Source organism: Podarcis gaigeae (genome assembly GCF_964106915.1).
Source record: "Podarcis gaigeae genome assembly, chromosome: 18".
In the NCBI taxonomy this organism is placed as follows: domain Eukaryota; kingdom Metazoa; phylum Chordata; class Lepidosauria; order Squamata; family Lacertidae; genus Podarcis; species Podarcis gaigeae.
Genome location: NC_139696.1, coordinates 12,116,059 through 12,256,788, shown reverse-complemented (window position 1 = coordinate 12,256,788; position 140,730 = coordinate 12,116,059). Strand labels below are relative to the sequence as shown.

The window sequence follows — 140,730 nt, the reverse complement described above, 5'->3', positions numbered from 1 at the left end:
AGCTAAAGTTTTTTTGTCTTAGAGGAAAATGCAGTTTTAAAAATGCTTGAATGAGGCCTGGCTGGGGGAGGGGGAATTCACAAACCGTTTTAGGGCTTTCTGGAGTAACTCTAACTGTGCCCCTTCAAAACTATTATTAAAGTGCATGTTTCTTTGTTTGAAGGGCAGAAAACCTCCTTCCTCCAACCAATATCTGACCAGGCAGTGCAAGGCAGAGGGCAAAGTATTTGGAGCCTCATTCCAGGTTTGCAGAAAGCAAGACCTTGATATGCTAAGCGAGCAGAATTTCACTTTCAGATGCAGCAGCAAACCACTGAGTGAGCGCAGGATTTTAAAAGCTCATAACCAGGACAGTAAAAATGGCACTGGCCCCAAGCAGAGCAGCCAAACTTACACACCAGGGAGAAGTCAATGGTTTGTCAGCAACTCAGTTTTATTCAGAGGAGACCCACGACCAAAGTCTTTTACTTTCAGTGGGTCTACTCTAAGCAACACTAACCCTGGATAAACCCTAGCGTCCATGCTCCATTGTCTTGCAACTTTAGCTCCAAGCAGAGAATGTTTTATTCAACGTGGATTCCTGGAAAAAAAAACCCGGAGATCTGCACCCACTGGGTCCCAAATCTATTCCCCATGTCAGCATGAAGGCTGGCTAACAAACTCACCAAGAGCTTGTGAGAACTTTGGTCCTAACTTCATGTCACACGCAAAAGGTGTGCAGCAAACAGTTCCAGAGAGCCACACCTTCTGCAGGGAAGCAGCTCCTGGAATGGGGGTGTAATTTGGAGCAAAAAAGTGTATATGTGGGGTGGTGGGCTCTTAGCATCCTTTTCTCCAGCCTGCTCCCCCCCCCCTCGATTCTTTCCGCAATATTTAAGGAAAGGGAATGCTTTCCTGCTGGAAAGCAGCAGACAGGGAAAGCAGATAGCCTCAAGACCAGCCTTGGGAAGCCTGCAGCCTGGGGTCCAAATTCAGCCCTCCAGCTCTCTCTCTGTGTCCCTCGAGAACCTCTCCCTGGGTGGAAAGCATCCTCACACTGTGAGAATGTCTTCCCTTCCGGCCCAGGCACACTCACTCCTAAGGAATGCGGCCGAGTTGCCTGAAGGATGGCTAACTTTGCTACTTACAAAGAATGGCACTGGTCAGGTGCTGGAGTGGGGGGGGGGCAGCAAGTGGAGAATGTTGGCTATTTGCAGAGAGCTTGCTGGGGAGACCATGCATGACAAGGAACTAAAAAATAACTTTAACAAGGTTTTAAGAACAAAACCAAAAACTCCTGTTACACTAAATACATCAACAACAAACCAGACCCAACCACCAACCCATCCCCCAGGGTAACGGGAGAGGAGCTAGGTGCTGCTCCTTATATACTAGACCCAATTGCTGACACAGCTTGATGAACACAACTCAGCAGCACCTGCCATGTTTCACAGCTGCAAGACTGGGTCCAGTTATTTGCCCTGGCCCTTAAAGACATACACAACTTGTGAAACAATATTGAACCTTTACATTTTACAGTGACGCTGATTCCTGAAGCGTCTGCGGGCCAGATTGAGAAGGCGATTGGGCCGGATCTGGCCCCCTGGCCTTAGGTTGCCACCCCCTGGCCAGGAATGATGGCAGCTGTTTGTAGCTGAACAACAAAGGTTGTTGGAGGCCCAAATGTTACCCCCTCCTGCCCTACCCAGGGGTAGGCCTGGCCATAATGGAGATAGGTCTGTAAGCATCTCTGTACATCAGGGATGGGGACTCCAACTTGCCTCTGCTCCAACAAGCATGGCCAACCGGTAGGGATGATGGGAGTTGTAGTCCAGTGTGTAGTGTGGTGCGGAGAGACTACCAAGCCTTGGTCTGTTGGGGACCAGGAGGGTGGAGACTGTCAGTCTTTGTGGGCCAGAGGCAGGTTCAGGGTCCGAAACAGGGAAGGACCACAGCAGGTCAGGGCTGTAAGCTCAGCGGTGGAGCAAAAGGTCCCTGGTTCAATCCTGGCATCCCCAGGTATTAGCGCAGATAACAGGTGAAAGTGTCTTATATTTGGGGCAACTACTTTAATAATAATAATAATAATAATAATTTATTATTTATACCCTGCCCATCTGGCTGGGCCTCCCCAGCCACTCTGGGCGGCTTCCATAAAAACCAAAAATACAGTAAAATCACACGTTAAAAACTTCCCTGAACAGGGCTGCCTTAAGATGTCTTCTGAATGTCAGGTAGTTGTTCATTGCTTTGACATCTGCTGGAAGGGCGTTCCACAGGGTGGGCGCCACTACCGAGAAGGCCCTCTGCCTGGTTCCCTGTAGCTTTGCTTCTCGCAATGAGGGAACCGCCAGAAGGCCCTCGGCGCTGGACCTCAGCGTCCGGGCAGAATGGTGGGGGTGGAGACGCTCCTTCAGGTATACTGGACCGAGGCCGTTTAGGGCTTTAAAGGTCAGCACCAACACTTTGAATTGTGCTTGGAAACATACTGGGAGCCAATGTAGGTCTTTCAAGACCGGTGTTATATGGTCTCGGCGGCCGCTCCCAGTCACCAGTCTAGCTGCCGCATTCTGGATTAGTTGTAGTTTCCGAGTCACCTTCAAAGGTAGCCCCACGTAGAGTGCATTGCAGTAGTCCAAGCGGGAGATAACCAGAGCATGCACCACTCTGGCGAGACCGTCCGCAGGCAGATAGGGTCTCAGCCTACATACCAGATGGAGCTGGTAAACAGCTGCCCTGGACACAGATTTGACCTGTGCCTCCATGGACAGCTGTGAGTCCAAAATGACTCACAGGCTGCGCACCTGGCCCTTCAGGGGCACAGTTACGCCATTCAGGACCAGGGAATCCTCCACACCTGCCCGCCTCCTGTCCCCCAGAAACAGTACTTCTGTCTTGTCAGGATTCAACCTCAATCTGTTAGCCGCCATCCATCCTCCATCCTCCAGTCTCCTGCTGCTGTTTTCTGCAGATGCAATAGAGGCGGTGAAGAAATTCTTCTTCGCCGTCGCTATCGCCACTTGGTAGGCTCGACGTTGAGCTCTAACCTGTGTCCGATCAGATTCGGAATGAGTTATCCGCCACCGGCGCTCTAGCCGTCTCAACGATTGTTTCATTGCCCTCAGATCCGTGGAAAACCACGGGGCTCTCCGGGCTCCATGCAATCGGAGAGGGCGCTTCGGAGCCAAACAGTCAATAGCCCTGGTTAACTCCGCATTCCAGCGGGCCACCAGGGAATCAGCTGAAAGGCCATCAACATGGGATAAAGCATCCCCTACCACTCTCTGGAAACCATTTGGATCCATTAAGTGGCGGGGGCGGACCATCCGAATTGGTCCCACCTCCCTGCAGAGGGGATGGGTCACAGAGAAGTCCAGTTGCACCAGGAAGTGATCTGACCATGGCACTTCTTTTGTTTCACTTTTACTTAGTGTCAGATCACCAACATCCATAGAGGTAAACACCAGGTCCAAGGCATGTCCGCGGCTATGGGTTGGGCCAGACTTATTCAGGGACAGCCCCATGGAGGCCATGCTTTCCACGAAGTCCCGAGCGGCCCCTTGTAAGGTCGTGTCGGCATGGATGTTAAAATCCCCTAGGACGACCAAGCTAGGTGTCTCCAGGAGAACATCCGCCACGACCTGAAGCAGCTCGGGCAGGGAATCCTTGGTGCAGCGGGGAGATCGGTACACCAAAAGGAATCCTGTACTGCCCCTATTGCCCAACTTCCAGAACATGCACTCAGAAAACTGGGTCTTCCCAATAGGACGCCTGGTGCAAACTTTGCAATATATATGTATGTGTGTGTGTCTATATATATATATAGTATATTAGGGGGAAGTGCCTACACAAATGTGTGTTTTCTGAGAAATAGGCACTAAGATTCTGATGAACTTGCACGAGGACTTTTATTTTAAAAATTGCCAGCTGATGTGGAAGTGAGGAGAGCCGATCTTAAAAGATTGGGGGGAGGACACATGGGCTGCCCCCCAATAAAAAAAATACATGGCTAGCTGAGGTTCTGCCCCCCCCCCAACAAAAGGCCTGTCCCCACTAGCAAAGGCCTGATCCCTAACAAAAATCCTGGCTACATCTATGGGGAGGGGGAATGAAAAACTGAGAAATAGAGATTGTCAGATCTGCTCAACCCTATGCAATATTTTTCCCACCTGAGGGCAAAGCCTCATAAGGCTACAGTCATAAGGCCATAAGGTAATAATAATAATAATAAATATTAATATTATTATTATTATTATTATTATTATTATTATTATTATTATTATTAATTTTTTATTTATACCCCGCCCTCCCCAGCCAAGGCCGGGCTCATCCCTAGATTTTTATCTAGGGATGTTCTAATATAGCTTGTGGAACAAATTGTAGTTAAATATGCTGGCAAAAGAATAGGTGTTATATGCTTTTGCAAAAATTGCAGTTAAGAAGAACAGCAAAAAGAACAAATATATGCCTCAGTGAAATAGAGAACATGGCTTTATTGCTAAAAAACCGCATGTAAAGGGGTGAAAACATAATGCCATATACGGGTTTGTGGTGTCGCCTCAGAATCCCTTGAGAAAGCAAGAAAACCAGATTGCGCACAGCAAATTCTGGAGCTCAATGGCTCCCCCTTCTTCCAATTCTGTCCTGCCTGAAAGACTCGCTCCTCCTTCGGCAGCGAACCTACAATGTTCGCAGAACCGCGCCTTCCCCGTCGCCCCGGAACCAAAATGCGCGGGGTCTCGTTGCCTGGACGGACGGCCTGGAAGCGAAGGACAACGCATCGCATGCACGCACGCACGTACGCTGTACGCTCTAGGAGGAAGAGATTCGGTGATCGGAGGCTTCGGGCCTTCTGACGGACAGACACCGGGAGCCAATCGGAAAGCGCCGGGAACGCCGGCCGGAGAGGGCGCGCTTGCAGCCAATCGCAGGCGGGAAGAGGCGGGGCGGAGCGCAGGGATCCCGGCGAGGCTGAAGCGGCGAGATGTCGGAGAGGAAAGTGTTAAATGTGAGTGGAAGGGGGGAGGGGCTGTGACGTCAGCGGTCAGCTCTGGGGTCTCCCTCGCAGGGGGGTTGTGAAGATGAAAAGATGAGGGGACCCCCAAGTGAGGCTTGGCTGGGGGGGCAGACCTGGGGGGGGGATCCCGGGGCCCCGAGAGGGAGGGGGCTGGGAAGGAGGGGAAGAGAGGCCCCCCCAGGAGAGAGATAGGGAGCCAGGACAGAATCGGGCCCCTGGGGGTCCCTTCCAACTCTGGGATTCCAGTGGCCCCTTGGTTCTCAAACTTGATCCCTTCCGGAAGGAGGAGTACAAGGCACAATCCACGTGTCTTAGGCACTTGTGAATGTGTGTAGGGATTACTCCTGAGCCTTTTCTTCTCCTGAAGGTGCCCCACAAGGCAGCAGAAGTTTAGAACCAGGGTTTTTCTTCTCCCAGATGGGCTCCCTTCCAGCAACTCCTGCAGCCCAGCTGGTGCCCAGGGTCTTGCTCTGCTTTGCTTTGGGCCACATCAGCCGGGCTGAGAGGGGGTCTTGTCATCTGGGCAGCCCAGGACCTCCAGACACACAGCCCAGGCTTGTGCCCCAGGGAGATCACCTGGGTGCTGCTAAGGCAGCAAAAACAATGCAGGAGGTAGCAGTTGCAAGTCAGCAGACTCTTCAGCCATGGCAGGCGCTGTGATTCTCCAGCAGTTTGACTTCACCCCTGGAGGCACAATCTATGATCTCTCCAGACAGACGGGTGTCAACACATGTGACATCAGGTGCGAGGCAGGTAGAGAGATGGTTTTCAATATACAACCAGGAACCTTGAAGTGCACTCCCAGTTGGCAAGGGAAATCTGGCTTCCTCAGCTCCCTTGCTCCTCCAACACCAGTGTTGGTGCTTTTGAAGACACAGCGTGGTCAACTGGTGAGCAGATTTCTCAAGCAGACCCAAAAAGGTTCACCACTCCTTGCTGCAAGAGAGAACAAAGAGCCCAAGTTCACTGTGTCAGTTTCATGTCAGAGGAGCAAATTTCAGCCAGTCTCTCCAGGGCTGGGAAATTGGGATAGACAAATAAATAAGGAGCTTGAAAAGCAAATTGACCAGGGAAGCTTGCGGAATAGAGAATTGGCTGGCCCTGTCTCATTTGGGATGGAGGTTGTGCTAAGTTGCTTGGTAGGTTTTTTTGGGCTACTGGAAAACAGATGTGGTTTTGTGACCACCAACTCCTGGGCACTGCCAAAGTTTGAAGTGGGCGCTGCCAAAGCCTGCATGAGAACGATCTGCTCTTTCACCTGACCCATCTTTTTCCCTTGTGTCCTAGAAATACTACCCTCCAGACTTTGATCCATCTAAGATCCCCAAGCTTAAACTTCCAAAGGACAGGCAGTATGTGGTCCGACTGATGGCACCTTTCAACATGCGGTAAGGAAGAATGTTGTGTGAGACCCTTTCCCCCGCCCCTGAGAATTTTTGGGCCTTATTGACTCAGTTACATCGCCAGAGCTTTCTGTGTGAAATGATTTAGTTGTGTGGAACCTAAAAAGATTTCATTTGAGATATAATAACGAAGAATAAAGAACCAGATGTGAACATGAGAATTGAGATTACAGTTTCTGGTCTAATAATAATAATAATTAACAATAATAATTGATTACTTATACCCCACTCATCTGGCCAGGCCTCCCCAGTCACTCTGGGCGGCTTCCAACAGGATATTAAAAACACAATAAAACATCAGACATTAAAAACTTTCCTAATACAGTGTTATAATACAGCAATCTGTGCAGATTTACGTTTTCTTGTACCTTATTACATCAATATACATACAGTACTGCATTTTTCAGTGAAAACATTGCCAGGCTCTCTTCTTTCCCTTGCTCTTACCATACTATACTTGTATGTTTAACCATATTAACAATATCCTAGACTTAGTTATCTATTCCTCCAAAGCTGGCATTCTTAATTTTTTTGCCCCCAATATTAAGTAATAGTCATCCTAGCATCTTGTTCTCATACTGGCCACCCAGAGGCCCCAATGGGAGTCATTGATATAAGAAGAAACAACTGTTTAAACTGTCTAGGTGCAAGACCTGTGGTGAGTACATCTACAAAGGAAAGAAGTTCAACGCCCGGAAGGAAACGGTCCAGAATGAGTCTTACCTGGGGCTTCCCATCTTCCGGTTTTATATCAAATGCACCCGCTGCCTGGCAGAAATCACCTTCAAGGTACGAGCTGTCTTCATCCTTCTTTTTCCCCAGTGCAGCTGAAAAACAAATAATGGAAAGACACCATTTGATGCATCAATGCAATAGCAAATTGGAAACACCGGTCAGTGGGAAAGCATTCTGCACCAACTGCAGGTTCTGGGTCAAGCCCAAGGGAACCCCCAAATTGAGTGGCATTGCAGTGATCCAGCCTTGAGGCAACCAGCGCATGATGGAGAAGAAAGCCCTTGTCCTTGAGGTGTGTTGATCATGCATTTCTTAGCACAGGGTAATTACAGGTATCTCCCCACATATGCAGAGGTTACATTCTGGGCTCCTGCAGATAAGCAAACACCCTCTCTGCTGCTCTCTTTCCAATCTGGACCAAAAATACTGTATCCAGAAATTGTGGATAATTAGAATTGAAGCTCTGGGGCCTGCAGGAGGCAGGGAGGCTGAGCGGTTTAAACAAAGCCCCACTGTGTCTCCAGACTTTTTGTGGCTTCCTCCACCCTCACTGACATTCTCTTCAGGCTCTGGGGAGGGTCTCCTTGCAAGCCACATGGACTCTCCAGCGCTCTCCTGCCATTTCCAGCTTTGAATCAAACTATTTATTTCCCTGTACCGCTTGTAGGCGCAGTTGTGTGTGAGTTAATCGCGTGTAAGTGGAAGGACACCTGTAGAGCCAAGAGAATTGGCTTTGTGATTCTGCCTCCCTGCTATGCATCCTAAATAAATTGGCAGGGTTTGATTATTTGTGTTCCTTTAGCTAAGCATGGCTCAAGACAGCTTGGGCAAATAAAGTTTTTTGTTTAGTAAGAACGTAACAAGAGTCCTGCTGGGTCAGACCCCAAAGGTCCCTCATCTAGTCCAGCATCTTTCTTTCCTCAGTGGACAAACAGATGAGGGCTTGAAGGCCATGCCTCTCCTGCTGCGAAGAACGAAGCAGCAGCTGCGGGACCAGGCTTAGCCCAGCATGCTGTCCTCACAGTGGCCAGCCGTGCGCTCATGGTGAGCTCCCTGACTAGCAGTTGTGCGCAGGCCAGGAGCAACTCGGCCTATGGGTCTCCCACTAAAATAGCTCCCTCTTGCTTCCTGTGTCCCCGTCAGACAGACCCCGAGAACACAGACTACGCCATGGAGCACGGGGCCACACGGAACTTCCAGGCCGAGAAGCTACTGGAGGAAGAGGAGAAGCGCCTGCAGAAAGAGAGAGAGGATGAAGAGCTGAACAACCCAATGAAGGTATTTTCCACCTGTCCCACGAGGGAAACCTTCCCTTTCATTTAAGCTCCTCTTCATTAATTTCTGTAGGTTGCTTTGAGTTAATTTGGTTAAACTAGTTAGTTTAATTGAGTGAGTGTAAGAATAACAAAGTAATAAAAACCTATGTTCCCGCTTTACCCCTAAGGTTTTGGAGAACAGGACCAAGGACTCCAAGCTGGAGATGGAAGTTCTGGAGAACCTCCAGGAGCTGAAGGAGCTGAACCAGCGCCAGGCCCACGTGGACTTTGAGTCCATGCTGCAGCAGTACAAAGACTATGAGGAGCAGCAGAAAGAGCGGGAGCTGGAGGAGGACGAGCAGGAGACAAAGTGAGAGCCAGGGCTGCCTCACATACACCAAAGCGTGTGTGTGAATGTTTTAGTGCTAACTAGGGGCTGCTCCCCCCGCTTGCTTTCCTTGCCTAACCCTCTCCTTCCCCTTAGAGCTTGCCAGAAGCAGGATGATGTTTATTTATACCCTGCCCATTGGCTGGGTTTCCCCAGTCACTCTGGACGGCTTACAGCATATATAAAAACTTAATAAAACTGCCCCCTCCCCCGCTTATCATTTCCCCTGCCAGGCCTGCCCCCACGTTGGAGGTGCAGGTGAGAAGGGCAGGGAGAACTGCAAAAAGCTTAAACCTTCTCAGGCCTTCCCCAGCCATCTTGCCATCTCTTCTGGCAGTCTTGTTCCTTCCTGTGCTCCTCCTCCTGATGGAACAGCTCTTCTTCCTAATTTGCTGGGTGGCAGCAGCAGCAGCAGCAGGAGGAGCAGGTCCCTGAGCTGGCCTGGGAGGAGGGAGGTGGCTAACAGTAGCACCAGCCAGTTGTGTTGCTGGTCAGCTAGACAAACGGGATCCTGGAGGCAGGGGCCCTGGCGCTGGGAGACTGAGAAGCCAATGGAGTTTGTGGACAGCTGCAGCCCATCTGCAGTTTGCCTGGGCTTCCTATCCGCTGCTTCCTGCCACACGGTCAGTCAGGGTTTCCCAGACTTGGATCTCCAGCTGCTTCTGGACTGCGATTCCCATAATCCCAGACCACTGGTCCTGCTGACTAGGGATGATGGGAGTTGAGACCCAAGTTTGGGAAGCCCTGCTGTAGCTCATTGTGCCACCTGCCTGTGGCCAGCTAGCTAGCAGCATGCCTACATTTTTACATGTTTATTACATAGTAAAATTTAGAATTGCTTTCCACCCCTACTCCCTGAACCCTGGTTTCCTTTGACAAAATCTTTCCCTTAGAGCAGCTAGCAGCAATCTGAGATTTTGGGGCACAATGAGCTAACCTGCTACATTCCTGTGTTCTGCCTGCTTGTATGTCGCCCTGGCAGAACTATGCTGGAACAAGCTCAGAGCAGGAGGCTGCTGCAAGACTCTGATTCAGAGGACGAGGACTCTGCTTCACGTCCTGCTAAGCCGTTTGCAAAAGCGAAGCCTACAGACATCCTGCAAGAGGTATTGTGCGGAGAAGACTGTCCCAGCACAGACAGGTGCATCCCTGAGATGCCAGCTGCCTTGAGAGACGTACCCCCACCCCACCCCCTGAGCCCCAGGTCATTGGTCTTGTCTCAATTGCATTGCTAGTGATGAGTTCAAACTTGGCACCCTCTGCCTGCCCCCACCATGCAAAAGGGAATTCCCCTCCCAATCTCGGGCATCACCTTGATTTTAGGGTGTGTTTACAGCAGCAGGAGGAAAACAGCTAGATCATGACTGTTGAGGCAGATGCAGCCAGAATAGTGTGGATTGCTGAACAATAGCTACATCTTTATGCGTGGTCTGGAGGCTCCATCTGGTGGAAAACACTGCAGCTGGAGGGTTGATGGGGACAGACTCAGGTGCTCAAAAGCTTGCACTGGCTGCCCCTTCGCTACCAGGCCAGGTGGAAGGTTCCTGTATTAATTTACATAGCCTTTAACAATTTGAGTCTAATAATAATAATAATAATAAATTTATTATTTATACCCTGCCCATCTGGCTGGGTTTCCCCAGCCACTCTGGGCGGCTTCCAACCGAATATTAAAAACTATACAGAATCAAACATTAAAAACTTCCCTAAACAGGGCTGACTTCAGTTGTCTTTTAAAAGTAAAATAGTTGTTTATCGCTTTGACATCTGATGGGAGGGCGTTCCACAGGGCAGGCACCACTACCGAGAAGGCCATCTGCCTGGTTCCCTGTAACTTCCACTTCTCGCAGCGAGGGAACCGCCAGAAGGCCCTCGGAGCTGGACCTCAGTGTCTGGGCTGGATGATGGGGGTTGAGACGCTCCTTCAGGTATACAGGACCAAGGCCGTTTAGGGCTTTCAAGGTCAGCACCAACACTTGGAATGGTGCTCGGAAATGTCCTGGGGTTTCCCAGTGCCTCCAGGTGCGCCTCATCAGACTGTGTTAGTGGTCTCCCTTGACACAGATGCTTGGCTTGGATCCGCCAGGAGCCCAGGCACCCATAAGCACATAAAAAGACACAAGGAGGATCCGAGCTCAAGAGCACTCTCCTCTCTTGCCGTTTCCAGCAGTGGGATCTGTATTGGGGGCCCAATCTTACGGGAACTTACAGTTGAGGTTTTGAACTTCCAGCACTTACTGAAGGCTTTTCATTCCATCAGGAACTTCAGTCACATTCAGATTTTATAGTTTTCATTTTTGATCTTACTGCATTGGGCATCTGGTCCAGTGCTTAGAGCCAGCTGTGACAAAACAGTATTGAATTGTCGAAATAAATAAATGACCTCCCATCATTGGCTGTGCTTGCTGGGGGTGTTGGGAGTTGTAGTTCAGTGATACCTGGCAGAGTAGAGGGTCCCCTGCACCTGGTGCATTCAGTGATTCTCTGGGTGGAAGTAAACAAAGATGACTTACTATTCATGCATAATTTTAAAGTTTATGTTTGTGCAAACCACAATTGCAGAGTTGAGCAGATAGGTTGCGGGAGTGGTTAGCCTTTTAACCCCCAGCGTGCAACTCAACATCTTATTGTTCTCCCCTGTCCCATCCCGCCCCCCGGCCTCATCTCAGGACTCGGAGCCTCAAGCAAAGAAGCTGAAGGTGGAAAGCTGGGAGAGGAGCATTGGGAAACTCTCAAGCAAGGTCAAACTGTCTGGGCTGGTGACTGCCAAGAGGAAGCCAGTTAGGAGTGCGGCCAATGGAGCAGACAGTGGAGATGCACCGCCAGGCGCAGGTAACGGAGGGGGTGGAGAGCTTAAAAGTATTTCTCTCTCTCTCTCTCTCTCTCTCTCTCTCTCTCACACACACACACACACACACACACACACACTTTTTTTTAAAGAATATTTATTAAGATTTTACAAAGTCATAAATACAAAAATACATAGTAAAACAAAAAAAGAAAAAACTCTCAGACAAAAATACAAAATACAGAAAACAAGAAAAATAGAAAAAAAGAAGTTAAAACAAATCCATTTTTTATAATTTTAAACTCATTAGCTTGTTTCTTTGACCTCCTCACACCTCCCCTTTTTGTATTCCCATTAATATAATCAAATCAGCAAATCCTTACCCTCTTTCATTTATCTTAACTCTATATCTTAACATATTATAGCTCTATGTTTTCACCCATTATTTTTGCATACTCTTTTTAACTTTGTTGCTAATGCCACTTATTTTCAATCCAACATCAATTTAACATTCATTAATTTTACAGTGTTTCTGCAGGTAGTCTTTAAATTTCTTCCAATCTTCTTCCACCAACTCTTCTCCCAGGTCACAGATTCTGCCAGTCATTTCTGCTAATTCCATATAGTCCATCACCTTCATCTGCCACTCTTCCAGGGTGGGTAGATCTTGTGTCTTCCAATACTTTGCAATAAGTATTCTTGCTGCCGTTGTTGCATACATAAAGAAAGTTCTATCCTTCTTTGGCACCAATTGGCCGACCATGCCCAGGAGAAAGGCCTCTGGTTTCTTCAGGAAGGTATATTTAAATACCTTTTTCATTTCATTATAAATCATCTCCCAGAAAGCCTTAATCTTTGGGCACGTCCACCAAAGGTGAAAGAATGTACCTTCAGTCTCTTTACATTTCCAACATTTGTTCTTGGGCAAATGATATATTTTTGCAAGCTTGACTGGTGTCATGTACCACCTGTAGATCATTTTCATAATATTCTCTCTTAAGGCATTGCATGCCGTGAATTTCATACCGGTGGTCCACAACTGTTCCCAGTCAGCAAACATAATATTATGACCAATATATTGTGCCCATTTAATCATAGCTGATTTAACCGTTTCAAAATCTCTCTCTCTCTCTCTCTCTCTCTCTCTCTCTCTCTCACACACACACACACACACACACACACACACACAAATAGCCATGTCAACTAGTTCCTTTATTAGGCTGACCAAAGTGTTATAAAATAGTGGGCAAGGTTTTCGGGTTCTCTTCCATCAGATTTGATGGTAAACTTAGGTTCTAGGGAGTAGGGTAGGAATAATTGACTGGTGTCAAAACCCTAAGACCCTGCATTTCATCACAGTCGTGGGTGGAAGCCGCAGAAGCTAAGATAAGCTTCTGTTAGCTGCTTCGCAGATTTTACATTGCCCCAAGGACTAATGGGATGATGATAATAATAATAATCGTAACTTTATTATTTGTACCCCAGCCACTCAAGGCAGCTTCCAACAAATATAAAACAATAACAAAACATCAAACATTAAAAACTTCCCAATACAGGGTTGCCTTCAGTTGTCTTCTAAAACTCATTTAGTTGTTTGTCTCCTTGACATCTGGTGGGAGGGTGTTCCACAGGGCGGGCGCCACTACCAAGATAGCCCTCTGCCTGGTTCCCTGTAACTTCTTTTATCACAGGGAAGGGAACCCCCAAAAGACCCTCGGAGGCTGAACAATGAGGGTGGAGATGCTCCTTCAGGTATACAGGGCCAAAGCCATTTAGGGCTTTAAAGGTCAGCACCAACACTTTGAATTGTGCTTGGAAATGTACTGGGATCAATGTAGATCCTTTAGGACTGGTGTTATATGATCCCATCAGCCGCTCCCAGTCACCAGTCTAGCAGCTGCTTTCTGGATTAGTTGTAGTTTCTGAGTTGCCTTCCAAGGTAGCCCCACCTAGAGCACGTGGCAGTAGTCTTACATGGCTTTCCAGGTAAGAATGCCAGAGCCTGCTAGATCAGGCCAGTGGCCCCTTAGTCCAGCCTCATGTTCTCCCAGTGGCCCCCCAGATCCCCAAAGGGAAACCCGCAAGGAGGATTTGAGCTCAAGTGTCGTGTCCCCAGCTCTGGTTTCCAGCAACTGGCATTCAGAAGCATTGCTGCCTCTGACTCTGGAAGTGGAGGAGAGTCTGTGTGGCTGGTTGCCGTTGAGAGTCATAAATTAGTCTAAGCCTCTTTTAGAGCCACCCAACTTGGTAGCCCTCCCTGCCATCTTGTGCCATCTAGCTCTGCGCTGCGCCAAGAAGCTCTTCCTTCGGCTGTCCTGAATCTTCCAATCTTCAGCTTCATTGGATGTCCATTGAATGTTCCAATATTACGAGAGAGAGGGGAAATGTGTCTCTGCCTTTTTTGTGAACCGACAACGTCCCAAATGCTGCAACCTTTCCTTCCAGGAGAGTTACTCCATCTCCTTTATATATTTGGAAGCTTTTCAAATTCTACAACCTCCTTTCTGAGGATACCGGAACTGTACACAGCATTCCCAAGGTGGCTGCACCATAGATTTGATAATGGCCTCATGATGCTGGCAGTTCTTGTTTCCTGTTGCTGAACTGCAGCTCCCACCATCCCTGACTGTTGAGCATGCTGGCTGTTGGAGCTGCTGGAAGTTGGAGTCCAGCAGCATCTGGAGGATCCCCATCCCTGATCTAGAATATACTTTGAGGTCTCTGCCTCCCCAGCTTGTGCAAAACGTCCAACCTTTGCTTCTGTTTTGGCTGTTTCCAGGTGCTGGGAGTACAAGCAGCCCGTCTGGGGGGGCCTCTCTGGCTTCTGTCCCCAAAGCAGGCGCTTCCTCCCTCAGCCTTCTGGGAGCCTATTCTGACAGCGAGGACAGCAAGAGTGACTGAGCGCCACAGGAGAGTGACAACCCCCAAGCTTCACACAATACTTCCCTGGTAGTTGGTCTCCCTACACGGTGGTATCTCGTCCACCCGCACACCAAACCACCTGCAGATGTTTTTTCCTCTGTGGAATCTTTTCCCCACCAGCTGCAACATTTGCCTTGGGCTTCTCCTCCCGATGTGACTTGGGCATCCGCTAACAGGTCTCCTTTCTGCCACCTCCAGACCGTGAGTCAGACAGGCCAGCCTCCTCCTGGATTCCTGTGGTGGTTTGGTACAGAGAAAGCAAAGCTTGAAGGGCCCTCTGCAGAGCAGCCCCGGGAGAGTGCTGAAGCCCCAGGCCAGGCCAGGGAAGTTCCCTCTCTGGTCTTCTCTGCAGTCCTCCTTTACCAGACCACAGCTGGTTCCTTCCAGAGGAGCAGGACCCCGAATGCAAGGGGGCCGGCTAGTGAACAGCCAACATGGGGGGAAATAGGACTTTCGCGACCCCAACCAGCACAAGAAGTGGGGGGCCATTGCTTTGTTAGTTGAAGATCCTCCAAGTTGACAGAGCCACGTTCCGTCCCCTGCTCTCTAATGGACATTTTCAAAAACCAGAAGCCTAGCAGTGTGTGGGTGTCATCCATCCACCATTTTGAATTTGGCAATGAAAGAAGAACAGCCTGTTCTCATCCCCACAAACACAAATAGATGTCTGCCGTTTTGATAATGACTTGGAAGGAAATGGGGGGGAGGGGCTTACCAGATTTGTTCATTCTAATCTGTTTGCATGTGGTCAGACGGGACATGAGATCAAGCACACCTTGCGTGCTCAGGTTTTATTCATCTTAAGTAGCAGCTACTCAAGGGTTCTAGGCATTCTAGACTGGGCTGCAGGAGGCAAAGGTTAAGCCCTTTCTCCCCCCCCCCCCTTACGTGCTTAACCTTAGGTGGATTGTTTTGTCCTCATCTCCCAAAGTCCTGGGGCTTGTTTAGTAGAATATCCGCCCTTGTCTGCCTGCATCAGTCAAGCTGCCATCAGTGTAACTTAATAAAAGATACAGGTGAAAGCGTGTTCTCTTCCCCCCTTATTAGAGGTTACCGCCCACACACTTCTGCTGCGCCTTTCTGCTTGTGTGGTGGTGAGGCATTCTCAAAGTAAAGGAAGGATTGAACTCTGATTAATAAGAATACACACAGAAGCTTGAACCAGCAAGACTCTGGGAAGGGGGCGTCTAATAATCTCAGTCTCTATCCCCTGGCCCAGGTCATTTTATTCACAAAATAACTTTTTACAGAGAGTTCTAAGAACCAGTCAGATTTCTTCTGACCATTTCAACAAACCTCACGTGGGAACAAAGTTAAAGTACTAAAACTAATTGAGCATGGGGTAAATAAAACAGAACTACAAAGGAGTCCATTTGGCAACCTGGGGAGGTGATGAACAAGCAATGTACATGATAAGGAGGGTGGCCAGGAAGACAGCGATCATTATCACCTTCAGGTGAGATCTGTTTCCTGGCCCTAAGATTAACATATCAGAAGAGCTACATCAAGGAAACTGCCCACTGTCTTTGATGACCCAGGATGTCTTTGATGACCAAGGCAAGGCAGACACATATTACACAACGAGTGCGAAAGATCCTGAGTGCCAGGCGGGTGGCGGGGAGGGGACTTCAGGGTCCAAGGTCATTTGGCAGAAGGTAAAAGGATGTGGGTGGTGCTGTGGGTTAAACCACAGAGCCTAGGGCTTGCCGATCAGAAGGTTGGCGGTTCGAATCCCCATGACGGGGTGAGCTCCCGTTTCTCAGTCCCTGCTCCTGCCAACCCAGCAGTTTGAAAGCACATCAAAGTGCAAGTAGATAAATAGGTACCGCTCCAGCGTGAAGGTAAACGGCGTTTCCGTGCGCTGCTCTGGTTTTGCCAGAAGTGGATTAGTCCTGCTGGCCACACGACCCGGAAGCTGTACACCAGCTCCCTCGGCCAGTAAAGCGATGAGCGCCGCAACCCCAGAGTCAGCCACAACTGGACCTAATGGTCAGGGGTCCCTTTACCTTAAAAGGAAAGCAGGTGGGGGGGTTCTGCCCGCTTGAATTGGATCAACCCAATCATGGTTGGAAACCTGTAAGAAACACCTGAGCACAAGAGCACCTCTGGTCCCCTGTGGTTTCCTGCAGTGGGTATTCAGAAGCATTGCTGCCTCCAACCGGGGTGCAGGGCAGAGCCATCCTGGCTAGTAGCCACTCTCTTCCATGAATTTGTCCAACCCTCTTGTAAGCCCATCCAAGTTGGTGGCCTCCTGTGGGAGGGAGCTCCACAGTTTATGTGCAGTGGGAAGAAGGACTTTCCTATATCTGTCCTGAATCTTCCAGCATTGATCTTCATTGAATGCCTGTGGGCTCCAGTGTCAGGAAAGAGAGACGGACGCTTTTCCTGACCTGCTTCCTCCCTGCCAGGCCTTCCCTCCCCTTCTGTCTCCTCTTACTTTCCCAAGCGCTGCAGCGTTTCCTTAAAGGGGATCCCATTGCATGGCAGAGGGGAGAGGAAGGCAGTGATCTTGGCCACGATGCCCGTCACGCATCACACCTTCCGCCTTGTACAATAAGATGATAATTTTTTAAAAAAGTAGTGTTTGCAAGTAAAGTAATGGCTGTCGCTTCTGTTTTGGTTGTTCCACCTTATACATGAGAAGAAGATCTCTGTCCAAGTTTGCTGCAGTGGAAAGTCTCTGGCAGAAGTCCCAGTTCTGGCTTAGCCAGAAAGAGCTCCCTTTCCAGGGCTGGAAGGAGCAGCCTGTCCGATTCTGCCAACCTTCGATGAACGAGGTCTAGTGTTACCAGAGGGACCAATTCACTTTCTCCGTGCCATGCATAATTTTATACACTCTTATTCTTGTCGCCTCTTCCTCACACCAATGAAATCACAGGGGCCTTTTCTGCTGACCTCATAATGTACCTCTGCCGCAAACAGACATCACTCTGAGTTCCTCTTGCAGCCTGCAGGGGGCATCTTGCAGTGAGAGTTATTTTTAAATGGCAGCTGGAACAAGGCAAAGGGTCTGCAGTTCTGAACCGCATCTTCCCCTGATGAGCGGATCCTAGTAGGACAGCTGGCAGACTTCTTGGTCCCTCCGTAGTCTGTAGCTGTTCCGCCTCCTCAGAGATGCTCTGGTGTGAATGGCGCATGGATAAAGAGGACGGGAGTGGGAAGTCTGCTCTTACACGGAGCGCAGAAGGAAAAGGTTCTGGTGAGAGCTGTTGTGGCCCAGAAACACCTGCAGGGTCGCTGGGTTGGCGAAGGCTCCCTTCTCTGCTCCAGGGTTGAGATGGCTTTCTTTATTTTGGAGCATTCTTGCCTCGCTCTTCAGCCAAAAAGGCTCCCAGTGCGTCTTGCATAAGTAAAGGTAAAGGTATCCCTGCCCGTACGGGCTAGTCTTGCCAGACTCTAGGGTTGTGCGCTCATCTCACTCTATAGGCCGGGAGCCAGCGCTGTCCGCAGACACTTCCGGGTCACGTGGCCAGCGTGACAAGCTGCATCTGGCGAGCCAGCGCAGCACACGGAAACGCTGTTTACCTTCCCGCTGCGTCTTGCATACAATTGCTTTAAAAGAAGCCCTCAGACCTTGAGATTTCAGGACCCAAAGTTGAGACTGAGGGTCGCCTCCTGGTGATGGAATGGGGGGCTGGTGATACCACAGGGCAGGCTCAGGTGATGCTGCGCACTCTCCCACTACTGAGCCCCAGAGACGGAGGTTAATTGGGAGAGGGGTGGAGGGAGCAGAGGAGGGCAGACCCCCCTCCCCAGATAATGATGCAATATTTTTTTACCCATCTCCTGGACTGAAGAGTGCAAGCTGCATGCACAGTCTTTTGAATGTTGTTGACGGCACTCTCGCCCACTGCGAGATTCAAGACCTGCCCCTGCCCCCTGGAGGGCATCAGGCAAAAGAGGTACTTCAGACCAGCCCTGAAGGTCTTGCAAACCTAATAATGACCAATTGGCATTGAAAGACTTCAAGGATTGGAGGCACCTGATGGAGTCAGAAAAAAGAGAAGCAGTTACAGGCGGAGGCAACAGTGCTTCTGAATGCCACTTGCTAGGAAGCGGAGATGGCTCTTAACAGCTGGGCATCTTGTTGGCCATTGTGAGAACATGATGCTGAACCAGGCAGGCCTCCATTTCCCTCATCCAGCAACCTCTTCTGATCTCCTTAAGACCTCTGGCTAAATCTCTTTCGGGTCAAGTACCTTACTCCCATCTGAATAGTCATTCACAAAGGGAGCAAACTCACTTAAAAAAAAAAAAGGTCTACATGCGTATCTCATCATCCAAACACCAAGCATTCTCAGGAAATCATTCGTTGAACTTGGACTACTGCCATGCGCTCTCAGTGGGGCTACGTTGGAAGGTGACTCAGAAATTACAACTAGTCCAGAATGCAACTGCGAGACGGGTGACTGGGAGAGGCTGCCAGGACCATATAACCCTGGTCCTAAAGGATCTACGTTGGCTCCTAGTACATTTCCGGGCTCAATTCAAAGTGTTGGTGCTGACCTTTTAAGCCCTAAACAGCCTTGGCCCTGCAGACATGAAGGAGTGTCTCCACCCCCATCATTCTGCCCAGACACTGAGGTCCAGCTCCAAGAGCCTTCTGGTGGTTCCCTTCCTGCGAGAAGCCAAGTTACAGGGAACCAGGCAGAGGGCCTTCTCGGTAGTGGCACCCGCCCTGTGGAACGCCCTCCCATCAGATGTCAAGGAGATAAAGAACTTTTAGAAGACATCTGAAAGCAGCCCTGTATTTGGAAGTTTTTAATGTTTGATGTTTTATTATGTTTTTATAGTGGCGGAAGCAACCCAGTTTGATGGGCAGGGTATTATAATTATAAATTTACTTTGATTCCTGTGGGAAATTTTCTAATGCATTTCTGGACAGGGAATTTTGACCCCAAAATGATGAAAAAAATCTGGGAAAACCCTCTGTAAAAGGCAAGCAAGCAAGGAAGAAATGCTCTCTTATTTCTCCAGTCTCTGGGGAAACAGCTGCCAGAGACCAGCAAAACACAAAAAGTAAGGCTTATTTAAGGCTGCTTATTTGCTTGCAGTAGGTATGGCTGTTTGTGTTCGGATAGAATAATAGAATCGTAGAGCTGGCAGATATTCCAAGTGTCATCTTGTCCAGCCCCTGCAATGCAGGAATCTGCCAGGTGCCCATCCAACCTCTGCTTAAAAGCCTCAAGGAGGGAGAGGCCACCGTCTTCCCAGGGAGACCGTTCCACTGTCAAGCAGCTTTTGCCGTCAGAAAGTTCCTTCTGATATTTAGTAGGAAACGTCTTTCTTGTAATTTGAAGCCATGGGTTCGAGTCCTACCCTCTGGAGCAGGAGAAAGCAAGTTTGTTCCCTCTTCCCCGTGACAGACCTTGAGATATTTGAAGATGGCTCTCCTGTCTGCTCTCAGTCTCCTCTTTTGCAGGCTAAACAGATGCAGCTCCTTCAACCGTTCCTCATAAGGCTCTCCAGACCCCAGATCATCTTGTTCACCTACCTCTGCACACCTTCCAGATTGTCAACATCTTTCTTAAATTGTGGCGCTCAGAACAGGACACAATATTCCAGGTGTGGTCTGACCAACACAGAATAGAGCAGAACTTTTACTTCCCTTGACCAGGACACTGTATTTCTGTGGATGCAGCCTAGAATAGCATTCGCTTTTTTGCTGCTGCATCACACTGTGGACTCATGTTCAACTTGTGACCCACCAAGACCCCTCGATCCTTTTCACATGTACTGTCCGTAAGCAGGTGTCACCCATCTTATATTTGTGCGTCTGGTTATTCCTGCCTTAAGTGCAGAACCTGGCATTTGTTCCTATTGAAATTAATTTTGTTAGCCTGGGCCCAGGTAAGGTAATTTTGTTCCAATCTGTTAAGGTAATTTTGAATCCTGATTCTGTCTTCTGTGGCATGAGCAGGACCTGCATGTAAATGTGCAGTCCCTGTGTGTTGCAGCTGTGAGCTGAGCCGTGTCCTGTTCCAGGGAGAGGAGGAAAAGGAAAAGGATCCCAGGCCTTAAACCCCAGCTGAAACCAAGCCCTGTTCCTGGTTATGGCCTCCTTTGTATCCTGTCCGCTGCTCCCCTCCCTCTGCTTGCTGGTGGAGCCCCTCTGCTAATGAACCACAGGCACAGGGTCTTTTTCTCCCTGCCTCAGCAATGAGTTATGGCGAGAGGCAGCAAACCGTTGCGCTGGGAGATGAATCTCCATTAGAGGAGACAGACTTTTTCCTGGGCTTTCCTCCAGCCCTCTGCCTGCGGGAGCTGGCAAGGGCGCCAGCAGTGCCAACCAGCTTTGTCTCTTGGCAGAGTTGGAGGTCGCTGGGTGATGCAGAGATTTATCATGCACCGTTTCTTGAAAGCCTCCCCATCAGTCTTTCTCCCCCCCCTCGCCCCCCCCCGCTCCAAAACATTACGATTTGAATCCAGTCAAAAGCACTAAGTGCCTTCAGGAGGGCAGCTTAAAGCATGGCAAGAAATAAGAGTAGGGCGCTGCAGCGAAATGTTGCAGCAGCTTTCCAGCCCCTGACGTGCTTCCTCTCTCTGGGACTTCAGCCAGTCTGGAACAAGAGCCTTATTATGTTGCTGCTCAGAATTTGTTTTTGAAAATAATTTATCTCTTCTGATCCAACTGAGCTGTTAGGTTGGCTTAAATCACATCCATAGTGCACATTTAAAGCACCTTTATCCCACCTTAGCCATCAGAGAATTTTCTTATTCATAAGACACTTGGAAATATTTATACTTAAGGGGGAGGAAATTCACATTTTTATTTTATTTTATTTTTTTTTTATAAAAATTTTTATTAAGAGTTTTGTTAATACAGTAGAGAAAAAACAATAAACAGATAATAGACAGAAAAATAAAAAACAAACATAAAATTTAACATCTTATAATACTCATCTTTTCTTCATCTTTTGGACTTCCTCACATCTTGCGTTCCAATTTACAAAACTTTAGCCAGCAAGTTATCACCTTGTTTCAAATCTTGTTATACACATGTGATGGGATAGTGAGCTGCTTGTGCGTAAAAGCTTGATCCCTCTGGGGTTTGGCTGGTCATCCAAACCGAGGCACTAATGGAGCCCCCAAAGCATGACTCCGTCAGTCGCTGGTAGAATCTGACAGTGGGCGTCTACGGAATTTACGCCAACATAAAAGCTGTTTGATGGACATGCGCCTTCGTGACTCTCTGCGTGACAGTTTCCGGCGAAGGGTGGGAGTTCCTAATGGGGGTCTTGTTACCTCTTCGCTATTCTCACTAGAAGTATCCCAGAGCCTCCCCTCCGCTGTGACTCCTGCACTCCCCCTGCTGGTTCCTTCCTCTGCTGCAGATTCTCTCCTATTCTCCTGGAGCCTGTCCACCACCTGTCCCTCCGATGGCAGTTCCCTGACATCCACCTCCCCCCCCAGGGCCCCCTTCACCCCCTCCTATTTCTGTCTGCTTGCTTCTTATATTCTTCCTTGGCTTTCTCTAAATTAAGTTGAAGCTGACGGTGGATCGCTTCCATCTCTTCAAAAAAATATTCCGCCGCCGGCACGCTCCACCTCTCCCCTCCCTCTCCTGGGAATGCCCGGGGGTGACACCCATAATTTGCCAGAAAGGGACTCATCCCTGTGGACACATTCTCCGCGTTGTTGTAGGCAAATTCTGCTAGAGGTAACTTATCCACCCAATCATTTTCTCTGTCTTTTACATAACACCTCAGGTATTGTTGTAAAATCCCGTTTGCCCTTTCCGCTTGCCCATTTGTTTCTGGGTGCCGGGCAGTTGAGAAATTGAGTTCTACGTGCAGTAAGCTCATAAGTTTCCTCCAGAACCTGGAAGTAAATTGTTTCCCTCTGTCGCTCAAAACCCTCAAGGGGGCGCCATGCAACCTAAAAATATGTTCTACAAACAACTTGGCGGTTTCCTCCGCTGTGACCGCATGTGAACAAGCTATAAAATGACACATCTTGGTTAATAGATCTACCACCACCATGACAGCTGTTTTGCCTTTGGATTTTGGCAGGTCCGTCATAAAATCTATGGATACTGCCTCCCATGGCCTTTCTGGCGTGGGTAAGGGTTGTAATAGCCCCGCTGGCGCCACCCTCTCTCCTTTCGCTTGCTGGCACCTGTCGCAACCCCTGACATATTCCCGTACGTCCTCCCTCACCTTGGGCCACCAAAACTCCCTGGTAACCAACCACATGGTTTTGTGCTGTCCAAAATGTCCCGCTGTGGGGCTGTCATGCAACTGCTTGAGTACTCTGCCCCTCAGTTCCCCATCGGGTATGTACAGTGCCCCTTTGTAATACAACGCCCCGTTCTTTTCTTCAAACCCCCCTGTGTTCTCCTCTGTCCTCCTGAGCTCACTGAGTTTCTCTTGGGCGTATTCATCGTTCTCAGTACCCTCTATCAGTTCCCTCTGCCCCACCAATGCCGCCCCACACACCCAGCGGTCTTCAGGGATTACATGCCTTGCCTCAGGCGCTCCCTCCCCCTCTAAGTACTCAGGTTTCCTGGAAAGAGCGTCCGCCCTCACGTTCTCGGAGCCGGGCACGTAACGAATCTCAAAGTGGAATTTGGAGAACTCCTGGGCCCATCGCACTTGTCTCTGGTTCAGCACTCGGGCTGTTCTCCAGTATTCCAGATTTTTGTGGTCAGTTCGGACTTGAACCTTGTGCTGCGCCCCAATCAGCAAGTGCCGCCATTTCCGGAATGCTTCATGAATGGCGAGCAGTTCTCGGTCGTATACTGTGTAGTTCCTCTCGGATTTGTTCAACTTCCGCGAGAAGAATGCACACGGTCTCCATTCAGACGTATCTTTTCCCGGCTGGAGAAGAACGGCCCCCACCGCTCGGTCTGACGCGTCAGTCTCCACTCTCATTGGTTGTTGTAGATCCACGTGCAAAAGTTGCTCTTCCGACGCAAACGCCTGCTTTAAACGTTCGAACGCCCGCTGCGCTTCTTCCGTCCAAACAAATTTCTTTTTGCTACTAAGACAATCCGTGATGGGCGCTGTTAAATGGGCAAAGTTTTTGATGAACTTCCTATAGAAGTTTCCGAAGCCCAGGAACCTTTGCACGTCCTTCTTGGTCTTTGGTGTTTTCCATTCCAGTACCGCTTGAACCTTGCTGGGATCCATGGCCAATCCCTTGTCAGACAACCGGTACCCCAGGAATTCCACCTCCCTGGTATGAAACTGACACTTCTCCAGTTTCACCCACAGCCGGTTTTCTCGCAGCTTGCTCAGTACCTCTCTTACATCTCGCACATGCTGCTCCTCATTCTCTGAGTACACCAGGACGTCATCTAAGAACGCTACGCAGTTCTTGTAGAGCAGTGGCCCCAGGACGTGATTCATGAATGATTGAAAGCAGGCGGAGCCCGCTTGTAATCCGAAAGGCATAACCCGGTACTCAAAAGCCCCCAAGGGGGTGAACATAGTGGTCTTCCACTCATCCCCCTTTCTCACACGTATCAAGTTATATGCCCCCCTAAGGTCCAGCTTGGTAAAAATTTTCCCTTTTCTCACCCGTGTTAGAATGTCATCAATTCTAGGCATAGGGAACGTCACTGGTTCTGACACTGCATTTAGGGCCCTGAAATCACATACAAGCCTGGGCTTGCCCGAGTTTTTTTTGTCCACAAAGAACACTGGGCTGCCCCCCACCGCTCGTGACTCTCTGATGAAACCTCGCTTGAGGTTCTTGTCAATGAACTCCCTTAACTCCTGCATCTCACTGTCTGACATTGCATACAGCTTGCCCACTGGCAATTGTGCTCCTGGGAGTAAGTTAATTTGACAGTCAAAGGGTCTGTGCGGGGGCAGTTTATCTGCTTCCTTTTCGCTAAAGACGTCAATCAAGTCAGCGTATTGTGGTGGCACCTTCCCCTTGTCCATCACTTCCATCCCTGCTAGAGTGGCCCTGGCCCCTGCCTGAGCCTCTCCCTCCTTGCAGTGTTCTAGGCAATGTGCTGATCCAAAGGAAACCACTCTCTGATGCCAGCCTACTAGCGGATCGTGTAGCGCCAGCCAGCTCATACCCAAGATAATAGGAGCTCCCCCGAAGGTGGCTACGTTAAACGCTATCAGTTCTGTGTGTCTTGCCACCCTCATTATCATTGGTACAGTCTGTTGGCTCACTTCTCCTCCCAACAGCTCCCTCCCATCAATCGTGGTAACCTGCAAAGGCTTACTTAATGGGATAGTCTGTATCTGGTGTTCAGCTGCAAACTCCTTACTCATGAAATTACATGAGCTACCTGAATCCAATAGCGCTTTTATCTTCAGTGGGTGTCCGTTTGCCAGTTCCAGCAACACCTCTATCACAAGCGCTGGTCTTGGAGGTTCCGGCGTGGGCACATTCACTACTCCCTGGCCTGGCTGCTGTGCCCTGATGTTGGCAACCAGGCATTGGCTTTTACTTGCTCCGTGATTTCTTCTTCCTCCTTCCCCCCAACAGTTCCCGCCATCCCTTGCCATTCCTTCCTTTGCGGACAGACTCTGGCAAAGTGACCTGGCTGTTGGCAGAGATAGCATCTCTTGCCGCTCTTTCCCTCTTTCTTCCGCCCTTCACTGGTGTTTGAAACTGCGCGCACGCGCGCTGTTCCAAGTTCCATCGGCTCTGCTGGCGGGAAAGGCTGCTCCGGAATCTCTGGAATGCGGAAGTCCTTCCAACGTTCCCCCTTTCCTTCCCGCTTTTCCATAGCTCTAGCCTCCTGGCGTGCTCCTATGGACAGCACTGATTTAGTCAGCTGATCCATAGACTCCGCCCTAGGCGCCCGGGAAAGTTCATCTTTCACTGCCGGAGAGAGACCTTCTTCAAACAGCATTTGAATAGGTTCACTAGCAAGGTCCCACCCTAGTCTATGAATCAGCATGGTGAACTCAGTCCAGGACTCACGTACAGATCAGCTCCCCTGTTTACACGCCATTAACTGTCTGCGCACCACCCCCTGCTCGATCTCGCTGGAAAACATCAAGTCCATGGCGCGAAAAAACTTCATTGTGTCCTTTAAGATTTCATTATTGGCTGCCATCAGGGGCCGAACCCAGTCCTTTGCCCCTCCCTCTAGATGGCCAATCACGTACGCCACTCTAGAGTTCTCATCGGGGAAGTCATCAAACAGTAGATTGAGAGCATATTGCATCTCTGTCCTAAAGGCTTGATAGTTCCTGGGATCCCCCCCAAATTTCTGCACCAATCCAGGCACCTTTCTGGCAAGTGGGGTGGTTTTTCCCTTATCCGCATCTTGAGCCCTCCTCTCCTCGAGCCTCGCCGTTTGCAGCGCCAGCTGGACCTCCAACGCCCTGTACCTTTCTTCCAGGCTTGGACCTGCTCCAGCTCCAGCTCCTGCTCCTCCGGTTCCGGCTGGTTCGCTCATGATGCCCTCTGCTTGCACAAGCTGCTTTCAAAGACTGTCAGATTGCTGTGATGGGATAGTGAGCTGCTTGTGCGTAAAAGCTTGATCCCTCTGGGGTTTGGCTGGTCATCCAAACCGAGGCACTAACGGAGCCCCCAAAGCATGACTCCGTCAGTCGCTGGTAGAATCTGACAGTGGGCGTCTATGGAATTTACGCCAACATAAAAGCTGTTTGACGGACATGCGCCTTCGTGACTCTCTGCGTGACAGTTTCCGGCGAAGGGTGGGAGTTCCTAACGGGGGTCTTGTTACCTCTTCGCTATTCTCACTAGAAGTATCCCAGAGCCTCCCCTCCGCTGTGACTCCTGCACTCCCCCTGCTGGTTCCTTCCTCTGCTGCAGATTCTCTCCTATTCTCCTGGAGCCTGTCCACCACCTGTCCCTCCGATGGCAGTTCCCTGACAACACATTTCCAATATTTTGTCCCTAACTTTGAATACTTTTATCTAGGTCTTAGGTTCCTAATTTTAACACAATGTTTATTCAAAATTTCTCTTTTTCTCATATATTTCACTCATTCTCATAATTTTTATCAACTAACTCAATGGGCCCTGTTATTTTCAATTCTCTTATCCTTCTTAGCACTCATATAGTTTGCAATGTTTTTGTAGATAGTCTTTAAATTTCTTCCAATCCTCTTCCACGGCTTCCTCTCCCAGATCTCGGATTCTTCCGGTCATTTCTGCAAGCTCCATGTAGTCCATCAGTTGCATCTGCCATTCCTCCAGCGTGGGCAAATCTTGAGTTTTCCAGTATTTGGCAACGAGTATCCTTGCTGCTGTTGTTGCATACATAAATAATGTTCGATCATTCTTTAACACCCTCTGGCCAACACTGCCCAAAAGGAAGGCCTCTGGTTTCTTGGGAAAGGTATACTTAAATACCTTTTTCAGCTCATTATATATCATTTCCCAGAAGGCCTTGACCTTAGGGCAGGTCCACCAGAGGTGAAAGAACGTTCCTTCAGTTTCCTTACATTTCCAACACTTGTTATCTGACAGGTGATATATTTTTGCTAGCTTGACTGGAGTCATGTACCACCTATATATCATTTTCATAATATTTTCTTTCAAGGCATTACATGCCGTAAACTTCATACCGGTGGTCCATAACTTTTCCCAGTCAGCAAACATGATATTATACCCAATATCCTGTGCCCACTTTATCATAGCTGATTTAACCGTTTCATCCTGTGTATTCCACCTGAGCAGCAAGCTATACATTCTTGAAAGTAATTTAGCCTTAGGTTCTAACAGTTCTGTTTCCAATTTCGATTTTTCCACCTGGAATCCTAACTTTTTATCCAATTTAAAAGCCTCTTTAATCTGAGCATAGTGTAGCCAATCTCGCACTTTATCTTTTAGTTTCTCCAAACTCTGTAATCTCCAATTGTCTCCATCTCTTTCTAATATTTCCCAATACTTTGGCCATTTGACCTCCATATTGGGTCTTTTCACTGCTTTAGCTTCCATAGGTGATAACCACCTCGGGGTCTTATTTTCTAATAAGTCTTTGTATTTTGTCCAGACATTAAACACTGCTTTCCTTACAATATGGTTCTTGAAATTCTTGTGAATCTTAACCTTGTCATACCACAGATATGCATGCCATCCAAAAGCATTGTTAAATCCTTCCAAATCTAAAACATCAGTGTTTTCAAGAAGCAGCCAATCTTTCAGCCAGCAAAAAGCTGCTGATTCATAATACAACCTTAAGTCTGGCAGGGCAAACCCCCTCTTTCTTTAGCATCAGTTAGTATTTTAAACTTAATTCTGGGCTTTTTGCCCTGCCAGACAAATTTAGAAATATCTCTTTGCCACCTCCGGAAACACTCCATTTTGTCCACAATCTGTAGAGTCTGAAAAAAAAACAGCATCCTTGGCAATACATTCATTTTTATAGCAGCAATTCGGCCCAACAAGGAAAGTTTCAATCTTGACCAACTTTCTAAGTCCCTCTTGATTTCTGACCAACACTTTTCATAATTGTCCTTAAATAAACTCAGATTCTTTGCTGTTATGTTCACCCCTAGATATTTTACTTTTTTAACCACATTTAACTCTGTCTCTTTCTGAAACCTTTCTGACTCTGAAGTTGTCAATTTTTTTTCCAGTACCTTAGTTTTTTGTTTATTTAGTTTAAATCCCGCCACCCGACCAAAATCTTGAATCAATTGTAATGCCCTTTTTGTACTAGATTTTGGCTCCTGTAAGGTCAAAACTAGGTCATCTGCAAAAGCCTTAAGTTTATATTGTTTCGCTCTGACCTGAAATTCACATTTTTAAAGCATTTTTCTTTCTTTCTTTCTTTCTTTCTTTCTTTCTTTCTTTCTTTCTTTCTTTCTTTCTTTCTTTCTTTTGTTTCTAATCTGCACTTTTATCTTTTTTTAAAAAGTCAAGCATTTAAAGGTGAAATGCAATGGACAAGAATAAAATCCAGCAGAATTATCCATCTAAAACATTGATAAAATACTGATTGATATTTGACTGGTATCAATTTCCCCTGATTAAAAAGGGGAAAGGGAAAGGAAATTCATGTTGCAAAGGCCTGTCTGAACAGGATAGTTTTTGAAACTGGCAGTTTTATTCTTAATTCCTTTCCTAACAATCCCTAGCATGGCATTTGCCTTTTTCGCAGCGGCTGCACACTAGGTTGATGTCTTTGTTGACCCATCTGTTCTGACCCCAAGGTCTCCGGGGTTCTTTGGCTGTGATCCCTGCCTTGCAGGGGTTGGACTAGATGGCCCTTGAGGTTCCTTCCAACTGTACAATTCTATGATTTTATGAAAGACATCTGAAAGAAGGCAGGGGCAGTTCCTGGTGAACCTCAAGTGGCAGGGAGTTCCACAGAGTAGCTGGGGCCTGCTGCTCCAGAGCCTCGGTCCCTAGTGAGGGCAGCCATCTATCCTGAGGAACAGGAAAGTGTGTCTTCAGGGCTGAATCAAACCACTGAAGAATCACAGCAGCTGCTGTGGCTGCAGAGATTGGGATTTAGGGTAGGAGAGCTGAGAATAATGCCAAGATATTTCACAGCTGGCAACCAGCGCGTCCCTTTGGTTTCAGATAGCACATGGGAAGGCGAGTCTAAAAAGGCCAGGACACAATTTTCCATGGCCCTTTAGCAGCTATGGCGGCTCATTTACCAGAAGTAGCATTAACTAGAGATCAGAAGACTTAGTTTGGCCGGAATCGAGTCACTACTTCCAAAGTTAAGGCTAAATACCTTACTTTCTGGTAAATGGGCCACGATAGCAGCCAGACGACAGAAAATTTGTGGCCCAGGCTTTTTAGAACCATCTACCTGAAACCAAAGAGGCGTCTTGGTTGCCAGACGGGATTTCTTTCCCGCTCCCCTCCCCCACTATACCTCCTGCGTTGTTTTTGCTGCGTCAGCAGCACCCAAGTGACCTCCCGGGGGAGCAAGCCTGGGCACTGTGTCTGGGGGTCCTGGGCTGCCCAGGCGACAAGACCCCCCTCTCAGCCTCACTGAGGGGGTCCAAAGGAAAGCAGAGCAAGATGACTGGCACCAGCTTGACTGCAGGAGTTGCCAGAAGGAGGCGGACAAGGCGCCATCCCAACTCCTCTCCAGATTTCTGTAGAGTTCACTCCTGAGCCTTTTCTCCCGCAAGGCAGCAGAGGTCAAGGAACTGAGTTTTCCTTCTCCTGATGATGAGCCCCATTTGCCCCCCACTTCCCTCTACAGCACAGGCAGAAACTGTCTTCTTGCCAGTTGGACCCAATCCGCCGGAATCTGCATGCAGGGCCAGCCCCCGACTCCTTGAGGGTTTGAGACCCCTTGGCTTCCCTCACCTGGTGGGGCTGCTGTTGCCTGCTGGCAGCTTCTAGAAGCCACCCATATTGCTTACACGATACTTACCAGTACATAATATTTAATAATACTTTAATTACTTTCCTTGGTGTAATGGGGCTCACGCTTTGCAGTCTTGCCTTGTTTAGCCACTATGTCTCTGTTATAAATAGTTCAAGCTGCTACCTTCTGCACATTCACATGCCTTGGGTTTAATTTATTTTGCTTTTATTTTATGTCTGGGTTGGTTTGACGGTGATCTGCAATTGTATATGCACTGTGCATTTTGTCACCAGATCATGTTTGATAATGTTGTAGTTTGCAGAATCTCTTAAGTCTTTTTTATTAGTAGTACATTATTTGAATAAGAGCATGGAGCACTCCAAATCATTTGCACAGAAAACCGTAGATCTAGCTGAAAGGTGACACAGGGACATCTGCCCTGATCGTTGCAATGCATCCTTTATTATTACCAATTGCATAAGATTATTGCGTAAGCTCGGAAGCTGGTGTGTAGCTGTGACTCTCATGGAGGGACATCCCCACTTCTGAGTTTCCCACCACACTGCTCCTGCCACCCCCCCCACGTTGATGTGTACAAGGTGCAATGGCTTGAAGGCCCCTAACCCTCTCCCTGGATCCCCAGAGCACAGAGGACCACTCTCTGCAAGCAGCCACCCATCCATCTGTTGGCGCTTGGCGTTCTCTCTCTCTCCCGCCTCCCTGCCCGCCGGTGATCAATGTAATTGCTCAGCCTCTGTTAAATGCGATTCCTTTCATGCTGCTCCCTAATGATGATGGGGGACTCCTCCCTCTCACGCATATTAAGCAGCGATGGTTGGGCCGTCGCAAGGATGGTTCCAGAAGCCTGATTTGCAAAAGAGAGACAATAAGACTCTTTTCCAGAGACGAGAGCTGGTCTTCTGCACATTTCCCCATGCGGCACTTAGATAATTTAAGACTCTGGGCTTGGTGGCCCTGTGTCCCCCGCCAGACCCCCAGGGCTGATCTGGAGCCTACAGATTTGCTCAGCCTCCTCCTCTCCAAGAGCCAGAGGGGCTTTGAAGGCCTTGGAGGCAGAGGGGTAGCTTTGCACCTGCTCCTGGGGAGACAGTGGCGGCCACCACATTGGACTGCTGCAAGAGAGGATTCAACTAATTCATTGAGGAGTAGGAGGCCATTGATCAATGGCTACTCCTAGCCACAATGGCTACGTTCTCCCTCTGCTGTCGAAGACCCACCACTTCTGAATCCCGGTGGCTGTGAACCACAAGTGGTGGGGAGAGCAATGCTGCTGCGCTCGGGTCCTGCTTCCAGGCTTCCCATTGGGACATCGGTGGGCTGTGGGCCTCATCCAGCAGGGCTCTGCTTCAGTTCTTAGCTTTTGTCCCAGGTTCATTCCAGTTAAAAGATCAGGAGACGGGTGGTGTGAAGGCTGCCTGCCTGAGTCCACAAGGAGCGCCTGCCTGTCAGATCAGCAGTCGGCAAAGCTTCCTGGCTTCAATTTCTGATACAAACATGCCATCACTCTGGGCTGAAATTAAGACTCTGTTTTTCCCTTATCCTCTCTTGATGTGACGGCCGTGTCTTCCTCTCCCGCCACAGAGGTTTCCTGACTCCCTTGTATTGCCCCCTCGCTCAGCCCTTATCCTGCCCCTCTCCCCCGCATCCCTCTCTCTGCCTGGCTGGCTCCCCGACAGCTCCATCCGTCACCCGCTGTCGCTCATGATTCTTATCCTCTTCTTCCGCTGAGCTTTGTCAAACTTTATCTGGGATTCCTTCTGCCATAACAATTGCACTCCCCTTCGTTATGTCTGGTGGAGGAGGGTTCTCAGGTTTGAATTCTGAGGCACATTTCTTAAATCTGAATGTTGGGGGGGGGGGGTTAGTTTGGTGGTGGGCAGGGGAAACGGCAAAGGGAGAGGTGTATGATGGAGGTTCACAGGCGTGAAGAAAATGGGTCGGCCACATTCACCATGTATTTAAACCGCTACGATGCCTCTTTAAACAGGCATGGCTTCCCGCAAAGGATTGATTCTGGGAACTGTAGTTTGTTAAAGGTACTGAGAGTTGTTAGGAGAGGACCTACTGTATTTCTTCTCCCAGAGCTAAAATTCCCAGAGTGGTTTAACAGCCAGTCCCTCCTTTCAGGGAAGATTACTGGCCCCGGTGGGAACACGGAGGGCATGTTGCTTGTTGAATCAGCACTACACAAGGTGGCCTTCAGATGTCTTGTAAAGGTTATATAGTTACTTATTTCCTTGGCATCTGAAAGGAGGCTGTTCCACAGGGAGGGCGCCACCACTGAGAAGGCCCTCTGCTGCCTCCTTGTAGCTTCACCTCTCACAGTGCCAGAAGGCGATGGGGGTGGAGACGCTCCTTCAGGTATACTGGGCTGAGGCCATTTAGGGCTTTCAAGGTCAGCGCCAACACTTTGGATTGTGCTCAGAAACATAATGTGAGCCAATGAAGGTCTTTCAGGACCGGTGTTATATGGTCTCAGCAGCTGCCACCGGTCACCAGTCTGGCAGCTGCATTCTGGGTTAGTTGTAGTTTCCGAATCACCTTTAAAAGTAGCCCCACGGAGAGCTTGCATCTGCCATGCCTGCAATCCTTGCCTTGCGTAGGTAACATACTGATTTACAGTTGGGTTTAACAGCTCCTAGCCACAATGGCTTTGCTTCCACTGTCAGAGGCAGTCGTGCAACCAAGTCCCTGTTCCAGAAGACACAGGAGGGGAAAGTGTTGCTTTTGTGTTCAGTTCCTGCTTGCTGTCGTCCCCCCCCCCCCCGGCATCTGGGTAGCCCCTGTGAGAACAGGGGGCTGGACTAGGTGGGCTGTTGGCTGATCCTGCAGCCAGACTCTTCTGATGTTCTTAGATCAATGTTCACGCAGCGCATAGTTCTGCTGCATCGGATTTGCTCCCACAAGAGGCAGTGATGGCCACCAACTTGGATTAGTCAGATTCATGGAAGAGAAGGCTATCGATGGCTGCTCACCACCAGGGCCACACTCTGCCTCCAGCCAGAGGGGAGAAACCACAAAAGGTGAGAGCAATGCTTGCGAGTTTCCCACGGGGGCCCATGACTTGGCTTATGTTCATATGGAAGCTCCAGGTCCAGAGGCAGTCTATCTGTCCAAGGTTCTTAGGGGCCACCGTGGGAACAGGGTGCTGGACTGAATGGGTCACTGGCCTGATCCAGTAGGCTTGCCCTTAGGCTTCCAGCAGAAGAACGTAACCCCCGTCTAAGGCCTTCATCCAGTGAGAGCCTTGAGGTGACTGAGGACTCAAAGCATCGCCCCAAAGGCGCCACCTTCTCCCTCAGAAGGAGAACCATTTCTCGCCATGTGGAAGTTGCTTCCATGGTCCTGCTGGGAGAGAGCATCTGGGGAGCTGTCGTGCGCAAAAGATTTATGTGATGAGGAATAAGAGGCGACACAGGCTTATTAAGTTACTTGGTTCCAGCTGCGTTTGGAGAGGGAGTCTCCCCTGCAGAGTTTCGTCTGGCTGGCAGGTCCTGCGTGTGAGATGCCGGGACAAGCAAGCAGGCCTCCTTTGGGACAGGGTGCTGGGCTGGATGTGCCCCCTTTGGTCTGATCCAGCCACCAGGCTCTACTGGTGCCTTTTGACAAAGCTCTCTCACATAAACTGGCAAGAGGGAGGTTTGGCTGGCATGGGCACCAAGGAGCTCCCAGGCCCATCACCTTTCTGCCCCCCTCCAAGTCCCAGAATTACAAAAGCCACCCCAGCTTCTGATTTTCAAGCCCCTCTCTTGGCAGCTTGTAGTGGCTGCTGGAGAGCAGGCGAGGAGAAGGGGCTTCCACCCCTGAGGCACCCCTGAGCCCTGGGTGACATGCTGACTCTGGGGGGCAGGCAGAGGGCAGGGCCGGTCTGGGTGGGTGGGAAGAAGGGGGGAGCGGAGCGCAAGGAGTCTTGATTCTTTTCAAAATGCTTTGTGCATCTGCATCAAATCTTGCCCCTTTCTAAAAGTTATTTATTGGTAGGTGGGTGTTTATTTTTGTAAATCTACCAAAGAATAAAGTCAAATCAGGAATGAGGACTTTTTCTCAGGGCGGTGGGAGGCGTGTGTGCTGTGTCCCGTTGGCGCAGTGACGGTGGCTCTTGCCGTCCTTCTGATAGGAAATGCTCTGCACTGGGGGAGGAGGGGGTCATAGAGGGTCAGTTGGGGGAAGTGAGAAATGTCCCCGTTTTCAGCTCAGGAATGTTGGAGGGTATGGAGCAGCCACCAGTAACCTTTCCCCACAAAAACAAAGCCATGACTAGCTGCTTAGCCAGCCAGATGCATTTTGGACCATATACCTAGAGGCAGCGGCATAGGGATTCGCTCCATTTTAATAGAAATTAAGCTGTCTGCCTCCCAGGGATTCTTCAAAGCAGTGGCTGGGCCTTCCGTCCCCCTCCATCCCCGAGTCTTGCCGGAGGCTGATGGCTGTTCCTCAGCACATGCCCCTCTGTCACCGTGGCGCTCTGGCTGCCGCTGTGCTAAACGTTCCATCCCTCTTTGCGCCAGGGCTTCCGGCAACTTAGTGCGCAGTGTAATAAACCTGCATGTTCTGGAGATTTCCCTCTCCCTTTCTTTTCTCTTGCTTCTCTTCCCCCAGTCGTGGCGGCTGGTGGAATTGCATTAGTCCCTGTTAAAAACGGCTGGTGGCGGGGTAATAAATTGGATGTGTCAGGCCTTTTTGCTTCTTCATCTCCTTTCATTACCTTGAGCGGTAATTTATCTCTCCCCAGTCGCCATCGGTGGGAAGGAGAGCGGCGGGCAGGAGGGCCTGTGATGCTTTCAGGGATGGGGGGGGGGGCTTGAGATGGGGGCCAAGTTCAGCAAAGGAAATGGGCAGCCAAGGACCACTGACAGGTGTGCATTTGAAATCAGAACCCCAGGTGGATTTTGTTTGCAAGGATATTCAAATGCATATTATTCTCATTAGTTTCTCTTTCTATTCCCTGTTACAGACACTGTTTGATTTGGGTCTCCTTTTAAAACAGGGCCAGAAATCAAGAGGAGGGAATATTCCACTTGGCATTAACAAAAAAATCACCTGCAGGATTTTAAGCTTGCAAAAGGCATTTTGCTCAGCTTCCACTGGAGGTCAAGGAGACCTTGACTGAAGCCGTCACTCTGTCACTACTCAACCGGGGATCCAGCAGGACTTAAAGTCTAAATAGACAGGAGTTAGGGATGCGATAGAAAGCTTACTTCTCTATTACCAGGGATTCACTAACTCATTCATTTTATCTTCTTATTGCATTCATATCCCACCTTTTCTCCAGCAGCAACATCCCAAAATTTTAAGTGCCTTCTTCCACCATTTTGAAAATATATTTCTTTCTGTGTCTGCTGTTCAGTGTTAAGTCACAAGCGCTGGTGACCCTTGTCCTCAGGTTGCCCCATGGGGAATAGTTGTAATACGCTTTTATTAAATATTTTGTCTTCAATTGCAAAAGCAAAATTAAAACAGCAGGGGGCGTGGGCGCTGGCAAGATGCAGGATGCAATTAAGATAATACTCGCATTAGCCACGACAGATTTCCATTGTTCCTGCTTAAAGGTATTTTCTGCTTTCTAAACTAATGCGTTCTTCTTGGGCACGGCACAGATTTTCTACGCTGCTTTGCCCGTTCTTCCCAAAATCAACCTTCCTTTCTCAGTTTCATACAGTGGTCCTCGTTTTACCTCTGGAAATGGCCAGAGGCTTGTCTCATCCAGTGCCTTGCAATGGGGTACTTACTTCCTGGTGCCTTTTGAGAAGCCTGTGGGATAGCTCAGTTAGCAGAGTATGAGAATCTTACTCTCAGGCTTGTGGGTTTGAGCCCCACACTGGGCAAAAGATGCCTGCATTGCAGGGGTTGGACTAGATGACCCTCGTGGTCCCTTCCAACTCTACCATTATGGAATTCTATGAATCCCCTCTCCTCCTCCTCCTCTCTGAGGTAGAAGAAGGACATGTGAAGAGTCTCCTGAGTCAGGCCAAAGGCCCACCTGCAGCCTAGGACCCACATACCTACGGGACCGCCTCTTCTGGTATGCCCCACGGAGGACCTTAAGGTCCACAAATGACAACACTCTGGAGGTCCCAAGTCACAAGGTGGTCAGACTGGTCTCAACTAGGGCCTTTTCAGTACTGGCCCCGACTTGGTGGAATGCTCTGTCCCAAGAGACAAGGGCCCTGTGGGACTTGACATCTTTCCGCAGGGCCTGCAAGACAGAGCTGTTCCGCCTGGCCTTTGGACTCAGTCTGACCCTTATGTTTCCCTCCCCTTACGGTCTAGATCTATGGGCTACTTTTCAAATGAGGCTGCATTTTAAATTGCATATTAACCTGTATTTTAAATTGGTTCCCCCTCATTATGTTTTTACTGTGATTTTATTGGTGTTAGCTGCCTTGAGCCTGGCTCTGGCCAGGGAGGGTGGGGTATAAATAAAAACTGTTGCTGCTGCTGTTGTTGTTGTTGTTGTCATAGAATCAAAGAACTGTAGCATTGAAAGGGACCACAAGCAGAGACGGAACTAGGCTCATTTTCACCCGGGTCAAATGCCCAGTTTGGCACACCCACACCCACACACAGGCTTCACACAGGGCAGATTCCCAGCTCCGCCACAAGGGTCATCTAGTCCAACCCCCTGCAATGCAGGAATCTTTTGTCCAACATCCTGTTCTCACAGTGGCCAGCCAGGTGTCTGTGGAAGTCACTGGTGCCCTGAAAACGAAAGCAAACTCTCACTCACCTGGAGATCCAGGACCTCTCCCTGTGGCTGAAGAGGCTCAGGCACCCTGGGGACCCCACACCAGCCCTGGAGGTCTGCCGGCTCTCGGCTGGACGCCTTCCCAACTTCCTCTCGCTTCCTTTTCTGACCTGTTGAAAATGTGCATTGTAATTGAAGCACCTCAAGCAGTACAGGTTCTGCCGGTTACGCCAGCCCCACGTTGGCTGCCCTCAAGGGTGCGGAGGGGACGGTTCTGTGCATCCTCTGGCAGATGTGCATGAAATCCTAGAATCAAAGAATGGTAGAGCTGGAAGGGACCCAAGGCTTCTTCCAACAGGCTTTTGGGACCTGACCGTATTTTAAGGAAAGGCCTTTCAACAGCGCTGTGCCGTTATTACTCTCTGCATTCTAATAGGGTGGCTTTCATATCATTTTGAATGTATTGTAGTTTAATCACTTTTTAAGCTATTGTCCTAAATAGGTTTTCTGCTTTCTGTGTTTTATCTACGTTGGTTTATAATTTTTGTGAGCTGCCTTGAGTCCTGGTTCTGGGAGAAAGGTGGGAGGCAAACAAACAAACAAACAAACAAACAAACAAACAAACAAACAAATGATTGATGTTGCAGGTTCAATCCGTGGCCTCTCAAGCTGTCCCCTGCCCAAAACCCTGGAGAGCAGCTGCTGGTCAGAGTAGACCAGGGGTCAGCAACCTTTTTCAGCCATGGGCTGGTCCACCATCCCTCAGACCATGTGGGGGGGGGGGGGCGGACTATATTTTTTGGGGGGAGAAATGAATGAATTCCTATGCCCCACAAATAACCCGGAGATGCATTTTAAATAAAAGGACAAATTCTACTCATGTAAAAACACGCTGATTCCCGGACCGACCGTGGGCCGGACTGAGAAGGCGATTGGGCTGCATACAGCCTACGGGCCTGAGGTTGCCCACCCCTGGAGTAGACATTGCTAAGCTAGATGCACTAAGGGCCTGATGCGGTATGAATTGGGTCTTTGTTCAGATCCACGAGGAATCAAAACTTGCTTTGCTTTTAGGAGAAGGCTCACTGGTGGAGCCGCTGCTTTCCAGGCAGAAGGTCCCAGGTTCGAATCCCAGGCATCTCAGGTTGGGCTGGGATTCCCCCCCTGCCTGAAATCCCAAAGAGCTGCTGCTGGTCAGTGTAGACATTATAAAGCTAGATGGATCAATAGCCCTGATTCTGCAGAAGTCACCTTCCTGGGCTCCTTCCCTCCTTTTCTTCCCCTCAGGGGCACTTTGGCCGGCTGGTGGCACAAAATAGAGTTCAGGTGGGGTGAATGTTACACCTTTGAAATATGGCCACCCCATAAATATTTTGGGGGGGGGACTCTAGGCATGCTCAGAGGCATACTCTCCAACATCCTATTCTACATCAGGAAGCTTCTGCCACGTTTGATCTCACTGCAGACACGACGTCATAGACACGTAGACACATCAGTATGCGTCACCTTGAACCAATGACAACCTCTCTGCCTCGCCTACTTCACAAGATTGTTGTAAAGAAAAAATCTGTGAGGGGAGGGAATTGACACCTTCAACAGATAAATGGCAAAAATAAAATGTTAGCTGCAAGCTGCCCTGAATCCCTCTCAGGGGAAAAGGCGAGATATCATTATAATTGAACCCGTGAAAATGATCAGGAACATACCAGAGACAAAATTCTATTGAACTCAGTGGCACTTACTTCTGAGTAAAAATGCTTAGGGTTGATTGCAGTGTAAGGCTTTACCTGGAGTAACCTCCACTGAATATAGTGGGACTTACATCTGAGTAAATAGAAGTACAATTTACAATAAAGGAATAAATATTCCATGTGTTTACTAAAAAAAATGCTACTTGATGAAGCATTACAGTGAAATAATTTAAAGCTGATTGCTGACCTTTTCCTTCAAAATTATAGGAAGGAATTTGCTTGCCAGCTTCACCATTTTCTTCATTTGGTGCAGTTATTTTATTTTCAGTACAAACAAGACTCTGTTTTTGCACCTATATATATTTTTTTAAAAAAATTATTAACTGGCCAATCACATCAAATTAAATCACATCACATAAATTCCGAATTACAAAGCCAAATTTTGAATTTTGTTGGGGGGACCCATATTTCAAGATCCGAAGGGGAATTCTGATCATCTTCTTGCTGCTGCGTTAATGTCCAAATCAATCCAAATCAGTCCAGACAAATCAGTCCAGGTGTTTTTGCACCTATACACCCTACTTGTAATTGTTCTTCAAGATGTGGAAGGAAAAGGAGGACATTCTGGGATCAAATCCCTGGAAAATGGGGGCACTTGGAGGGTCTGCGGAGGTGCTCAGGCCCAGGTGGCAACCTCCTTGTCGAGAAAAGCAGCCAGATCCCCCTTGCCCGGCTGCCAGGAGCCTCTGGCCGTCTGTCCTTGAGATGGAAGGCACTTTGCTGGCGACCTCCGATATCATCTCCCACCTGCTCAATAGCTGGGCTGGATTTGCAGCTGCATCGACCCAGAGTCAATGCTATTGAGCTGTGGCGCATCGACACACCAGGAGGTATTTATGAGGAATCGGGTCCTGCTCTCCCAAGGCAAGGCACCAGACCTCTAATTAACAAGCTGAGTTTTCTCCTAAACACAGAAATAATAATAAAAAACTCCAAACTAATTAACCTTCACAGTGTTTTCTTTTTTTAAAAAAACCCTCTGTAAACAGGGGCTCTTGTCAACTTAAGAGGAACAGAGGCGGAAGGGATGCAATGCGGAGATGTTAACCTCTCACGTTTAAGGGAGATGAAAAGATGCTTCTTGATTTTCCCGTTAGCCGAGCGATTAACATTCTCGGCATACAAATTGTAATTAGAGCCCTCTTCAAAATTATTGCGTTGGAAGTTGGTGGGTATTTGCAGAGAGACCTGGCATTTCTATTCGATGAGTCCTGTCAAGAAGGGTGCGGATGGTCCTTTCCCTCCCCATCCTCCTCCTGTTCTCTCTCTGTCCCCAAACCCCACTTCATGTCTTTCCAGCAGCGCTCATAAATAGAACAATTAGCTGCTTTTATGGTTATTCCCTTCAGAAAGGGGGCTGGGGCTGGGGCGCTGGGTGAGAAGAGGCTGTGCAATTCTTTGTTCACAGCTTCTAAAAAAAGAAGGGGGAAAGGAATATATTACGTTCCTGGGGGCGGCTGTATGACAGGCAACAGGATTCTTTTATGAACGTGAAGTACAAAGGCGACCGACAGAGGGGTCGTGGCTGAGGCAAACAGCATCCGAGACAGCTCAGGGGGAATCTGGAGGGGGTTGGGGAATATTCTGGATTAAGAATAACAACAAAAGGTTTGTGATTTTTTTAAGAAGATGAAACCTCTGCTTTAGAAGAGGAGAAGGCCCCAGAAGGACGGGGAAATCAAGATTTATTCAGTTTGGAAACACTGAAAGAAGCCAGCATCTCTTGTTTCAATTTAATTGTTTATTTTTGGTGGGAAATGTGCCTGGTGAAAGGTTTTGTTTTGTGGATGCTAAACGAGCGAAGCTTTATTTGATTAGTATTAAACAAAATAAAAGTACATCTTTGACAAAGAAAGGGAGTAATGCAGTTCAAGACACGGTGCAGGGGGAAAAAGGAAACATCTTATTGCAGTTTATTAGGGATTCTTCCAGATAGGGATGGGAGGAAGAAGTTTGATTCCATTTGCATTTACAACATACAGGAAGCCCAAAGCTGGAATATCCCAAAATGCAATATCACTGTGTGTGTGTTTAAAAGCAATTCCTTGATCATCTGGGAAGGGGGGGGGCAGCATCCCATAATGTCAAAGATTTCACCCTTGTCAAAGAGCACATTACCCAAAACACACACAAGGGTTTTAGAAGCTGTTTCCTCCTCCCCTCTTTATCTATGAGGTTCTGGTTTTCAACCCGAATTGAAAGCTATTGCACCCTGATTGCTCCCTGCTTCCAGGAAAGGATTTTGGGGGGCCATGGACTGCCAAAAACCCCACTGAAATGAAACTTGCATGGGCGACGTTCCAGATGAAGTGAGAAGTTCCAGATTATGTGCCCCAGGTGATGGATAGTGACCCTGAGCCAGGAAATTCCATTCCCAGGTCTCAAGCCAGATGGGCGGGGTATAAATAATAAATATTATTATTATTATTATTAAAAACCCAACCCTATGCTTATCTTCCTACATGCATAAAATTGTAAGTCTGTCATTACACTGCAGTGGGTTTTAAAAAACTTACCTATGCTGATATTTATTTAAAAAGAATATATAAATACAAAACACTGTGGCAGTGAGTTCCATAGATTAATCCTGTGTACCACAATGAAGGCACTTCCTTTTGCCCATTTGCAGGATATCCTGGGAAGAAACTAGTGGATTCTTTCCTTGCTTTCTCTCTGCAGCATTTATTAAATTATTATTTTATAGATCTCTGCCAGCCATCCCGCCTGGTCGCTATTTATACAAATGGGAAAACTAAAGAGACTTTCAGGCTTTATTTGCAGAAGATGCTTTCGCCGCTCCACAGAATAGGAAACCTCCGCTTGGGAAACGAGGGGTGTTGTTGCCTTAACGATACCCCCCCCCCCCGTCTCGCTTTCCCCCCTTTGCTTGGCTGGGGACATCTTGCTTCAGGCATTGATGTCTCTTCATAAATCACCATTTGCCACTTTCTCCTGTTATGAGCATCATTGCGCTATATGTCACAAGAGATGACATGGAATCAAGACTGCTGTCTGGTGGTGGTGGTAGAGAGAGTATGTTTTCCTTCTCAGCAGAAGCTCTTGTTGCCACACTCAAAATTACAAACACACACACACACACACACATGCAAAAACTTCAGCTCAGAGCTGGATTTCATAGAATCAATATGCTGGAAAGGATTCTTGGCTTGCTTTAAAAAACACAAAAACGAAGTTTGTGTTCCTTTTTCTTCTCTTCATTTGGGCAAGACTTTGGTTTTTTGGAAGAAAGCCTTCTTGCCTTCCATAGCTTATTTGATGCTGCTTATCAACCACACTGGTGTCCTCTTGGTATCCACCCCATTGATTTCCTAATATTGTGCTTTTAAACAACTCTCAGGCATTTGGGAGTGATTTCACCCTCTTGACTCTGCCTTTCAACGCCCTTTCCTCCCTCTCTCGCTTCCTCTGTTTTCTTCTGGGCATCAGGAGCCAGAGGTGCCCTGGTTTGTGTTGATGGCTCCATTGGAGCCTGGGCCAAGTTGGGCACCTGAAGCACATGCCACGACCCACAATGCTGCTCCACACACACACAACTCACTCCATTTCGCCTCATTGTTGCCCATGCAAATGACCACCCCAACATTCTGTACATTTTTCTAATTCTGTATGAAATCTTCCCCATGCAATTTAACGAGGAGAGTTGTGGAATTGACTGAACCAGCTTCGCAAGTAATTTCTGGCACAATCAATTTCACTTGCCTGCCCAGAGAGGGCGGACGTGACTCGTCCACCTGGGAAGCCAGCCCATCTCAGAGAAGGAAAACTCTGGTCCTAAACCTCCGCTGCCTGGTAGAACATCTTCGGGAGAAGAAAAGGCTCAGGAGTCAACCCTACACCAGTCCCTAAGGCGGTTGGGTGGTGTTTTCCTTGGGACCCCGTCAGTGAGGCTGGGAGGGGGGTCTTGTCATCTGGGTGACCCATGACCTCCATGCACACTGTCCAGGCTTGCCTCCCGGGGAGAGCACTTGGGTGCTGCTAGCACAGCGGTTTGACTTCAACCGCAGAGGCGCACTGCATTGTCTCTCGAGAGACAGATGCCGACACAGGTGACTTTTCTGACCATCTTCCCACCTGCAGCTGCAGCCCAGAGAGAAATTTTAATCTTTTAAAAACAAACAAACCTGAACCAACCATATACATTAAGTTCTTAAATCAGGTACTGGGGATCTTTGGCCCTCCCTTTGTTACTGGACTCCAACTCCCATCAGCCTCAGCAAGCATGGCCAATGGCCAGGGACAGGGGTCAGCAAACTTTTTCAGCAGGGGGCCGGTCCACTGTCTCTCAGAGCTTGTGGGGGGCCAGACTATATTTGGGGAGGGATGAACAAATTCCTATGCCCCACAAATAACCCAGAGATACATTTTAAATAAAAGGACACATTCTACTCATGTAAAAACACGCTGATTCCCACATCGTCCACAGGCTGGATTGAGAAGGCGATTGGGCTGGATCCGGCCCCTGGGCCTTAGGTTGCCTACCCTTGGCCAGAGATGATGGCAGCTGTTTGTAGCTGAACAACAAAGGTTGTTGGAGGTCCCAAGGTTCCCCCCTCCTGCCCTACCCAGCCGTAGGCCTGGCCATAATGGAGATAGGTCTGTGAGCATCTCTATACATCAGGGATGGGGACTCCAATTTGCCTCTGCTCCAAGAAGCATGGCCAACGGGTAGGGATGATGGGAGTTGTAGTCCAGTGTGTAGTGTGGTGCCGAGAGACTACCAAGCCTTGGTCTGTTGGGGACCAGGAGGGTGGAGACTGTCAGTCTTTGTGGGCCAGAGGCAGGTTCGGGGTCCGAAACAGGGAAGGACCACAGCAGGTCAGGGCTGTAAGCTCAGCGGTGGAGCAAAAGGTCCCTGGTTCAATCCTGGCATCCCCAGGTATTAGCGCAGATAACAGGTGAAAGTGTCTTATATTTGGGGCAACTACTCTGCTATATATATATAGAGAGAGAGAGAGAGAGAGAGAGAGTATATTAGAGGGAAGTGCCTACACAAATGTGTGTTTTCTGAGAAATAGGCACTAAGATTCTGATGAACTTTCACGAGGACTTTTACTTTAAAAATTGCCAGCTGATGTGGAAGTGAGGAGAGCCGATCTTAAAAGATTGGGGGGAGGACACATGGGCTGCCCCCCAATAAAAAAATACATGGCTAGCTGAGGTTCTGCCCCCCCCCCAACAAAAGGCCTGTCCCCACTAGCAAAGGCCTGATCCCTAACAAAAATCCTGGCTACATCTATGGGGAGGGGGAATGAAAAACTGAGAAATAGAGATTGTCAGATCTGCTCAACCCTATGGGTAAGGGGTTAAAAAAACAAACCCAAACTCTGTAATGAGAGCCTTTTTCTTACTGCTGGTCTGCCTGTTTTGCGGAGAAGGGAGGGAGGACACCTAAGAATATAAGCAGAGCCTTCTGGGTCAGGCCAAAGGGGGGGGGGGGGCCTTATCCAGTCTAGCATCCGCCTCTCTCAGTGCTACTGAAATGCCCCACTGGGAAACCCTCTAAGAGGACCCCAGGGCAAGAGCCCCCTCCCCTCCAGCTGTGGAGGCAAGAGCACAGCCAAGAAGGAAGCAGGGGGGGGGGCTGTGTCTCCCTCCCAAGGCGAAAGGCCCTGGGCTACCTTGGAATTATTATCTTCTGATGATCACTCTCTCTCATACACAGCCAGTGAAGGTATCTGGATCCTTGGTGCAGACGTTTTAATTCCATTCATCCACCCCCCCCCCCAATTCTTGCCTGAAACAAACAATCCGACACACCTCTCTCTGTCTCCATTTGCCTGCAGGTGTCCTTCTTTTTTATTTCCCCATATCTCTGCTTTTTTTGGACAATGAACCATCTCTCTCTCTCTCTCTCTCTCTCCAATCCATTTCTCACTCTTATCTATCTATCTATCTATCTATCTATCTATCTATCTATCTATCTATCTATCTATCTTTCATCTATCTATTTTCTGTTCTGTCTGTCTTATCTATCTGTTCATCTCTCTCTCTCACCTGTCTATCCATCTACCTATCTCTAAATCCTAGCAAGGTTGTAAAAACTACAAGGCGGAGATCCCTGGAGCAACCTCTGTCTAACCAGAGGCAGAGGCAAGCTTTGGGGGGGGGGGCCCTCCGAAAGATGAGGCTGGAAGATCTCTCAGCTCTGACCTCCCCCTCTCCCCTCTGTCGGTGCGGACACACACACACACACACCCCTCTTTCCCATCTGATGGTCAATATCAGCCCCCCCCAGCTGCCCCAAGGGAGTGGGGGGAGTGAAATCGAAACTACAAAATGCCCATTAAGTACTGTGTGGTTAAAGGCAAAGTGGGGAGGGGAAGAGGAGAGCCGTTCTCTGGGGGTTTAGTGTTAAGGGGAGTGGGGGGTGAATGGGCCTCGCAGTCCGATCAATACCAGCTCCCCTCCCCCTCCTCTTTCCCAATCAATTTCGCCCACCATCCCTAAGAGGAACAGGCGGGTGACATTCAAGAGCCAGAAATGGTTGGGTCAGATTACTGGGAAATATGATGTTCCTCCTTCTTTGTTATTTAAAGGGATAGTGGGGGCGGGTTGTGAGAATGGATTGAGGCATCATAGCTATGTGTGTGTCACACCCACAATTGTGATGCCTTAATCTAGTCTCTCTCCCCATCTCTTCTAGGATGAAGTCTCTCTTTCTTTCTTTTGGAAATTTCATATACAAACCCAGATTCATTCCAAAACAGAGGTGGATCTTCTCTGTCAACAACAACTTATTCAAATATTTTAGAGTCCCTTTTTGGGGGGTGTTGTGTGCACAAAAACCTCCAGTAAATCAAAAGAATTTCTTATTTTACTTATTTTAAACAGAACCACATAAACCCAGTTACTTAATGAAGGAGTGTGTGGTCTTCCTTACCCTTCAAAAATCTGCTTAATCTCCATTGGTTTCCCCCTCCCATCATTTTCACCAGTTTCAAACCCAGCCCCCAGCCCCAATTTGGAAATGGCTTCTTGGTGGGAGAGAGGCAGGTCTCTTTCTCCCCTCCCCCCCCCGCAAAATTAATTGTAGGGCAGAGAAGTGGCTGAAAGGTTTTCCCCTTCACTCTCCTCACCTTGTAGAATAAAAAGGGGGAAAGTTTTATTCTGGTGAAATTGACTAGGGTAAGATGCCAGAATGCTAATTGCCCCTCTTCTGCCCCTTCTGAATGGGGTCCTGCAGGTATATGGGAAGCTCCCTCTGCCCCTCTGGCACCATCACAGACAGAAAGACCCAGTCTCTCAGCAAACTCTTCCACGCACACCTTTCTCTCTCACTCTTTCACACAGAGAGAAACACAAAGATTCTCTTTTTCCTCCCACCTTCTCTCTCTCTCTCTCTCTCTCTCTCTCTCTCTCTCTCTCTCTCTCTTACACACAGAGGCCTCGATCCCTCTCTCTGAAAAGGGAGGCCAGTGAAATAGGCAGGCACGTTTTACGCACAAGTTTTCATTGCCCCATTCACACGTTTTACCCTTTGTTCTCCTTGCGAGTTTGACTCCCCCCCCCCGACTTTTCTATTTTTTGCAAGCCATGTTGAGACTAGGAGCCGGAAGACAGAAATACAGCCCCCCCAAGCAAATGTTCATTACGTTTACGTATTTAAAAAAAACTAATTCCCACCCACCCACCCTCGAAATAAAAAATAACTGCAAAGGAACCGGGGGGGGGGCGACTGGATGATGGCTTCTCTCCCCCCCCCCCCAGCTAAACCCACCGAAGCTGAAGGACTCTGCAACCTTCACTCTCCTCCTCCCCCGCAACCCAGGCTTCAATGAAAACACGCAAGGGGGGGGGGGCTAAGGAAAAATAAAACTCCTTCGAGTTAAGCGCTGCTATGTCGCGTCGTGCAAAAGATGCTCCTCTCCTCCTCCGCTGCAGAGAGAGCAATCGCCCTCCCCAGATTCCCCCTTTCTTTCCCCTCTCCTCCCTCTGCCTTTCCAAATCGTTTTCAAAAAAAAAAACAACACCAAAAAAATACCAGCAACCTGTTACCCGCCCCCCCTTCGAAGCCTGCAATTTCCCAAGAAAGAGAGAAAAATGGGAGGAAAGAGAAAAGATCCCTCCTCTTCTTCTTTCCCCTTCATTCCTTTTTCTCTGCGGCTTTGAGATCTGAGCTGCTGCTGTTTCCATCTGGTAGCTTGGACTGGGCTCGTGTGTGTGTTCGATTAACAACAACAACAACAACAACAACAACAATATATTTACACACACAAACAAGCGGGAAATATCTCTGAATCATCCCCAGATCTTTCATTTTTTAGCGATATTTCCCAATATAAACCCAAAGCAGCAAGACCAAAAAAGTGAAAAAGAAGTTTGTGTGTGTGTTTTCATCATCATCATCATCATCATCATCATCATATTTAGATACACACACACACACACCCCACACACAGAGAGAGCAGGAAGGTTTACTAAGAAAAAGGTAAATACGGTGTGTGTGTCTTTGCTTGTTGTTATTTTGGGGCTGGTTGAGGGGGATGCAGAGCATCTCTGCATAATCCCCAGCCGAGGACCCCCCCCCCCCCAATCTGGATAATCCCCAGCGGAGTAAGGCTCCCCCTCCCTTTAAAAAAAGGCATCTCGAAATATTGAACCACAGCTCGCTCAGCCGAAAGTTTCTCCTTCTCCAGACCAGCTTTTGCAGATCTCCCTCGGAAAAGGGGTGGGGGGGGCGGGAGCCTGCGAAGGGGGTTGGTTGGCTGAGGAGCATTTTTTAATTTCTTTTTCTTTCCCCCTCCTTCCTCCCCATCTTTTCTTCTTCCCTTCCAAAGAAAGATCCCTGCTCTCTCGCTCTCTCTCGCTTTGTGTGTTTTGTTTTGGGCTCTCTTTGCAACAGATCAATGGAAGCGCCACCAGCCACAGAGTAGCAAAATTATGGGATGGCGTGTGCCTTGGCCTGCCTCTCCGCAGAGTGGTGGGACAAGGTTGCTTTTGATTTGCAGGAGGGTCTGCCCGGATTAGGAGCTAATTGGATCCGTCTTCATTTTCGCCCCCCAACGAATATTGCTAGCAGGGGACATAAATCAGGAAAGGAAGGTTTTTGTTTGCATTTTGGGGGGGGGGGTATAAAACTAGGAGAGCCGGTACGGACAAAGAAGGGGAAAGAAGACGGTCGTTTTGATCTCCTCTACAAATTTATTTTTTAAATAATAAGAATAACTCCTCAACTTTGTGTGAATGGACTTGAAGGAGGTGCCTGGACCCGCAGGAACAGGACGGGCTGATCCTGGAAGGGGTTTGGACGAGGTCTTAAATGGTGCGGCGTTTGTTTTGATTTTCGAATTATAAATATGTTTTCACCCCAGAAAATCACCTTTGGCTGAATTTCCCCTCGGATCAAAAGAAACTGGTAAATGTCTTATTTCTCTCTCTTTCCCCCCATTCATTCTGAACAAAGTAAATACTTAAAAATTAAGGCTACAATCCTACAGATCCTTACCTGGGAGTAAACCCCATTGAAATCAGTGGGACTTGATTCTGAGTAGGTCAGAACGACCTTAGTAAGACCTTAGTATCCTAATCCCCTTTTAGGGCTTTTTTTTTTTAAAGGAATTTTGATTAAGGCTACAGTTTACTTGAGAGTAAAAGCCCTGAGTTCAACTGGGCTCACCTCTGAGTAGACGCGTCTAGAATCCTGCCTCGTAAATAAGGTCCTGCTCAGAGTCTCCCCTTTAAAATTAAGGCACATGCCTAATTTTGGCCCATTACTTTCAGTGGGTCTACTCTGAGTAAAATTTTCTTGGCTACAATCCTAAAACTCTTTGGGGGAGGGAGCTACCTTTTGACCCAAACGAGGCTGTCTGTGGAGGTGCTCGTCTTGGGGGGGGGGGTTCCTCAATCTAACAGATCTACTCTGAAGTAAGCCGCCCTCAGTTCTAGGATGATTGCTACCAGCCTGCTTCTCTTGCATGCTTACTCAGGAGTAAGCCCCAGTGAGCTCACTGGAGTTTCTCTTCTGGTGTGTCCATTACAAACTGTGGTGTTTGGAAGGTTGGTTTGTGTGTGTGTTGTGGTTGGTTTGATATACAGTATTTTCAGTTAGAATTGAATGCATCTCAACGCCCCCCCTCAAAGCCCCTTCCCCAAATATAAAACTCATTCTTTGGACATTTTTGAGGAGAGGAAAAAAAACTTTGGCTGAGACAGGCAGCAGAGATGTAACTTTATATTTTGCAAAGCTTGAGAATGTGGGTCTCTGGGGAGGGGGGAGGGGGGCCTTGTGATTAATTTCCCTACTAAATAACCATTTAGTGTGTCTCCTCTGCCTCCATTTGGGCATTGATACCTAAAAGCCCAGAGGTGAGATCCATCAGAATCATTTTCCTGTGCAAGAAACCTCGACTTGAAATGGCTAGTGCATCGCAAAACTTCTAGTTCAAAGTCACTTGCATGCATCAGGTTCTGTGTATTTATTTTGGTGATCCTTACAACAACATTCAGCAAGTCTGATGGTCCTCATATTTCCAAGCAGGAGGTTGAGAGTTTGCTTAAGGCAGGCCAGACCTGGGCAGAAGAGATGAGGTCTGGCACCTGGACCACATTTTGGAGCACACCCCCCCCCCCGGTTGTCCAGAGTGATTTATGTCAGTCATATCCCCACAACAACCCAGTGAGGCAGGTCATATTTTGGAGTGGGGGAGGTGGTGAGATAATGACCTGCCCAAATCTGCAATGAACACACAGTCTCCTGATTTGTAGGTCAGCCTCTTAAGCCACTAACCTCAGTTATGCTCCAGATATCTTATTTCCCCCCAGGACAGGAGTAATTCCTCCCTGAGCTGATGGCATGTGGGTTGAGGTTGCTTTCAGTCCCCCCTCCCCGCCCTCACAACACCATCAGACACGCTCGGATTACAGAGAACACAGGATTACAGAAAGCCAAAATGTCTTTTTCAACTGGGTATATTTCAGATTGTAATAACCCCAGAACTGCTGCTCTTTTCCTCTCCCATCTCTTAAAGGCAGGTGCAGACAAGGCGGACGACTCCTGATTGGGATTATGAATCACGTTGACCCATGAAGGATTAGCTGGGGGCCGCTTGCGACTCCTTTCTCCTTCCAGGCTTGGCGTCTTCTGCCAAGAGGGATCAGCGGCTTTGTTGTTGGGTAAGGGGGACAAATGGCCAAGTGGTTTAAGGATTACTTGAGTTTTGGGAGCAGGAGGTCTCCCCCACAGCCCCCCAAACCAGATTACACCGAAAGTGAGATCTTGAAAGCCTACCGAGCTCAGAAGAGCTTGGATTTTGAGGATCCCTACGAAGATGGCAATGGGAAACCGGATCCGGACTCAGAAGGGTCCCCAAACAAAGGGGTTGCTGGCGCTGCTGCTGCTGCAGGAATCAGTTTGGAAGGGAAGTATGGCTCCCCCAAGCACAGGCTCATCAAAGTGGAAGCTTCTGACCTGAACAGGAGCAAAGCCCTCTTGGCGGCTGAGGAGGTGACAACCCAGCCAGATCAGGTATGTGAAAAGGCCCCTTTTGCAAGCAACCCCCAAGATCTGTGCCATTTTGCAGTACGGTTCTTAAATGCAATCTTGCACATCCTAATTTTTGCAAGTCTCTCTCCCTTCCCTCCCCCACCCCGCAAAATACTAAGTTTCTAGTCCTCATAACTACGGAAGTGATTTGGTGTAAGAAATGGTGTGTTTATGGGAATGCCAAAGGGTGGACTGAAATCTACAAAGTTAACTTTTCCAATTCAAAGGGTGGCTTTGAAGCATTCATTCAAACACAGACAAGTAATCTTACTTGGTTACCAGGCCTTTGATGATTGGCACTTAACTGTTTCATGTATGGAAGCATTTTTATACCGCCTTCCTTGCAGTTCCCCAAGGTGGTGGTCAATAAAAAAACCCCATAAAAACCTGGGAACTGTAGTTTACCCCAAGCTACAATTCCCTTAACCAGTGTAAAAAAACTCAGATATATAAGTTTCAGTAAGCAAAATTAAACGTCTAGTTACCATTTGGGGGCAAGACGACTCTAAAATCTTATTTTTCAAATGATGGACTGACTGTGATTGATTCTCAGTTAAACATCTGGCTGGTGCAGATGACAACCTTGAGGTAGGATAAGAGCTTTGCGAACTGAAAGAAGAAAACTCACTTTATCCAGTTCACATATCTATTGGCCTATTCCAACCTCTTTTTCTTAATGGTGACACGGACCATTCATAACGCAGGAATAGGCTTCTCAGCTCTGAGCAGGGCAGACAAGTGACAACAATTCACTATAACACTGTTCACTGCTCCTGCTCAGGCTGCACAGAAAAAGCATTTTGGTTCCTGAAATTCATTCCGATTGTGCAAATAAAATATAATGGATAGAATTCTACAGGATGGGGTTCTAGTGTGTGAAAACAGTCCCGATCCAGGGATCCCCAGATGGCATAGAGGTCAGGCGCCATCCTGGCACCTGGGCATCTTCACTTGGTCAGAAGTGGTTGAAAGCCAGCATTTTGCACCTGGCGCCTGGCTAATTTCAAACACTGCTAAACTATAGTTTCCAGGATCCTTGGGTTGTCTGTGTGCAAAGCATCAGTAAAAATCTACTGGACAAAAAAATATGCAGTGGTGACCCAGGGCAAATTAATGACGGATCCTTGTATACATGTACGAGTCAATTTATTTTTTAAACAGAAAAAAAGTATTTTAGGAGGTGTGAAAAAGTTATGTCTGTGAAATTTGATCCACGGCAGGTTATTTAGACGTGCAGGTCAACAACGCAGATGCTCCGGTCATCAAGAGCTGAGGCAGCCAATCTTAGGATGAGCTGTTATGCTGGTGACTTGTTTAGGATTCTAGTCCTCAAGAAAAGCTTGAACTGAAAAGGTGGTGTAGCATCGCAGCTGGAAATCAGGAGGAGCTGGGTTCAAATCTTGCTTCTGTCAGGTGCTGTGCTGAACTGCGGTTTATAGCAAAGACATGTGAACCTTGTGTAGACCACTTTCTGCCAGTCCGGAACCTCTTGCATGCAAAGTGTGCCACTGAGCGATGGCCCTTCCCCTGAAAGTAAGATCCTAGTCCTCATGGCTTTAAACCCGGGGTTGGTTTAAACAGGAGCAGAGGAAGCTGGTTTCTGCCATTGCTTCAAGCGTTCTCTGCAAGCTCTGGGCCTTCACAGGAAGCTACAATTCCTAGCATCCCTTTTGGCTTTGAAGCCATAAAAAGTTCTGTAGGTTTGCAGCTGATTCAAGGTTGAGGCATAAGTGCGTGATAAAAAATCCTGCCATTATCTAGAAGAAAAGTAGCCTCCGTTTGAAACAGGTGGGCCATTTTCCTTTTTGGTTTTTACTTTTTGGAATAGGAAAGATATCTTTGCTGTGCTAAAGATTCAGCAGGAGGCCGTTTCCTTGGGAGACCTTCCTAACTGTGGTTAAAGAGCAGCCAAAAACACTACTGCTGCCAGATGATGCCTCTTAGGATAATAGAAATGGGATGGGACCCCCAAGGGGCGTCTGAACTCTGCTTTAAAACCTCCAGCAAAGAAAAGTCCACTACCTTCTGATTGTGTCTGTCAACTGTCAAATGGCTCTTACCAGCAGGAAATTCTTCCTAATGTTGAGTTGGAATCTCTTTCTTCGTGAATCCCTGGGTTTGCATCCCCCCCCCCCGAAGAAAAATTGCTTCATCTTCTATGCCAGGGGTTGGCAAATTTTTTCAGCAGGGGGCCGGTTCACTGTCCCTCAGACCTTGTGGGGGGGCGGACTATATTTTTTTGGGGGGGTGAATGAGGGACAGTGAGGGGCTCGAGAGGGGTGCTCAGCCAGCCGTGGCTCCTGTGTCTTGCAAGCAGCAGGGACTGGCGGAGGTGGCAGAGGAGGGATGAGGCACCAACAAAACCCAGCCCCCTTCCTGCTCTAGGCAGGGCAGGGAGAAGCCAGGAGGAGGGAGGGAAGAGGCGCCGCCACGGGGTGGGGGTGTGGGGTGGGGTGGGAAATGGCACAGCCCGAACGATCAGAATCAGATCCATGCCAATCCACGCGGTGATTCCCGGACCGTCTGTGGGCCGGATCCAGAAGGCAATTGGGCCACATTTGGCCCCCGGGCCTTAGTTTGCTGACCCATGTTCTATGCCCTTCAGATATTGGAAGATGGCTCGCATGTCACCTCTCAGTTTTCTCTTCCCCACGGCTAAACTTCTATCAAGTCCCCTCTTACTTGCCTTTTCTCATAAATGAATGACTGAATGGAGACTGAATGGCCACAAATGGTCTCTTTCTGTTTCCCCCTTGTCACATGCGGCTGATGAGAGAGTTCCCTCAGCAAGGCTATATGCCAGATTTTATCATATCAGTCATTCAGATCCATATATATTATTTATTTTGTTGTTAATTTGTCACATTTGTGTCCCACTCTCCTCCCTCCAAGGAGCTCAAGATGTCAGGAGTGGCTCTCTCCTTCTTTCTATCCTCATGACAACCCTAGACTGGGGGAGGGTGACTGTGGCCCAAAGTTGGCCATATGACCAAGTTAGGGGATTTGAACCCAGGCCTCTCCCAGCCTGGCCAGCTCTCTAGCCACTCCTCCCAGCTGGCTCTGTGTGAGATCCTTCCAGAACTCTGCTGTTGGGAATTGCTCTGAGTGGGGCTGCAGGCATGCAATGAGCTTCCTTGCCGGAAATGCAACGAAGTGCCCTGTCTGAGGCGATGCTCTTGACCACGTCCAGTAATCCCAGGAGGGCTGTGTGCATAGCAATGTGCGAGGCAGGGAAAATAGACAATTAAAGCAAAGTTCTGGTTTCTCTCTCTCTTTTCTGCCAAGTGAACATTTTCAGCTAAGCTGCTGTGGGTTTTTTCTTCCTTTCTCTTTTTGAACAGCAGTGATTCACAGGAGGTGTTAATTGCCCTGGAGGGATTTCCCTCACCAATCTTTATATCTCTCAGATAGGCAGAGGCAGGTGTTTGACAAATAATTTTGCACCCTAGGAAGAAGATCACAGGCTCCTCTTTGTACCTTCCCCCTGTGGACTTTGTGTCCTCATTAGCCTCACGGTCTGCAGCTAATTAAATTTGACTCAGAGTAGACCCATCTAAAGGGCTGTCACAGGAAGATGGAGCAAGCTTATTTTCTGCTGCTCCAGAGGCTGGGACCCGAACTAAGAGATTCTGAGCGACCATTCAGAAGGACTTCCTGATGGTGGCAGCCGCCTGGCAGTGGAAGAGACAACCTTCAAAGGTGGTGGACTCTCCGTTGTTGGAGGTTTCCAGGCAGAGGTTGGGTGGCCATCGGTCATGGATGCTTTCGTTGACATTCCTGCGTTGTGGGGGTTGGAGTGGAGGACTCTCAGGGCACCTTCCAGTTCTGTATGTCTATGATTCCATGAGGAGGAAGCACACAAGCTAACCTAGAAATAGTACTTCGGGTTAAGAACTTTGCATCAGGATGAGAACTGAAATCGTGCTCCGGCGGTGCAGCAGCAGCAGGAGGCCCCATTAGCTAAAGTGGTGCTTCAAGTTAAGCACAGTTTCAGGTTAAGTACAGGCCTCCAGAACAAATTAAGTACTTAACCCGAGGTACCACTGTACAGTCATACCTCAGGTTACAGACGCTTCAGGTTGTGTGTTTTCGGGTTGCGCACTGCGCTGAACCTGGAAGTACCAGAACAGGTTACTTCCAGGTTTTGGTGCTTGCGCATGCGCAGAAGTACTAAATCACGCTATGCACAGAAGCGCTGAATCACGACCCTTGGGTGCGCAGACGTGGCGCTGCGGGTTGCAAACGTGCCTCCCACACGGATTACGTTCGCAACCGGAGTGTCCACTGTACCTGCAGATCTCAGGGTGGTCCACAACGTAAAATTACAATATGAAAAACGCAAAGTATATAAGGAAAATATGAACCAAAACAAACCAATAATTCCCCCTTCCACATCACATTCAAAAGGGCATCAGTTGTCAATCAGCCAAAGGCAAACCTCCTTGGGGAGATCATTCCACAAATGGGGAGCCATTGTGGAAAAGGCCCTGTTCTCTCCAGACAATTTGTGGAGGAGGCACATGGAAAAGGGCCTCGGAGGATGATGGCAAGAGCAGTTCATATGGGGAGAGGCGGTCCTTGAGGTTCAAACCAGCACTTCGAATTGGGGCCTGAAACTAATTGGCAGCCAGCGCAGTTGGGCCAGGATTGGCATCCGCTTTGATCACCTTCTCAAACACCGGCTTCTTAACTTGCAAGGAACATTACTGGCCCTGCCCTCCACTTTTAATTAAAATGTCAGTGGAGGCCTTGGGCCCTTCACTCATAACAGTTCCTTCGCTGGTGATAATGCATATAAATGGCATTGAACCCATTATTGTTAGCAAAGGCAGGCAAGCACATCGTGAGCTGGGGAGGGGAGAGGGGCGGCTAGACCTTCAGGACTGACCTGGAGGCTCCAGTTTTGGCTGGCCCCCTCCAGATAGTGGTGGTGGTGGTCTGAATCTCCACATGGGTGAGATTATCATTATCATCCTCAAGAAGGATGTATATGCAGTTTGCAATCTTCAGCCCAATAGGAACTGGCTGCAAATTATTGCATAGACCTGAGCTTTCCAAACTGTGTGTTGCAACAACTTAGTGTGTTGGCTGCAGTGTGTTAGGTGTGTTGCACAAACACTCCCTGCACTCCTCCAGGGGCTAGAAAAGGGTTGGTTTAACCTCCAGTTTGCTAGTAAAATGGAATTACTGTGTCATGAAATGATGCAAATCTCAAAAGTGTGTCACCAACATGAAAAGTTTGGAAAGCTCTCTCGTGGGGGAAACTCTCTCATGGGGTAGGAGGAGTCATAATGAGCCTCCCTCTCCGGAGCTTAGGAGTGGGAGTGAGCACAGGACAAGAACTGGGTTGCAAAGTGTGTGTGGACCTTCCTCCATGACGCCACCAGCAGTCTCGCCAGAGTCCCAGGTTTTGGCCCTGAAATCGCAGGGTCCTGGATGCTCCTGACCTGGTGATTCGAGTGGTCACTGAGGAAAGAAAATCTGCAACATGGTCCAAAAGAGAGAGGAGTGAGTTTGCAAGGCCTCTCTGTCCACGCAGCCTTTCACCTTTTCTAAAAAGACATGGAGTATTCTGCGAATTCTTACTCTAAAGCACGGATGGGGAAACTTGTGGCCTTCCAGATGTCTGACTTCTTCCTTCCAGGTGTGTTGGGGCTGGTGGGAATTGGGGCTCAGTCCGGCAACATCTGGAGAGTCTCCATACCTCGTCTGCATCCACACCACATGTGGATCCTGGGAACTGTAGTTTACCCCTCTGAGAGCTGCAGTTCCCAGCACCCTTGACAAACCACAGTTCCAGTATTCTTTGGGGGAAACAGGTTGTGGACATTTTGGGAAACAACACATAAACCTGCTGAACCTGTTTCTTCCCCCCCAGAGACAGGAAGTTGGGTAAGTGCCACAAGACCTTACTTTTCCAGTCCTCTAAGGAAGAAAATCAATCTAGCTCCTTTAGGCTGTGATCTACTCTTCTCCCTATGGCAATGGCAGCTCCTATTTTAGAAGCTGTGGTGTAGCAAGGAAATTAGGACTGCAGCATTTAGCTGATTAATTAAATTGGTTCAAAATCTATTGATCAGTTTTTAAAAGGCGCTCCAGTGAACCTGGCAGCAGTGTTTGTTTTCTAAAACTTCTTTTTATTGTCTTTTCTATTTGTAAATAATTTTAACACAAAGGCAATTCACATAATCTGGCAGCCCCAAAAGCAAACATTATATAAGATGAAATGTGGACTGTAAGAAAAAGAAAATAAAAGAGCCCAATACATTTTGGGGGAAAGGAGGGAGCAAAATCTACAGCAGAGACAGGAAGGTTAAGTCCTTACAAATCCAGGGATGTCGGGTGCCTCGCTCCTTAGGAAGGGGATCGAAAATAAAACTGCCAATATCGTAATTCCCTTAATACAAATCTGTGGCGCTGCTGCATTTGGAATACTGTGTCTTCAGTTCTGGCATTTGCTCCTCAAAAAAGAGGTTGCAGAGTTGGAAAAGGTTCAGAAAAGGGCAGCCAGAATGATGCAGGGTGGGGGAGTGACTCACCAGTGGGAAGAGGTGGCAACACGGGGGCCTTTTCAGTTTGGAAAAGAGGTGAGGAAGGAGGGGCAGAAAGAGGCAGGTAAAATCATTCAGGACACCATGAAGGTGAATAAAGAGGCATTTCTCTCCCTTTCTTATCCTACTAGCACCCAGTGGGGTCATGCAGTGAAGTTTCAGGGCGAAATGACTTCTTCACCCAGGGCAAAGACAGACAGTAGAATTCTCTTCCGCAAGATATATGGCCACCAGCCTGGATGGCTTTGAAAGGGGCTTAAGACAAATTCTTGGAGGAGTAGTACCTCTAGTGCCAGGACGTGGTGGCGCTGTGGTCTAAACAACTGAGCCTCTTGGGCTTGCTGATTGGAAGGTGGGCGGTTTGAATCTCTGTGACGGGGTGAGCTCCCCTTGCTCTGCCCCAGCTCCTGCCAACCTAGCAGTTTAAAAGCACATCAGTGCAAGTAGATAAATAGGTACCACTGCGGTGGGAAGGTAAACGGCGTTTCCGTGCTCTCTGGCACTCGTCACGGTCCTTCGTGTGCCAGAAGCAGTTTGGTCATGCTGGCCACATGACCCAGAAAGCTGTCTGTGGACAAATGGCAGCTCCCTTGGCCTGAAATGAGATGAGCACCGCAACCCTATAGTCGCCTTTGACTGGACTTAACTGTCCAGGAGTCTTTTTCCTTTATCTTTTTACCAGTGTAGTGTAATGGTTAGGAGTGGTAGACTCTGGTGAACCGGGTTCACGTCTCCACTCCTCCACATGCAGCTGCTGGGTGACTTTGCGCCGGTCACATTTCTCTGAAGTCTCTCAGCCCCACTCACCGCACAGAGTGTTTGTTGTGGGGAGGAAGGGAAAGTAGGTTGTGAGCCGCTTTGAGACTCCTTAGGGTAATGATAAAGCGGGATATCAAATCCAAACTCCTCTTCTTCTTTGCTCTAGTGTCAGAGGCCACATACATCTCTGAAGACCAGTGGATGGAGACCATGAGTGGGAGGGGGCTGGGGGTGGGAGAAGGGGATCAGCAGCTACTGGCCATAGGGACTGAGCTCTCCCTCCGCAGTCAGAAGCAGCAATGCTTCTGAATCCCAGTTGCAGGAGGGGAGAGTCTTGCTCTCACGCTTCGGTCCTGCATGAGGACTCTGTGAGAACAGGCTGCTGGACCAGATGGGCCATTGCCCTAACCCAGCAGGCTCTTGTGTTTCTATTTTTTTTAAAAAAAAAAATTATTAAAGGTTTTCTCAATACAACAAAAAAGCAAACAAAATAACATATAATTTTTTCAATATCCACATTTTCTTCACTTCTTTGGACTTCCTCACATCTCTCGTTCCTGCGTTCTAAGTTTTCGAACTTTACCCAGCAATTTATCACCTTGTTTCAATTCTTATATTATAATTTCCAATATTGTGTCCCTAATTTTAGATAGTTTTACCCAAACCTTAAAAGCTTTATTTTAGCATAATATTTATCCAAAATTTGTCTTTTCTTATATTTTCATTTATCTTCATACTTCTTTTAACTATCTTAATGGTGCCATATTATTAATAATCTTACATCTTTCTTAACACTCATACAATTTACAGTATTTTTGTAAATAGTCCTTAAATTTCTTCCAGTCCTCCTCCACAGCCTCTTCTCCCAGGTCTCGGATTCTGCCAGTCATTTCTGCTAATTCCATATAGTCTATCAGTTGCATCTGCCATTCTTCCAGTGTGGGCAAATCTTGGGTTTTCCAGTGCTTGGCGATAAGTATCCTTGCTGCTGTTGTTGCATACATAAAAAATGTCCGATCCTTCTTTAACACCCTCTGGCCGACAATGCCCAAAAGGAAGGCCTCTGGTTTCTTAGGGAAGGTATACTTAAATACCTTTTTCAACTCATTATATATCATTTCCCAGAAAGCCTTAACTCTAGGGCAGGTCCACCAGAGGTGAAAGAATGTTCCTTCAGTTTCTTTACATTTCCAACATTTATTATCAGACAAATGGTATATTTTTGCAAGCTTGACTGGGGTCATGTACCACCTATATATCATTTTCATAATATTTTCTTTCAAGGCATTACATGCCGTGAATTTCAACCCGGTGGTCCATAACCTTTCCCAGTCAGCAAACATGATATTGTACCCAATGTCCTGTGCCCATTTTATCATAGCCGATTTAACCGTTTCATCTTGTGTATTCCATTTTAGCAGCAAATTATACATTCTTGAAAGTACCTTAGTCTTAGGTTCTAACAATTCCGTTTCCAACTTTGATTTTTCCACCTGGAACCCTATCTTCTTATCCATCTTAAAAACCTCTTTGATCTGAGCATAATGTAACCAATCTCGCACTTTATCTTTTAGTTTCTCCAAACTCTGCAACCTCCAATTATCTCCATCTTTTTCTATTATTTCCCAATATTTCGGCCAATTGCCCTCCATATTGAGACTTTTCCGGGCCTTAGCCTCCATTGGTGACAACCACCTTGGGGTCTTATTCTCCAATAAGTCTTTATATTTTATCCAGACATTGAACACTGCTTTCCTGACAATATGGTTCTTGAAAGCCTTATGAATTTTAACCTTGTCATACCACAAATATGCATGCCATCCAAAAACGTTGTTAAATCCTTCCAAATCTAAAACATCAGTGTTTTCAAGAAGCAGTGAATCTTTCAACCAGCAGAAAGCTGCTGATTCATAGTACAGCTTTAAGTCTGGCAGGGCAAAGCCCCCTCTTTCTTTAGCATCAGTTAGTATCTTAAACTTGATTCTGGGCTTTTTGCCCTGCCAGACAAATTTGGAGATATCTCTTTGCCACCTCCCAAAACACTCCATTTTATCCACAATCTGTAAAGTCTGGAACAAAAACAGCATTTTTGGCAATACATTCATCTTTATAGCAGCAATTCGGCCCAACAAGGAAAGTTTCAATCTTGACCAAACTTCTAAATCCCTTTTAATTTCAGACCAACACTTTTCATAGTTATCCTTAAATAGACTCATATTCTTCGCTGTTATATTTACCCCTAGGTATCTTACTTTTTTAACCACATTTAACTCTGTCTCTTTCTGAAACCTTTCTAATTCTAAAGGTGTCAAGTTTTTCCCCAAAACCTTGGTTTTCTGCTTGTTCAGTTTAAATCCCGCCACCCGACCAAACTCCTGAATCAATTGTAATACCCTTTTCGTACTAGATTCTGGCTCCTGTAGGGTCAAAACTAGGTCATCTGCAAATGCTTTAAGTTTATACTGTTTCGCTCCGACCTGAATTCCTTCCACCAACCGGTCTCCTCTAATCATATTCAAGAGCACCTCCAGGACCGAAATAAATAACAAAGGGGAGATAGGGCAACATTGTCGTGTTCCTTTTTCAATTTTGAACTCTTCCATCACCACATTGTTCACTATCAATTTAGCCTTTTGTTCCGAATAAATTGCCTCTATCCCATTCTCAAACCCCCGTCCCACTCCCATCCCTTCCAAATTTTTCTTCATAAACTTCCATGAGATGTTATCAAAGGCCTTCTCCACATCTATAAATATTAACACTGCTTTTGTATTGATATTTGTTTGCAAAAGTTCCAAAATGTCAATAATATTCCTTGTATTAGCAAATAAATGTCTACCTGGGAGAAAGCCTGCTTGGTCCTTGTGAATTACTTCATTTAAAACTTTTTAAAATCTGCTTGCTAAAATGTCTGCAAATATTTTGTAATCCACATTTAGGAGGGAGATGGGGCGGTAATTCTTAAGTTGTGTCTTTTCAGTTTCTAGTTTGGGTATCAATGTGATGAAAGCTTCTTTCCACGACTCCGGTGCCTTCTTCCCCTCCATAATTTCATTGCAAACCTCCATTAATGGATATATCAAGTAGTCTTTCAATGTCTTATAATATTTGGAGGTAAGCCCATCTGGCCCTGGAGATTTGCCCAGTTGCATGTTCTGAATGGCTTCTTCAATCTCTTGTTGTGTTATTTTATAGTTCAGGATTGTTCTATTTTCCTGAGATAGCCTTGGTAGACCATTCTTTATCAAAAATTGTTCTATCTCCACCTCGTTTTGCGGCCCTTGTGTATATAGTTGTTTAAAGTATCTCTGGAAACACTTTCTAATCTCCACTGGGTTCTGAATATTTCTTTCTTCAATCTCTAAATTTGTGACCGTGTTCAATTTTTGTCTCTTTTTCAGCTGCCATGCTAACAGCTTTCCACATTTATTTGCCGATTCAAAAGATCTTTGTTTCATTAGCTTAACTTTCCATTCCACTTCCTGATTTATCAATTTAGAATATTGTGCTTGGTAAAGTTTAATTTCTCTTAGAATCTCCTTTGACTTCGGTCTCGATCTTAACTTCTTCTCACATTCTTTAATTTTCTCCAGAATCTTATCTTTTTTCTCATTCTGTGCTCTTTTCTTTATGGTGTTCTGTTGTATCAGAAACCCCCTCATAACCGCTTTACTTGCGTCCCAGATGGTTCTTTTTTCCACCGTAGTGTTCAAATTTATCTCAAAGTAGTCCTTCAAAGCTTTTTGGGCCTTTTTGATAATCTCCTGATCTCTAAACAAATTGTCATTCATCTTCCATCTGAAGGAGCCGGTTGGAATTAGTCTCATATCCATCTTTACGGCATTATGGTCGGAGCAGGTCTTTGGGCAGATTTCCACTTTTTTTGTCTTGGGTGCCAGACCTCTAGTTATCCATATTTGGTCGATTCTTGTCCATGTCAGTTGGGCTTCAGAAAAGAATGTTCCTTCTCTTCCCAGGGGGTTCTTTGTTCTCCAAATGTCAATCAAGTCCATATTGTCAGTCAGTTCAAAAAATGTTTTAGGTAGTCTGCCATCTTTTGTCACATTTTGGCTATGTGACTTATCCATGTTGGTCGATGCCACCCCATTCATGTCTCCCATCATGATGTTGTCATAGTACAGATAGTCCAGCATTATCTCATGCAGCTTCTTGTAAAATTCCGATTTCCCCTCATTTGGCGCATAGATTCCTAATATCAAAAACTTTTCTCCTTGATTTTGTATCTCAATTGCCAAGATTCTTCCTTGCTCATCTTTAAATAAAAATTTTGGTGACAGGCTCTCTTTTGCATATATCACCACACCTCTTTTCTTGACTCAGTCCAAAGAGATAAATTCTTGGCCTAATCTTTTGTTTATTAACACTTTTCTGTGGGGGCTGGTCACATGTGTTTCCTGCAGGCAAATAATGTCCAATTGTTCTTTTTTCAATATGTGAAATATTCTCCTTTTTTCTGGAGAGTTGGCGCCATTGATGTTCCAACTCAGAAGTTGCAGAGACATCCTGGACAAATCTGTTATTGCTCTAGTGGTGGTATCTTTTTCTCCTGGTCTTCAGACCCCGAAGGTGTAGGTGTAGGTGCAGGCGATGGTCCAGCCCCTAAAGGTCTTTCGATCCCTTTCTGAAGGTCCTCTCCATAGGTACTCAAAATTTTTTCTTTGTTTCTATGTCCTTACTTGACACTCATGCTATGCTTATGAGTTTCTCAAAGGCTATTGACAGAAATGAGGTGCTGCCCTAGACAGGCTCCTCTTATCTCCCTAGGTAGGGTTACTAGACCTCCAGGGATGGCCAGAAGTCTACAGGTTGACAGGCCCACTCCTAGTGGCAGGTGCAGGGCCTGAATTTCCAGGTGGATGAGAATGTTTTTTTTAAAAAGGTATCAAGAAGACTGTGCATGATGCTGCAGATTATTGCATAGACCCTTGGGGGTGTCCCCTCCCCCTCCCTGCTCCTCTCCTCTCCCAATTAACCTCCGTCTCCAAGGCTTAGTGGTTGGAGGACACGCAGAGGAAGAAAAAATAACTGGGCTGGGCTCAAAAGGAAGAGAGCACTGACGTGACTTGAAGCAGCTGCACAGTGGCAAAACAGAAACTAACAATCACCAGACTCAGGTTTGGGCCCTGAAAGCTCAGATTCTGGTATGCTTCTGAAATGGAAACGCTATTCTTAGGTTCTTTTAGAAGGCACACGTCACACTTTCCCACTCCCATGGGATGGAAGTCCTCTTCCAAGATGCTGTCTGTTGTGACTCGGGTGTGCATTGTCTAAAACTAAAGGTCTCATTCAGAACATTGTTTTATTTATGCCATGGTGATCTAAACAATGACTAAATCATTTGACAATCATTGGATGATGACGATTCCTGGCAAATCTCCTTAAGGTCAGTGCGGGACCAAATCTTTGAACACCTTGCCTGCCTGCCTGCCAAACAGTGTATTGCCCCTTGAATATCGCTTTGGGAGATGCCAAACCTCATTGGCACAGCATGTGTTTTGCACCCAGAAGGTCCCCTGTTCAACCCCCCCATCTCCAAATGGGGAATGTCCCCCCCTGAATCCCTGGAGAGTTGGTGAGCGTAGACGAGACTGAGCAAGACAGACCAATGGTCTGACTCAGTATCAGGCAGGATCTAATGTTCCTATGTTTGCTCCGGGGTTCTCACAGGGAGAAGCGAGTGGCAAAGGATAACCCCTGTCATTTTGCAGTCCAAACATTGCACATCATCCTCTGTGGCAGGCATGGAGGGGATGTTTCCCTTCTCCCCTCCCCACAATTCTCCCGTCAGTTGAGCACCTTTCTGCGCCACTCAATTGGCACGCACGAAAGGGTTAGGAACAGGGTAATTGCTTTGAGGAGAGGCTGAGAGCTTATTTCCATACGCCTGTCTCATTTGCTTCCCTGCTGCTTCTCAAAACATTACCTCTCTGCGGGCTGTTTGAGCGCATCTAATGCAGTGGTGGGGACAACAGCAATTAGGACAAAAGGAGAAGAGTGCATCATCGTTGCAGGAGAGGGAGAGGGGGGGAGCCCTCCAGGGAGAAGGAGAAGGAGCAACCCTGTTCCTGGAATCTGCAAAAACCGCTCATCCCAGCAGGGGAGAAATTATTCATCTGTAAATCCAAACTGGCTGCATTCAAGGACATGAGAAGAGCCGTGCTGGATCAGGCCCAATGGGTGGGAGCATTCTGCTCTCACAGTGACCAATGTGCAAGCGGGAGCTGAGCTCAACAGCCGCTGTCCCCAGTAACTGTGGGGAGATCCTGCCCAATGCCATTTTTGCTACAAGCGTGGCTGTAGGGCAAACCACTCGCCACCAACATCAGAACACAGGAAGGGCCCATCTAGCCCAGCATCCTGTCCTTGCAGTGGCCGACTAGATGGCTTTGGGAAGCCCGCAAGCAGGACCCGGGTGCAAGAGCACTTGGCGACGGCCCTGTCTGCCATGAATTTATCCAGTTCTTTTTCAAAGGCACCGAAGATCATGGCCATCGCTGCCTCCTGTGGGAGTGAGTTCCATAGATTAACAGTGCTGCGTGAAGAAGTTCTTTCTGTTGTCTGTCCTGAATCTTCCTTCCTTCTGCTTCGTTGGATGTCCAGGAGTTCTTGTGTTATGAGAGACACAGAACCGCCCTGAGACCTGAGGGTATAGGGCACTATATAAATTCAGTAAATAATAAATAGAAACGTTTATTTATCCACTTTTCCCATGCCATGCCTGATTTTATAAACTTACACTTATAGAAGTGTAGAGTTGGAAGGGGCCTGAGGGTCATCTAGTCCAACCCCCTGGAATGCAGGAATCCCTGCCCACCCCCTGCTTAAAAGCCTCCAGTGAAGGAGCATCCACCGTGAGGGAGGGATCCGTTCTACTGCCAAATGGCTCTTCCTGGTGTTTAGTCAGAAATTCCTTTCTTGTGATTTGAATCTGTTGGTTCGAGACCCCGGAGCTGCGGAAAACAAGCTTGAGGTGTGTGTAGAAACCAGCCTATGGTACAAAAGCAAGATTTACATTTGTTCCTCCACCCGCTTTTTGCACCTGGACCTTCCCTGGCACCAGAGGTTGCCCCTTGGGTTGAAGAGGGGATTGCACTGATTGGCCAATGCCTGTGAAGTGGCCTCCGTTGCCACCTCCCATGTCAGCAGCATTTTGGAAACATTTGCAAACTTTGTTTTGGTGAGGAGATTACTAGACCAAAGAAAGGTTGGGAACCTTTGGTCTAAGAAGCCAGGTGGTCTGTGCCATCCATGTTTCCTTCTCCGTAGGCCCCTGGAGAGAGTGAATACTCAGATCCCTTTGACGCCCACCGGGAGCCAAAAGAGGAGGAGGAGGAGGAGGCCGAGTCTGAGAACAACGGCTACATGGAACCTTACGATGCTCAGAAGGTGGTTGTTGGTGAGTCATTTAAGCTGCAGTGCTGGGCCCCCTTTCCTGGAAGGAAGCCCCACTGGGACCAGTGGGAGTCATTCCCAGGGTTGCCAGAGCTTCAGGGCTGACCTGATGTCTCCAGGTTTGCAGAGGAAGGGTTTAATTTCAAGGTGAACAAGAGCACCTTTAAGATGATGGTGATGTGCATGGTGGTCGTGCAAGGAGCTTGCAAGCTTCAGCCCGGCTGCAAACTATCTGGGGCACCTGCCGCCCTCCCCCTTCCCCTCCATCTCAAGGGCTTCGTGGTGGGAGGGAGTGCAGAGGAAGATAGATAGATAGATAGATAGATAGATAGATAGATAGATAGATGATAGATAGATAGATATTACGGTCGGAGACCAGCTTATAAAACACACTTGGGGGAACAATCCCAGAAGGAAAGCAAACATTTAAAACAATGTACAACAATAAATTTGAGATTTATAAATGCGATAAGCGTATAGACACTTAAAACTTTAAGATAAGCTACCACAGAGAGATGACCCAGAGTCACCCATGGAACCAAGTTTGGGGATTTTCTTAACGAACTAGTTTGGGTCGGGGGATGGTCTGCACCTACAGATCTGTACACAGAATCTGGCAATCATCTGGGTCATCTTTTGATCTTTGCCTAACAGGAAAAGGTCAAATTTTTGCTTTTCCCGGAGGTCAGTGAGCCTCACCAGCAGGGGATCAATGGTCTCACTACGTGGTCAGAGGGAGTGGTGAGAGGGAGAAAACCCCAGGAGGTGTCAGAAACTGAAGAGGTAACGGGGCTCAGTCAGCAGAGAGAGTCTTTGGCAGAGAGAGGCCAAGTAGCAGAGGTGAGTCTGGCTGTTGCACAGTCTGCATTCTGCTGGGACAAGCTCCTCTCCCCTCCGACCCCCAGAACCAGGAGAGACATAAACAGGGGGGAGCAGTGGCAGGTGGCAGGCGGGGGCCACTTTCAATAGCTTGGGGAAAGCCCTGGAGAGAAGGGGACTTAGGCAGCTGTGGGGGAGGGGGGCTGTCAGTCTCTGCAACTGCTTCATGGGGGCAAGAGCTGCTGGGGATTAGCTGCTGACACTCCTGCGCAGATCCTGCTAATAAAGAGTTAGCTCCAGCTTGCACAGTGTGATTTCCTGCTGGCCTGCTCCTGACAAGAAGGTTATGAGAGTGCACACTTACCTGGCGTGGGGCCTGCCTCCCGTGGAATCTCAGGGTCTGGGAGATGGCTCTGAATTAGACTCTCTGGGGAAAGTGTGTGGGGTGGGGGGTGTCTGCCCTCCTCCTCTCTCCCAATTAACCTCTGTCTCCAGGGCAGAAGAAGGGCAGAGGAAGCATCACCAGGAACTGCCCCATTACACCACCCCAGGCCGTCCCTACGTCTCAAGTTAGGTTCCAGGCTGCTCCTGACCTGCCAGCCCTGGTGTCAGGAGCTGGAGGCAGGCCTGGGTCAGCAATAAAACAACAAAGTACCCAATATCAGAGAAGTCAACTCTTCATTCAAAGAAACAAAACAGTTCAGTATGGCTGCCATATGTCCAGACTTTACTGAGATTTCAAAAACCATGGGTTTTTTGTGTGTTTTTGTAAAACAACAACAGCAACAACAAAAACTTAAAAACTTTTGGAGTGCCCTGGTTTTTACTTTTTGAAATATGGCAACTCTAAGTTCAGTCCCAGTAGGTCTTGCCCCAATGAAGCAGTTGCAAGGACTCCCCATCTCCCTACCACTCTCGAAGTTTCCTCCTTCCTCAGCAGCCTAAGGTTCTGTCATCTTGTCTCCCACTGCTCTGCCTTCTTCATATGTCTTCATGCTCTGGGAGATGAGGGGGAGGGGAGCTGGATACAGCAGAAGACCCCCTGGCTTCTTCAGCAGCCGGACTCATCTCTGCCTCCTGGCCTCTCCTGCTTCAGCTTCTGCCTCTGATTCTGGACTTCTCTCTGCCACTGATTCTCCCCGCTCACTAAGGCCTGTTGCCTCTTCAGCTTCTGCCACCTGCTCTTCCCAGTCTTCTCCCTCTGACCACTCACTGTCGTCTCACCGCCACTCCCTGGGCTCTGGGCCTTCTTCCCTTGGGGTGTCCCCAGCTGTTTCCTCCCGCCATTCCTCTGCATCCAGGCCATCCATGACGCCTAGTTGTTCCTGAGCAGAAATGCAGAGTGTTGTGCTGTTAATGCGAGAGGGAGAAGACCACCAATAGCCAGCCGTGGAGGACGTGGTTCATGGTACTTGGTTTGGGAAGCATGGGGCTGGGACAGGATCTGCCTTAAGCAGGTTGACGTCCTTGCTGCTCTTGTGTAGGAGTGGGCGATGTGACCTCCATTGGCCACCTGGCCAGTGCAAGTTCCTAGTCCTCATGGGCACAGAAAGATCCTTGAAATAGCGAGGGGGTTACAGAGACAGAAAGCTCAGGAGCAAGGGGAATATCATCATCATCATATTTGAAAGGGGAATTTAAAAAGTTGGCAACTTCTTGCAGAAGAGTCCATCCACCATGTGAGGATGGACACGGCTGGCGGGGGAGGTGAGAATAGGTGGGGGGGGGAAATACCCCTCCCTCAAGTTACATTATTGGCTTGTTTAGCTGGGATCAAAAAGAAATGTAGCTGCGTGGAACAGTTTTAGGGCTGTGTGCATCCTGACCAAAAATCAATGGACCCATGTTGGTCATGTGCATTCATTTCAGTGGGTCTACTCTGAGCATGATGCAGTTAGAAATACAGAATTGTAGATTTGGAAGGGACCACGAGGGTCATCTAGTCCAACCCCCTGAAGCAATGCAGGAATCTTTTGTCCAGTCTTGCTATTATTGGGTTGTAGGCAGCGAAGTTCTACTCAGAGTATAAGAGAGTCTGTGTACTGGTCCAGTAAACGCTTCCGCTGCGCAACCAGCAACAGTTCTCTTTGCAGAGCATTAATTAAGTCCAGTGCAGAGATTCTTGTTGCAGTACAAGCTTCAGAGTCTCAGCAGCAAAGAAATAACGACACAGGGAAGCCTGTCTTTCCAAAGACAGGTTTATTGCAGAAAGATAACAGAAACACCTCCGGAGCTTTCAGACATTTTTGCTTCACGCCCCGCAGGCAGAGAAAACAAACAGTCTTTATATACTGAGCAACTTAACAACTTAACGAGCTTGACTACTTAAAGTCACATGACATTGCTAACTTGCCAGCGTCTTAGGTTTCACACCTTAACAGAGTAAACCCATTGAAGTGAATGGACCCACATTAGTCATTTTCGACCATGCATCTCAATGGATCTACTCTGAGCAGGACTTGGCTGATTGCCATTTTATTGTGGTTGTTTCCATTCTCGTTGAATCCTGTGTGTCTCGGCTTCCAGATTTCCAGCGGAAAAGCGACCGGGATGAGCAAAGGGTGAAGAAATCCCGGATTGGGCTGCAGCTGTACGACACCCCCTATGAGGAGAAGGAGCCAGAGTCTGACCCGGAGGGCAGGCCCCCCAGCAAGCCCCGAGAGAGCCGGCTGCCCCAGGACGACGAGAGGCCGGCCGACGAGTATGACCAGCCATGGGAGTGGAAGAAGAACCACATCTCTCGGGCCTTCGCAGGTGAGAGCACACCCTCCAACTGTGGAAATAGGGGCATCCCCCCCCCACACAACTAGCCCTCCTTGACCCCCCCCATTTTTCGTCTCCCTCCTCCGCAAAGCATTTCCTACCAGAAGAATGGCGAGAGCCATTTCACCAACGGGACACAGCGCACACCCACCCTCCGCCGTCCTGAGGCGGTGCTTCGTCCCGATTTTATTTTTATTCTTTGCAGATTTACAAAAAGAAAAACACATACCAATAAATACATTTTAGAAAGAGGCAAGATTAGACGCTTTATTATGGTTTTATATATGTCGGAGGTCACTCAGAGTGGCTGGGGCAACCCAGTCAGATGGGTGGGGTACAAATAATAAAATTACTATTAAAGTCATACCTCAGGTTAAAGTCGTTTCGGGTTAAATCTTTTCAGGGTGTCTCCTCCGGCGACCCTGGAGTAACAGAACAGGTTACTTCTGGGTTTTGCCGCATGCGCAGATGTGGCTCAGAATAACGTCACGCGCATGCGCAGACGTGTCGAATCGCGGCCTGCGCACGCGCAGACACAGGTTGCATTCTGCTCATGATGAGAAGGGGGCTCTGGAACAGATCCCGTTTGCATCCAGAGGTACCACTGTATTATTAAAAAATCAAGGTTCCTTGCACTCGGTTCTGCTCCCCCTTTACCTCTCTCCAGCAGCCCCTACGAGCTGCCCAAAGGCAGAAGCTGGTCATGGAACCATGGAGGGGGGAGCGTGGAGAGGCAACAGGATGCTCCCTCACAGTCGCCCCCCCCCCCCGTCACTTGGGATAAGCGCTGGCTCATCCTCCTCCCCAAACAGCAGCAGGAAGCAGGGGCATTCTGGGATCAAATCAGAAGCCGGGATGGCTTTTGTAATTCTGGGTCTGTCCCTGGAGAATCAGGACCTTTGGAGAGCCCGACTCAAGGGTATCGCTGAGCAGACCCAATCCGCCGCCAGCAGGTTTCCCTAAGAGAAGGGGAGCCAGAGGGGTGGGAGCAGGGCTGGATTTACATACCAGCTAAACAAGCTCTAGCTTAGGGCCATGCTCTCTTGGGGGCCCAAAAAAATGTAAAGGGGAAAAAACTGGATGTACATTTCCAAAATATAAGATAAAACAAAAACAAAAACCTACATGCAGCAACAGTGTTTTGTGTTGTGTCAGTTATGATGCTAGTCATGGGCCCCGCCTGCTCCCTCAAATATCCTTGGTTTGCTCCTTTATATATATATAGGGTGCCTACATTCTGCATGGACTGGTTGCAGGGCAACGTGCGCAAATGGCTTGAGATACCTATGAGGTCCATCAATGACCATATAGCATATATTCAACACAAAAAAACAGCAACAATTTGTTGTTGACAAAGGACAGCTGGACATATCAAGGGCCCCATTACCTTCGGGAGCTGAGGGCTCATCAAACCTAAATCTGGCCCTTGGTGGAAGGGATGTAAATGGGGCCTCCCTATATGCAGAATTCAACTTCCTGAGAATCCCATTTCTTCTTCTCTTTTTAAAGGCAAATTCCTAGCCATTATTCTAGATTCAGGTAGGTAGCCACTTTGGTCTGAGGCAGTCAAAGTAAATAAAAAAATTGTCCAGTAGCACCTTAGAGACCAACTAGGTTTGTTCTGGGTATAAGCTTTCGTGTTCATGCACACTTCCTTAGTTGGTCTCTAAGGTGCTATTGGACTTTTTTTTTTTTATTCCTAGCCATTATAATTAATAGTGGTTGCCTCCCCAGCTAAGTGCTCCTCAGAGTAGACTCTGACTCCAGGTTTTTGGAGCTCCTCAGCCAATTTTTCCTGTCTTCTGGAAGCATCTCTGAGCCAGGAGATAGGGCCAAACTTTTCTGTTTAATCTTCTCTGCGTTTCAGCGCCATTCCTTGAAATTCTTCCTCGTTCTTTGTCTTCCTTGCTCTTTTACTTTTGCCACCAGCTTCTCCCAACTCCCAAGCCTCCCATTCCTGGGTCTTCTTTCAGGGACAGAAATTTTGGGAGAAAAAGGGAAAATGCTTTTTTAAAGCACACTTTACAAATCAAAGGGGACGCAGGTGGCGCTGTGGGTTAAAGCCTCAGCGCCTAGGACTTGCCGATCGAAAGGTCGGCGGTTCGAATCCCTGCGGCGGGGTGCGCTCCCGCTGCCCGGTCCCAGCGCCTGCCAACCTAGCAGTTCGAAAGCACCTCCGGGTGCAAGTAGATAAATAGGGACCGCTTACCAGCGGGAAGGTAAACGGCGTTTCCGTGTGCGGCTCTGGCTCGCCAGAGCAGCGATGTCACGCTGGCCACGTGACCCGGAAGTGTCTCCGGACAGCGCTGGCCCCTGGCCTCTTGAGTGAGATGGGCGCACAACCCCAGAGTCTGTCAAGACTGGCCCGTACGGGCAGGGGTACCTTTACCTTTACCTTACAAATCAAATGTCACTTTGTTCCTTTTGGAACATAAAATGCATTGTGTATAACTGGGCTTAGCTTTTAAATTATCACATTTGGCATATAAAAATACAGATTAGTCAGTCAATTATTACAAATGTAAATTGCACTCTAAAAGTTTTAAAACTTTTGTTATGAATGGAGCTCCAAATTGCTGAACTGTAAAGAACTTCTTTGGCCTTTCTTTTGTTTTGCCACCTTAAGAGGAACAGGTTAAAAAAAAATGAAAATAAGATCAATATTATAGCTTTAAAAAGAATATTATTATATATTTTTTAAAAATTATGTATCCTCCAGTCCTCTGCAGTGCCAAGCAGAAATAAAGCACTTATTTCATTTAAAAAAAAGCTGAGGAAACAGCGGGGGCAAGACTTAGAGAACGGCTGTTGTGAAGGGAGGGGGCTGAGGGGGCAATTGCCTGTCTCCCCTTGTCTGTCCGTCATTAGATCTTTTCTTTTTTATCATGTCTGTTTTGTCTCTTTCCTCCCTTCCTCTTTCTCATCTCAACACTCTTCTCTCCCTCCTCACCATGTTTTTTCTGCTCCTCTTCCCTCTCCTCCTGCTTTCTTTTCTCCCCTCCTGTCTCCATGAACTCCTCTGCTCCTTCTTTTTCTCTGTTATTCTGTTCTTCCATTTCTTCTCATCTTTCCTTGCCCTCTCTCCTCTTCCCCCTTATGCTCCTCTCCCCATAATTTCTTCTCTCCTCCTTTCCTTCTTGCATTCCTTTCCTCTTCTCCCTTCCCCTGGTCTCTTCTCTCCATGCTGCTCCTCCTCCTCCTCTTCTCTCTGTCTGCTCACTTACACTCCTCCCTTTTTATGCCCTTCCTTTCCTTCTCTCTTCCCATCATCTCTCCTCCCTTCGCCTGGCCTTCCTCCCGACCACCTCCCTTCTCTCTCTCTCCTCTCCTCCATGATGCCCTCTCCCATTGCAGTAGACATTAAGGAGAATAAAGTCTTGCCCTGGCCACCTCCGGTAGGACAACTCACGGGCACAGAGGAATCCCTAGATCCAGAAGGTGACGTCTTTTTATAACCTCTTACCCACCTCAGCCTCTCTCTCTCCCCTGGGTTGGAAACATCTTTCCCCCTGCACACCTCTCTTGCCTTCTCCGGCTGGCACTGTGTTTATTTTTGACTCCAGCTTAGAGTGGCACTGGGGTTGCTGTCTGTTACATAGACAGAAGATTCCACAGGGCAGGCAAATGTTCAACGGGTGCAGCTTCCCCAGCAGACAAGCTGCACCTGCTGAATTTCTGCCTTCCACTCACGTATGAAAAGGCATGGAGCCTTCACCTGTCACAAGGGGACTGAAAAGTCTGCATGAGATTTGGCCTGGGTCCCTCCAGACAGTGCATTTATTGCACACTCATGATGATTTGTGCTCCTGATGCTCCCCCCCCCCCCACTTCCAGCCCTGTTTGCGCCTGCAAAGTTTTGGGGCAGCCACACTGCTTTTTCTCTAGTCAGTGCGTCCTGCTGAAATCCCATAACTTTTCACAATACAAATCCTCTACTTTCTTCCTCTTTTTTTGCCCTGCTTTTGTTGCACTGGGGAAGTATCACAGAACAGTAACTGACGCAGAATAAACCCGTCACTCCTGCAGTATTTCTGGCTTGTTTATTTTATATGATTGCATTTCTGACCCACTTTCTTTCCCCCAAAGGAGCTCAAAGTGCAGCACGTGGTTTTCTTCCTCCTTTAATCCTCACAGCAACCCTGTGAGGTAGGCTAGGCTGAGAGGCAGGGATTGGCCCCCAATGAGCTTAATGGCTAAGGGGGGATTTGAACCCTGGTCTCTCCCAGGCCCTAGTCTGACATTCTAACCACTAGGCCACACTGGCTCCTATGAGACAAGAACATGCCACAGAATACACCTGTCCTCCTGGAGGTACCCTTAAAGGCCCTAGTCCCTATGGTTCCAGGGGGGGTGCCCAATGAATGCCCCCCTCCTCGCTTTTCTGTATTCTGTGTCTGTTTCCTTGTCTCCAGGGTCTTCCCTCTTGTTCTTCCTCTTCTGATTCGTCTCTCTTCCATCCCTCTTCCCTGCTGTTCCTGCGCTTGCCACATTCATGACAGCTGGTTTGCACATGGATGTGTGGTGTGTCCCATGTGCTACTGCCCCCCACCTGCATTTTCCACATCCTGTCACAAGCCCACCCCAAGATTAGCATTGCGAAGAAGGTCAGGCTCTGTATTAATTCAAAAAAATATGACCAAAGGATTAAAAACAGTGATAAATTAGGGTTATTCTTCTATTATAATTTTTATTCCGCCTTTTCCTCAGACTGGGACTCAAGGCAGCTTACACAAAATGACGCAGATAAAATGTTATTGGCACCATTCCAGGTGCCACACAATTCCTGTTCTGCATTTGTAAGAGCTGCATCATTGCGGGTGGCAGGGCCTGCCCTTTGGAACTCCCTGCCTCTTGAGATCAAGCAGGTGCCTTCTAAAAACAGACACACCTTCCCAGACGCTTAGAAAGTTGACATGATTTTAACCTGTTTTAGTGCTTTTTAACTTTTGTATGCTTCAAAGCAGGGTTGTAAAATTTCCTCAATCTTATCGTTTTCTTTTGTGAACTTCAGTGTGTTTTGTTTTTACAATCAAGTGTGGTTATCAGTGCTGTGAAAAAATGAATAATACTGTAAATGCAAACAGCTAAATACATTTAAGAGATTGTCATTGAAAAGTAATTCAACTGGAATAGAATTAGAGCAATATAAAAGTCCTCAGATCAGTTAAAATACAGAAAATGAAAACAGTGCCGCGCTATTCAAAGGCCTTTTCTGAACAAATACTGCATTGGGAGGCCTGAAAGGTGAGAGCCAGTGTGGTGTAGTAGTTAAGAGTGGTGGACTCATAATCTGGGGAACCGGGTTTGATTCCCCGCTCCTCCACCTGCAGCTGCTGGGTGACCTCCTTTGAAGTCTCTCAGCCCCACTCACCTCACAGAGTGTTTGTTGTGGGGGAGGAAGGGAAAGGAGAATGTTAGCCGCTTTGAGACTCCTTAAAGGGAGTGAAAGGTGGGATATCAAATCCAAACTCTTCTTCTTCTTCTGAAAGGCTTCAGAGCCCAATGAGAGGATTACAGCCTAAAGGTAAAGGTAAAGGTACCCCTGCCCGTACGGGCCAGTCGTGTCCAAATCTAGGGTTGTGCGCTCATCTCACTTAAGAGGCCAGGGGCCAGCGCTGTCCGGAGACACTTCCGGGTCACGTGGCCAGCGTGACGAAGCTGTTCTGGCAAGCCAGCACCAGCGCAGCACACGGAAACACCGTTTACCTTCCCGCTATAAAGCGGTACCTATTTATCTACTTGCACTTAGGGGTGCTTTCGAACTGCTAGGTGGGCAGGAGCTGGGACCGAAAGACGGGAGCTCACCCCGTCATTGCGGGGATTCGAACCGCCGACCATGCAATCGGCAAGTCCTAGGCACTGAGGTTTTACCCACAGCGCCACCCGTGTCCCTAGATTACAGCCTAGATGGCTTTAAAAAAGGAACAGACAAATTCTTTGTGCCTCCACTGAAAGCCACAGGAGGGGAGAGTGTCATTGTGAAGCTGGACTAGATGGGCCCTTGGCCTGATCCAGCAGCCTCTTCTGATGTTAAGTTGGCATGCTTCTGACCGTGAACTGTCGTCAGGAAATCATTCACACGAAAGAATCATGGATAGCACAGGTATCCTGGCATTGGTAAGCTAATAAGCAGTCTGCAGTGTGATGAAGAGAAACCCTGTGTCTGTATTCAACCACCACACCACACTTTCTCCATAACATTTGCTTAATTCCTATAGAGTCGGAAGGGACATGAGGGCTGTCTAGCCCACCCCCCTGCAACGGAGGAATCTTTTGCCCAGTGTGGGGCGCAAACCCACCACCCTGAGATCAAGAGTCTCATGCGCTGCTCCAGGCAATGCAATGCATGCAGTGCAATGCAAGTTGTGATACCGGACAACAATTCAATGCTTATGTTTTTGCTTTGTGCAAAATCAATAAAACAAGTTTGAAGATTTACTTTATCTGTTTACTACCTGGGGGGGGGCATTTTTATTTTTTTAAGAAACCATCCATTGGGCAGCAGCTGAACCCCTTAGTCTAACGGGTTCTTTCCACTCTCCACACAGTGCAGTTTGAGACCCCTGACTGGGAATGGACGTCCCTCGCCGCTGCCTCTTCCACGCACAAAGAACATTGGCGCCCACACCTGACAGGGAGCTCCAAGTTTGTACGGCCGCAGAGCCCTGAGCACAGCCTTCCTGCTGCGGAGCGCATCGACCCCTCGCTGCCCTTGGAAAATCAGGCGTAAGTGATGGGAGGTGCCAGCAAGCCACGACACCCGCGTAAAAATGCATATGTGGGTCAGCACTAATGTTCTTTCTTTGTGCAAGGAGAGTTGCAGGTAGCAAAGGATGTGGGAGATCTGTGGGGCCTTGGAGGGGAGTGCCAGGTGTAAGGGGAAGCAAGGGGGTTGGGCTAGATGACCCTTGGGGGCTTCATCCAACTCTCCACTTCTATGATTCTGTGAGTCATTTATGCTACGTAAGGGAGATTTTGGCTATGTATACTGCTTTTTTGTTTAATTTTTAGTTACTGCAATTATTTAAATAGCAACATATCAAAAGTTCATCGGGAGCCTTCCTGCATGATGGTGTCTGTGTGTGTGTGTGTGTGTGTGTGTGTGTGTGTGTGTGTGTACAGGCAAACCCCCCCCCCCATTTAAGTGGGGGTTATGTTCTGAGGCACGTATATTTGAAACACCATTGGGGAAGCCTGCAAACACCCCTTTCCACCTCACCCCATTACAACCCTTTCAGTGACGTTTTTGGGTCACTTCCAGGTTTGGTGTGGTCTGCATGTGTGCAGTCATGCACGTCTTAAATGCGCATAGATGGGGGATTGCCATAAACACATACACATGTGTGTATGCATGCAAGTAAGTAAGTGTAATATTGCTATGCAAAAAAGATAGAATGACTTACAATCATTGTGCCTCATATTATGCAACAAAAACCATGCAGAAATGTTAAAACCAGAAATTAACAAACTGTGATGGATAGATGCATTCCTAAGTAGACCTGGTGGAACAGAAACGTTTTCAGCAGGTATTTAAAAGTTGAGATGGAAGATGCCTGCTGAATCTCTAGTGGCAGTGAGTTCCAGAGGACTGAGCCAATGAGAATAAAGACTCGGTTTATTGTGTTGTCAGTTGAGCATTGCCGATTGAACGGAAACGGCCAACAGTGCTCCTGCAGATGAACTCATGATCACAGGAATCAGAGAACTGTAGAGTTGGAAGGGACCCCAACGACCATCTAGCCCAACCCCCAGCAATGCAGGAATATTTTGCCCAATGTGGGGCTCAAACCCACAACCCTGAGATTAAGGGTCTCATGCTCTACTGACTGAGGTACCCTTGACCTAAATTGTTCAGGTTGAAGGTAGTTCACTCAGCGGTGGGTGGTCCTGAGGTGGTCTTCATCTAACTCCTTCCCCCCCCCCGAAAATCATCCCATGGGGGGTCAGCACTCTGGTTTCTTGGCTTCAAGGGGGGTCTGACTCCATGCAAATGCATGGAAAACACTTGGCTCCCTCCAAAAAATCCTAGAAACGGGGGGAGAGGTAAATTCCTGTTCCCAGGATCCTCCTCCCCCCCCACATGTAAACATCCAATGAAGCTGAACGTCGGGGACAGTCCCCAGATTTACAAATCAGTCCCCTGATAAACTCCATCTATTTGGTAGGAAGTTGAAAAGTGTCTCCAGAATCACTGGGAAAAATCTGGTAACCTTAAGCTAAATGGCTTCAAAAGAAGTTCGTGGAGAAGGGGGCTCTCCATGGCTGGAGGGGACAATGTGCTCTTCCTCCGCAGGCAGAGGCAGCAATGGGGCTGCGCTTCAGGGAGGGAGAGTTGGGGGAATCTGGCTGGCCATGGGGAGAGCAGGAGGCTGGCCTGATCCAGGAGGGCTTGTTCCACCTTGTGACTTAGAAGATTGTCTCAAATGGAATCCTCCTTGGAGCAGACCCATTGGAATTAATGGACCCAAGTATGTTATCCCAGCAGGATTACTGTCAGAGACAAGGCACAGAGCAGGATGCAAATCTAGATATGTGCAGGGGATTATCCCATAGGCCTGGTGGTGGGAGGTCTTTGCTGCTGTTGTTCAGCAATGCAGTCGGACCAATGGATACCCCTGTGCCTTGCAAGGATTATGCAAAGCGATGCCCAGTGGCTTGATTTGCATAATTCATGCTGTTTCATTTGACCCTGTTTGATAAAACAAGCTTTCCCAAAAGGAAAGGGCCCCAGCAAAGTCAAGGCACTGATTGGCCTCTGCAAGAAGAATATCTGCCTTTGAGCAAGAGAATTACAGGCCAAAAGACTGGGAAAAGCTCCGTGGGGGGGATCTCTTTTGGAATTTTCTCAAGCATCCCCCGCCCCCCGCCCCCGCCCCCGGGCACACAGCTGCATACATCCTTATGGACTAGGAACTTTATTTTTAAATTTGTTTTTAGGGAGTGGAATTCTCCAGGCTACACTTAATTCTGTGGCTTTTTGCTGTTCCAGCAGAACAGTTTCAAAAGCAGTTTGGGATATTTCATTGGGGCGGGGGGAGGGGTGTCTGATGTTGCTGAACAAGAGTAAGAAAAAAAATAAAATAATCACGCTGGGTTCAGTTAAATCTCTCAGGCTCTGCAAAACTAGCTTTGAAGATCAAGGTTGTGTGATGTAAAAGAAGTCCCTGTCTCCCTTGCGCACAATTTCCGTCGGTCTGAATGGGACATTATTATCCTCTGAGTGCTATTGACTAATCATAAAGAATTATCATCATTGCATTTCTTGTCATGTTTCTTAGATATTGTTGATGTTTTAATTTATTTTTGTCTGCGTAATTTTTCTTGTTAGCTGCTATTGACCAAATTATTGAAAATGTACTGCTCCAGTAAATTGTCCTCCTACAGCCATGGGGAAACAGAAGGTGGGGCTGAAACCTCCAATCACACTCCCCCCCCATGTGCCTTAATTAGGGGCACAAAGGACCAGGGCATCTGGCCCCCAGGGATGGTTGTGAGCGGGGTTCCTGCATTGCAGGGGGTTGGACTAGATGACCCTCTGTGACCCCTCCAACTCTGCAATTCTATGATTCTGTTAGGAGCCTCGTGTCTGTAACCTTCACTAGGAATTACCTGGACGCCCTTCTTTCATTTTGCTAACTGTCCTGAGAGTGACGCTTCTCTTGCAGTCTCACAGAGAGAGAGATGCTTGTAGACCAGGGGTCAGCAAACTCTTTCAGCAGGGGGCCGGTCCACTGTCCCTCAGACCATGTGGGGGGCCGGATTAAATACTTTGAAAAATAAAATAAAAAATGAACAAATTCCTATGCCCCGCAAATAACCCAGAGATGCGTTTTAAATAAAAGGACACATTCATGTAAAAACACTCTGATTCCTGGACCATCCACGGGCTGGATTTAGAAGGCGATTGGTCCGGATCCGGTCCCCGGGCCTTAGTTTGCCTACCCATGTTATAGAGTAAGAACACAATCACACTGTTTATTGTAGGAAGTGCCCAACTTGGAAAGACAAAGGATTCTAGTTCTAAGCCAACTGTTCCAGAGCAGAACAAGGCAGCCGGGCTGCTTCCTGCTTTGTCCTCAGAGGAGAGACTCAAGGCGACCTCTCGTCTTAGAATCGTAGAGTTGGGCGAGACCCCAAGGGTCATCCAGTCCAACCCCTGCAATGGCTTTTTCCAATCCTCATTTAGAGCTGCCCAAGGGGGTGCCCATCTGCCTCCTTCGGGGTGGAGGTCCATCATTAAACAATATGCTGCCTGAAGAAGGACTTTGCTGTCTCTGTCCTGAATCTTCCAACATCCCATCTCACTGCATGTCTGCAAGTTCTTGCCTTAGGAGAGGGGGGGGGGAAGGTTTTCTCATACTGACACCTGAGAGAGACTGTGAGGAGGAGAGAGCTGGAAAGAGGATGCAACTCGAGAGTATCAGTCCAAGCATTAAAGGACAGGGAGGTCGGCACAGAATCCAGCAGCCAGGCTGCTCTCCAGGGCAAGATGGTTGGAGCATCGAGTGCCCGACTGCACTGCTGCGCATTAGTTTCTAGGCCGGCCCAATTCAAAGTGCTGGTCTGGACCTTAGAAACATCAAGGACCACCTCTCCCCATATGAACCTACCCAGACCCAGTGGCAGACTTTGGGCTCTCAAGTTTCAGCACTGCCCTATGTGGCGCTAAAATGTGGCACATGTGCTATTCTACAGCATTGTTGCAGCAACCCCTGAGGCGCAGCACCCAGTGTGGTTGATCTAGTCGCGCTATTGTAAAACTGCCTCTGCTGGACCCTGGATCATCCTCTGGTCATCCTTTGTGTGGCTCCTTGAGAGGTCCAGAGGGCGGCAACACAAGAAGGGGCCTTTTCTGCAGTGGCTCCTTGCTTGCGGGAGGCTCTCCCCAGGGAGGCTCGCCTGGGGCCTTCACTACCTATCTTTAGGTGCGAGGCAAAAACGTTCCTCTTTTTTTAACAGCCCATATCCTTTTAAACCTGTTTGTGGGGGGAGAGGGAATTATGGGGTGGGGTGGGTTATGTATTTTGTGTTTTCTTCTTGTATTTTTATGTTTTGAACTGCCCCGAGACAGTGGATAAAGGGTGGTATACAAGTTTAATAAAATAATAAAAAATAATGAGGCAGAGCCAGTCTTGGGATAGTGGGGTGGTACCCCGATTTCCCAAACAGACCGTCTGCCACTGGCTGAGGCCACTGACCTCCAAGGTCCCTCCCAATGGAGGAATTTTGGCGAGGATGCTCCCTGCGCCAGGGAAGACGGGGTGAATGAAGATCTCCATCAGGAACATGGGGGAATCAGGTCAACCTTACCTGATAGTTAAAGTGTGAATCAAAAGCCGTGGGAGACCCCGGAGGGCAGCTATTACTTACCTAAAGATGAGAAGAGGCTGACAGTGGCTCTTATCTGCCTGGAGACCACTGTGGGGGTGTTGCTGAGAAGGATCCAGCCCCCAATGGTCCCCCTGCAGCAGCAGCAGCAGCAGCAGCAGCAGCAAGCAATGCATCTGTTGGAGGCTGGCTCCGCTGCCCCGGGAGTCCTGCCGCCCAAGGCGGTTGCCTCACGTTGCCACACGGGTGAGCCAGCCCTGGAAAGGATGCTAAGAGAAGCAAAGGTAGAGGAAGGGGGGTCTGGGCAAAGGGATGAGGATTTGCAAGCCGTGACCCGGCTGGGCTCCCCCCCCCCCCAGGTGGTTTCACGGCACCATCAGCCGAGCCGACGCAGAATCCCTCCTGACCCTCTGCAAGGAAGGCAGCTACCTGGTCCGGAACAGCGAGACCAGCCGCAACGACTACTCTCTCTCGCTCAGGTAAGCGGCATCTTCTTCCCTGTCTGTACTTTCCAAAACCGGGATCTTAAGGAATATTCCAGGAGTTGGGCATGTTGACTTTTCCAGCTTTCAAATTCCAAAAACGAGGTTTGCAAAAAAAAGTTGCAACACAACTTGGGGATCTGAAATATATGCTGGTTAAATTGATCTAATTTAGCTTTGCTTGGCAAGAGGTATGTAAAATCACATCAAAATCCTTAAAGAATGACTGCCAAGTACTTGCAGGTACATTATATATTAATATTATTTTTCTTGTGATGATGATTTAGCATTTCCTGACATTTGCAGAAGGCACAATGGAGATACTTTGGTTTTTCAAAAGCAGTTTATGCACTTTTTCATCAAACATAGACTTAACAAGCTAAATGTTGTCTGATTAAAAAAAAAGAAGAAATAAATATGAAAAATGGAGTTTTACCTCCTAAAATGGCAAGGTGTGCAAACAAAGCAACTAAAACTTCCTGAACATTAAAAGCTGCGATAAACTAGAAACATACAAGCTATTGGTTTTACAAAAATTATATGCTGTTTGATCTAAATAATAATAATAATAATAATAATAATAATAATAATAATAATAAACCTTGAAGCACTTTGCAAAAAGACTAAAGCAACGAATCTATTTTCTGCTGCCTGAATGCTGGAAGAAAGGCCTGCTCTCTGCTGCAAGGCCAATTTCCACCTGGCCTAGGGGGCCCAGACTCCCCCTAGACAGCTCAGAGGGGCTCCTGGGAGGCCAGTGGGACGTGACTGGACCAGCGCTTGGGTGGGGCAACTGGCTAAAATGTTGCAAAATGTTTTAGACAGTTCTGATTTTGATTCCTCTGTTTCATTTTTCTTGGGCTGGTGTTGGTTAAATGTTTACCTGGGGGTGGCGGTTACTTTAATTTGGGTATAACTGCAAACTGTTGTCGATGATGATGTTGGTTTTAATGATTTATTGGTTTGTTTGTTGCTTGTATAGGATATCTTGTTTTTTAATGTTTGATGTTTTGTTGTGTTTTATATGTTGTAAGCTGCGCAGAGTGGCTGGGGAAACCCAGCCAGATGGGTGGGATAATTATTATTATTATTATTATTATTATTATTATTATTATTATTATTATTATTATTATTATTATTATTTGTAAAAGCAACCAAAATGTTCAAGAAATGAAAAGACACCAGACATTTAATCCCTGAAATTCATACACCAAAACCACAGGCGCTGTCTGTCCAGAGGCGACACTTTTATGTCCGCCCCACTGGGCCAGTGATCTTGGGACACGCAAGGTGAAGAGGGCAAAAAGGGGCTGCCCTGCTATTATGGGATGCTCTGGAGGCACCCAGCGGAGAGCGAGGGAGCCTTTTTCCTCCCCTCTCCCCGGCACTAGGATAAATATTTGATAGCCAGCCCTGCTGTTCAGACAGCAAAGAACATCTGTCCCTCTGATCTGTGCATGAACACGATGAAGCACTCATTGCTTGGGGCCTCCACGTGCGAGCGCATGGGCTCGGCGTGCGCCAAGAGGGAGCGCACCAACCTGGCTCTTCCAAGTTGGTTGATACTGAAGAGGCCACCCTTTCTCTTAAGATCCATGTTCTTTAAATGCTTTTTGACGCTTGCTTTTTAAATCGATGAGCAGTGCAGTGGTTAGAGGGAGGACCTGGGAGAGGCCAAGGTACAAATCTCCACTTGGCCACCAAGCTGGCCAGGCGACTTTGGGGGCCAGTCGCTGTTTTCTCTCAAGGGTCGTTGTGGAGATTAAATGAGGCACCTGACCTTGAGCTCCTTGGAGGAAGAGGAAGGGATATACAAATGCAAAAATAGTAAGTAAATGAGAAGATTGAAATCTCAGTGCATCTCAAAAGCTGGGCTTCATTCTGGGCAGACCCAGGACCCAGCTCAGCCCCTCTGCCAGGCTTCCCACCCCCTTCCTCTGGCGTGATTATGCAGCGTCTTAATCCATGAAGATTTATCCCTTGCCTGCAATGGAAGGGAAAGAGGAAAAGCAAAGTGACAGATGAGTTATAATCTGCGGCAGAAAGTCAGAGCTTGGTGTTCCAGGCTTCCCCGACCCCCTTCTCCTCCCGAGTCCTTTGGCGCTTTGATCACACCCAGCCATGTCAACTGCGGTGGACGCGCCCTTTCATCTCCTTCCCTGCTCTGTCAAACCCGTAACATTAAAACGGCCTCTCTCCCTCCAGCACCAATTCCCTCCCCACCTCATGATCTGTGGACGGCTTGCTGCAGAAATGTCATTCGCCCTGTTCCTCAAATTCAGACTCTTGCAGTCTGCTCTTTTCCACCAGCACCCTCTGCCTTCTCTTAGGGAACATTCACGTCCTCCAGTTTTGTCTTTTGCAGCCCAAGACTTGAGACCTGGGGTCTCCTTTATAGGGAAGTCTGTTGAGCAGGTGCTTTTTATGTAAAGGAGTTCGGTCCTGACATCTCTGAGTTGGGCAGGCTAAAATCCCAGCGAGCCTTTGCCTGTCAGTGCCCACCCTCCAATATTTCTCTGATGAAAATAGGGACAATCCTATTCTACACCAGGAAGCTTCTCTGGTGTTTCATCTCGCCACGCGCATAGACGTCATATGCACACATGCATCGGTCACCTTGAGGCAAGGGCAGCCTCTCTGCCGAACCAACCTTGCAGGGTTGTTGTAAAGGAAAAATGTGCGAGTGAAGGGATTGTGCGCAACAGCTTCTACAGATAAATGGAATTAAATAAAATTTTAGTGGTAATCTGATTTGAGTCCCTGTCAGGGAAAAAGTTAGAATTAGAATAGAATAGAATAGGAGAATAGGAGAGTAAATCCTTTTGAACTTGGTGCAAATGAGTAAAAATACTTTGGACCGCAGTGTACGGCTGCCCAGTCTTGACCCTGTTACCTTGGAGTAAGCTCCATTGAATGCAGTGGGACTTACCTCTGATAGACAATTTATGATAAAGGGATAAACACTCCACACGTTTCCTAATAAATGGTTGGTTGCTGACGCGTTGCCATTTAAGAATTTAAAGTGGATTGGTGACATTTTCCTTCAGAATTATAGGAAAGGCCTTGTGTGGCAACTTCACCATTTCTTTCATTTGGTGTAGGTGCCTTATTTTCCTTGTAAACAGGACTCTTGCTTTTGCACACACAAAACACTTTTAATTGTTCTCCAAGACGTGGAGGGGAGGAAAAAGGAAAAGCGGGACATTCTGGATCAAATCAGAAACTGGGATGGCTCCTGTAGTTCCAGGACTGTCTCTGGAAAATCAGGACACTTGGAGGGTATTTTCAGATAGACATGGGGGGGGGGGAGTGGTCTAGCAAAGCCGCTTCCTATGGGAATGAAAGCAGGACAGCTCTGGAAACAACTTGGCTGTGTTTTCTTTCTTAGCTTCCAAAGCCATGAGGACCAGCACCTCCTCCAACACCCCCTGTGAAATTAAACCCAAGATCCTCAGCTGCTGGGCGCTGTGAGCACAGAGTGTGGGATGCAGATTCTGACTTCTCTCTCTCTCTCTCTCTCTCTCTCTCTCTCTCTCTCTCTCTCTCTCTCTCTCTCTCTGGCAGGAGCAGCCAAGGCTTTATGCACATGAAATTCACCCGGACGAAGGAGAACAAGTATGTCTTGGGCCAGAACAGCGCCCCCTTCGACAGCGTCCCCGAAGTCATCCATTTCTACACGGCTCAAGAGCTGCCCGTCAAAGGTGCTGAGCACCTCTCCTTGCTGTATCCAGTTGCCGTTCAAACTCTGTGAAAAGGACTCTGGCCGCTGGCTGCTGTGGGAGCAAAGGGGCTGCTCTTTTATTCTTTCTTTTTCATTTGATCCAAAGAGACTTGGCATGTTGAATGTCTGGAGTGCAGAACATCGGGAGGAGAGGCACCCTTTGAGCCCTCCTGCTTCTAAGCAAGAACAATGGACAGTCTACCGCCCAGCCACCTGCCCTTGTTCCACAATCGTGACGTCTCCAGCAGTGGGGAAGGGTGTCCTGGGGAGACCTGCCCTTCCCCACACTTGCTGGGTACCCTGACACCTCTGGCCTTGCTTATCTCTGTCTCAGTTTGCTGGGTTCTGAGCCAGGAGGCCCCGTTTGGAGGCTGCCCCTGAGCCTGCTCTCCGTTTTGTTTCCCATTTCAGCCTCACAGCAAAGTCCACCCTGCTGATCCTGCCTTCATGGGGAGGGGAGAATGAGCCTTCTGAGATCTCAGAATGTATCTTGCTTTCCAGAGGCTCCCCGCTGTAGACTCACACAGTTGTAGAGTTGGACCCCTGCAACACAGGAATCACAGCTCATGTTTTTCTGAATTACTCAAAGCAGCCAGAATTTGGGGGGGGGGGGGCGGTTCCTGCACCCAGGGCTTGTTATTTGCCTCCACCTGGCAGCAGGCTCAGACTCCTGCAATATTTCCGATTGTCCCACCCAAAAAGCAATGCCCTCTTACCCTGTAACGTTTAGTGTGGCCAGTTGTTGTTGGCACTCCCAGGGCATCACATGGATTGATTGATTTGGGAAGGACATCAGAAGCCGTCTCACCCAGCCCCCAGCAAGGCAGGAAACGGGTGGCTGCAGCAGCCCTGGCAGGTCGGCCTCTGCTTCAAAACCTTTTTGAGAAGGAGCCTCTTTCTGTCCTGTTGGTTCAGGATCTCCCTCAAGCACCAAAGTCGCTCCATCCTCTCTCTGCAACAAGCTCTTTCAGCAAAAGCAAAACACAGAGTCTGGTGGCACCTTAGGCGGCTGACAAATTTATCATGGCACAAAGCTTTCTCTTTGTCAGATGCATTAAGAGGAATCTTACTTGGCAGGCAGATAAAGGCGGAAATTCAATTCAATTCAATATAAGTTTATTGTTCTTGCCAAAGGCCATGACAAACCTACAGCAAGAGTACCAATAAAAGAATACGGATCACGCGCCCATAATATAAGCCAGCACCCATAATTTAAGAGACAGGTTACCAGAGATACGAACAAACTCAAATCCAGCTTGTATTCAAATTAAACCTCTGAATCACCATAATTTATAGCCTTTACATCTCCTTTTCCTGACCCAACCCCCCCACAGTCTGTACATAGAGGGGTGCTCCCTGTGTTATGAGGCTAGTATTGTCACTCAAAAGAAACCAGACCATGTCTACCTGGGTGTGTCCGCTTGCTTTTGTGTAGAAAGCTTTCAGAAAGTCATGAACATCATCAGACCTTTTATTGGCATCACATCCAAACATCCAAAACGAATCAATACAGAATTACCACTTCCCCAGTGGCACAAAACATTTGCTGAAAGAAAGGAGGCAGAGCAGTCTATCGTCACGTCTCCAGGTCTCCAGGGAGATCAGGCGTCTGCAGAGTATTTCAACAACAAAAAAAACAAATAGAGATATTTAGCCACTAAATTTGGTGAGCTCCTGATCATTCCCCAGTAATAGAAAATGTATGACCTCCAACTCTGGTTTCCATTTGGGGATACAGAGTTGATCTAGAAATTGCTGGCGGAGATCAGCATATAGTTTACAATTAAGAACCATATGTTTAAGGGTTTCCACCAGGTGGTCTTCACACGGGCAAGTTCTTTCTCCTTCCACCCTGCCTGAGAAACTTCCCCAAAGGAGGTTGGATGGATTTGAATTAAACCTGGCCAGCGAAAATGCCCTTCTTTCTTGAAAATACCCTTTTTTCTTTCTCTGCAGAAAGTGATCTCTTGGGTCTCTATATAAGGGGCAGGCTAGCAGATGGGGAGTGATGCCTTCCACCTGAGGCTGACTGCAAACACAGGCTCTGTCTGTTTATGGGACCTGTTGTAGCAGCCATCCCAGACTGCAGTGGTCATCATTTGGAAATTTTCAAGGAAGCTGGCAAGAGTTTGATCACATAACCAGCTCTAAAATGCTCTGCTCTCAAGGTGTGTGTGTGTGTTTCTAATTCCTTGTGAGTTGGGCAAGGAAACATCCCCAAGAAACAGTCACTGATAGCACAGGTAGTGTGGCATTGGTAAGATAATGGACACCATTTGCTAATTAACACAAAATACTAATCAACATTTTTATTTAACTCAAAGTCATGGCATGCTATATGGTTCCTTTGATGTTCCTTTGTTCTATATAATGGGCAACCTTGAGGGCAGTTTCAGAGTCCTCTCTGCTTGATGGATCTTGCCAGTTCTTTTTTCTGGCAGTATGTGCTGGCAGTACCAACTTTTCCCCTAGAGTAAAACCACTGGCTGTTGCCATTCCTGCTGCCAGATCCCAGGGCCTTTGCCCTTTTGCATCGAGACTGACCCGTCTTGCTCACGGAGAAGGCAGAAGGGCATCTGACAAAGTGGGCTTGACTCCACGAAAGCTTCTGCCATGATGCATTTGTTAGCCATCCAGGTGCCACAAGACCCTTTGATCGCTTTTGCTCCAAATAGAGTAAGATGCTGATTGGATTGCCTTGTAATTGTTGCTACTCCAGGCTAAATGGAGCAGCAAAGAGAAGGAAGCTTTCAATGACGCCTTTCGTCTTCTTCATGGTGCAGGGGAGATGTGGGGGCTGCTTTGGACGTTGGCCATGCCGGCAGCACAAGAGGTATTTGTGGCCCAGGACTGAGGCTTCTCCCGTCCCAGGCTGGGTCGTTTGTCATCTCCCTCCCTTCCAAGCTATTTCTGCCATCTTTGTTCCATGTTTCCTTGGGCATCTCGTGTGGGAGGGGGCCTGTTCCCTCTGTTTGTCCTGTGTTCTGGTGCAATATATTTCCTCCCTTCCTCTTCACCACGATGGTGTTGCCTTTGCATTAAACCCCTCCACCCGCACGGCCCTGTCTGTCCCTTCTTCACTGAGAGGGCCTCTTTCCCTGTGAGGAGGGGAATGGAGCCCAGGGTGGGGACGGGTCCCCAGGTGAGCCTCTGGTCTTTCCAGCTAACAAGGATCCCTTGGCAGGGGGGGGTGGAAGCCCTCCTCTCTGCTTGAGCCCCTGGGGAGCTGCTGCCAGTCAGAGCAGGCAGGACTGAGGGGGTGCACAAATAGTTGCCCTGGGGTGAGGCATAGATAGCTCAGCAGTTTGTGCACTCAGACTGTACATCTGCACTGTACATTGAAAGCACTTTAAACAGTCGTGGCTTCGCTCAAAGAATCCTGGGAACCAGTTTGCTAAGTGTTGAAAATGGTTAGGAGGCCTCTTCCCAGAGCTCCAGTTCCCAGAGCTCCCTGGGAAGAGAGACTGGCTGTTAAACCACACTGGGGATTGCAGTTCCCTAACATCTCTCAGTGCCCCTAGCAAACGGCAGTTCAAAGCAACTACCAGTTGTAAAATTAAAGCAAGCAAGCAAGCAAGCAAGCAAACAAACAAGCCCAGCAACATACTGTACATTCATGCTCCATGCAGCGTTGATATCTGGTGCTTCAGTGACACTGGGCAGACCCAGTGCACATTTAAAGCACATGAGGTCCCCCAAAGCATCCCAGGAGCTGTAGTTTAGACCTCACAGAGCTGTAATTCTCAGAGCCTGTAACAAAACCACAGTTCCCCAGATTATTTGGGAGAGATGACAAGTGCACTGGATGTGCTTTAAATGTGTGGTGAGTTTTTTTAGAGTCAGTCCTCTGCCTGCCCACCAGATGCTGGGGATTTCAGAGTGAGGTGGGGATATTCCCATCATGCCTTGGTCCTTCTGGGTAAGTTCTATTCAGACCTAAGTGGACCAATATTCTGAGCCAATTCTTAAAAAGAAACAGTCATTTTGATGTCTCTGGCTCTGGTTTTTTATGTTTAGAAAACCTCTTTCTGCCAGCTTTTTAAGGAGGAACCAGGTTGGTTGCTTTTACTTCTTCTATTCTGCTTTAGAGCCCAAAGAGGATCACAGCAAACATTCAAAACATCCAAGCTGGGAGCTCTGGAAATACAAATGTACAAAATGAAGAGCCTGCCAGCAAATCTACAAACAACAAAAACCAACTATTTAGCAAACACAGAACAAATTCAGTATTATAAAAATAAAAGGTGCACCAATGCAAAGCAAAAAATGACAATATAGTCAGTTCATCCCAGCTTCAGGAACCACAGATTTAACTGCAGTTGGTGCAGCGGGGGCCGGGGGCCGGGGGCCGGGGAGTGAATGCATGTACAATAATTTCTACGCAGTCTGCGGCTCCCTTTGGCATCTGAAACAGGTGCTGCGTTACTGGAACAAATCCCTGACTGCAGTTGGCAAAACAAAAAGGAAGATAATGTGCCAGCTGTGCCAAACGCACCCCACTTTGACCCAAGACCAGCTGTTTGCCTCACCTCCATGTCTCTCCCTCCCCCCGCCCCCCCCTGCAATTCAGCCGGGCTCCATCCCATTGCCTGGAGGACCCTCGTCTCCATAGAAACCAGAGCATTGCGCCAAAAAGGCTTCCTGTCACTTCAAGGTGAAAAGAGGCAGAGATCAGAATTATGGCCCCCTGGATGGTCCTTCGGTGGCTGCAACTGCAAAAGCGGCCTTCTTGCTTATGTGGGGAGTTATGGGGGGGGGGCTGCCTGGGCACCCAGCCTTTCCTTTCACCTCACCCCACCCTTCACCCCAAAACCCGTTTTGCAAAATGTGGTGTGTCGTCCCCCCCCCAGCAAGCAACAAAATTCTGCCACTTCCTACTAGCCTCTAGGTTGGGAGAAAGACACTGTCACTGGACAGAGCCAAGGCCTAGTCTTAGTTATTGCATTTAGAGAATCACAGAATTGTGAGTTGAAAGAGTTCCCCAAGGGTCATCTAGCCCAACCCGCAGACAGGCGGCCAGCAGACATCTGTTTAAAAATCTCTGCCTCACCCTTTTCTCTGAGGAGCTCAAGGTAACCTGTGACGCCGTTCTCCCCTTCCTCATTTCATCCCCAAAGCAAAGGTGGTCAGAAAGGCATCCCAGCGACATTGCTATAACCTTTTGGACTCCACATGGGTTCCAGCACTCGTAACTTACAATAGTGCAGTATTGTTTCTTTTATTATTTTATTTATTGCATTTATTCCCCATCTTTGTCTCAAGGTGGGATACGCTGGTTCTCCTTTAACCCTCACAACAACCCTGCGAGGGAGGTGAGGCTGAGAGGCAGGGTCAGTCCCACAATGGCTCTGTATTAGGACTGTATTTTATATCTTTATATCCCAATTTTTTCTCCGCGAAGCTCAAGGTGGTGTTCAGGGTTCTCTCCCTCCTCACCAGATACCAGAGCCCCTCTCATGACACCGCTTGTACGAAAAGGACCAGAGAGGATGGAGGAATAGTGTTTAAGTGACCTCCTGTCTGACCGGAATCCCCAGGTCACCAGAAATGTCAAAGAAAGAAAAGGTGACCCTGCTCATGCCCAAATAGTCAAACTCTGACACAGCTCACAGTCAAATTCTTCTATATTTTTTTAAAAAAAACTTTTAATGGACTTTATATTTCCTTGGATACATATTTTAAATCTATAGTTAGTATATTTATTGTTAAATTTCACCGTTTTAATGTTTTTGTAAAAATTATGCTGAATTTTACTATGCTGGCTGTTTAGCCATCATAATAAACATACATTCATTCTCACTTAATCCCCACAACAACCCTGCGAGCTGGGCAGGATTTGAACCCTGTTCCCTCCCAGGTCCTAGTCCGCCCCTCTCTGCACACTGGCGAGAGGGCCATGAGGCATGTGCAGAGTGCATCCTGCCCACCCCCAGCACTAAACACAGCTCTCTGCCCTAGAACGGAGGGTAAGAAGAAATGCCTCTTAAAATAGGAAATAAATGGTAACCAGCTGCAGGCATCAGACGGAGACGGGGAGAGTCAGCGGAAGAAAAGGCCAGGCCAAGTTTACATCTCTTGAGACTCGGCTAAGTGAGGGGCAGCGAGGGAGAAGCGCCAGAGGCAGCCCCATTGATCTGCTAGAGCAAGAAATACGCTTTCCATAAGTCCAGGCAGCCTGACTCAGGCCTTTTCCTGGTCTGGATGCCTGGACTGTAAGGCAGAACTGTGGGTGGGTGGGCAGGTCGGGGCTGCAGGTCGGGGCTGCGGGAGGAAACCCAGGGGAGAGGCAGCATGGTGCAGTGGGTGGAGCGTTGGACTGGGACCTGGGAGACCAAGGTTCAGAGCCCCACTTGGCCGCAATGAAGCTCGTGGGTGAAGCTCAGCCAAACCTACACCATAGGGCTGTTGTTGTTGTTACTCTCGTAGTTACTACTGTTGCTATTATTATTATTATTATTATTAAATTAGTACACTGCCCTGCACCTTTAGATCTCATAAAATTGCGGTTGTTGGTACTGTGAGGATTACGAGAGAGCAAGAACCTTTGAGCTCCCTGGAGAAAAAGATGAGTTACAAAGGCAATAATAAACCAAAGAGGTAAAGCCCAAAATTCTAGCTGGAGGAAGAGGAACGTGCTTGGTTGTATTGTATTTCTTACATAAAAATAATAGTATCGACAAGAACACCAAATAGTAATCAAAACAGTAATGATTAATTGAATAATTACTTACTAGTAGCAGGTCCCAGGGCAGGTTGTGTTGATTTAAAATTCAGAATTAAAAACAGTTAAGACAAAGAACACTCACAGGAATTGGGTGAAACCTGAAGACACACAAACCTACTTTTACCCATTGTGCCAGGTTTCTTGCAGAGAGCTAAACCCCACGTGATCAAATACTCTCCTCCATTATATTGCTGATCAATCAATCAATCAATCAATCAATCAATCATATTGATTATCCTGCCTTTTCCTCTCCAAGGAGCTCCTGGGCGGGGAGGGGGCAGGGTTTGCCCCATCCGCCCCATTTATTCCCCACAATACCCTGCAAGGCAGGTGAAGGCGGCAAGGAGCAGCGTTGCAAAAGCCATTTTTATTTACTTTAAGCCTTGGTGAGAGCGAAAGGAAGATGGTCCTGGCCCTCCGATTTAAATCTTTAAAAAGACATGGCACAAAAGGAGGGCAGAGGAGGAGGGAGGAGAAAATAATCAAACTTGGGCAGCAGGTTTTTGACTCGGGGGGGGGGGGGAGACCTTGGTAATATGGTGCCCTGAGCGAGGACAAAATTTGGTGCCCCCGCCCCTCAATATTTATTATTTTCACATTAATTCCTTTTGGTGCAGTCACCTTTTTTCCTGACAAGGACCTAACTTTGAGTAAAAATATAGGTGGTGGTGTTATTTTGCACCCCCTCAGCTTGGTGCCCCGTGTAGAAGAACCCCCCCCCCCGCCCTAAATCCAGTGCTGCTTGACTCCCGAGTTCCCTAGCAGCACTCTGAGCTAAGAACCGGCCCCTGAGTTTGCTTATTTTCTCTTCCCTCCTCCTCCGTTTTCCTTTAGCGCTGTGCCTTTTTGGATCTAAGCCTGAGGACAGGGACGCAGCAAGAGTCCTGCATCCTTTCCCTCCCCTCATTATGGTGGGCTTTGGGGTGAAGGGCTTCCCACAAAGATTTCCCCCCTGCCCAATTCAGGAGGCAGGGAAGCGACCACCACCTCTTCCTCCTCCTGCTGCTGCCATCAAGGAGGCATCTGTTAGCCCCCTGCGCCCCCCCACACCTGCTCACCTCCCTCAGCCCCCCCAAGGTGCCCCCCCCGTGACCTCCATCCGGTCGCCTCAGGTCGGCTAATTGGAGCTGAAAAGGCACCCGCAGGCCCCAGCGCCAGGACAGGGGGCTCAGGCCCAGCGCCCGGCCTGCAAGGAGGCGGCCGAAGGGCCCAGCTGCCTGATCCATTATTAATCCAACATGCTCCAGCACTTCTCTGGGCTGAATTATTGATAGGCTGCGGGGGCTCATCTGTCTGTAACAATTAGCCTTTTTCGGCTCACAAGTCTTGCAGGGGGGTCTCCTAGGGCTCTTCCCCCTCCCCTCCCTTTCCTCCCATCCTTCGCAGAATCCTCTCCAATCACCTCCTACTTTCTCTCCGCGCTCTCTCTCTCTCTCTCTCTCTCTCAATCTCTCTCTCTCTCATTCTGGTACCTAGAATTTCTTCTCATCTTTGCAAATTTATTTATTTGCTTATTTCACCCAGCAATCGCATACGGAGCAGAGGGAACAATTATAATAAGCGATGAAAACGGAAAGGTGGAAAACAATGGCGCCTAAATTTCTGATCCAAAAAGGAAGTTAACCAGCAAGCAGCCCAAGAACACCATCTGGCCTTTTTAAAACCCCTTTGCACGTGGGGCCAGATCTCTGTGTCACTTGTTTTTTAAAAAATAGCAATTATGGTCAGATGTAGATTCACCGTTCAAACCAATCGCAGTGTTGCAACGAGGCCAGCTCTGAGATTTATCCTATTTTTTTTGCTGTGCATTTTCTTATTTTTAAATATCCTGTTTGATCGTTTAAAACCTCTCAGTGGTTTACGGGGTGCGGATAGAAAATGCAAACAATACTACAACCGGCGATAAAAGACAAAGTTAAAAAGAGGTTTGTTTGGGGGGGGTGTAATTTTTTTTAAAGCAAAATATGAATGGTCTTCTGGGGGACAAATGGGCAGGATCAGAAGCAAAAGGGGGCAGAAAAATGACTGTGTGGTTTCATTTCTGCAGCAGCCTAGTTTCTGCACCCACCCACAGCTCTGTCCTCCACCAAGGACACATTTCACCCAGGTGAAAATATTTGGGGTGTGATGCAGCCTGGAGAAAGTCCTGTGCTGCTAGTGAAAAGTGCCTCTGAGCATGTAAGAACAGAAAGAGAGGCTGGATGTCAGCAGCGAGACAGCAATAAATCACACGGAGTAAGTTAAGTTAACTCTTTACTAGAAGAAATGGTATGCCCACAAGTGTGAGGCCCAGTGAGCACAGGAACTCTTTTTGCAGCTGTAGAGACCAAAGGTCCCAGCCTCCTCACAATGGTCCAAATAATTTGCTGACCAAATAATTTGCCCGTCTGTGTACACAGAAAATAGTAGATCAAATCAAAAGAAAAAAACAGGGAGATCTACACTGATTGTTGAAATGCACCCCTGATTATTATAGCTCTATAACAACAACAACAATAATTTATTTATACCCCGCCCTCCCCGGCCAGAGCCAGACTCAGGGCGGCTAACACCAATAAAATCACAGTAAAAACATAATGGGGGGGGGGGAGGGGAAAAACAAAACAAATTTAAAATACAGGTTAAAATGCAATTTAAAATGCAGCCTCATTTTAAAATTAGCCCATAGATCAAAACAATAAGGGGAGGGGAAAATAAGGGTCAGGCTGTGCCCTGGCCAAAGGCCTGGTGGAACAGCACTGTCTTGCAGGCCCTGCGGAAAGATGTCAAGTCCCGCAGGGCTCTAGTCTCTTGGGACAGAGCGTTCCACCAAGTCGGGGCCAGTGCTGAAAAGGCCCTGGCCCTGGTTGAGACCAGACTAACCTCCTTGAGGCTCGAGACCTCCAAAGTGTTGTTATTTGTGGACCTTAAGGTCCTCCGTGGGGCATAACAGAAGATACCGATGGACTCCAACTCCCATCATCCCTCTGGGCGGTCCCATAGGTACGTGGGTCCAAGGATTCTTAGCATCATAGGATCGTAGAATCAAAGAGTTGGAAGGGACCCCAACCCCCTGCAATGCAAGAATCTCCACTAAAGTATCCATGGCAAACAGCCATCCAAACTCTGCTTAAAAACCTCAACATCCTTTTATTGTGGCACCCAAAACTGGACACAGTATAATCTTAGAAGTTTAGAACTTTGAATACTTAAGCTGAGCAGGGGGTGTGCCTCTGACAATGTGCAAACCTCAGCAACCCCAAGGTGAATTCCTCATAAGGTGTTTGGGAGTTCAGTGCAAAGGACCCCCGGAATGCAAGCGGAGACTTCTCTGCCCCCTCCAACACTTCTTCGTTGCTTTTCAAAAGAGAAAAGGATGTGATGTGAGCCGACTGGGCTGGTGAGAGCCTGCTCTCGGCTTGCCAATTCCCATCATGGAGGGTTCTGCTCAGGCCCGCCTTAAAACTGCCACCTCCTTTGGTGGAGAAGATGGTGCCAGAGCCCAGCAGGAGGTGGGGGGAAGGAGGATGGGATGGCAGAGAGATTTGTTGGGGAGAGAGAAGAGCGAAAAGAATTAATCATGCAAAACTGGCATCTGTTTGGGGCTTCTGGGGGAGACTGTGAGGAAATGTCTCTGCAGGGGGCCTTTGACAGCAATTCATTAACTGGGAAGCCAAAGTCCCCTTTTGCTCAGATTTCATTTTTTAAGGGAAGTGGTGGGGAGAAGGGACCCCTCCTCCACCGCCCCAACTTTTCCATTCCGATCTGTTAGCAAATCAAAGGGATGGGGCTGTAATCATCTGATGTAGGAAGGGGGAGGGGGGGTTGGCATTGTCAGAAACACAAAACGCCACCCGACCCCTCCTGGGACTCAATCTGCTATTGAGCAGCTGGTCTAATCAAAATTGTCATGAAAGTGGCGTTTGAAGCTGATATATACGTTTCAAGGAAGGAAACGGCCCTTCAGAGTCTTTGATGGCTGGTCGGGTCTGGAAACAATTTTTGCAAGTGAGTGTGCGCTGCTTAATTTGTTCCAAACCTCATCAAGCCTCTGAGAGGGAACCCTTTGCAGAACCCAGGCGGGGAGAGTGAGTGTGCATTTGTGCAGATTTGTGGGAGAGCATGATGCTCCTCAAAGGTGCAGAAGGAGGAGCCTGACCACCTTCTCTCGTGGCAGCTGTGGAAAAGGCAAATTCCATACAGTTAGGAAAGGAATGGAAAGTTCTGGTGGCCTCACCTCAAAAGGGATATTTCATGCTGGAAAGGGGTCAGAAAAGGGTGAGGGGGGGGAGCCACTCCCTTAGGAGGAAAGGTTGCAGCAGTTGGGACTTTATTGAAATAGTGTGAAAGAGGTGTGATAGGAATTTTATGGTCTTTGATATATGGTAATGTTCATAACTGCACATACATAGATCAAGCACAGGAAGACTGACCTGAAGCCATTTTTTGATTCCTAAACTGAGCAAATGTTTTCTCTGCAAGGTCAAACTGGAAAAGCCTCCTCATTGTCTTTTCCTTCACAAATCCTGTCTTAAGGGTGTTTGAATAAGTATTTATCACTACAAAAGACTGGCCAGGCTCCCCAAGAAATCCAATCAAGGAACCTGCCAGACGGGATATGAACAAGGAGAGGAGAAAAACAATATTGAAATTTCTGTTTTAAGACCACCTTTTCTGTGATGTATCTGAGGGGTGGTCTTAGGTTACACCCCTTCTGTGATGTATGCATAATGTTTCTGGGGGTGGTCTTGATCTATAGAATGGGAATTTCAAAGTCTTTATAAGCCCTTGCACAGCAATTTTGGGGGTCCTCTTCCTCTCCTGCGTGTGAGGGGAGCACCCTGTTGCAACAGATCAATAAAGATCAAGCTTACTAGCTGCTTTGCTTCTCAATATTCTCTGCTTGGCCTCTGTTATTTTCTCCTACCAACAGGGAACCTATGTAAGGACTCTATATGGGCTCTTGGATACCCCATAAGGGAAAAGGGCATATTTTTGTTTACAACAGAGGCAACACGATACAAGTTTGTAAAACTATGCACAGCATGGGGAAAATGAACATAGAAAGGGGTTTCTTGGGCATCCAAGGACCTGAATGTTGGAAGGCTCAGGGCAGATAAAATAAAACCCTTCTTCACACAGTGCATAGACAGTGTGATGGCCCCAACTTGGATGGCTTAAAAAGAGGATTGGCTCAATCTTTGGTCCTCTTGGCTGCTAGCAGGGGGGGAGAGTCCTGCTCTGGGGCTCAAATCCTGCTTGGGGGCTCCCAATGAAGCATCTGGTTGGCCCTTGTGAGAACAGGATGCTGGACTAGATGGGCCATTGGCCGGATCCAGCACAGCTTTTTCTATGTACTTACACAACCCTTGAACTCAAGGAGGAGGTTCACCCATTGATATTAGTCAGCAATTGGTTCTGGCGATGACTGCAGCGCCCCCGTCCCCAAATGACCTCCTTTACACAACCTCAGATTAACATATGAAACTTAGGCCACAAGGTGTGGTGGGAACCAGAAGCTCAGGTGTCTACAAAGGGGCAAAAGGCAGGGGCAGCTCACAGGTGCACAGCAGGGACACTCAGCTTGGGAGAACAATTCTGGAAGTTTGGGAGCTGGAAATCCTGAGACTATGCATATCTATGGGGGGTATTCTTTGGAGAGAGAGGCCTCCTTTTATTTCGTTTTATTTAGAGCATTTGCACTTTCCTCTTCAGCAGCTTACGTCAATTGTATCCCTACTTTCAGGCTTACAATCTGAGAGAGAGAGAGAGAGAGAGAGAGAGACTCAAGGAAAAGGAGACGGGGAGGGAAGAGGAAAAAAGCAAATTCAGACCACAATTCCTAAATAGTTCTAACAACGACCAGCTATCTTAGAAACAGTTTGGGGTCAGGAGGTGCCTGATGGCGCTGGTCTTTTGGCAGATCTGGTGGCATGAGCCGCCCCCTTCTCTTTTCTCCCACTGCACAGCCTGATGGAATAGCAGTGGAGGCAGAGCCTGGTGGAGCTGCGGATTGTGCTGCCCTCGAAATGCCTTGAGCCCAGCAGGGCAGAACTTAACCATACTTGCCTTTGTTCTGCAAGATGCTTTCTTAAAGCAAAAAACCACCTGCCATTTTACTTCCAGGCTTAGTTGGGCCTCAGTCGGCTCTGACAGCTGAGCGCCCTCCCAAACCAAGACCTTGAGAAAGACAAGGAGCTCCATTGGGCCATCGGGCTTAGTATTGCCCACACTGACTGGCAGCAGGTATCTGGGGTTTCAGGCCCTTCTCTCTGCCAGCTCTGACAGGAGATGCTGTCGGGACTTGAACGTGGGATCTTCTGCATGGGTAACATGTTCTCAAGCTCTAGGGCTGCCAAGTCAGGAGCACCCCAGACTTTGAAGTTTTAGGGCCCAAACCTGAGACCTAGGTGTGGCCCCTGGTGATGTCACTGGGGGGTGCTCCACCAGAGATGGGCACTTGCAACCCTCTCCTCCTCCTGAGCCCATCCCAAATCTTTTTCTTCCTCTGCACTACCTCCTGCCACAAAGCCCAAGAGAGGGAGGTTAATTGGGAGGAGGAAAGCTGCGGCAGAGCAAGCCGATTAGGTGCCTGGGGTGGTGGGCGGGGCCAGCCACCTGTGGGGCGGGGCCAGCCAGGGCAGGACACTCTGTGGGGCCTCTGAGGAGTCTGCCTGCCTTCTACTCCTCCTCAGCTGCCCTACAGCTGAGGGGGAGACAGCAGGGGGACCGTTTGGACAGCGCGGAGCCTGCATGCACCTAAGCCACCGCCCCTCTCCCAGGAGAGACATGTGGCTCAGGTGCCCTACAGGCCCCATGGTGAGTGCTGCCTGGCATTTTGTCACCCCCCAGTGGTGACACCCGGGGCGCCCTGCCCCCTACCGCACACCCCCTCCTCTGCCACTGAAGGCCAGAGGGGAGGAGGGCCCCTGAGAGTCTATGAAATAATTTGCAGCTGGATCCTGCAATAATAAACTTTTTTTGAAGGCACTCTCTCACCCACCTGGAGATTCAATTCCACCATCACCCGGGGGGAGCCAGGTAAACCTAGAGACCTCAGGTCAGCCCTGGAGGTCTGGCTGCTCCCATAAAAATAAAGTAAGATTCTAGTCCTTATAGCTCTGAATTAAACAACCTATTTAAAGGGAGACCAAGAGGGGGTCCAACAGTCAAGAAGGGGGTTTCTGCATGTGCCGTGGAGGGCAATGAGGGGCAGGTGAGGCTCATCCACCTGGGAAGGGAACCCATCAGCCAGGAGGAAAACTCTGGTCCTCAATCTCCACTGCCTTGCAGGACAAGGAAAGGCTCAGGAGTGACCCCTACACAGACCCACAAGTCTCTGAGGCACTTGGGTGGTGCCTTGCACACTTCCTTCCAGCAACCCCTGCAGCCAAGCTTGGACCACCTCAGTGAGGTTGGGAAAGGGGTCTTGTCCTCTGGCCAGCCCAGGACCTCCAGACACGCTGCCCAGGCTTGCACCCTGGAGAGGTCACTTTGGTGCTGCAAACGCAGGGCTTTGACTTCACCCCAGAGGCACACTCCACTTTCTCTCAAGACAGACAGATGCCAACATTTAATACCTGAAGGAGCGTCTCCACCCCCATCGTTCTGCCCGGACATGGAGGTCCAGCTCCAAGGGCCTTCTGGCGGTTCCCTCCCTGTGAGAAGCAAAGCTACAGGGAACCAGGCAGAGGGCCTTCTCAGTGGTGGCGCCCGCCCTGTGGAACGCCCTCCCATCAGATGTCAAAGAGAAAAATAACTACCAGACTTTTAGAAGACATCTGAAGGCAGCCCTGTTTAGGGAAGCATTTAATGTTTAACAGACTATTGTATTTTAATGTTTTGTTGGAAGCTGCCCAGAGTGGCTAGGGAATCCCAGCCAGATGGGTGGGATATAAATAAATTAATAATAATAATAATAATAATAATAATAAAAAAAAAATAGGAAGTTGCCATATATCCCATCAGATATATCGTTCCATTTAGCTCAGTACTGTCTACACGGACTGGCAGTATCTCTCCAGGGTTTCAGAAGAGGGCTCATGCTGGGGATTGAACCTGTGACCTTCTGCACACAAAACAGATGCTCTGATCCCTATCACTTCTCAGTCCTTTTCTGGGTTTGCCAACTTCACTTGGGCCAGGGCGGTGGGATCTCTGCAGCAAGACAGCACTGGATCTCTCTCTTTGACCGCAGAGAGGGTAAGCTGCTATCTCCCCCGGGGCCCCTGAGACCCTCTCTCTGGAGTGGGAGTGTTGCAGCACAGATGTAACAAATGGCATTTATGAAAAGCCAGAAGACCCCCACCCAGTGCAGGGAACAGAAGAGTCCCCTGCATTCCCTGTTCATCAGAGATAACAGCAAAGTCTGCAAATCCCTTTGTCATTTGAGTTTCAGTTTCTCTCCTTGTCTGTCTCCCTGCCTGCAAACCTCCGCTCCTCTGACCTCACAGCCCTCCCCCCAAACCCTGAAGCTAGATGTCACGCAAGCTCATAATGAAGTTTCCCCATTAATTACCACCATTAAGCGTCCAATTAGTGTTTTAGAACCACTGGCAGGCAAGAGAAATGGGGGGGGGGGAGTTGGCACAGAAATGGGGAAGGGGGGGCACCACGGAAAAAAGCTTCTTTCATTCTGCAGCTCAATGCGCCAGCTTGTCATATCGCTCATCCCACCAGCCCCCAAACGCAGCTGGCGGGTTTTCAGCACAAGGAATCAGAAATTGATTGACATACAAGGAGACGGAAGCAGGACTGCTGTGGACCTGCCTGTGGCTGGCTGGAGAACTTTTCTTCCCAGGCTCTCCCTTGGAGCAGCGGCGGCAAATTAAAAGCAATGCACCCTGAGCATGTGCAGAGTGCCGCTTCTTGCACATGGCCACTCGAGAATTGCCACAAACCTCCGACTCGTCTGGGTTTAAGAGACCCTTTCCAAGGGTCCGAAGACACCTTCAAGAGAGTGAGCCTGAAGACAAACTTGGAATTGTTCAAAGCTCAAACTGAAACCAACTCAATTCATGTTCAGTTAATTGGGCAACCCTGGGAGCTACATTCAGGTGTAGTTCAGAAGAGCCTGGCTGCTGGATCCAGGCTGGGGCCCCTCTAGCCCAGCCAACCAGATGCCCCAATGGGAAGCCCTAAAAGCAGGATCCAAGCCCCAGAGCCTCAAGCAACTGGGATTCAGAAGCCATTGAGACATGAAGACAAGGCAGGAAAAGACGCTAAATGACTTATTAGGCCCATGACTCTTGATCAGATTATGAGTCATGGGGGCATGGAGACAGTGCGCATGACCTTAACAGGGCTTTTTAAAAAGCTGTTATTTTCTTAATGTTAATATGACTGTCAGGGGCTCAGGAGCAGAGGCACAGGGAAGAGAGGAAATGGAGAGCGAAGGGGAAGAATCTGAGGGCAGCATGGGAGAAGATGACAGTGGCCCGAGAGATTCCATGAGCCTTTCCAGCGAATCGGAAGATTCCCAGAGGGGGGCACCGATGGCCAGGGCAAGGGGGGTCCCAGGGGGGACGCGCCAGGAGCAAGGGGCCAGCGGGGACTCCCAGAGCAGCGGCTGGAGATCAGGACCAGCTTCCCCACCAGAGCGTAGTGGAGGGGAAGAATCCCAGGTATCAGGGCCAGCGTCTCCTCCAGGAGGGAGAGGAGATGAGTTAGGGCTGACCACGCCTCCATCAGGGAGCGAGGGAACGGTCGAAAGGAAGGTTGCCGACTGGGCGCGCGCGCCAAGTTCACATGTACAGGCGAGCGGCACAGCAGGTGCCTGGATAGGGAACCAGGTCCTAAAGCCCGCCGGAAGGAGGGGCAAGAATCAGGGGGGTCAGCGTCAGAGGAGTCCAGAAAGGCTGAGACCCCAGCGGGCAGGAGGGCCCAGAGGAGGAAGGAGCTAAGGAAGAGGTGGAGCAGGGCTAGAATCTTAAACTGGTGTGGAAGGGGAGGAGATTCAGACGGAGCTTTGCCGGTCTAGGGTTTAAGACGTAGAGCTGCGCGCCAAGGCTTTAAAATGGAAACTGAACTTCAATAAAGACTTTTGTATATATAACAACGACCTGGCGTTGGTCCTTTGTGAGCTGGGACCTAGGGCAGTTCTGACAATGACTTTTGCTGTAATTGTGACATTCAGCTTAGTTTTGGTTGTCGTTTTGTTAATAGTGATTTATAGGTTGTGATAGTTTTATTGATGATTTGTTAATTATTTTATATAAGTTATGCTGCATTGCATTGTTCTGGTATGTTTTATGATGCTACTGTTATTCACTGCTTGTAAGATGCTTGAGGTTCCTCTGAATGAAAAGCAGCATAGAAATGGAATCAATCAATGTAGTCATAGAATCATAGAACTGGAAGGGACCCCCAGTGTCATCTAGTCCAACCCCCTGCAATGCGGGCGTCTTTTGCTCAAACCCACAATCCTGAGATTAAGAATCTCATGCTCTAACATGAGCCATCATCCCATACCCATCACCCCAGATGGCCCAGTGAGAAGCCGACAAGCAGGTCCTAAAGAGCAACACTCTCCCCTCCTGTGGTTTCCAGCATCGCTGCCTCCAATTGTGGAGGCTGAGAGCCATTGACAGCCTTCTCTGAATTTGTCTAATTCTCTTTTAAAGCCATCTCTGCCTCTTGTAGGAGTGAGTTCCATAGTTTAACTATGCACTGCTTGAATAAGTCCTTTCATTTTTCTGCCCTAAATGTTTTTTTTATATACATTTTTATTAGTTTTTTAAACATATCATTTCCAACAACCATATAACTTCTTATCTTTTACAATATTTTAGACTTCCGTCAACACCTCTGATGATTTTCCGTTCTTTATCACTTATTCTGCATTTCTCTATTACTCTTAATTATCATTAACTAATAATTCTCCTCTAGTTTTTCTTGCAGTATTTCAAATAGTCCTCCTTACAGAACTTCTTGCAGTCCTACTAGTGTAATCTGTTGCCCTAAATCTTATTTTTGAAGCAATTCACTGAAAAACTGAACTGATTTGCTCCAAGAACTACACTAGGCCAACAGCTTTCTCTGCAGCTCAGATGCTGGTCCTCTCGCCAGCCCCTCAACCAGCTCTGCAATCGATTCGAGAGGTTTGAAAAATGAACGCCAAATGGTCCTCTAATCAAGATAAATGAAGCCTGAAGGCAGCCACTGTCTCTTCTGGTTACACAGAGAAGCAAGATCTCCCCTCTGGCTTGCAGAAGGAGACTTGGGCGACCTTGGCGTGGAACGTCCTTTGGCATGGAAACCCCCTGCACCACAGGCAATGGAAACAGACAGGCACTGCGGAAATGGCATCTGAACCACAGAGACCAGGTTTGTTTATTAATCATAGAATTGTAGGGGGACCCCCAGGGTCATCTAGTCCAACCCCCTGCAATGCAGGAATCTCAGCTAAAGCATTCCTGACAGACACCATCCAACCTCTGCATAAAAACCTCCAAGGAAGGAGATTCTGCCACCTCTTGTGGGAGTCTGTTCCACAGTCTAACAGATCTGCCTGCCAGAAAGTTTTTCCTGATGTTTAATCGGAATTTTCTTTAACTTGAAGCCATTGATTCAGGTCCTGCCCTCCGGAGCAGGAGAAAACAAGCTTGCTTGTAGCAGCACTTTTGATATCTGAAGATGGCTATCATATTTCCCCTCAGCCTCCTCTTTTCCAGGCTAAACATACCCAACTCCTTCAACCATTCCTCATAAGGCTTGCTTTCCACACCCTTGACCGTCCTGGTCACCTTGTTCCAGTTTGTCAATATCCACCTTAAATTGTGGCACCCAGAACTGGACGTGGTATTCCAGGTGTGGTCTAACCAAGGCAAAACAGAGAAGTACTATTACAGCAGGAAACTAATTCTGTGGATGCAGCCTAGAATGGCATTGGCTTGTCTGCTGCTGCATCACGCTGCTGGCTGATGGTTTGCCCGTGGTATTTATATGACACCCGGGAACCCCCAGGCTGACCTAGGAGGCGTCAAAATCACCACGAAAGCCCTTTGAAAATAGTGCCATTTGAAAGAGCTTAAAAAATTCAGTTTTTGCAAATTCTGACCCAATTGGCACCTCCTGGCCTGACATAGGAGGCTGCTTTCTACTGAGCTAGACAACTGGCGACCATTGGCCCATCAAGTTCAGGGTTGTCAACACGGACTGGCAGCAGCTTTTCGGGATTTACAAACAGGATCCCACCCTGCCCTGTCCATGGATGTCAGGAATGGAACTGGGACCTCCTGCATGCAAGACAGATGTTCTGCTGTTGAGCTATTGCCCTCCCCACTCCACACAGCTGCCTGCAGTCCATCCCTGACACCCTCCCTGTTTATTATATAATGCATTTATATCCCGCCTTTTCCTCCAAGGAGCTCATGGCCCTCCCTGCTCCCAATTCAGTCCCCACAACAACCCTGTGAGGTAGGTCAGGCTGAGAGCTGGTGACTGGTCCAAGGTCACCCAGGGAGCTTCAGGGCTGAGTGGGAATTTGAACCTAGTCTTTCCCGGGTCCTAGTCCAATACTCTAACCACTACACCACACTGCCTCCATGCCTCATCTGGGAATGGGACAGCCGTATTAGCCATGATGACTCCTCCGCCTCAGCTGACTATAATCAGCCTGTTAGCTTGAGCCTGGCAGTTGCATTCGTCAGTAGAGTGTGAGATTCGTGGGTCTGAGCCCCACGTGGGGCAAACGATCCCTGCATTGCAGGGGGTTGGGCTAGATGACCCTCGTGGTCCCTTCCAGCTCTACAATTATTTAACTCTGTCTGCTCTAGTTTGTTTGGAAAGATGGATTTGCCTGCTTTGCAAGACAGACCTGGGAAGTGGGCAGCCAGCTCTCCCTGCAAACCACAGAAGTGCCTTTTCTGTGCCCGGGTGATTCTGAGCATGAGCCAAGTGTGAGCGCAGGATGCTTTCCTGCATGGGCGAGTTTAAAGCGCCCCCCTGTGGCCAAACGGGGGCTTGCAAGTAAGCAAAGATGCACAAGGGCTGATTCCGTGCAACATTTCCCTCGGAGTAAATACAGTGCCTTGCATCGTACCGCAATCCATAGCAAATTCGTTCGCCAGATGTGGAGCCCACACAAGAGGGTGTATCAATTTAAGGCAATCCAACTAGGAAGCTGAATTATACTGAGTCCACCTGGCTGAATATTGTCTGCACTGAAGTGGTACAGAAATACCTTTAAACCATTTTAAAAATAAAAACATTTAGAATCATGTGTGCCTCTTTCCATGAGGATGATCCCCAACAGCCAACCACAAGCTTGCAAACAGCAGCTATGGAGAAATTAGAGTAATGCTTTAGACTGAAGTAGACCCTGTGGGTGTGAGCTGTATCTGTAATGCAAGGGTTTTTCAAGGTTTGTTTTGACGCCACGTGGATGACTGCGCACAAGGCTTAGCATCTATACATGCATTTGTCTTGGAGGAGAATGCTTTTAGTTTGGCTATTGTTATTAAATTCTTCAATAAAGTCTGTGAAGAAAGAGGCGAGAGCTTGCAAGCAGCCATTGCTAACCCTCGTGGGGGAGTCCATTGTGCAAAATCTGTGGATAATTGCTGCAATGATATATGCCTGTTTGTGCTCATGTTTTGGAGAAAGCAATATCCTGTGACTGAACTTTAAAGGTTTGGGGACTTGTACTGTCAATGAAGCTCGCAGCCTGCTTTGGTGACAGGTTGTGATGGAGGAGAGAGAGAGAAAGGACCACTTTGAAATTTTATTAGGTGGGGCCTGGATCAGTTAAATTCGGTCTGATTGGTCTGGGTAGATGGACAGCAGACTCTGATTGGCTGGAGGTTCCAGTCAGTCAGTTGGCAGTGAAGTGTCAGGGGGAATAGTTTGGATTTAAGAATCATAGAACTGTAAAGTTGGAAGGGACCCCAAGGGTCATCTAGTCCAACCCCATGTAGTGCCTACCTGGGATGTCTCACTGAACTATGATAATGCCTTTTGCTGGCCTGGATGGCAAGGGTTGTGTAAGTGTCATGTGGTTGAAACGTAGCCAACCACAGGAGCCAACCTCTGGGGACCAGGATCCCTTTGCCCCCCCCCCTAAAATATTTGAGATGGCATTGCCATTCAAATGGTGTGTATATGCCACATCTTGTGATCCATTATGTGGGACGGGGCTTACCTGGGGTGGCCCAATATTTTATTCAAATTGGCACCCCTGTAGCCCAACGTGCTGCCTCTGGGTCTCACCCAAAGCCCAAGCATGCACTCCCCCCCCCCCCGGTTGTAATTGCTCCCTGTTCCTTCCTTACAGGGAGCCTGTCTCCATCTTCTGAGTCTTAAAGGAGAGCAGGGAGAAGTGAATTTTGTCAAACGCCCCCTTCCTCTTGCAGCTCCCCACTCATATCTGCTCCAGATATGAGGAACTCTAATGCCATGGACTGGCTGGACAGAGAGGAGTGGTAGGAGGTGCACCTATCCCCCCCCAGAAAACCCCAGAGGAAGGCTCAGACCCAGAGGACTGGCGGTGGGACACCAAGGAGAGGTCAGAGGGGAGGAGCAACAGGGTTTAGTGAGCAGGAGGAGTCTGTGACAGGGAGCAGTTCAGACTCTGAGGCTGACGCAGAGGAGGGAGGGGTCAAGAGGCTGCTGAAGAAGCAAGGGAGTCTCCCCTGTGCCCTGGTCTCCTAGAATGCTCAGAATAATGTGGAGGGCAAAACAGAGGCCAGAGGTGCGCAGACACAGTTTGAGACTGCTTGGGAAACATCTGGGAGAGGAGAAGCCTTAGAGAGGGACCTTCACTCCTGGCAACGGCTCCATGGGGCAAGAGTTGTGCGCTGTTTCCCTGAACTTCACTGACAACTGAGCCTTGCATCTTTCCTGCTGATCTGTGTCTGATTCCAGCCCTGACACTGGTGCAGCAATTAAACTACTCACACATTTGCAAAGCTAAGCAGGTCTGGTATGGTTTCACATTGGACCGGTGACCACATGTGCATTGCAGGGGGTTAGATTGACCCTCCAGGGTCCTTCCAAGTCTGTGGGGACCTGTGAAAATTGCCCCCCATCCACTCGCAGAATCCCCCCCCCCCCGATCAATGGCATTTCTTCGAAGGGGAGGATTCCTCCTTGCCTGCAGAAAAAGAATCCTGGATCGGAGCCCTCTTTGGGTGTGCTGCTGGTATGTGTGTAAATGCTACACGTGAGTAGGAACCGTCATGCTAAGCTCCTGTGCTGCAATGCCTGTTGCCTTCCTTGAGTTGGAGAGCACAGCATCACGTTGCACAGTTCGGGTGCTCCAGCCTCCATTAGATGTGAGCAGCATCGTGTTAGATCTTTATCCAGTTCATTTATTTTTTGGGTGGTGGGGAAGTCTTTATCCTAAATTCTGGGGCTCAGTCCAAAGCGCCCCGCCAAGCCTTAGAAAGCTGCCTCATAACAAACCCGGCCAGCGTGCTCCTTCTGGCCTCCTCCTCTCCCAGGTTTCAGGTAAGGATCTTCCCCAGCCCTGGCCTGAGTAGCTCAGTCGGTTAGAGCTGGTGCTGGGGATGCCACGGTCTGGCACCTGTATAGGGCAGCTGCCTGTTCCTACATTGCAGGAGGTTGGACTAGATGATGCTCAGGATCCCTTCCAACTCTGCCTGTCTGGGGTTGAACCTGGGATCTGTTTATTGGAAAAGAGGAACTTTGCTACAGCCCTAAAATGTAATGTTAATCGTAATTCAGAACCCAAGAGATGGTTTAAACAACCAAGCATACAGACAAATCATGCTTTTAAGGCTGCTTTTGTTCCCCCTTTGTTCAGTCCCCCTGTCCTGAGGGCGAGGGGCCTCAGCAGCTGCAGCATTGCTGACCACCATGGTTTGCCCACAGTGGGCACAATCAGTGGCTAACAACCTCTGTTCAGAACCTCTGCATTCCAATGCAGCTCAGCAGTGCCCCCTAGAGGGTCTTGGGTTTCTTGCCCCTGCAGTTTAACTGTCTTCTGTGTTGGCTGAGCTTTTCTATAAAATGGCTCAGGAGGTTCATGCTGCCTGGTGGCCGATTGCAATAATATTCAAGGGGCCCTGTCAGTCCACCCCACAAACCCCATCATATCATAGGGTTTGTATGCTACCAAGGTATACTCAGAGTAGACCCATTTAAATTAAGTATAAGTAAGTAAAGTATGTTTGACCAAACTGCGGGAGGCAGTGGAAGACAGGAGTGCCTGGCGTGCTCTGGTCCAGGGGGTCACGAAGAGTCGGACACGACTAAGCAACTAAACAACAACAAGTAAAGTACAAGTATGCTAAGCCCTTTAATTTCAATGGGTAGGGTTAAAATGGAAATAGCCCACCATTTCTGATTGGCTGATTGCAAAGAAGAATTAGCAATTCACACATCAATCCAAAGGTGTTAAAAATTCCACCCTTGGTGGAAACATCTGGATCAAACAGTTTTCTTGTTCAGACTTGCATATATGTATTTTTAAAAATATACAACAGTGAGACAAAATACACATCCAGGGGATCCATTGCAGCAACAGGAATGGCGTTGTCGTTGTAGTGAAGTTGGGAAAGCTTGGTATGTTAAACACTGGTTTGTGCCGGAGTGAGGCATTGTGGGAGAGTTAAAACTGTGGCCTTGTGGGGAATGGATGTCTGGTCTTTTTAAGTATAAAACTCCCTGTCTCTAGAAGTGTGAGTTAAATTGCATCCTGACTCTGGGCAGGTTGAGATGTTATCTGATTTGCAGATCCGGGCAGCTGGGGCTTGAATGTGGATTGGGGGTGAAAAGGTGCAGGAGGCTAGCCAGTAATTTGCAACTCAAGAGAAGGAGGGAGGGGAGAGCCTTTTGATCTCAAGGTCCCTGAGTATAAACAAAGTTCAGGAGATATAGTCTCATCATACAGCCACTGGCAAATTGGTAATTAACCTAAAGAAATGATCCTCCTCGTGGGGTTTTCAAGGATAAAGGGTTTGGGGAATTCAGATGCAAATTGCAGAACATCTTGCCCTGGTGTTTTGCCTGAGAGCATTTGACCAGTAAAGGGACTTGGACTATTTGCTGTGCTCTGAGCTGTTATTGCATGAGTATGGTTTTTAGTTAGCTATATTTTATAACGTTTTATTTTCTGTTTATAAACTTTCAAGAACTGTGCCAACTTTTTGAGTGGCCTTTTCAATAAACTTGAAAAAGGACTTTTGCCCGGAGAAGCTAAACTGGTGCCTGGCCATTTAGGACACCTACCTGTTGAATTTCTGTCTGTGTCACGGTATAGTGACACAGGGCTGGGCAACCTGGTAAATATCGAAGGAGGGTTCTCCTCCTGGAGCCCCATTTGAGGGTGGCCCAGGAAAGGAGGTGGTGGCAGCTTTACCGTTTGGCTTGTGACTTGCAACACCTAGCGACCTCTCCCTCTTCCTGCCAGGTCCTGCTGGGGTTAGGAGGATTGGTGGGGGGGGGTGGATAGTCCCTGCTATTACTACAGTCGTCTTTGAGGTTTCTGGTCTTCCTCTGAACCACCTGAAGACATGCACAACAGAATCTTTTAGACAAGTTCTGAGGGTTCTCCTCCTCATGGTCTGGAAGAGTGGAGATTCTAGTCCTGGGTGTGGTGCAGCCCTGAAGTGTCATTGCTCAGCACACTTGAATTGCTGGAGAGAGGTTCCCTGGTTCTCCTGCTGAAGGCTACTGGGCTACGGAAGCTGCCACGCCCTCTCAAGGAGCCTGTGGAAGAGCTGGCATGGATATTGCTGGCAACGAGGCAGTTTTGGGGGCCGCGCACCCCAGCCCAGATGCAGCAGCAGCAGAGAAGCTCCACGACAGCCCTCCTCACCTCCTTGCTCCCCAAGGCGTAGACGATGGGATTGATGAATGAGTTGGTGACGGCCAAGGTCAAGATCCAGCCAAAGAGTTTAGGGGGAGCCCAGGCTGTGTTCCCCCAAAAGGTATCTATCAGGAGGAGGATGAAGAGAGGGGTCCAGCAGATGAGGAAGGTGCAGAGGATCACCAGCACCGTCTTCAGCAGCCGCAGAGACCTCTTCCGGCTGCCCCGAGAAAAGGTCTGCTGGGCGCTTTTCTGCACCCAGCAGTAGATGGAGGCGTAGAGGCCCACGACGCCCACCAGGATGATGCTGAAGACGATCACAGTGAAGAGGATGTAGTTCTTGTCGTAGAGAGGCAGGAGCGTGGAGCAGCGGGAGACATGGCAGATGCAGTTCCAGCCCAGCAAGGGGAGGAGGCCAATGAGGATGGCCAGGCTCCAGCAGAAGGCGAAGAGGGCCCTCAGGCGGGTGGTCTTGCTGGACGCCTTCTCGGCGATGGGCTTCACCATGGCGCTGTAGCGCTCCACGGCTGTCACCAGCAGGCTGAAGGTGGAGGCTGCCAGGGCAACAAAGAGGACCCCCTCGCGGAGGAACCACATGGTGGGCGACAGCTGGAAGGTCCGGCTCCCTGACAACCAGAGGTTGATCAAGTAGGCCGTGCCGGCTAAGAGGTCGCTGAGGGTGATGCTGGCCAGGCAAGAGTAGACCCACCGGCGGGTGCGCACTTTGCGGATGATGGCCAGCAGCACCACCAGGTTCTCCAGAATGATGAGGCAGCTGGCAGCAATAATGACCATCTTCAGGACGCTCATCTGGTCTTCCTGGGGACGGCGATTCTGCATCCTCCCTGTGAAGTTGTAATGGTACAGGATGATGTTGACGTGGTTTGTGTCCGTCGTTGGGTAACAGAGTTCTGGGCGACGGGCCGAAGCAAGTCGGGGGTCTGGGACAGACGTGGGGAGGGCTGTCCAAGGAGAGGGCGAGGGGGTGGAGTTGAAGAGCTCCATGTCAGTCATCTTCTAGATTGCTTAATGGATCAGTACGGAAACAAAACTGGGCCTATTCTTGGGAAGACTTGTTTGAGACAACACAGGAGCACTCTTGGCCTTTGATGGAGGCAAAGCGATGTCCACTGCTTAGGATCTCACAATAATGGACACAAGGTGTGGTGCTGGTGAAAGTCAGAAGTCTGTGCGTCTTCTTGAGCTGATGGTTGCCAAACAAGATCTCAAACATGAGAAGAACCAGCAGCTCACTCAGTCTCTGCACCCAGTTGGGAAGCAAGCAGTGGTAACCTCACTATGGCTGCCCAAATTTCACCAGAGCCCCACCCGCGGTCCATGGCTGGTCGAGAGTTCCATCTTGGCCAAATTTCTGCAAAATTAAGAGAAGAAAGGAGAGTCAATGAGGAGAGGTTGTTGAAAAGAGAAAGAGGTCACCTGAGGGCATGTTTCCTGTTTTTTAAGGATGTGCTCCCTCTTTTCAGCAGTTCCTGGTATTGCCTTATTTTTTGGGGGGGGGGTGTTCCGGTGGCATCATTTCAGAGCAGAGCACAACATGTTTTCTGTTCTTACTCATCCATCAATCACTGCATGACGCTGGATGAAGAGGAATAAGTATTGAGGAACCGCAAGTTCCTTTGTTGCTGCGGAAGGGGTGTGGGAGAAAGGATATTGCTTTGCTGAAAGGAGTGCATGCCACAAAAAACAGCTGTGGAGAAGCAACAACTGCTCACCTGACCTTTAGTTCCCCATGCATTTTGATATTTTATTGATTTACGGAGCAAGATCTATCTATTAATCAAATAAATCTCAAAGTGGCTTACATAAAACGATATACAATATTCATTTTTTTTACTTATTTCCTTGATGTAGGCTTATATGGGTATTGTTGCTTTAAGTAGATCTGTTCAGCTAAGTCTTGCTCAGAGTATACCTATTGAAATGAATAGACCTAGCATTAACATATTCATTAATGGGCAGACTAAGTGAAAGGCGGTCAAGTACCACCTGTGGTGTGTAAGCAGATGCCACGCGCTGCAACATTTCTCTGCAGATGCCACTCGCATTATTGTTCCTGCCTTACATTGTTCTCTTGGTGCTGCAGTTATTTGCTAAATGCAGTTGCTTAAATGGTAAATTCAGACTGAAAGGCAGCCTAGTCTATTTTTTATGTCCAAATTGTTTAATTAAAACAAAGCCCCACCCACGGAAAGAGAGTGTGATTGAGTGTGCATGAGAGACCCGACAGAAGGAGGCAGCTTCCTGCGTCCTTAATCTGCCCTCACAAACACCCAGAACAGAGAACTGTGGAGGCACGTGCCTCTTTCCGCTCCTGGGTTCCGGTCGTCACTGAGGAATGTCTAGGCACCGTATTCTTCACAGTGAATAGTATTATTCATTTCAGAATAATTGGAGGGGGCCAGGGGCTCAAAGCTTGCTGGGTGACCGTGGGCCAGTAGCAGCCTTGGCCTGGCCTGCCCCACAGGGTTGTTGTGAAGATAAAAGCAAAGGGAAGGAATCACGGCACATGCATGTTCTATACGCCGGCCTAAGCTCCTTGGAGAAATTGCAGGATTTTATTTGTTAAAAAAGAAGTCATGTCCTGTTTCTCAACATCTGCAGAGGCTTGCGTTGCAATGTTCTTTTACGATTTGCGCATTGCAACTTTTGCAAATCTTAATTCAGGCTCTAGGTGCCGGGAAGGAAAAACACACCACAGCAGCAACCCCCGTGCGTCACCCCAGTTCTCGGATCAAAGTGTTGAAATGAAGAAGAAAAGGCATTAAGCAAAGTAACGCATCGCAGGTGGATGTGGAAAGCCTGGAACCCCAGCAGAGAGACAAAGAGACATGGGCATGTGAAGAGGGAAATAGATCTGAATAGACCACAGAAGGAGGGAGATGAATGCAGGTGAGGAACCTGGAAAATAGGGAACTGCCTTGCAGTGGGTCAGACTGAGTGGTGCTCCTTCTCCTGAAGGAGCGGCTCTCAAACTTTTCCAGGCCTCCTTGGTCCCATAAACTCACCCCCAGCGCCCACAACCCCTCCCTATAAAAGAGCAGTCAACACAACCCACGAAGGAGCATAATCTCATAGAATCATAGAGTTGGAAGGGGCCCTGAGGGTCATCTAGCCCAACCCCCTGCAATGCAGGAATAGGCAGCGGTCCCATTCGGGGATCAAACCGGCAACCTTGCCTTTACCCGCACCATGCTGTAGCCAACTGAGCTAACACAATGACATTCGGAACAGTTACAATTAAGTGCACATTGATTCAAAACCCAGTTTACTTGGTTTCATTAATTCGACAAAGCTGATTCAGAGACCAGCTTTTCAAAGTCGGATAGACATTTATTAAAACTTCCAACCCTCCATGCTGCTCCCCCCCCTCCGGACAGTACCACCCTCCTTGGGCACCTCTGCCCTAAAGTGAGACTCTAATCCTTGTGATTCTAGAAGAAGGACGGTCTCAGACTGGGATACAGGAAGCTGCCCTGTTCTGAGTCCCCACTGGACCATTTCACTCAGCGTTGTCTAGAGTGGCTGCTGTGTCTCTGCAGAGCTTCAGGCAGGAGGCATTCCCAGCCCTCCCTGGAGATGACCAGGATTGAACCTGGGACCTTCTGCATGCAAAGCAGATGCTCTGCCACGGAGCCCAGTGCAAGAGCAGGTGTCCTGCATGCAGAAGGTCCCAGGTTCTCCCTTTATCAAAGAATCACTTAGCAGGCGATGGCAAAGAAGCAGTCAGGAGACAAGACAGAAGGATATTATCTGAGCCATTGTAAGGCAGATTTCTGCATTTCCTATTTTAATAGGCCCATGAGGACTAGGAGCCCTATTTTTTCAGGGAAAGGAACCATAGAATTGTAGAGTTGGGAGGGACCCCAAGGATAATCTACTCCAACATCCTGCAACACAGGAACATTTCCCCCAGTGTGGGGCTCAAACCCACATTCTACCTACTGAGCTGCAGCCCTTGCATAAATCCAGCCCCCCATCCCATCCCTGGCAACTCCAGGATCAAACAGCAAACAAACCTCCTCAACCAGTGGAGAGCCACTGCCAGTCAGAGTAAGCAATACTGGTCTAGATGCAGAATCTGTCGTGAAAGAAGGCATCCTCTGAAGTCACCAGGACTGCAAGAGAGGGACTGCAGAAGCACCATGCATTCAAAGCACGCCCCCCTGGAAGAATCCTGGGAACTGTTGTTGGTTAAGAGTGTTGGGAACGGTAACTCCGTGAAGGCGAGGCTGCAGTTCTTGGTTGGGCGGAATGTGCTTTAAATGCATGATGTGTGCAATTCTGAAAGCGGGAGCTTATGGGGACAGGTGGATAATTATGAATGGAAAGATGGATAGGAGGAAAGTTAAACAGCTGCCAGCTCCCCTCTCTTCCAGGCTCACCTGCTCTGATGGATTGGGCCCTCAAGCGCCAGTGGCTGCAGCATCCAATTCTCTCCCAGCACAAGTGAGGTGACCAAATTGTTGTGGTTGCTTTTTGTATTTTTGCTGAAAAAAACATGGTGGCATGTGCCCTACCCAGCAAAACAAGAGGAAGGGGATGTTGCTACACACCCATAACCGAGAAACCACATTTTGGCTGCTGCAGGATGGACCCACCCTAGCGAGAAACAGGGCGGTGGTTGCTGGAACTGTCACAAAAAACCTTTAGGTCTGATCAACCTCCCTTTGCTCAAGAACGTGTTGCGCTTGGAGACTGTTGATTCACAGGGATGGCTAAGCAACTACTCATAAAGAACAATTTAAAAGCCCCAGAAGATTGGGGCCTTATAATAGTTGAGGCTTACAGAATTTAATGGAGGTTCCTTGGGACAGGGAGCTCTCACCTGGCCTACTCTGTACTTAGGAAAGTTGCCTATCTGTTTGTCCGCTCTTCGTTTGGAGACCTCTTAAGATACCAGATTTTGCATGGTGGTTCCTGAGATAAAGGAGAAGCTTTCGTCTACTTTTTGAATGTGATCGGATGTCATAATGCTCTTCTAAATAGCACTGATGTTTTTAGTTTAGCTAGGCATACATTGTGCAATAATCACAGATGGCCCCCCTCCCAAACTCACTCTCCCCAGGAGGTGATGAGGGTCCTTCCCCCTCTTGAACAGTACACAGAGCTGAAGAAGAATGTTGAAAGAGTGGTGCTCCTTCCCATTTTGGCTGCACACATCAGAAGACCCTTCTGGATCAGGCCAGTGGCCCCTCCAGCCCAGCACCCTGTTCCCACAGTGGCCAAACAGACAACCCCAATGGGAAGCCGGCAGGGAGGGTTCAAGCACAAGGCTCACAGCACATTTCCAGCACAATTCAAAGTGCTGGTGCTGACCTTTAAAGCCCTAAACGGCCTCGGTCCAGTATACCTGAAGGAGCGTCTCCATCCCCATCGTTCTGCCCGGACACTGAGGTCCAGCTGCAAGGGCCTTCTGGCGGTTCCCTCACTGCGAGAAGCAAAGCTACAGGGAACCAGGCAGAGGGCCTTCTTGGTGGTGGCACCCGCCCTGTGGAACGCCCTCCCATCCGATGTCAAAGAGATAAACAACTACCTGACATTCAGAAAACATCTGAAGGCAGCCCTGTTTAGGGAAGCTTTTAATGTGTGACATCTTGGTGTATTTTTAATCTTTGTTGTGGCTGGGGAAACCCAGCCAGATGGGCAGGGTATAAATAATAATAATAATAAGAGCCCTCCCTGCTCCTGTGGCTCCCAGCATTGCTGCCTCTGGCTGTGGAGGTGCAGCACAGCGACTGTGGCGACTAGCCTGTGGTAGCCTTATCCCGTATGGCAGGTTTGCAGCCTCTCTCCTTCAACTCTGATTTTCAAGCATTGGATTAATTCCACTGGACCAAATTTCTACCTGAACCCCCTTGGAAAATCTCTCACTTTCTTTGCGGATTTGTGCTAGTGGGGGGGGGGTGCTCCAGGGGGGTGACCAGAGAGGGTGGCACCCAGGACACTCGCTTGGAAATCCAAAAGTGCCTACAGTAAGCAAGATTCTAGTACTGCAAGAGCTTCAGGTTTCTATTTACAAACAAGGACACCCATCAGCCAGGCAAAAGCTCTTGAGAAAGGCCATTGATAGGTGTGATCTGCGGAGAGTCCTGAGGACAAGATGGAGAGCTGCATTTGGCCCCCAAGTGTCATGCACTGGTTGGATGCAGAGGAAGGGGGGGGAGGAACTATCTGGGGAACCCCCCAAGTGAAGAAGACTCAAAGCCTGGGGACTGACTGATGGCGGGACAATGATGAGTGATCAGAGGGAGAAGACTGAGAGGCGTCAGAAGCTGAAGAGGCAACAGTGAGCAGGGTGAGTCTGTGGCAGAGAGCAGTCCAGAATCAGCGGCAGAAGCTGATGCTGCCAGGAGGGAGAGGAGTCTGGCTGGTGAAGTAGCCAGGGGGGTCTCCCCCTCCTGCTGCGACAAGCTCCCCTCTCATCTCGCAGAAGGAGGAAGAGCAAGTCTCAGCATGCTGGTAAAAAGTCTTGGAGAGGAGGGAGCATAGATAAGGTTGTCGGGAGGTTGGGACTGTGTCGCGGAGACTTCATGGGGCCAGACTCACCATGCCAAGTCCACGGAGATTGTGTTTTTGCTAATAAACGCCAAGTTTGAACAGTGTGATTTGCTGCCGGCTGGCTTTTTGGCACGGAGGCTCCCTGTCTCCACTTCCCTATGTCCTCAGGCAGCCCCTCCTCCCCTAGAGGGGCGATGATGTCACAAAAGGCAGGTGAGGAAAGGGCCAGTTGGCTCCTCATGTCAATCCTCCTGACTGAGATCAGTGGCTTCATCTCACTCTCTCTTTCAGCCTTGGCTTGTTTTCGAATCCTGGCAAGTGGAGTTGTTGCTGCAGAGATCTCTGGCTCGGCTTGGTGAGTTGGCATTTCCAAACAGGACAAATGGAGAGGAGGAGCCATTCAGAAGCTCTCCTCCAACCCCCTTCTCCCTCTCTTCCCGTCACTGGGGAGTTTGTGTCTCCTGCCCTCTTTCCACCTGGATGAGGCCTTTGGGGGTGTTATGCTTCCACTGGCAGAGGCAGCGGGGCGACTGGGATCCCAAGTGGGGACAGCTGCTGTTCTGCTCAGGTCCTGCTTGCGAGGTTCCCAATGGTGGGATCGAGTTGACCACTGAGAGAGCAGGAGGTTGGGCAGTTTTAAACTGTTTTTAATATTGTGTTTCAATAGTTACAACCCACACTGGGACCTTTGAGTGAAGGGCGAGTAATGCATTTTAACAGCAGGAGTAGAATCATAGAATTGTAGAGTTGGAAGGGAACTGGGTGGTCATCTAGCCCAACCCCCTGCAAGGCAGGAATCCTGCACATTTTGGCAAAGCAATTTCCCCTAGCACAGCGCATTTTTGCACGCTGTGTTCAGTATGATATGCATCTGCAGGCACACTTTACCCTAGTCCATGCATTTTTGTTCACATTACTTAGGTGGAGAAAAAGACACCAAAGTTCAGAGAGGTGCAGATTTCAAAGGATAGCTTTGTTTCATTCTTTCCGAAAGTGCAAATTGGGTCAGGTTTACCATTCAATGCAAACCAAATCCCTAGTGACTGATGCCAGATGAAATAAATACAACGTTTTGCGTGTGTGGCTCAGAACACAGACACCTCTCAGCCTTCCTTCTCCTTTTGCAGGATCCCCAAGGCGTCTCTCTCATTGTGCTCTTGGGGGGCTTGCAAAAGTCACATGCTTGGGCCAGGACACAGGTGCTGCTGCTAACGCAAGAGACTGATGCTGTTATTGTACAAGGGGAAGGAGCAGAGGGGTGGTGGCACATGATCTCTAGCAGATAAAGATGCTTCTTTCTCAGAAGACCTGCAATTGATGACGCAGGCTTTGTCCCACAGGCCGAGAGCAAAAAGGAAGTCAAGATGTGCCAGCAGTCAAACAGGTGTACGTTGCAGATATTGTGAGCCACATGTTTCACCAGCATCAGTCTGGTTCACTGGGCTTCAGTTTTATTTAGAAGGAACCAAGGACAGGGAGTGGGGGTGAGAAAGTGAATTCAATGTGCATTTGAAGGCCAATCCATTAAATTGGCACTTTCCGTAACAATGCGGGAACCAAAACACAGTCCTCTGAAATTCACACTCATCTGAAATTTGCAATGCAGGTCTCCAACCAAACCATGTTTGCAAAAGTGCACCTATTATAATCAGAGAACTGTAGAGTTAGAGGGGACCTCCAAGGATTCTCTAGCCCAACCCCCTGCAGGAGTCACAGCTAAAATATATCTGAAAGGTGGCCATCCAATGTCGTGTTTAAAAGTTCCAAGGAAGGAGAGTCCACCGTCTTCCAAAGGAGTCCATTCCACTCTTGAACGGCTCTTAACGCCAGGAAGTTCTCCCTGATGTCAAGTCAGAATCCCAAAGGAGAAGGCAAAAGGGAGGAACAACTTCTCTCAATATACTTTCTGCATCCCAAAGACCTCCATTGGCTCCCAGTACCTTTCTGAGCACAATTTAAAGTGTTTAAAGCCCTAAGCGGCCTCGGCCCAGTAGACCGGAAGGAGCATCTCCACCCCATTGTTTTGCCTGGACACGGAGGTCCAGCCCTGAGGGCCTTCTGGGGGTTCCCTCACTGCAAGAAGCAAAGCTACAGGGAACCAGGCAGAGGGCCTTCTTGGTAGTGGCGCCCTCCCAGCAGATGTCAAAGGTATAGACAACTGCCTGAAATTTATAAGACATCTGAAGGCAGCCCTGTTCAGGGAAGTTTTTAATGTGTGACATTTTGATGTATTTTTAATCTTTGTTGGAAGCTGCCCAGAGTGGGCCGGGTACAAATAATAAATTATTATTATTATTATTATTATTATTATTATTATTATTATTATTACTATTATTATTATTATTTTATGAACTTCTACCATGTCACCTTGGTGCTGCTAATGCAGCAACAACAACACAGGAGGCAGCAGATACAAGTCACCATCCTTGCAGCCAAGTGGTTTGTATGGACTGGACACAGAGGAATGGTGGGAGGAACCAGCTGGGAACCACGAAGGGGAGAGCCAGGGGAAAATGGGGAAGAGACTTGGAAGAGGTGTCCGAAGGGCTTAGTGAGCAAGGGGAGTCTGTGGCAGAAGCTGAAGCAGGAAAGGAAGGACACTTCAGCCTGTGAAGAGGCCCCCTCCTGCTGTGACCAGCTCCCCTCCCCGCTTGTCTCCCAGAACCAGGAGAGGCATGAAGAGGGTGGAGGAGAGGTTGGCTGCATGACGGCAGAGACTCTGCTTGCTTGGGGGAAACCCTAGAGAGGAGGGGACTTAGATCGGCAGAAGGAGATGGGACTCTCAGTCTTGGCAACTGGTTTTCCTGCTCTGTTCCTTAGGCCTGACAGGGAACCAAGTGTGTGGTTTTGCTAATCAAGAGTTAACTCAGACTTCAAACTGTGTGGTTACTGGCCGGCATCTACCTGTGACATAGTTTGACTTCACCCCCATTGTCTCTGGAGACATATAGATGCCGACTCAACTATGCCACCTCCCCTATCACGTATTTTTTTTTTGGGGGGGGGGTTTCATTTCCTCCCAGGTGCCACATTCTCTGTCTTTTTCTTTTCCAGCACAGATTGGTGACGTCTCCTCTGCCGCTCCAGTTCCTACGTCACATTTCGAGTTTCCTTCCCTCTTGTCTGCTGGCAGCCTTTCCGAAGTGGATGGGGAATATTCATGGACCATTCAAAACCTCCGCCATCCCAGGGAGGCCTTAATCCAAATGCCTCCCAGCCCCAGCAAGCGGGGGCGCACCCATCTTCTCAGTCCTATGCCGGCTACCCGCCAGGGCCGTACCCGTCTGCTTATTCCACCTACCCGGCGTACACACCGCCATACGGGTACCAGGGCTACCAGGCCTACCCTGCCCCTCTGCCTTCGGGACTAGCCTATGGGCCTGGGCCTGGGCACTCCGTGTACATCATAGAAGAGCGGAAGGAGCCCTCCACCTTGGCCACCTGCCTGGCCGCTTGCTGGGCCACCCTCTGCTGTTGCTGCGTCTGGGACATCTTGACGGCCCCCCGGCTACCATGAAGGGCCTCTCAGGACCTCGGCTGTGGATTCCCATGCCGCCTCCTCCTCCTCCTCTCCAGCTTTGAGCACCGTAATAAAATATTTGATTTGCACAGCAATACAAGTCTGTGGTAGACTTGGCCTTAAGAACTTCAGCATAGGCCTGCTGGGTCAAGCCCACCGAACCCAGCATCTTGTGGGGATGCCCCAAGGGGAGGCCAACAAGCCCACCCTGTGCGCAACAGCCCCCTCCCCTCCTGAGGTTTCTACATTCATCATCCTGTGGTCCATCAGGACATTCCTTATGGCAGCGGTTCTCAACCTCTGGGTCCCCAGATGTTGTTGGACTATAACTCTCATCACCCCTGAGCTCTGGCCTTGCTAGCTAGGGGTGATGGGAGTTGTAGTCCAACAACATCTGGGGACCCACAGGTTGAGAAAGGCTGCCTTATGGGCTCTTCTATGCTGCTTCCATAATGGACACCCACCTTTTATGAGGCATATGCATGGCCATAGAATAACAGAACCATAGAATTGAGGAGCTGGAAGGGACCCTGAGGGCCATCTAGTCCAACCCCCTGTGATGAAGGGATATGCCGCTGTCCCATGTGGGGATCGAACCTGCAATCTTGGTGTTGTCAGCACCATGTTTTAGCCAGCTGAGCTGTATGTACCACTGTACGTAAATCCAGCACTGTCTATGGCAAAGTGTAGCATAATGTTAGTGCCATACTATGACCTGGGAGACCAGAGTTCAAATCCCCCCTCAGGCATGTAGCTCACTGGGTGACGTTGGGCCAATCACTCCCTCTTAGGGTTGCTGTGAAGATAAACTGGGGAGGGAGAAACCATGTCCACCCCCTTGGGCTTCTTGACGAGGTAGGAAGGCGTCATGTGATAAAAACAGAAACAAATATTAGCGAGAAGGACATACAGAGGTGCGTCATATAAGGGGAAATCTCTTTGCAAAAATGAGTATTTTGAGGAAATTGCAAGAAAATACATGTATGGTAGGAGAAAAGGGCGTGAGGATGCTGAAGAATGTCCATGAGGGGGTTTTGTTTTTGTTTTTTGTATTAAAACAAAACTAGAAATGCAGAGAACCAAATTTAAGATTGGAGAAAATGAGAAACTGAGATGAGGAGATTCCTAATTTTGGTGCTGTACCACCTTCTTGTGTTTATAGCTATACAGTGGTACCTCGGGTTAAGAACTTAATTCGTACCGGAGGTCCGTTCTTAACCTGAAACTGTTCTTAACCCGAAGCACTTTAGCTAATGGGGCTTCCTGCTGCCGCTGCGCCGCCGCTGCACGATTTCTGTTCTCATCCTGAAGCAAAGTTCTTAACCCGAGGTACTATTTCTGGGTTAGCGGAGTCTGTAACCTGAAGCGTCTGTAACCCGAGACAGCACTGTATGCTGTATTTTGAATGGGGGGGGTGCGTGTGCACATCTGGCACTTATTTTCAGAATGGCTATTTCCGTCCAAGGGAAAGTTGTTTTTTGCCAAGTCCTTGATGGCAACGGCACCTGCTAGAATTGACACAGAAAGGAGAAGCTGCTGCCTCATGACTCACTAGGAAGCAGGTTTGTCAAGGGCATTGTTTACAGACGGTTGACCCGCAGGAGAATGTCAGCACTTTTGGCATAGCCTTGCATATAACTGAAATAACCTTACAACAATCTAAATTCATTTACAGCTTTGTGGGTTCCTACTGGCAAGGGAACCCAATTTTTTTCTCCAGTTCTCCAGTGCTTTGACTTCACTCCCGGAGGCGCAGTCCATTGTCTCTTGAGACAGATGGAGGCCAACAACAAAACAACTTGGAGCATACATGGTATTAATACAGTATGTGTTTAAATTACTGCTTAAATTACTTGTATGCTATTTACATTAATACAGTACAGATAACACATGTTAAGCATGTTTAACATGGCACGCAGGTGGTGCTGTGGTCTAAACCACTGAGCCTCTTGGGCTTGCCAATCAGGAGTGAGCTCTCATTGCTCTGCCCCAGCTCCTGCCCACCTAGCAGTTTGAAAGCACACCAGTGCAAGTAGATAAATAGGTACCGCTCCGGCGGGAAGGTAAAAGGTGTTTCCGTGCGCCCTGGTTTCCGTCACGGTGTCCTATTGCGCAAGAAGCGGTTTAGCCATACTGGCCACATGACCCAGAAAGCTGTCTGTGGACAAACTCTGGCTCCCTCGGCCTGAAAGTGAGATGAGCGCCACAACCCCATAGTCACCTTTGACTGGACTTAACCATCCAGGGGTCCTTTACCTTTTTTTTTACCTTTTTATGCATATTTAACACATGCAGTTTCAAATTTACGCAGTTGAAAGCCTACCAGCTGAAATCACACAAATTTAAGGCAAGGAAGGTGGAAAGCCTAACAGCTCTTTTTCTGCAGGGTTTTCCTCACAGAGAAACAGCCTCCCAAAGCCTGGTAAGCAAAACAGAGAGCTTAAAAGTCTCTCTCTCTCTCTCTCTCTGTGTGTGTGTGTGTGTGTGTAAAAGACTAATTCAGTGCACTGGCTCTAGAAGATAGGACTGCTTGCCCCAGGATGAGTCCAAGGAACTGGTTTGACTATTTTTGTGTACCTGCGACATCCCCAGAATGGAAATCCTGCGCAAGTTGCGAGTTACCTGTAGACGTTTAAAGCAGTTGAGGGGGGGGGCTGGGTATCTTTAGCCTGGAGAAGAGAAGACTGAGAGGTGACAGGACAGCCATCTTCAAATACCTGACAAAGGACTGACATATGGAGCAACCTGAACCAATGGATTCAAATGACAAGAAAGGAGATTCTGATTCAACATTTGGAAGAAATTTGTGATGGTAAGGGCTGCTTGACAGTGGAATGGACTCCCTTGGAGGCTGGTGGACTCTCCCTCATTGGAGGTTGGGTGGCCGCCTGCCAGGGACTCTTCAGTGGTGATTCCTGCAGGAGTTTGGACTAGAGAAATGCTTATGTGATGGACAAGTAATTTCCACCCACCCCGGTGTACTGTGTGTGGTCCCTGATGTGTTCCAGTGTGGTGAGAGCCAGTGTGGTGTAGTGGTTAAGAGCGGTGGACTCGTAATCTGGGGAACCGGGTTTGATTCCCCGCTCCTCCACCTGCAGCTGCTGGGTGACCTTGGGCCAGTCACACTTCTCTGAAGTCTCTCAGCCCCACTCACCTCCCAGAGTGTTTGTTGTGGGGGAGGAAGGGAAAGGAGAATGTTAGCCACTTTGAGACTCCTCGGGATATCAAATCCAAACTCTTCTTCTTCTTCTTCCATGCATCCTGGGATGTGGTGGAGATGTCAGGGTCTAGCAGCTGATGGTTTGCAGACTGCTACTGGTCCGCAGACCACCACTTTGAGTAGCATGGGACGAGGTGACCCATGGAGACCCTTCCAACTATTCTATTCTTCTGGGGTTCACTTCTGCCCACAACCTCCGGCAGAACAGAGCATTTCAGGGGAGGGGAGCCTGTGGGGTGAGCAGCCAAATAGCCATGCAAATCAAGTCTGCGCTTGATCAGGGTCCTAACAGTAGGATGAAGAATTGGGAGCAGACCGGCACATCCTGGAGGAGCGCTTGCTTGCAATTCTGACATTCTCTCAAAGCGAGCGAGCCTCAGGAGTGAGAGTGTCACACCTCGTCTTTCAAAGCTTGGTGGGCAGGGTGCAGAAAATGTTGGGACATCTTCGCTACTTCCCTCCAGTCTCGAATGTCTTGTCTGATTCCTGAACTGTGGCTCCTGAACTCTGTGTTTGCTGCCAAACTTGTACTGTTACTCGCGGGAATATATATGTATTTAATTTTGCGTAAGAGCCTCTGGCCAAGGCAGAGGAACACGGGGCAGAAGACCACCCAGAGAAGTGTGGATTTTGAAGGAGAGCTGTGTTTCAGTCCATGCATTGGTGCAGGAAGTGTGGATTTGGTAGGCCTGCCTTGAACTGCAAACTGAATTGCATTTCCCCCGTCTCTACTGGCTGGGGCTAGTGGAACAGAGAGGAGCTTTGCAGTCAGAGACACCTGGAGGCTCTTCTACAAAGAGGTGGGTCAGGAAAGAAATGAAGGCTGCTGTCAGGAACTGGCTGGACACAGACAAGTGGTGGGAACCCCCCACCCCGAGGAGGAAGGCTCAGAGCCAGGCAATTGGTGGTGGGACACCTAGGAGAGGTCAGAGGGAGTGGATTGGGAGAAGATGCTGGATGCTGAAGGAGCAACAGGGTGTAGTGAGCAGGAAGAGGCTGTGACAGGAAGCAGTTCAGACTCTGAGGCTGACGCAGAGGAGGGAGGGGTCAAGAGGCTGCTGAAGAAGCAAGGGAGTCTCCCCTGTGCCCTGGTCTCCTAGAATGCTCAGAATAATGTGGAGGGCAAAACAGAGGCCAGAGGTGCGCAGACGCAGTTTGAGACTGCTTGGGAAACATCTGGGAGAGGAGAAGCCTTAGAGAGGGTGGAGAGCAGGGACCTTCAGTCCTGGCAACGGCTCCATGGGGCAAGGACTGCTGGGGAGTGTTGCTGAGTTGTATGCCGTTTCCTTGAATAAAGAGTTAACTTCACCGACAACAAAGCCTGATGCTTTCCGTGCTGGCCTGCATCTGACTCCAGCCCTGACAGCTGCTTCCAGACCCAGAAGATTTTTAAAACTCTGGGAGCTTTGGTGGCAAATGCTTTAAACAAAACAAAGGAAGAAACCAACCATGGTGCCATCTCTGCGGCAGACTTGCCTCCCTGTTGCCGGCGCAGAGCACAGCATTTATTACAGTGCTTGGAAGCTGTGGAGGAGGCGGAGAGGAAGAAGAAGAAGAGGCTACACAGCAATCCATGCCAGAGGCATTGAGAGGGTCTTGGGGTGCTCAGCCGTAGTTGCAGTCGCAGTCGTAAGTTACCATGTCTATAACGCAGCAGCAGCAAAAGATGGCAGCACAAGCTTTCAGGCAGCAGGTGAAGCAGTCTTCACCCCTGTGCTGTGGGTACGCAGGCCCAGGTGGGTAGCCTCTGTAGCCATACGCATTGCACCTGGGGCAGGACGGGCAAGATTTCAAATACGGTCCCGGAGGGTAGCTGGGATACGGGGCTCGCGGGTGGTATGGGACACTCGGATGCTGGCAGTAGCATTGCGGAGGGTGCCTGTGAGCCATAGGTAACTCCCAAAATACTACTCCTGGGCACAGGACCAGGTGAACTCAAAGGAGCAGGTGGTGGAAGAGCCAGCAGGGGAGGTCACATGTCTGGGCTGAAAAAAAAACAAAGGGAGAATGTGGTGACTGGGGCAACATACCCAAAGACCTGCACCGCACGGGGTTGGACTAGATGACCATCGGGGGTCTCTTCCAGCTCTGCAGCTTTATGATTCCAAGTCCTTCTTCACTTGGCATGGGGTTAACCTATGGAACTTGCTCCCACAAGAGGCAGAAGGCAGGGGTGGCCACCAGCTTGGGTAGCTTTGAAAGAGAACTGGGCAAACTCGTCGAAGGGAGGGCTACTGGCGGCTATTAGCCAAGGGCCTTCTGGCAGTTCCCTCACTGTGAGAAGCAAAGCTACAGGGAACCAGGCAGAGGGCCTTCTCGGTGGTGGCACCCGCCCTGTGGAACGCCCTCCCACCAGATGTCAAGGAAATAAACAACTACCTGACATTTAGAAGACATCTGAAGGCAGCCCTGTTCAGGGAAGTTTTTAATGTGTGACATTTTGATGTATTTTTAATCTTTGTTGGAAGCCGCCCAGAGTGGCTGGGGAAACCCAGCCAGATGGGTGGGGTACAAATAATAAATTATCATCATCATCATCATAGTTGGAGGCAGCTATGCTTCTGAGTGCCAGTTGCTGGAAACGGCACAAGAGGAGAGTTGCTGCTGCCCTTGGGTGCTGCTTGCAGGATCCGCCTGTTTGGGTCATTTGGGCCACAGTGAGAACAGGATGCTGGCCTCAATGGGCCACTGGCCTGACACAGAAAGCTCTTCCCTGGTTGTTGGGTTTGGAAACACCACTCACCCTGGGAAGTGCAAGATCCATCCAGCAAATTCGTCACCCATCAGAGAGAGAGAGAGAGAAATGGGGGCGCCTCTTCCCCTCTCTGGGCTCCTCAGCTGTCAGTCAGGAGGATGGAGGAGGGAGGGGCTGGAGCCAATGGGCCCTTTCCTCACCTGCCTTTTTATGACATCATCACACCTCCAGGGGAGGGGGCTGTCTGGAGACACAGGAGAGCAGTGGGGGAGAGCCAAGGGTCTCTCCCTCCCCCAATGCGGCCCCCAAGCCCTCTCTGCCTGGCCCCTGGGACTCACCTCAGAACATATTCAACAAATGGAGACCAAGTGGCTGAAAAGGATGCTTTCGATTTGAACCCCTTTCAGCTGCCATGACCCACAACTTTCCCCACAAGTGCCACCTGCCATCCCTCCACCAAGGAGCTTGTCTCAGGCCCTGCCCCTCAGGAGCCCTTTACTCACAAGGAGTCGCTTTATGAAAACCCAGCACTCTAGTCCTCATGGTCGGAATAAGGGGCCTGCTTTCTGCCAAGTCACTGGTCCCTCTGCCTGTCCTGTATGCATTGGCTGGTCATAGCTCTCCAAACATGATGGATCCTACCTGGAGAGGCCGGAGATTGACTTTGGGGTTTTCTCCATGAAAAGATGGTCTGTCACCGGACTGCAGACCTTTGCCTAAAACAGGAACAACGAAACAGGGTGGAGTTTAGGTGCCAAACCAATCTGCACATTTCCTTAGCTCGGGGCTTAGAGCGTTCAGAAGGCTTCAGGTTCAACCCACCACCATCTGCAGGCAGGGCTGGAAGAGTCTCTTAACTGCCACCTCCTGTCTTGTTTTTGCTGCATGAGCAGCACCCAAGGGCCACAAGCCCGGGCAGGGTGCCTGGGGGTCCTGGGCTGCCTAGACAACAAGACACACACACACACACACACACACACACACACACACACACCAGGAAGCAGAGCAGGACGTTTGGCACCAGCTTGGCTGCAGCAGGAGTTGCCAGAAGGAGGGGATAACAAAATTTTGATATTCGATTCCCCCAAGGTTTATTTCCAATTAACAAGTGCCTTGTCATTTATTCTCTTTCCACATTAGCTCAATCATTTGAAGTACAAAGCTCCACCCAACCGCCTTAGGGACTGCACTCTGGATTTGTGTCGGGTTTAACCCTTAGCCTTTACTTCTCCTGGAGATGTCCCTCCCGGAAGGCAGCGAGCGTGGGTTGTTCCTCGGGGTTTACTCCATATATATATATATATATATAAAATAAATTTAACAACCAGATTATCAATCAATATATCCAATTACATCCCCCCCTTTTTATCCCCTCCCTCTCCACCCCCCAAGACTTTCCTCAGCTCCTTTCTCTGGTTTCTTTGCACATATTGTTCTCTGCATATTGTAAAATTGTACATCTCATTGCCTTATCTATTATACATGCAACTAATAAATTTGTGGGTGTTTATTCAAAACCTGCCAAGAAGTCCAGATCATTTTGTTGTCTTTTTAAATAATTTGTAAAAATTATTTTTAAATAATTTGTAAAAATTCTTCCTTGAAATCACGATGGTCCTTGTCACACAGTTTATATGTCAACTTGGCCAATTCTGCATAACTCATCAGTTTTTCTTGCCACTGTTCTTTTGTTGGGATTTCCTCATTCTTCCATCTTTGTGCTAACAAGACTCTTGCCGCTGTTGTAGCAAACATAAATACGTCCTTTATTTTTCTTGGCAGGTCTTGTCCTACAATCCCTAACAAAAATGCTTCTGGTTTTTTTTACAAATGTCATTTTAAACATTTTTTTTCAATTCATTATATAACATTTCCCTTTTTTTTTTTTACTTTTCTACATTCCCACCACATATGATACAAAGTACCGTATTTTTCTGTATATATGTCCTATATCTTGTGCCCATTTGATCATGAATGATTTGACCTCCTCATCTTTTGTTTCCCATTCTAGCAGAATACTATATGCTTTCTTCAGCAGCTTCACTTCTTCTGCTATAACTTCCTTTTGAAATCTAGAAATTGTATAGCTAAACCCTTTCTTATTATCTTCCTTATACATCTCATGTAATTGTAGTGCAACCAACTCTGAAAATGGTTTTTAATTTCCTCATAATCTTTAAATTTCCATTTTCTTTCTTGATCTCTCAGTAAATCTCTATATGTTGGCCATTTCCCCTTTTTACTGAGCGGTTTGAGTAACGAAGCTTCAATTGGTGATAACCGCCAGGGTGTTTTTTGTTCTATTAAATTTTATACCTCTCCTACACCCTCATTAATGATCGGGGTTTACTCCTGAAGCCCTTCTCACAAATGAGTGTAGCCGCAAGGCGGCAGAGGTTTAGGGCCTAGGTGGGCTCCCTTCCCAGGTGGACAAGCCCCACCTGCCGCTCGCTTCCCTCTACGGCACGTGCAGAAACCCCCTGCTTGGCCGTTGGATCCCCTCTTGGTCTCATCCGCTCCATCTGCCAGAGCCCATCTTCGCATGCAGGCGATAGACAAGTTCCCAACTCAACTACCTGCCCCAAACCCCAGAGAGTAGACAATATTGAGCCAAATGGACCCAAGAGGCAGTTCCCCCATGTTCCTATTTAATTTGAGAATATTGAGGACTAGAACCTTGCTTTGTTTTCAGGGAAAGGAGCACAGCTCAGTGGCAGGGCACCTGCTTTGCTTGCAAGAGATCTCTGGTCCAACATCTCCAGGTAGGGATGGGAGAGAAAGACCCCCTGTCCAAAACCCTGCTGAGCTGCTGCCAGTCAGTGTAGGCAATACTGAGCTAGGTAGACCAACAGACTTCCTAGGTAGGTAAGAAGTAAAAAGGTAAAAGACCCCTGACAGTTAAGTCCAGTTGCAAACGACTATGGGATTGCGGCGCTCATCTCGCTTTCTGGCCGAGGGAGCCGGCGTTTGTCTGCAGACAGTTTTTCCGGGTCATGTGGCCAGCATGACCAAGCCGCTTCTGGTGAAACCAGAGCAGCGCACGGAAACCTGCCAGAGCAGTACCTGTTTATCTACTTGCACTCTTGATGTGCTTTTGGACTGCTAGGTTGGCAGGAGCTGGGACCGAGCAACGGGTTTGCAGCAGGTCATAGCAGCAAAAGGCTGCTCTACTAAGTCCTGAAGGCGCTTGCCACGAAGGGCCTGAATAACAGTGAGACTGGAGAAGCCAGAATAAGTTGCAGTTTCAGCTGAATTGGGGGGAACCACTTCACTGCTTTTTTATTATTTGCTCTTTGCAAACCGCTAAAAGCCTGTAGATGTTGATAATAAACCTAATAATTTATATTGCAAGCGTATCTAAGCAAGGGCACGATGTTCACTGTTATCGGACGGGAAATGGCAGTTTTCTGACAGCCCCACCATGATTCCATCAAGCTGATAAAGGGAACCTTTGGGCCTCCAGATGCGGTGAGATTCTTGCGCCCCGGCTAACGTGGCCAAGTTCAAGAGTGACAGGAGTCAGAACTGGAGCCTATCTGGAGGGTTGCAGGTTTCCTGGGCACGTCACATTTTTCAACATGGAAAAATGAGAAACCAAGGGAACAGAAATGGACAGATCCTTCCACCCCTAGCCAAAGTGCAATGGTGAAGCACTGTCACAAACTGGCAGGATGCCAACAAGTGTGCCCTGTGGGGGGGGGGAGTGGGGCTAGAGTCTGGCTCAGGAGAGGCAGGCAGTGGTTTGTGGGGCACTGTGGTTTCCCAGGGAGCAAGGTGGCAGAAGCTTCAAAGCTGGAGGGTGGAACAGAGGAAGAAGGTTGGAGGAAGAGGAGGAAGAGGCAGGTCAGGCGAGTGAAGGGCCAGGGGCTTCTCAACCCTCTCCTGTACCACTGTCTCCCTGAACCAGGAGGGGACTGAAGAGGGGAGAGCAGAGGCGGTTTCCGTGCAGGCCCAGTCTCTGTCTCTGGGGGAGGGAGAGTGGCCCGCTGTGGCTGCAGCTGCTCCTGGAGCGCAGACCCGGGAACAGGTGCCTAGACACTAGACTGGTGCGCACAGGTGCCTAGAGCTCTAGAAGCAACTGCATGCAGAACATCCCAGGTTCAACATGCAGTGGCATCTCCAGTTGGGACTGGGAAGGTCCCCTGTCAGTCAGGGTCAGCAACACAAGGCTCGGTGGGCCAGCGATGTGACTCAGAACAAGGCCCCTTCCCAGGCAATAACTCGTAACTGAGTAAGATTGTCTTCCATAAACACGGTTTTAACAATGAGTCCATAAGTGACTGTGGAGGCCAATTCTGGATCCACATGTCCTTCCACAGTGGGGACATTTTTTTTTAAAAAAAGATTTTTATTAAGTTTTTCAAAAGTTATATAAAAACAAAACAAAACAATAATAAAAAAGACAAAAATAAAAAACAAGTATAGTTTCAATCCCTTTTTTTCTTATAACTTACTTTCCCGACTTCTTCGTACCTCCCCTCTCTGTATTCCAATTTCTATTTTATTATTTCAGCAAATCCGTTCCCTTAATTTTCATTTAATTTTTGACCTTTCTTTTCTTTTTACTTATCCATTACGTCTGGAAACCACATAATTTCTAAACCAACGTCATTCTAACATTCATAAATTTTGCAATATTTCTTGAGATAGTCCTTAAATTTCTTCCAATCTTCTTCCGCTGTCTCTCTCCCCTGGTACCACAGTGGGGACATTGCCAAGCGTGCCTTCCTCTTAGCCTGTTTCTCCCTTTTGTCCTGAGTTCGAGTGTCTTCAAAGCCCATGATACCTTTGGGAAAGGCTATTCTCCAACTGGTGCGTTCACAGGCCAGTGTTTCTCAATTGTTGGTGTTTATACTACATTTTTAAAGATTTGCCTTGAGAGAGTCTTTTAACCTCTTTTGTTGACCAACAGCATTACGCTTTCCATTTTTAAGTTCAGAATAGAGTATTTGCTTTGGAAGACGATCGTCAGGCATCCACACAACATGACCAGTCCAATGAAGTTGATGTTGAAGAATCATTGCTTCAACACTGGTGATCTTTGCTTCTTCCAGTACACTGGTATTAGTTCGCCTGTCTTCCCAAGTGATGTGTACAATTTTTCGGAGGCACTGTTTATTGAATCTTTCAAAGAGTTGGAGATGGCGTTTATAAGTGGTCCATGTTTCACAAGCGTACAGTAAGGTTGGTAGAACAATAGCTTTGTAAACAAGCATTTTGGTTTCCCTGCGAATGTCCTGGCAGCCTTCCGAGGGCCACATCCCAGTGGTGGGCGGGGCCTGAGGCAAAAGTGGGCGGAGCAACAAATGCAAATTCTACTTTTGCTCAGTAGGGTAGTTCCTAGACCAGGCATGTCCAAAGTCCATTTTGGGGCTTGTTTTATCCAGCCTCTGTGGCTGTTTATTGGGGTCAAATCTCAAAAAAGCTCAACATTCCTTAAAAAAGGTCAACAACTTTGGGGGGATATCCCAATAAAAGCTGAAACACTTCAAACCTAAAAAAAGCTCTTTGGTCCACCCTCACGCATGTTCACTTCATCCAATCTGGCCCTCTTGGAAAAAAGTTTCACCCGCTTCATCCTCCACCCAGGCACGCAAGGGCCCATGTTTAGCCAAAAGACTGACGGAGGGTCTTAGGCAAGGTCAGGGGGGAGTCACAAGGGCCACACGCGACCCCAGCCCAGCTCTATTATCTTGCTCAGCGCTTCCCTTCCTTAAGTGTCTTGTACCAACAATTTTCAGATCCAGATCACAGATAAAGGAAGAGGAAGATTAGGTGGTCGTGCAAAACCGTTTCCAGCTGCCGGTAGCCAGGCTATAAAACATGATGTCACATGAAGAGAGCCAGTCCGGTCCCTTCCTTCAACTTCAGAGGCAGAACAATGGAGCACCCGGGGAGATTCTGCTTCCTCCTCTTCGCCCTTTTGTCTGCCCACTTGGACACTGGCGGTGAGTAGCGACTTCATCCAATCTGATGGCCAGAGCCCTTTGACCATGGAACAGTCTCCCTCGGAAGGCGGTGGGCTCTCCTCCACGGGAGGCTTTTAAGCAGAGGATGATCTGTCAGGGATGCCTCAGTAGAGATTCCTGCATTGCCCTGGGAGTCACTGCCCCCTCTAGGATTCTGTGATTCTATGATCTCTGGGTTGAAGCAACTGCCCTATGAGGAAAGGTTGCAGCATTTTGGACTTCTTAGTTTACAGAAAAGGCAAGTGACTTGATGGAGGTGTTTAAAATGGCACATGGCAAGCAGAAGGACAGTAGAGAAAGGTCGTTCCCCCCCCCCCCCGCCCCCGGTGTCTCGTAACTCTAGAGATTGTGGACATCCAGTAAAGGCAAATGCTGAGGAATTCACGGCAGATAAAAGAAAGTGCTTCTTCATTCAGCACATAGTTAAAACTATGGAACTCCCTCCCACTGGAGATGGTGAGGGTCACCAATTGGGATGGCTAAGATTCTTGAAAGATGTGCTGGATAGACAAGCCGACAAGCCCACCTCACAAGACTCCTTCTCCCCCAAGTCCTACCTACCGGTTCCGAGATTGACGCCGTTTCACGGTGTGGTGGAATCGGTGACTCTGGTCTCTCTCTTCCAGGCAGCCTCCGCAGCAAGATCGTCGGGGGTGGTGAATCGAAGCCACATACAAGGACGTACATGGCAGCTCTGAAAGGAGGCGGAGGTTTCATGTGCGGGGGATTCCTTGTGGCCCCTCAGTGGGTCCTGACTGCAGCCCACTGCAATGGGTGAGTCGTGGTAACGCAGTGGGTTTGAATTTTTAGACTTTCAGCTTCCAAAAATGGGGGGGGGGCTAAAAAGTTGACTTTGGAATTGAAAAGGTTTTTGACTGGGTAAGTAGAATGTGTGTAAAATTGCATAGAAATAATTAAAAATGTACTGTATGTGCTGTATAAAGGTAAAGGGACCCCTGACCATTAGGTCCAGTCGTGACTGACTCTGGGGTTGTGCGCTCATCTCACTCTATAGGCCGAGGAAACCGGCGTTTGTCCGCAGACAGCTTCCAGGTCATGTGACTAAGCTGCTTCTGGCGAACCAGAGCAGCGCACAGAAACACCGTTATATGTACGGTATACAGTACATGAAAGAACATTGTAAAGATTTGAAAATGTTTGCAGCTTTGATTTAAAATATTTTGTAATGTTGATTTTTTATACCGGTTTACAAATACTAAAGTTAATTTCTCTAAGCATAAAAAGAAGGTAAATAGGGTGAGGGAGAAATGCCAAGGTGAATGTGATTACATATGGAAGCCGAGGGGGGGGGTAATCGGCTGTGGCTTTCTGTTGATTCTCTTCTTGTTCAAAGAGATATCTCCGTCATTCTGGGTGCTCACGACCTGAAGGCCGTCGAAAGCACCCAGCAGGTGTTTGGAGTCAAAAGTTACCATCAGCATCCGGATTATATGGTGGTTGCTGGAACACCCTTCAACGACATCCTTCTGTTAAAGGTATGGAGAAAGATTGTCAACTGGTGCTTTTGGCCAAAATGCATATGTCATTATTTTTGGAACTATCAAATTTCAGGTTGCAAATAGCGTTCTGTATCCACATACAGAAAAGTAAGATGACAAGTCAAGTCAAATAGGTAGTAGGTTGATATTCTATGCAGCCCACTACTTCCAAGGGATGGGGAATAAATTCAATAAATTTAGTATTTACAGTGGTACCTCCGGTTGCGAACAGGCTCCGCTCCAGAGGTCCGGCCATATCCCGAAGTTTTCACAACCGGAGAGACCACTTCTGTACATGCGCGCGGGGAGTAGCACTTCCAGGTTTGCCGCTTTCGCAACCTGAGGGTAACGTAAGCTGAAGGTCCACTGTACAGGCACACATACCAATTGGCAATTTTGGAATAATACATAAACCCAAACACAGCCACCTTTTCAAAATCAGCACATCTCTGAAACCAGCAATGTATTTCTCCAGTCAAGTTGTGTCTACAGAAAGGCATATACTCAGGTAAATTGTCTATCGGAGGACATTTCCATCAAAATTCCACCCCACCCCCCATTTTATCTGATCAGTGAAAACAAACAAAAACCTCCAAAATCACAACAAAGGCATGTTGCTGACAGGGAGGCAATCTGTCCCTCTTAGTTTCTCCCCATATCTTATTTTCCTATTCTCCACATTTCTATATCAACTTGCATCTTTTTAAAACACTCTCTTGAAAACTCACCAGCAGTTGTGTGCAAATGCAGTTTTGCTTAATATGCACATTTCCCTAACCCAATTTCCCCCTAATAGAATGCACTCCTGTTTTGCTGTTTTCATAGGATCATAGACTTGTAGAGCTGGGAGGCCTCATCCAGCCCCCTGAAAAGCAAGAGTCATAGCTAAAGAGTCTCTGCTATCCAAACTATGTTTAAGCTCCCCCACCCCACCCCTGCCCCGTCCAACACTTTTTCAGGTTCCCTTGTTGAACAGAGCCCCTTCCACCCTAAAAGGAGGTGGAGTTGTGGGCTTCATGGCCCCACCACGTGCGCGGGCGGCTTGAGCAATTGGGGGGATTCCCAGCTGCGTCATCCCCTGGTCAGCCAATTGGCTGGCTCGGGGGCGTGGCCTGCCCTACTTAAGGCAGGACGTGGTTGGGGATCTCCCTCTTTCCCCGCCTGCCAGCTGTTCCTGTTTCCCACCCTCCCACCCTATAAGGTTTTCGTTCCTTGGCCTTGCTATGGACCTCAGGTGGTCGCCGTTGAGGGGCCTGGTAGGAATTTTTGCACTTGGCAAATTGGCACCAGCCACTTGGTTTTTGCCTAGCAGATCATCACAAAATTAAAGGACATGACTTACCTAAATCTATCAATCTAGAACTTAGCTAGATACTACCCATTATTTCCAAAAGCACAGATTAAATTAACGTTAAACGTTCAGTGGATAAAGTTTCTCCCCCACCCTGAGCTATCAGTGCCCTCTCTGTGATGTCTCATGACTCTCAGGAAACAGGCCAATTTCAGACCATCCTCTTCTCCTCCTTCCTCCCCTGAAGCTCGACCGTGAAGCCAAGATCAACAAGTACGTCCAAGTCATCCCATTACCGGAAAACGAAAACGACCTCCTCAAAGACACAGAATGTTTTGTGGCTGGATGGGGCCGCATTGATGCGAGATACGAAGGCAGCTCCAAACTTTTTGAGACCAATGTCACCGCCCTTGGCCGCCGGAAGTGCCTCCAGTTCATTCCGGAACTCACCGACAAGATGGTGTGCGCCGGCAGCCGGGCCAAGCTCTGCGACGTCAGCAACGTAAGCCCACATGTCATTGTCAAAAGCAAGGAGAATGCAGAACAAAAGCCCATGCACTTTACAAAATTGCACATGCTAATTCATATGCAGAGATGCAATTTTTAGAAATATTTACTAAAAGTTTTGGGGCTGCCAACATCTTTTTTTTAGGCCCATGGATCTTTGAGTGATGGCTGTTGGTGCTGCCACCTCTGGTCCCTTCCGGTGGAATCCATCTGAGCCTTGCAAAGTCCATGGAGTTGAAAGAGGAAGTGGGGAAGGAGCCCCCCCCGCCCCCTTTCAGCTCTGTATACTTCTCAAGGGAGGAAAAGGCAGCCACCAGCACTAAGGGGTGGGGAGAGAACCCAGAGACTCTGGGAAGACCGGAAGAGTACTATTGCACCCATGGGTGCCACTTGGGCGATCCCTGTGGTGATTTAAACGGAGAGTGCAATTGCCTGTTGTGGGCAAGGCGAAGAGCAAGGATCAATCCACGTTAGTGGTTTTTCTGCTTCTTGCAATTCACACGAAAAATGCCCCAACTCTAAAAATGTCTCCACTTTGCATCCTTCTGTGATCTTTCAGAAGACTTTTACGCCAACGTTTTAAAATGGATTGTGTTGTTCTTGCATGACAGATTATCAGTCACATGCACACAACTCCCCCCCCCCCGAAACCTGGGAACTGTAGTTTGTGGAGGGGGCTGGAAATCAGAGGTCTGAGAAGGGTGCACAACAGGTCCCAGGGTTCACTGGAAGAAGCCTGTGCTTTAATTGTGCATTCACTGAGCTCTAAATGTGAGTGGTTTCAGTCCTGCAGAAGCAGATCTATCTTTCTGCAGCTTCCTCCCCCCCCCCCCGCCGCCGCCCAGAACTGCTCAATCCACAACTGTTGGAATCCACCCCCATCAAACTTCCTTTTCTGCAGGATTGTGCTTGTGGTGCGGCCTACTGGCATTGATGGAGGTTAATTGGGAGAGGGAATGGAGAAGGCCATGCCCTCCCAAGAATCTATGACAGTGGTGGCCAAAATTGGCCCTCCAGCTGTTTGGGGACTACATTTCCCATCATCCGTGACCACTGGTCCTGTGAGCTAGGGATGATGGGAGTTGTAGTCCAAAAACAGCTGGGGAGCCAAGTTTGGCCACCACTAATTTGTAGGCGCTTCTGCCGGGATGAAGCTTGCAAGCCATCGATCTATCTATCTATCTATCTATCTATCTATCTATCTATCTATCATCTATCTATCTATCATCTACCAGTGCTCTTGTCCACCCAGATGTTCAAGCCCTCACCTGAGTGGGATAGGCAGGCACACCTGGAGACTTCAGTTCAGACTGGGAGCCAAGAGACCACGGCTCTAATCCCCACTTGCTGTCCGGGAGTGGGCAGAGGAGGAATGGTGGAGACCCCCTGCCAAGGGAGGAGGAAGGGAAAGACTGTTTAGATTCACATCAGGGGTTTGAGGGAGGTCACAGCTCAGAGGCGGATGAGGGGGAAAGTTGAGAAATAATGGGAGGAGGAGGAGGAAGCACCGGGGGGGGGGCGACAGCTGATGGACACCGTGTCTTCAGAAAGCATTCCAGACCCCCCTCTCCCAGAACCCGGCAAGACTTGAAAGTAGGAGAGCAAAGAGCTCAAAGCCCTTGGGCCCTTAGCAGCACCCATGGGAGAGACGAATGAGGACGTGGGAGGGGGTGGAGATTCACTCGGGACAACACCATTATCCAAGAGGCTGGGTTCTGTAGCCCCCTCTGTAAATACTGGATAAAAACCGGTTGGTAAGAAACACTCACTTGTCTTTGTACTTTCCTGAGCAAGCAGCCAGGAGTTGCTGGCAGCAGCCCATGAAACTCACTGGGTGACTTTGGGACAGTCACTCCATCTCTCAGCCCAGCCTACCTCGCAGGGTGGTTGTGAGGGAAGTGTTGCGTCAGCTGCCTGGAACTCCTTGGAGGAAAGGCGGGATAGAAATGCAATGGTGAATAATAATGTGAAATAAGTTTCTCTCTCCCCTCTCCAACCCCACAATTCCTGCTCAGGGGGATTCTGGGAGTGCCCTGGTCTGCAGTGGAGTGGCCCATGGAATCGTCTCCTATGGCTTCCAAATCCCGCCATCAATTTACACGCGTGTCGCAGCCTACCTCCCTTGGATCAAAGAGACAATGAAGGAAGAGTGAGGCCAGCAAGGAGAAAAGCAGCCAGCAGCTTCTTGTTCCAGGCTAGATTCTTCCTGCCCCTGCTAGAGAGAGTCAGATACGAGAGACGCGCTTGGTCATTGTGAAGTCAGATGCACAGGCCACTGCTCCTCCTGTGGATCGATCACGGCTTTCCCCAGAGAAACCTCTGCCTTCTTCTATACCATTAGTGCTTACTGTTGCTGTATTGTTTCCTGAAATAAACAAACTTCATTGCAAACTTCTGTCATCCTTCTGACGCCCTGCCTCCCCTTTGCTTGTTCCACCGACCCAGTATTCCCCAAACCTTGGACACCTCGCAGCACAATCCTAGGCATGTCTACTCGAGAGCAGGCATAGGTAAACCTGGCAATGTCAATTTCTCATTTCTTCCTATTTCAAGTCAGTTCTCCATATTTTGGGGTGGGGGAGGGACAAATGTTTTCTTGTTTCCCCTTCTTTACCCAAGAAACAACCATCAGTATTCACAGAAACATCAAATGTCTATTTAATTACATTTACCTAAGTTGTTTTACTTTTAAAACAGAGATATCACTCCACAATTTTGCCTAATCTGATGGGTTTTGGTGCATTATTGCCACTGGTACAGGCATTCAGGTTTACAGTTAACCCTAGCAGATGCTCTGCCACTGAGGTCTAGCCCTCTTCTTAAAAATAAGGATCCCAGTCTTCATGGTTCTGGATGAAAGGGGCCTGATTTAAACACAAACCTACTTAGTAAGAGCTTATGTGAATGGGAGTAGATGATGAGATAAAGGCAACTTCCTGTGTTCCTGGAACTTAGCTGGACTCAACGCTCACTGTTTTAAAACTTGGTTAGCTGCTCTGAACAGGCCTCCAGCTGGAGAAGGAGGCAGGAAAGAATAAATCAATGTGATAAAGAAACGAAAGTGTCTGCTTTGAGTAAGAGCAAATGGCGGTTTTCCAGGGTGGGGATTCGTTAGGCAGGGGCAAAACGGTCAGTTTCAATTTCTCTCACTTTCTCATTCCCTGCTGTCTGCAATGCTAAATTCAGTTCTCCGCATTTCCATGTCAGCTTGTATTTTTTAAACAAATGGTCCTCATTTTAGTGCAACTTTTTCCTAAAACACACATTTTTGTATGAAGTTTTGCCTGATGTCCCCCCCCCCCTGAGCAATTTCCTCATCTATAAGGCACTTTTGTATGTCCCTTTCATAAGTGCATGCATTTTATACCCTGGTGTGTACATTTGGGGACACATTACACGGCTAGAGAACTGCACTGCAAAATCTCCTCTGGCTTCTTCCTCCTCTTCCTCCTCCTCTGTAACCCTCCTAGAACTCAGCTGGGCAAAGGAAGATCGTCTTTCTCTGCCTCTCTCTGGGCTCTGGTGCCCCCTGCTGCTCTCCTCTCTGACTTCTCCAGCAGACTCTTCTTAAGTTGCATCAAGCCTAGATGTGCCACTGGCCTGATGCAACACAAGAGCCTGCTGGATTGACAGGAGCAAGCCAGCAATAAATCACACTAAGCAAGTTGGAATTAACTCTTTATTAGCAGGAGGGGGAGCCTAAATGCCAAACACTTCCTAAAGGGGTTTCTTTAATGATGATGTTATGTGCCTCCAAGGTGACTGTAGAATTGCTGGAAACTGAGCATCAGTTAGTGTCAGAGTTCCCAGGAATCAATCCCCTCCCAGGCCCTGTGCAAAAGACGACCCCCCCACCCCCACCTGGTGCTCATAGCAACTAGCTTTGCCCTTGATGATCTTCACCCCTCCTAAAAACCAGGGAGGATTTGTGATACTTACTCATTTCAGTATGTGGCCGTCATTACCCACTGGTGCACCATGAGGAATCCGCCACAGCAGAAACGTCCCATGGGATCCTGCAAGGCAGCCATGTAGGGTCTGGAGTGGGGCTTGGCTTTGTGCCCCACAACAATCTGACTCTGCAATGGATCTGCAAGAACCTCATGCAGAAAACCCCCCTACTCTGCATCATTTACCGGGGGGGGGGGACACGGGACTAAACCCTGTTAGTAAATCATCCAGGATCACATCTTTAATTAAAAATTTAAGGTCTTATATATAGAAGAAGAAGAAGAGGAGGAGGAGGAGGAGGAGGAGGAGGAGGAGGAGGAGGAGGAGGAGTTTGGATTTGATATCCCACCTTTCACTCCCTTTAAGGAGTCTCAAAGTGGCTAACATTCTCCTTTCCCTTCCTGCCCCACAACAAACACTCTGTGAGGTGAGTGGGGCTGAGAGACTTCAGAGAAGTGTGACTGGCCCAAGGTCACCCAGCAGCTGCAGGTGGAGGAGCGGAGACGTGAACCCGGTTCACCAGATTACGAGTCTACTGCTCTTAACCACTACACCACACTGTTCATAAATGTACCAACCAAGCACGTACATAGATATGTGGACCACACGTCTGGAGCAGCACAGGAAGACAGTCCTGAAACCATTTTGACTCCCAAACTGACCAAATGTTTTCTCTGCAAGGAGGTAGGGGGTGAGGGAACCTTCCCATTGTCTCAGGAATTAAGAAATCACCATCTCAAAGCAATGGGCAGACTACCAGGAAAGGGAATCAGATAAGGCATTAGCAGATAACCTGGCAGACAGGGAAAACATCAACATTCAAATTTCTGTGGTAGACCACCTTTTCTATGATGTAGGTATGATGTATGTAGGGGTGGTCCTGAGCTCCAGGGCAGGGAATTTAAAATGTCTTTATAAGGGCAGGCACACTTTGGTTCTGGGTTCCTCCTCCCGCCTGCGTGGGGTGAGGGGAGCACCCTCTTGCAACAGATCAATAAAGATCAGTCTTACCAGCTGCTTTGCTTCTCAATATTCTCTGCTTGGCCTCTGTTATTTTCTCCTACCAACAGGGAACCTACGTAAGGACTCTATATGGGCTCTTGGATACCCCATAAGGGAAAAGGGCAGATTTTGTTTACAACACATCAAGCCCTAGTCATATATATAATATGACCCCGTGTGTGTGTGTGTGTGTGTGTGTGAGAGAGAGAGAGAGAGAGAGAGAGAGAGAGATTTTTATTTGTTTTACAATCACATTACATAACATCATACCCTCTTGTTTTATCTCTGGCTCAACTGAGCCTAATGACTTCCCTTCCTGACGCGCAGCATAAATTAAGAATGCAGAGTTTTAGAGAAGAAGAGCTTTACTGCGTTAAAATCCACTTCTTCCTAAACAACTTGCTTCCAAACAGTCTGCCTGAGATTCCCTGCTGCTCAGAACTGAGGCGACTGACTCTGACTGACATCTTACAGAGAAGCAAAAGTGAAACTGGCTGCCAAGTCACATGACTCAGAGTGACTCCCCCGTTGGCAGTCAGGCCTGGAGGACTTGACTGGGCAGCCCCAATGACTGGGCAGGCCCAGCACTTCCCAGCCTGCCTTGCGGCTTCAGCTCTCAGGTGTCTTGGTCACATGACACTTCGTCCCGTCTGATGATTTTAAAAAAATTAAACTTGACATCTTTACAGTTTGTTTCCAGTCCTTGTTATATCATTACCTAAAATATTATATTACTCCACCTGAACAGCTAGCAATTTCATCACATCAAGCCCTTGTCTTAGCCCTAGACTGATTCAGTGCAGATTCCCCTCTTATCATATCACTGCTGTGGTCTGAAATCTGCTCAGAAAAATGCAGATAATATCATAGAATCCTAGAGTTGGAAGAGACCACAAGGGCCATCGAGTCCAACTCCCTGCCAAGCAGAAAACACCATCAGAGCACTCCTGACATATGGTTGTCAAGCCTCTGCTTCAAGACCTCCAAAGAAGGAGACACCACCACACTCCTTGGCAACAAATTCCACTGTCAAACAGCTCTTACTGTCATGAGGTTCTTCCTAATGTTTAGGTGGAATCTTCTTTCTTGTAGTTTGGATCCATTGCTCCGTGTCCGCTTCTCTGGAGCAGCAGAAAACAACCTTTCTCCCTCCTCTATATGACATCCTTTTATATATCTGAACATGGCTATCATATCACCCCTTAACCTCCTCTTCTCCAGGCTAAACATGCCCAGCTCCCTTAGCCGTTCCTCATAAGGCATCGTTTCCAGGCCTTTGACCATTTTGGTTGCCCTCCTCTGGACAATATTACAAGCTATAAACTCGCATCACCACAAGGGGCCATAGTCTGCCACCATGTTACCTGCAGGGCTACGGTCTTCCTCTATGGTTCACCACCCCCACCCCCAAATCTGGCTTTCATCAGATATTCTGGCTCTGAAGGTGGAGGCTCCATTTCTCCTTCCTAAAGGAACCATTGATAGATCCCCATGAATTAGTCTACTCTGTTCTGTTGGAAATCCAGTGGCTTGGAATAAATCAAGGAAGACCGAAAGGGAAATGAATGGGAATCCTGGTTAGCTGATGAATTGAGTGGATTCACTGGAGACAAAGGGAATTACTCTGGGTTGCATTTGTTACCTGTCAATGGCAGTTCACCTCAGTTCCCACGGCTGCTTCCTGCCTCTGGTTCATGGGTGGCAGCATTTTGGCAACATTATCAAAGGTACATCCACCCACACCCTGAACATAGGAAACAGAAGGAATTATCCAGTGTCGTCATCATCATCAGTAGTAGCAGCACTTCATGATTATTGACAGACCAACTCTGTGCTACAAAGATGTCTGCTGGCAACATCATCCCCGCTGTGTGGGAATCTCTAGCAGACGACTGGAGACAAGACAGGTCATGCATCCACAGCAGTGACCAGAGGAGGAATGGCGACTGGGAGGAGAGCAGCAAGAAGAAACGCCCTGGTGCATCTGCAGCGGCACAATTGGACGCCTTCCTCTGCCTCTGCTGCAACAAAACATGTCTCTCCTGCGTGGGTCTCTACAGCCACAGCAAGCACTGCAACCTTCCAACAGCTTGACCTCAGCCCCAAAGGGGCACCCCTCCATTGTTTCCTGAGACAGATGGATGCCACCCAGCCCACCCTTCACCCAGCGCAAGTTACAACATTAAAACACAAGGTCTGCTTAACAATTTAACTTGGAAGGTACTGGTTCAGTAAAGCTCAAAAGGAAGGTTTGGACAATTAATGATTGGGAGTTGCTGCGCCATTAAAACTTCAGATCAGACTTGGACAACATCCCGGATTGGAATGGAGTCAGAGGAAGCTGCGCTGATAAAAAGACAATTGGAAAAATATATAGTAAGCTGTATTCAACGGATGAAAGTATATGATGTTTGACATGATTGAGAATCATGGACTCAGGGACGGGAATTATAAAGCGTCAAAATCAAGATGTGAAAAATGTGGAAACAACAAGGAGAGGCAGGACTGAGATGTGGAGATATGCTTCAGAGATCCAGACCGTGGGGAGCTCTGAAAAATTAATAATTATAATTTGGAC

The 140,730-nt window shown here is 48.4% G+C and overlaps 4 protein-coding genes and 3 long non-coding RNA genes across 10 annotated transcripts; 4 read left to right on the top strand and 3 right to left on the bottom strand.

The window, feature by feature from the left end:
- Window positions 1-4,789: 4,789 nt before the first annotated feature.
- Window positions 4,790-15,510, top strand: YJU2 (YJU2 splicing factor homolog). The gene is made up of 8 exons (XM_083720672.1): window positions 4,790-4,987; window positions 6,284-6,384; window positions 7,044-7,188; window positions 8,278-8,412; window positions 8,579-8,760; window positions 9,761-9,884; window positions 11,448-11,610; window positions 14,346-15,510. The coding sequence occupies exons 1-8, from the start codon at window positions 4,964-4,966 to the stop codon at window positions 14,465-14,467; spliced, it is 996 nt and encodes a 331-aa protein (XP_083576798.1). The 5' UTR covers window positions 4,790-4,963; the 3' UTR covers window positions 14,468-15,510.
- A 31,672-nt stretch (window positions 15,511-47,182) lies between these two features.
- On the top strand, window positions 47,183-86,565 carry SHD (Src homology 2 domain containing transforming protein D). Of its 2 annotated transcripts, XM_083720114.1 has the most exons (8): window positions 47,183-47,543; window positions 49,156-49,652; window positions 64,268-64,397; window positions 67,739-67,966; window positions 71,330-71,413; window positions 74,524-74,701; window positions 79,663-79,782; window positions 83,350-86,565. In XM_083720114.1, the coding sequence occupies exons 2-8, from the start codon at window positions 49,314-49,316 to the stop codon at window positions 83,534-83,536; spliced, it is 1,266 nt and encodes a 421-aa protein (XP_083576240.1). In that variant the 5' UTR covers window positions 47,183-47,543; window positions 49,156-49,313; the 3' UTR covers window positions 83,537-86,565. The 2 variants fall into 2 exon arrangements, with proteins under 2 accessions (XP_083576240.1, XP_083576241.1); XM_083720115.1 differs by lacking the exon at window positions 71,330-71,413.
- Window positions 86,566-95,894: 9,329 nt separating this feature from the next.
- On the bottom strand, window positions 95,895-99,503 carry LOC310835480. The gene is made up of 3 exons (XR_014559675.1): window positions 99,106-99,503; window positions 97,213-97,291; window positions 95,895-95,964 (listed from the first exon to the last, which is right to left on the bottom strand). It is a non-coding gene; the product is annotated as an uncharacterized lncRNA (long non-coding RNA).
- A 7,771-nt stretch (window positions 99,504-107,274) lies between these two features.
- On the bottom strand, window positions 107,275-114,618 carry S1PR4 (sphingosine-1-phosphate receptor 4). 2 transcript variants are annotated; one of them, XM_083720123.1, is made up of 2 exons: window positions 114,547-114,618; window positions 107,275-109,351 (listed from the first exon to the last, which is right to left on the bottom strand). In XM_083720123.1, exon 2 carries the CDS (start codon window positions 108,991-108,993, stop codon window positions 107,752-107,754), a length of 1,242 nt encoding a protein of 413 aa, XP_083576249.1. In that variant the 5' UTR covers window positions 108,994-109,351; window positions 114,547-114,618; the 3' UTR covers window positions 107,275-107,751. The 2 variants fall into 2 exon arrangements, with proteins under 2 accessions (XP_083576249.1, XP_083576248.1); XM_083720122.1 differs by lacking the exon at window positions 114,547-114,618 and adding an exon at window positions 112,383-112,478.
- Window positions 114,619-114,738: 120 nt separating this feature from the next.
- On the top strand, window positions 114,739-118,118 carry LOC310835499. Its single transcript, XR_014559681.1, has 2 exons — window positions 114,739-114,853; window positions 117,553-118,118. It is a non-coding gene; the product is annotated as an uncharacterized lncRNA (long non-coding RNA).
- A 4,573-nt stretch (window positions 118,119-122,691) lies between these two features.
- Window positions 122,692-125,262, bottom strand: LOC310835489. Of its 2 annotated transcripts, XR_014559680.1 has the most exons (3): window positions 124,756-125,239; window positions 123,982-124,649; window positions 122,692-123,223 (listed from the first exon to the last, which is right to left on the bottom strand). It is a non-coding gene; the product is annotated as an uncharacterized lncRNA (long non-coding RNA). The 2 variants fall into 2 exon arrangements; XR_014559679.1 differs by having other exon boundaries at window positions 123,982-125,262.
- Window positions 125,263-129,432: 4,170 nt separating this feature from the next.
- Window positions 129,433-135,590, top strand: LOC310835481 (mast cell protease 9-like). Its single transcript, XM_083720106.1, has 5 exons — window positions 129,433-129,881; window positions 130,529-130,676; window positions 131,257-131,398; window positions 132,940-133,194; window positions 135,215-135,590. The coding sequence occupies exons 1-5, from the start codon at window positions 129,767-129,769 to the stop codon at window positions 135,350-135,352; spliced, it is 798 nt and encodes a 265-aa protein (XP_083576232.1). The 5' UTR covers window positions 129,433-129,766; the 3' UTR covers window positions 135,353-135,590.
- Window positions 135,591-140,730: the final 5,140 nt, after the last annotated feature.

Excerpts from the sequence above, each read along its gene's own strand:
- YJU2 (XM_083720672.1), top strand. The coding sequence starts at position 4,964 with ATGTCGGAGAGGAAAGTGTTAAAT. Across the intron at positions 6,385-7,043 it reads ATGGCACCTTTCAACATGCG|GTGCAAGACCTGTGGTGAGT; the intron begins GTAAGGAAGAAT and ends TAAACTGTCTAG. Across the intron at positions 8,761-9,760 it reads GAGGACGAGCAGGAGACAAA|AACTATGCTGGAACAAGCTC; the intron begins GTGAGAGCCAGG and ends TCGCCCTGGCAG.
- SHD (XM_083720114.1), top strand. The coding sequence starts at position 49,314 with ATGGCCAAGTGGTTTAAGGATTACTTGAGTTTTGGGAGCAGGAGGTCT. Across the intron at positions 67,967-71,329 it reads CATCTCTCGGGCCTTCGCAG|TAGACATTAAGGAGAATAAA; the intron begins GTGAGAGCACAC and ends CTCCCATTGCAG. Across the intron at positions 74,702-79,662 it reads CTGCCCTTGGAAAATCAGGC|GTGGTTTCACGGCACCATCA; the intron begins GTAAGTGATGGG and ends CCCCCCCCCCAG.
- S1PR4 (XM_083720123.1), bottom strand. The coding sequence starts at position 108,993 with ATGACTGACATGGAGCTCTTCAACTCCACCCCCTCGCCCTCTCCTTGG.
- LOC310835481 (XM_083720106.1), top strand. The coding sequence starts at position 129,767 with ATGAAGAGAGCCAGTCCGGTCCCTTCCTTCAACTTCAGAGGCAGAACA. Across the intron at positions 129,882-130,528 it reads TGCCCACTTGGACACTGGCG|GCAGCCTCCGCAGCAAGATC; the intron begins GTGAGTAGCGAC and ends TCTCTCTTCCAG. Across the intron at positions 133,195-135,214 it reads AGCTCTGCGACGTCAGCAAC|GGGGATTCTGGGAGTGCCCT; the intron begins GTAAGCCCACAT and ends ATTCCTGCTCAG.